The 124,783-nt window shown below is 35.9% G+C and overlaps 3 protein-coding genes across 12 annotated transcripts; 1 reads left to right on the top strand and 2 right to left on the bottom strand.

Annotated features, from left to right (window-relative positions):
- Positions 1 to 27,576: 27,576 nt before the first annotated feature.
- On the bottom strand, positions 27,577 to 41,150 carry LOC126977311 (alpha-soluble NSF attachment protein). Of its 2 annotated transcripts, XR_007732182.1 has the most exons (7): positions 40,921 to 41,150; positions 36,092 to 36,288; positions 33,925 to 34,004; positions 33,068 to 33,253; positions 32,414 to 32,587; positions 28,577 to 29,507; positions 27,577 to 28,540 (listed from the first exon to the last, which is right to left on the bottom strand). XR_007732182.1 is itself a non-coding variant. In XM_050826089.1 (6 exons), the coding sequence occupies exons 1-6, from the start codon at positions 41,010 to 41,012 to the stop codon at positions 29,358 to 29,360; spliced, it is 879 nt and encodes a 292-aa protein (XP_050682046.1). In that variant the 5' UTR covers positions 41,013 to 41,150; the 3' UTR covers positions 27,577 to 29,357. The 2 variants fall into 2 exon arrangements, 1 of the variants encoding a protein (XP_050682046.1); XM_050826089.1 differs by having other exon boundaries at positions 27,577 to 29,507.
- A 9,969-nt stretch (positions 41,151 to 51,119) lies between these two features.
- LOC126976954 (phosphatidylinositol-binding clathrin assembly protein LAP) lies at positions 51,120 to 107,862 on the bottom strand. 9 transcript variants are annotated; one of them, XM_050825563.1, is made up of 17 exons: positions 107,597 to 107,862; positions 97,902 to 98,044; positions 93,014 to 93,089; positions 85,203 to 85,223; positions 81,248 to 81,350; positions 79,613 to 79,780; positions 78,599 to 78,737; positions 76,333 to 76,469; positions 74,956 to 75,115; positions 71,970 to 72,035; positions 69,907 to 70,093; positions 67,333 to 67,449; positions 64,989 to 65,285; positions 62,870 to 62,984; positions 61,653 to 61,749; positions 55,670 to 55,741; positions 51,120 to 54,342 (listed from the first exon to the last, which is right to left on the bottom strand). In XM_050825563.1, the coding sequence occupies exons 1-17, from the start codon at positions 107,727 to 107,729 to the stop codon at positions 54,235 to 54,237; spliced, it is 2,139 nt and encodes a 712-aa protein (XP_050681520.1). In that variant the 5' UTR covers positions 107,730 to 107,862; the 3' UTR covers positions 51,120 to 54,234. The 9 variants fall into 9 exon arrangements, with proteins under 9 accessions (XP_050681520.1, XP_050681557.1, XP_050681548.1 ...); XM_050825600.1 differs by having other exon boundaries at positions 65,067 to 65,285; XM_050825591.1 differs by lacking the exon at positions 55,670 to 55,741.
- A 6,892-nt stretch (positions 107,863 to 114,754) lies between these two features.
- Positions 114,755 to 124,579, top strand: LOC126977041 (uncharacterized). Its single transcript, XM_050825700.1, has 2 exons — positions 114,755 to 115,410; positions 122,118 to 124,579. Exons 1-2 carry the CDS (start codon positions 115,186 to 115,188, stop codon positions 123,861 to 123,863), a joined length of 1,971 nt encoding a protein of 656 aa, XP_050681657.1. The 5' UTR covers positions 114,755 to 115,185; the 3' UTR covers positions 123,864 to 124,579.
- Positions 124,580 to 124,783: the final 204 nt, after the last annotated feature.

Genomic DNA, 124,783 nt, shown 5'->3' with positions numbered 1-124,783 from the left:
TAGTTTTTTATATTTCAACAACTGTTACTATATTGAGTGTTTTATACCCGGAGCTATCGACTACTATGAATTTTTATCTATTATTTCGTGAGTTTTTTCGCTTACTTGTTTTTATATAAGTACTTGTATTCACCAGTGTCTCGCCACACACATCATTTCTCTTTCGTTCTTACGTTTCTTTCGCCGTGTTCCGGTGTATAAAGAAAATATTTGATCTGAAAACATTATCAAATAAAGTTCGATCGATGAGAACCGCATATAGTATTTAGTAAATGAAGGCCACACAGTGAGATGGTCAGGATGGATATCATTATGACGCATACCACTAAGATGCTGGTAACTGTAACAGCAATAATTAGGGTCCATCCACAAATTATTATGCCTCACGAATTGCATGATTTTTTGACTCCTCCGCCGTCGTTGCCACAGCTGCAAAACCGCAGTGATCCGAAATTGGTTTTTATCTCCATTTAATTTTTTTTTTTCAATAAAACTAATATTAAATCAAACAAAGGCATGAAAATTACCAAAACATAAAAAATATTAGGTTTAGTAGATATTATGTAAATTTAATTTTGTAATACTAAGTTATAAAGTATTACCTATTATTTAAATACAAATGTGATGACACAAAAATTTGGAATTCTCTCACCGCTCATTGACACATAATGTCCATTCTTCGTCAACCCCCCTTCCTCCCCCTTAACGTTTGACGTAATTTATGGGTGGCTAGGTCAAACAGGTCACTAAGTAAATAAAAATCTCCATAAATAAGTACAACAGTGCGACGTGCCTCGGTAACGCCAAGAGGACAATCTATTATCTACACAATCGTGGCCTCCTAGAGCATTCATTTTGGATCCAACTCATCTTTTAGGGACATTTACCAATATAAGACAGTCGAACAGATGGTCACATTATGCCAATGATGATCTCCATCTCTAAGACTCTCTTTTAACCCCAGAGCAACCTTTTAGGTAGGCGTATGCGCTTTTTTTGATGGTACCCATGTAACCACGAGGGTGGAAAAAATGCGACGTGCGTCACAATTAATAAGTGTTTGAATTTATAAGAAATTTAAAGGCACATTAGGGTTTCCTTGTAAAGTATCCATTATTTACGTGGGTAGGCGGGCGAGGAGATCTAGGGCTTGAGGGAGTGAAAATAAGTTCACGCTACCGTCAATATTTAAGACTTAGCTTTTATGATTTATTTTATTTACTATAAAGATACCGTGTCCAATGAGTATTGAACACTTATTTGTAGCAACACCTATGAGAATTAAATTTTTCAGTGAGTTGCTATTTTGTGATTGTATTTTCTGTAAAATATCATAGTAGTAAATTAACTGATGCGTTATCACGTCTGGGAGACTTTTAGTCTCATGATGCAGTTGCGTTGTAGTTGGTGGCGCTCTGGCGTATGGAGCGGGTTCCTCCATCATACACTTGTTTGTTTGGAGCATGTTACTTCACATCAAAAACTGGTACTTGAAGCAAATAAAATTTGTCTCTTACACTACATCACATCATCATCACTACATCATTTGGCAAATATTTGATTAGTTATGAAGATGACGATAAATAACCGAGTGCGTAGTATTATGGTGCGGTCCGGTGACGGGAGAAATGAGACGGGCGCACTGGCGGTCGTACGACTGCGGGCGGGGGAGTTATTAATTTCAAACGCCCGCAGTTCCCATTAAAAGTTGCATTTTCAGTGACTATCAACAAATCGCAGACAGGTAGCAGGGATACATAGCATGTTAATGCTGATCGAAATAAATCGTTACACATAGCTTACACGAGTATTTTGCAGTAGATTAACTTAACTTAACTAACCTATAACTTTTGCATCATATACATTCGTACCTATACATCCTTACAAACTATAGTGTTTATATAATAACTATTATTGAGATCATCATAAAAAATACTTAGATTCAATTTGCATACATAGCACAATATAGTTGTCCGAACACTTATAACTGGAGAAAGGCTGGACCAATTTTGATAATTTTCAATTTATTAGATTTTTCTCCGTATGGCAAAATAATATGAAAACATTAAAAAAGTAGGAAAAGTTAAAAATACTTTCTAATAATGATAATAACTGTATCGACCGAACCGATTTTTAAAATTTTTGTTACAAATAGAAAGCCACATTTTTTTGTGAGTGTCATAGGCTATATTATACTAAGCAAAAAAACTACTACTATTACTACTACTACTACTACTACTACTACTACTACTACTACTACTACTACTAGCTGGCCTACTGTCAAGTGGCCGCCGCAGGTACTTACGATTTCGATACCTACATGGGCAGTAAGACAGGCCAGGCCGTGCTGATAGGTGTGGCAACCTCGCAATTTTTAAATAAGTGGTCCTATCTAACTTTAATATTATAAATTGTTTATTGCTCTTTATATGTTTGTTACTCTTTCATGCTTAAACTTCTCATCGGATTTTGACGAAACTTTCAAGTAATGTATTTTTTTTTTAAAGTTTATTTACAATCACTTATAATAATACACACAAATATATAAAGTAGAACTAAAAACTAGGAACTAAATGTAGTGATTACTTGAAAATAACCACAGCATGCACACAAATAATATTTTTAGGTATTATATATGACGAGGTAAGAACGTCTGTATTGTTTTTAAAAGGTGTGACGTCATTACTGTTGACATCACAATTGCTATCTTGCTGAAGATCACTCATTGGTTAAGGAAAACTACACGAGTAGGTATTTTATTACTTTCGTTTATTCAACGGGCAGAGTTACGACGTCCCAGAGAGGTCCGTATCGTACGACAGCCCGAGCACGACTGACTCAAGTGTCGACCGTGCGGCTGTATTTATAGGAACCGGCGCACGTGCACGTGTTTTCAATTCGTGTTGTAGTATTTGCGCCGATACGGCCATTCTGACAGGCGGTGCGCGCTCTGCACCAGCCTGGTTGGTATTTGTAAGTTGTAGTGGATTCTTATAGATTCTGGTTAGTTCTTATCGACTGTAATTGTAACCGTAGGTTGTCGAAGGTTCTCGTAAAGTTCTCGAAGATTCTCGTAGAGAATTGAGTGTTTTCGTAGATTTCTCAAAGATGTTCTTAGAGAATTTGGAGGTTCTCGGATATTCTCGTAGAGGATTGGTAGTTTTTCGCAGAGTTCTCGGAGATTCTCGTAGAGGATTCGGAGGTTCTCGTAGAGGTTTCGGAGGTTCTCGCAGAGCCCTCGCAGATTCTCGTAGGTTCTTGTTGACCTGCAAGTATAGAAAGTTTTTCTGAGTAGTGCATCTGCTATCAACTTGAGTTGCTTTGTTGTAGTTACATAAACACAAATGCTATAATTATAACTGAGGGTTCTCTGTGGTTCTCGTAGAATTCTTGGAGATTCTCATAGGATCTCGTAGAGTTCTCGTTGAACTGCAAAAATATAAAGTTTTAAGAGGCTTTTCGGAGGTTCTCGAAGAGCTCTCGGAGGGTCTCGTAGAGTTCTCGGAGGGTCTCGTAGAGTTCTCGGAGGGTCTCGTAGAGGTCTCGGAGGGTCTCGTAGAGTTCTCGTTGAACTGCAAAAGTATAAAAATTTTAAGAGGCTTTTCGGAGGTTCTCGAAGAGTTCTCGGAGGGTCTCGTAGAGTTCTCGGAGGGTCACGTAGAGCTCTCGGAGGGTCTCGTAGAGTTCTCGGAGGGTCTCGTAGAGTTCTCGGAGGGTCTCGTAGAGTTCTCGGAGGATCTCGGAGATTAATAAAAGGTTTTCATCAGGATGTTTTGAATTATAGAGTAAAACTGTTCACATTGTGTATCCATCAAGAGTCCTCCATAAATTCGTTTTGTGGTATTTGCGCCGATATATAGAATAAGTTAAGAATTAAACATTTTTTTAAAATTAATAAATGAGTAGGTTAAATAGTTATACAGTTACCTTAATTTTCCAATTATAACATTATTAAAGTTTACCAATGTTGCTGCAAATGATCTTGCTGAATTTTGTTAAGGAATCAGCAAATATGTCAATATCAGCTACGCTATTTATAAGAATTTAAAAATTTACATAACCGTGGGATTTAGGAGCGTTCGCCGAAGTGGAGGACAAAGTGGAGTAATAGGCTTACGTGGAATTCTTACTGGTACTCTTAGACTAAATTTATTTAGCAATTCGGGGCAGTCGATAAAGCCGTTCAATAGTTTATGAGTAAACAGAAGATCAAGAAGTTCTCTACGTTCATCCAAAGTAGTAATTTTAAAGAATGCCCGCCTTTCTTTGTAAGTAGAAATGTTCTTGGCTTTACCGGCAGTAAAAGCCACACGCCACAGAAATCGCTTCTGAATACGTTCCAGTCTTAGGATATGCATAGCATAGTGAGGACGCTAGACAACTGAACCATACTCCAAGATACTCCTAACCAGACTGAAATAAAGCAGCTTTTTTATTTTTAAGCTTTTAAAAATTTTTGTGTTACGTCTAACAAACATTTTAGAAGCACGGCTTACTATGTTTTCTAAATGGGGGAGAAAGGTCATTTTTTTTATCGAAAGTCACACCAAAATCCTTAATAACTTCCAAAGTCTCTAAAGTTTGATCTTTTATATGGTATTTGTATGTAACATTGCTCGATTTTCGAGGCAATTTTACTTGGTAACCATTTTCCTTATTTAAATTTACACCATCGCATAAGTATTTCTAAGCCCTCCTGAAGCAGCCTACAATCAATCAGGGAATCAATAGTCTTTGCTAATTTTAAGTCAACAGCATCATATATGTACACAGAAGATGTCAAAAAACAATTGAATATACGAGTATCGTTAATAAAAATATTAAACAATATGGGACCTAAATGTGAGCCCTGAGGGAAGCCAGATGTAATTTGACATAGATAAGATTGAAAACCATTAACAACAACAAATAACGAGCAAGCCTGTAAATTTGATTTTAACCAAGTACCTAAGGAGAGAGCCAGTAAAACCATATGCTCGTAATTTACATAAGAGAATATCATGTGGCACAGTATCAAACGCCTTAGTAATATCGGTATATATTACATCTACTTCCTTACTTTATCTATTACATTGATTATAGATTCAGTAAAAGATACCAGATTCGTGCATGTAGATCTAGAACAAGAAAATCCATGTTGATCGGAGGAGACATAATTCTTCATATGGTTCTGAATCAAAGGATAAACAGCGCATTCAAAAACTTTTGCCAATATGGACAAAATTGAGATGGGTCTGTAGTTATAGATCAGATTAGTACTACCTGATTTATGTACAGGTACCACCATAGCTGATTTCCATGTATCTGGAAAAGTGCCAGATACCAGTGATTTATTAAAAACAGAACATAATGGTACAGCTAGTGCTGAAGCACAAGATGCGATAAAATGTGGAGATATTATATCTGAACCTGCACCTTTATTGGGATCTATACCTTTTAAAAGTTTTAGTAATTCTTCACTAGTTTTAGTAGGAACTGTAACAGAAATACTGTTATCACTGAGGTGTTTTATATATGCAGAAGATTCAACTACAGAGGTATTAGCCTGCTTGTTAGAGTTAAGTGCAAGAGAAAGTTGTTTTGCAAATAAGTTGCAAATCGAAATGCCTTCGGACGTGTCTGTAACTGCGTCAGTCATATTAGCCGGGTACAAGCTCAAACCTAATTATAAAGATAATGTTTAATTTGGCCATTATATAATGATAAGTATCAAGTAGGTACGCGCGCAAAAACTAGTCTTTCATTTTTCAGATTGATAAACTCATTTTTTTGTGATATAGTCTATATGTTTGTGAAAATAAGTAATAAAACAATTAAGTTTAATTAATTAAAATATTCTTTACCCGATTCCGATTTCTTTACTACTTAACTGTAATACTTATGCAGAAAATCTTAGTAAAATATTAACAGATTTAAAAATAAATTATAAGAGATATTTCATTGAAGAAGTAGAGTCTACATCCTTTCTAGGTTTCATAATTAATTGACATTGCAATTGGAAAACCCATGTTGTAAATCTGTGCAGCAAATTGGATAGGTTTGTTTATGTCCTCAGACAGCTCCGTCAAACCTCAGATAAGAAAACTACATTAATAGCCTACAAAGGGTATTTTTATCGCTACTGAGATATGGCATTATCCTGAGGGGTAACTCGGTATTTGCTAATTAAAAAAAATACTATTAATAAAACAAAAAGCCTACCTGAGAGCTGTGTGGACTGTAACCACTGGATATCTGTAGACCTTTATTTAAGATGTATCGTGTTCTTCCCTTACCTTCCCTTATTAATATTATAATCCAAGATATTTTAAAACTTATAATGAGTTGGATGAGTAGTAAAGTAGTAAGTACTTTTGATAAATTTGAGAGGAGAACTCATGAGCTGCTCATAAATAAATACTATTTCTTATAATATTTCTGAATTCTTTAGTGATAATCTTATCTTAAATTAAGGACTACCTAAAGGTTAATGCCACTGCTTGTGGCGGCGACGTGGGGCGGGTCGTTTCCTTCCCTAAAATATGGTCGAGGGAGGCGATGGCTGGTCCATGCGTCATGCTCGTGAACGGGTGCTGCTTGTGGTGGCTGGATGATCCTCTAACCGGGAAATCTGATGTATGTTTTTTATTTCTTTTATTTTTACAATTTTTTTAAATCAAAGTTATTTATAATTTTTATTATATGTAATACGTAATAAAATGCTCGCATAATGCCTTCATTTTATTTACGGTATGTGTGGATTAATACATCTACCTTATTGTACTTTAAGTAAGTATGTACTTAATAACTATAACTATGTTTTTACTTATTAATTTACATATTTTTTTTACTTACTCATGTAAGGCATTTAGTAATTTACGTTTGTGTATTTTGTTGCATTAGTTTGCATATATTGAAAGTAATTGAAATGATTTGTAAAATAAAATTGAAAATAAGAATCTGTAATATTATTCAGTTTTGAAAAGAGCAACCTTAGAGTTTCTTGCTTGTTCTTCTCTAAGGACAAAAATGACATATTTCAAGTGTAATGCAATTTACCTATGAAATAAAAAATATTTTTGTTTGGGATATTTTAAAGTTATTGACAATAACTGGTTTTGGATTTTTATTATGTTGCATTTTAATCATTACTTTTATTTTATTTTTATGCTTTGTTTGTGTAAAGTTTATGCATAACTTAACTTTTTAATCCTATCTTGTTTCTTTTTCTTTATTTAATTAAATTTACTTACTTAATGTAATATTCAAACACCAGTTACACTGGTAAAATGTATAAGGCTCATCAGAAATGATTTTCGAACTATTTAACCTGCATTTATGTTGAATAAATAAATCATTCATTTATTCATTCACTAAACTCTCAATTAACAACTGCTGACACATCTTGCAACTCAATCTTGCAGCAACACACACATATAAGTGAGCAGATTCATCAGGTTCATATAATTCTAAACAATTCGATTAAAAAGATATAGGTTATCATCACTTATACCTACTAATAGTTTTCACTTTAGTTAAATTATTATCTTTCATTCCTAATACTTAATTAAATTAACTTAGTTTCTTAACACATTGTAAAATATGGCTTAAACTAACATTATAATTGCTACGAAATAATCTACGATAGGCACTAAACCATGTGGTTTGTTCCATGAGAGATATAGATTCTTTACAAAAAACTAAAAATTGGTGTTACATTGTTAAGGTTAAAAATGCACTAAATTGGCAGAATTTGATTAAAACATATTGTAAACCAATTAAGACTTTAAATGACCAGCAGTTTTCATTTCTGCAAGATTTTATAACTTGGTTAGATAAGTGGCACATTTTTACTTCAGATACATATTCAGCTCTATTTGAAACTACTAAGCAACTAACATATTTTGTACTTTTGATTTTAACAGATTTGTCCATGTCCATATAAATGTGGTATAGTGCCTATAATAGATTATCTGTTAGCAATCACAACTTTAGTTTAAGCCAAGTTTTGGAATGTTATAAGAGAATAAGTTAGTTAATATATAAATGTTTATATATTGTCAGATTGTATTTTACCCAATAATACCTACCTACTTATCCAAATACAAATCAGTTAGTTGCTAAGTAGTTTCAAAAAGAGCTGAATATGTATCTGAACTAAAACTGTGCTATTTATCTAACCAAGTTATGAAACCTTGACAGAAATAAAAACTGTTAACTTTAACACTGTGTGTTACATTGTTAATTTAGTGTGTTAAAATTATTTATTATTTGTAAAGATTCTTAGATACTTATAGGTACAGATTCTTGAAGTGAAATGTGAATTCAGAAGTGAAAATGAATATATTAGAGTACCAATAATTGTGGTATCATGGAAAATATTATCTCCTAAAATTACACTTTGCCTCTGTAGCTTATTGGGATATACCTAATCACTTGTAATATAATGAACATGCTCTGTTGACTAAACAAATACTATATTTTTTTACTTTCGAGACTCCTTCAGATAGCAGTATTGAAATTAATAAAAGTATAATTTAAAAAAATTTTGATTTATTTAATTTCCATAAAAATAGTCTAATAATTGTTTAGTCAAAAAAGCATATTAATTAAATTGTAAGTCATTATATTTCAATAAGCTACAGAGGCAAAGTGTAATTTAGCAGTAAGTACCTATTTTCCATGAGAGATATAGATTCTTTACAAAAAACTAAAAATTGGTGTTACATTGTTAAGGTTAAAAATGCACTAAATTGGCAGAATTTGATTAAAATATATTGTAAACCAATTAAGACTTTAAATGACCAGCAGTTTTCATTTCTGCAAGATTTTATAACTTGGTTAGATAAGTGGCACATTTTTACTTCAGATACATATTCAGCTCTATTTGAAACTACTAAGCAACTAACATATTTTGTACTTTTGATTTTAACAGATTTGTCCATGTCCATATAAATGTGGTATAGTGCCTATAATAGATTATCTGTTAGCAATCATAACTTTAGTTTAAGCCAAGTTTTGGAATGTTATAAGAAAATAAGTTAATTTAATATTAGGAAAGTAATATAATAATTTAACTGAGCTGAAAACTATTAGTTTGAGTGATGATATTTTCTCTTTTTAATCTGATTAGGTATTTAGAATTATATGAACCTGATGATTCTGCTCTCTTATATGTGTGTGGTGCTGCAGCATATCTATATACCTAGTTCAATGTAAGATTAATTACAAGATGCGTCAGCAGTTGGTAATTGAGAGTTGTAAGTAGGTAGTTACCTGGTCAAGAATATTTTTATTAATTACAAACAAAAGTAGTTTTTTTATTCTAACAAATTCAGTAAAATATTTTTTGGTATCACCGTGCCTGTATATTTGAATATATTGTTGTTTGTCCCTATCAATAATCAGAAGAAATTACTTTGCGATGTATCATTTTTTTAAAGTTTAACATCAGATTTTTTTGATACAGATTTCAAAAATACATGTGAACTTTGTGGTTCTCTATCTGTTGGAATTAAAAAAAAAAAAATATTTTTCTAATGTTATATAAATAATAATATTTTATTTTATTTATTTGGAAAACCAACAGCTTTAAAAACTTAAACGATACTTAAGATAATTACAGAGAGCCAATTATAGGTTTCCACTATTAGTGCTAGAGTAGAAAAATTTAACTGACAACGTGAGCATATACAATTCGAAAATTACAATTTACATTATCATTAAAGTTAAAGTTAATGTAACAACTTAAGAAGATGTAGGGTTATTAGTAAAGAATTTGTTGGCTAAGGCACGTCTCACAGAGTCTACGCTTGAACAGAAGAGATCTAAATTATTATCACTACTTCACAGATTGTTGAAGCTATTACTTGCTCGCCAAGTAAAAGTATTTCTTTTATAGTTTAGGTTAGTGTGATGAAGTCTTAGTAAATCATGCTGTCGCAGTAATCTAACAGGGGTATTGAACTGAAGCTTAGCAAGAAGGTCTGGACAGTCAATTAGCCCTTGGGCTATTTTTAAAAGGAGAGTAATATCGGCTATTTCGCGACGATTCTTTAAAGGCAGGAGGTGATGTTTACTGCAAAGATTGAGGTAGTGATCAGAGCGGTATGTGACTTTCACACGATAACAAAGATGTTTGAGGAATTTCCTTTGAATATTTTCGATGCGGTTAACATACTTCAAGTATGATGGGTTCCAGACCTGAGAGGCGTACTCTAGATTGCTCCTGACAAATGAACAGTACAGAATTTTTAAAGTTTTCATATTTCTAAAGTCTTTTGAGTTACGTATGATGAAACCAAGAGCTCTAGAGGCTTTATTAACTATTGTATCAATTTGAGTGTCAAAAAGTAACTTTGAGTCATGGTGAACACCCAAATCTCGAATAACACAGCTACGTTGAAGTTTAGTACCTTTAAGCATATAATCAAACAATAGGACATTACGTTTACGAGTGAATGTCAGAATGTTGCACTTAGACGTGTTCAATTCTAACTGATTTTGAAGGCAATAGTGTTCAAGGCGTTTCAAATCAGATTGCAAAGACAAAGCATCAGATAAGGATGTGATTTTCATGTATATTTTCATATCATCCGAAAAACATAGAAGCTGTGAGTGATGTATGTGACGGCTAAAGTACTAGCACAATTAATTAAAAAGATAGCTGGCACATTGTCTGGACCTGCAGATTTAGAGAGATCCAAATTTAAAAGAAGATTTTTTATTCTACGAGCGTCTTCCTCAATATTTGATATGGATGAAACATTTTGATTATCTAAGGTATTTAGAGAAGTAGCAGTAGAACCTGCAATAAAATTGCTTAGGAAGAAGTCAGAAAAACCATTACATATATTTTCACCGGAAGTAAGCACATTATTTCGATATGACATATTATTTGGAACATAAGGCGATTTTGATTTATTTTTAAAAAATGATCAAAACTTTTTTGGGCTAAACGTAATAGAAGCTTCAACTGACGAAATATATTTACTATAACATTCTTCTTCTACACTTCTAACTCGAGCCCGTAAATACTTAAAAGCTTGTTAATCGGCCTTATTTCCATATAGTCTTAATTTTTTTAGATGTTTATGTTTCTCTTTGATTAGTTTTTTAAGACTCGAGGAGTACCACTTCGGGAATCGACCATATGAAACAATTTTAGAAGGAATGTGCTCGCTGATCATTTTACTACATACTTCATAGAAATAATTAACTGCGTCATCGATACTCCTAGAGTTTAGTTCGTAATACCAGTCCGTGTTCTCTAATTCACAGTTTATTGAGGTATAGTCCCCTTTATTGAAGAACGTCTTAGTAAATGGATTAGTAAGCAGAGGTTTGTATACTAAAAAAAAAAATTTTATTAAGAGAGCACCATGATGGTTGTCTATGGGCACAAGAGGATCATGACTAAAATCAGCCACCTCCACCACCAACCCATAATACAAACAATGTTAACCGTGCTTGTAGTTCGAATAACAAAAGAAAACTGAATTGGTAAGTAGGTACTCTTGTTTTGATTAAAGTTTTTAATAAAGACATTTAATTCCTACACCACAAAAAAACCCCATTTGTCGTACCATCGCTCTTCGAGAACACTTTCCTAAATGCCTCGCCTAGTATCGGAATACTTGTCTCTTGAAATCTCAAGCGATTGCCAATTGCGCGGTCATCTGAAAGGCAAAGAAAATTGGCTTCAAAGAAACTGAGCGTCATAAATAGAGCACGGCAATACTTCAAGTGCAGACCTGGTCACATAGGGAGTATTGCTGTCATCTCTGGTCTGGTGCACCCGCGCAGTATCAGCTCAAACTATTTGAACGCCTACTGCTCGAATTGTCGTGGAGCGGTGCTTCATTGTGTGTCTTCTACCATATCTATCACGAAGAGTGTTCCGAAGCCGTGTTTTACCTGACTCCTGTCACCGAATTCCACCTTCACGTGACTTAAATTAGAGACATAAATTAGAATATCATCCCCACAGGGCGGTTTTCTACGAACATTCTCCAACTTACGACCAAATTATATAATGAGTACCTTCAAAAAAAAGCGTAGGTACCTATTCTTTTCTAAAAGGCCGGCAACGCTCCTTGTGTTGCTACAGAATGTGGACGGCGGTGATCACTTAACACCAGGTGACCCGTACGCTCGTTCCATAAAAAAATTAACTGTACACTCACTTATTACTAATTTGTGAAGCTTCATGATACCACCTACTTATCTACTATTCTCGTATTTTCTCGTTTGTTTTTTTAATAATTTATTGAGTAAGTCTAGCCTTTCGAGAATGTTTTTTGTATTATTATTTATTTTGCATAGACTATAGATATCTATTATTACTTTTATAGCAATCAATATTTTGTAGATATTGATTTAAAAAAGTGGAGTTCTCGTTAAACTAGAAGTAAGTAGGTACAACAACTAAGACATTACTTTTCTGATCAAATAAATAACAAAAAAAAATGATTTTGATTATTCGTTAGCTTTTGTTCTTAAGCTCCCAAACTTTTAAACGTTTTAAGCTTAGATAATTACCACGTCTAGATAGCCTCTTGCTGTGTATAACAATACAACCGATGAAGACAGGCCAGGTTTAAGAGTATAGTGTGTGTGACAAGCTACGTCTTACACTCGCGATTTATATGTCAATTTGTGTTAGTGTGCATTGCTCAAAATAGAGGTTAACTGTCAACCTCAATTTTTTTCGACGTTTTCACACTCACTCGCTTAGTTTCGGTGGAATTGATTCAAGCTGAGAGGAGAGGATATGTCTCATTTGTCTATATAATTTAGTGCCGCGTCGACCGCCCTTATCTCCACTGCCTCCTTCCCGCGCCTCGCACACACGAAAGCGTTGCTATAAAAACAGCTCACATCTCCTCTCCGCTCTGATGGAAATAACCTGATAGCTTCGCAGCTAATCTCCTCTCGTCTCCTCTCCTCTCCGCTTTGGCGGAAACCAAGCCTTGGCGTATTACTGTACTGTAACTTGTATAATGTCTATTATCTACTACAACCACAATTAATGGACGAGAATTAAATAAATTTCAATATGCATAAGTTGTGAAATAAAAAAAAATATGTGTGTGTACCAGAGTACACAGGTGACAAGTGAAACTTATAAAATATAATTTTTCTACTAATTACAACTTCACAGAAATTCGGTAGATAAGGTGTAAGAAAAAAAAATCCATATTAAATTAAAGCTATTTTATTATTATAGATATGCATACAAGTAAGACTTTTTATTTTATTATTTCCAGTATAATTTACCTATTAAAATTTGTCACAATACAGTAATAAAAATAATGATCTCAAATTCGTTCTCTGCACCCTCAAGAAGCTCGGATTCGATATCCATATTGTTGAAATCATAAATTTTCGCAGCGGCCATCTTGGATTAAAACAAGATGGCACGTAACCGCAAATCGTGACAGTTTGCTATAAAATTTCCCTCACACGTCGATAAAGAGGTTACACTTCAATAAATTTTGATATCCTTCTTTTATATTCTATTTTATTTCCTATTAATTTATTATTTTATTTCCTATTATTTTCTCCTTTTTCTATTTTAAAATATCTAAGTATTAAATAAACGTTATTTCACGTCTTAATTATACGGTATAATAATATTTTCGTTGGCTGTATTTAAAACCTTCTTTTTCCAATATTGATCTTTCTACATTTTTTTTGTTTTGTTAGGAAAAAGTGTAACGTGCATATATACTTACTTCACATACACACACACTCATTTTTTATTTTCATAAGATATACGAACGCCACGACCCTTGTCTTAAGATGATCTGTCACGATAAACGATAAAAATGTTTTTCAATAACTGACCCATTCAAAAATATTTGTATTCCTTTTACACACATTGCGATAAGTACCTACATGACGCTGTTCAGTGACGCCTTCCTCGATACAGTAAGCCAGAGATTGCTCCATTAGCCACGGACGATTCTATCTATACCTACACTTAAAATACAGAAAAGAAAAGAAAGGAGTCATTCAAAATCGGTTACAGTAACAATAGATTCGTTGTTTTTTTTCTATCTTTTACAAATTAAATTTGTAACTAAAATTAATGAACGATGTGGGACTTGAAACGGTACTTTAAAAATAACAAATTGTTTTGATTTGAGAGAGTCACATCTCAAGTCAATTTCTTAATATGCAAATATTGGGCTTGAGCAGGTTATCAACTGTAAAGTAGATCAACCTGGGAGTTGAACAAGAAATACCAAGATTTACGAACCATGCGTCACTCGAATAATTGGCTCAGTTGGTAAGAGCGCTCGGACGCATCCCGAGAAGTCGCGGGTTCGAGTCCCGCAAGTCATTAATATAGGTTACAAATTTGGACATCCATTTAAAAAAATAACAAATTATTTAGATTTTCTATCTGTATCTCAGTTAGAGATGTTCTCTGTCGTACGTTTTGTCTGTACGTTGTATATTGTAAGGCTATGATAATGACGTATTTCCATCTGCATAACCTTTTCACATGATAATTTCCCGCCATAATAATATTAACTGTTATTTTTTTCAGTGTTCCCCGTAATAACATTTCAATATGCCATACAAGTTCGTGGTAAAGTCGACATGGGAAATGAATTGAACCCCATCGTGAAATACATTGCCCAGCTTCTGGGTGCCAAAGATACACTAACCGACATACAAACCTCGCAACAACATGACGACAGCCACAACTTCCACTTGGCATCTCGTGACAGCGCCCTGTCTGCCAAAGACGAGATGATTCGAGATGGTAAAGACTTCCTCCATATTTACGGCGCACACAAAAGTAGGGAGAGGAATAGATTGGATGAAGTAAGAAACAACATTAATATTTAAAAATGTTTTATATGGTAACACACTTGGGTGTTTGGAGATATTGTTATAAATATAAAAAATTCAAATAGTTTTGTTTCATTTTATTATTTATTTTATTTTATTTTATTTTATTTTATTTGGAAAACAGTGTGAACATTTTACACCATTTAATAATTTATGTCGGCTGAGTTTGTCTATGTGTTAAGTTGCCAACTTTAAATGGAATTGGAATAATTAAAGTAAGTATTGACACGGGAGTGGGTCACGGATTGGAAATAATACTCCGCTTATAGGAACGAGTCTTTATTTGCGTTTACTTTTTCTGAACTTGCGCTTCGCCGGTCTGCCGCTGTTCCTCTAGTGGGCGGCGGTACCTTCAACGCGTCACACCGCACCGAACACTAAGTCTCTTCTATCTTCTTCTTCTTGGAACTTCCACTTTTCACTGCTTCTTCTTTTCTTCTGCTTCTTCTACTTTACACTTTCGAGTCAGAAGTAGAACTGCCGTAGGCCACGCTTAGTACGGCTTATATACCCCCGGATTCGTTCTATTTTCAAAATGATTCTCCCATTCCATCTTTAAATTTAAATTGTACTAGAAAATTCTTTTAACTATTTTTATCCTGCTTACACATTTTCCATCCTTTTTTTTCTGTTCGATTTGATCCTGAACTTACTAGAAATTTCCTTTGACTTTACAAAACCCAAAAAAATCCATACACTGGTAGGTGTATCGAACCCGGGTCTACAGCGTCTAAAGTAAACACTTTTCCGCTGAGCTACGAGTATTGCTGACGGAGCTGTTGAAATTAACAATGTCTTGAAGTTTGACAACTCTCGTCATATACTTCGAAGGGTTGCTACGCAACACTGCCCCCTCCCAAGACATGATCGTCCCGATCATCGTTGCTTCCGTAGTACTTAGCCACCCGATCGACATGTACGATTTTCGGGGGACTTCAAGGGGTACGCTGGATCCTGAGAGTCACATCATTTATCCTTGTGATTACTTTATATGGTCCCTCTCAACTTGGTTGGAGCTTCGGAGACTTCCCCTTTCGCCTTACAGGATTGTGTAACCAAATCAGGGTTCCCTCTTCAAAACTAGGAATATTAGCTCTTCGCTCGTAGCGGGTCTTCATCCGTTCACTTGCCTTAAGCCCAGTTGTTCTAATTTCCTCGTGGATGTCAACCATCTTTTTCCGTAACTCATCCACATATTCTGTTATACTTTTAGGAGTATCCGGTGGACAGCCTGAGAGTAAATCAGCTGGCAATTTCAATTCCCTTCCAAAATTGGCGTACGCAGGAGTCACCGTTGTTGTCTCGTGTATTGCGCTTCTATACGACATAAGAAACAGTGGAATGTACTCATCCCAGTTTTCCTGATGACTGTCCACTATTTTTGCCAGATGTCGCTCCAATGTTTGGTTAAACCTCTCCACCATCCCGTCCGACTGTGGATGATATGGCGTAGTTCTGGTCTTATGGATTCTTGGTAGCCGTACTGTGTCTAGCCACTTCAGACCATTTTGGTTTAAGTGATCCACTTTCTAGCCAATGTAAAAGTGGTTGAAGATCCTTATCATTTTCCTGAGCTCTCCTCATTGCATCGTTGCTCCAGTTCCCATCGATCGAATCTGTTCTGATCAGTCGGATTATTGGATTTTCTTTCTCCTCCTGACGAATGCAATGTTTGCATTCCGTCGGACAAGGTCTTCTAGATAAAGCATCTGCGTTTCCATGAGTTTTTCCTCCTCGATGTTCGATTTCAAAGTCATACTCTTGAAGTAGCTCAATCCATCTGGCCACTTGTCCTTCCGGATTCTTGAATTCTAGTAACCACTTCAAGGCGGCATGATCAGTCCTTACGAGGAATTTGCGACCCAACAAGTACTTTTTAAAATGTTGTAATGTCTTCACCACGGCAAGTAACTCCCTACGAGTTACACAGTAGTTTCTCTCCGGCTTCGATAAAGATTTGCTAAAGTATGCAATTACAACTTCTTGATCTCCCCTCTTCTGAGATAACACTCCACCAATTCCAGAATTGCTAGCATCAGTATCTACTATGAATCTTCCCTCCGTGTCAGGATATCCGAGGATAGGTGATTCACATAGTCGTTTCTTCAACTCTAAGAAAGCTTGTTCGCAGTCTTCATCCCAGGAAAAGGCTCTTTTCTCCTCAGTCAGTCGATGTAAGGGCTTAGCAACATCGGAAAACCCTTTCACAAAGCGTCGATAATAAGAGCATAGTCCAAGGAATGCTCTCACATGTGTCTTTTCTGTCGGCGTCGGCCAGTCCTTGACAGCACTTATCTTGGCAGGATCCGTCGCAACGCCTTGCTCCGAGATAACGTGCCCCAAGTAATTCACCTGACGTTGAAAGAAGGAACATTTCTTTGGACTTAACTTCAAGTTGGCACCCTGCAGTTTTGCGAAGACTTTTCCGAGCACCTTAAGATAATCTTCAAAACTTAGTCCCATAATGATTATGTCATCCAAGTAGACAAGGCAGGTTTCTCCCAATATACCTGCCAGCACATACTCAATCAACCTTTCGAAAGTAGCTGGGGCGTTGCATAATCCGAAGGGCATTGTTTTGAACTGTCATAATCCTTTTCCGGTTGAAAAAGCCGTCTTCTCCTTGTCTTTAGAGTCCAGATCAACTTGCCAGTAGCCACTTTTCAAATCCAGAGTAGAGAACCACGTCATGCCACAAAGTGAATCTAAGGTGTTATCGAATCTTGGCAATGGATAACTGTCCTTCTTAGTAACATCATTCAGATGCCGATAGTCCACACAAAATCTAGTTGATCCATCCTTCTTCTTCACCAGAACCACTGGAGAACACCATGGACTCGACGACGGTTCTATCACACCATTTTCTTTCATATCCCGAATCATGTCTTCCACTTCTTGTTCGCGTGCAAACGGAATACGTCTTGGTCTTTGCCGTATCGGAACAGTGTCTCCTGTGTCGGTCTTGTGTTTCACCAAACCAGTTCTTCCGATGTCCCCGTCGTTCTTTGAGAAAATCCCGGACTAGCCTAGCAGGAAATTTCTCGCTTTTATTAACTGTAGCTTGGTAAGATTGTCCTTACAGCCATCCAGAAGTTTCTGTATGTTCACATCCTGGTTTGCAGCTTCGGTCTTCCTCCCTTCTTCACACTTTCTTAACCAAGCTATCTCCTCACAAGCTCCGATGACTGCTCCCTTCCTAATGATTTGCTTGTCCTCATGAGGATTAAACACGGGAACCATCGCAATCTGGGAGTTACCCACAACAGTCCTGGCTGGGATCCATGTCATGTCCGATGTCTCTCTTTCTATTATAGCGCATTTACAAGGTCTTCCTCTGTCATCCCTTGGCAGGACTACCGGGACTAGGGTCTGCGATCTCGGATTTAAAGTAGTGTCTCTTAAGCACAACACTTTCCCAACAGTTCCGCCTTTTATTGGAATTTCTTCACCTCCATGCTTCAATACACCATGTTTCATGTCAATGATACACTGATGATTTCGAAGAAAATCCAACCCAATGATGCAGTGATCTGTGATATCCGCGATTACCACTTTTTGCCAGTACAACGTATCCCCGATTTTCATGGCCACGACCTTCTCTCCCTTGACTGGTATGCGCTGGCCGGTAGCTGTTGTGAGTGTTAAGTTTACATTTTCTCGCATATGTCGTCTTCTGATGCTCTCTAGTCTTCTTCGGCTAACGACTGTACGTGAGGCTCCCGTATCCAAAGTGAAACGGCAAGATTTTCCATTTATCATTCCTTCTATAACTAAAGTGTTTCCGTCACATGTCTGCTTAACGAAGATCCTTGGGGCTTTGCTTCTACCGGCCAGCGCCCACCCCACTGCCCTGGCCTTTTCTAGTTTTCCTGCTGCTCCAGCGGTGAAGTTGAGACCGCCGCATCCTTCCTACGTTGCGTTATGCTCTCACGCCTGGGGCAAGTGTTCCTAATGTGTCCTCGCTCCCCACAACCATAGCATACTGGGTTATATGCTTGCCTTCGGCTGGAATCTGCTGGTACAATTTTGCGGAGTCTCAACGCCCGAGAATCGTGGCGAACCGCTTCCACTTCCAACGCATGTGCCACCGCTTTCTTCAAGCTGGTATGATGACTCAATCGTACGGCTGCTCTAACTACGGCGTCCCGTATTCCATCGATAAAAACTTGGAGCAACATTTCTTCTATTGCAGCTGGCGACGACTGATATGCTTTACGCACTAGTTTCTCGGCTTCCACGGACCACTGCTGTAGAGTTTCGCTGGCCCTTTGACTGCGGTCCTTAAGTTGCGCCCGGTACACATGTTCGAGGTGTTTATCACCATAGCGTGCCTCCAACGCGTCAATAAGGTCTGTGTAGGTCACTTCCTCCTTCCCAGCGCCGAGTGCTTCCAATACGGAGAGTGCTTCGTCACGGAGCGCTAGTGTGAGGGCAGAGTGCGCTTCTTGGTCACTCCAACCGCAGGCTCTTCTGACCGTCTCCAATTGTAGCTTAAAGGCAGCCCAGGAAGACTTACCGTCGTAGTGAGGTAATTTTAAATTTCTGCTCGATGTGGTTCCGCAGGAAACTCCTGTGTTGGCTGAAGGACACACGACCCTCCCACTGAGCTGATTAATGGTAACTTCCATCTCTCCCATCTTCCTTTGAAAGTTCCCTTCAACTTTGTCCATCTTCTTTTCCACACTGTCAATCCGGGCGATATCTTTTTCCACAGCGTCAATACGGGTGGAGTTTTTCTGCACAACGGATAAAATGTCTTTGGAGAGGCCTTCATGCAGGCCTCGCAGCTGCTCCTCCTGTTGGCGTGCTTGTTCCTCCTGTTGGCGCGCTTGCTCCTCTTTCAAGCCCCGCAACTGCTCCTCTTGTCGGCGCGCTTGCTCCTCCTGTCGGCGCGCTTGTTCCTCTTGCAAGCCCCGCAGCTGCTCCTCCTGTCGGCGCGCTTGCTCCTCCTGTCGGCGCGCTTGCTCCTCCTGTCGGCGCGCTTGTTCCTCTTGCAAGGCCCACAGCTGCTCCTCCTGTCGGCGCGCTTGTTCTTGCATCATGGCGGCCATCTGCTGCATGAGCGCGCTGATGACTACGGCAGGAGCCTGCGGTGCTGACACGGTCGCACTGAGTCCAGAGCCGGATGTTTCTGACTCGTCCTCTGCCGCTGCAGCTGCTCCCGCTCGCGTGGTCACTCCCTTCTCGTTCCTGGGCACTAATGGCATATTTCCAATCCCACTTCTGACACCAATTGACACGGGAGTGGGTCAGGGATTGGAAATAATACTCCGCTTATAGGAACGAGTCTTTATTTGCGTTCACTTTTTCTGAACTTGCGCTTCGCCGGTCTGCCGCTGTTCCTCTTGTGGGCGGCGGTACCTTCAACGCGTCACACCGCACCGAACACTAAGTCTCTTCTATCTTCTTCTTCTTGGAACTTCCACTTTTCACTGCTTCTTCTTTTCTTCTGCTTCTTCTACTTTACACTTTCGAGTCAGAACTAGAACTGCCGTAGGCCACGCTTAGTACGGCTTATATACCCCCGGATCCGTTCTATTTTCAAAATGATTCTCCCATTCCATCTTTAAATTTAAATTGTACTAGAAAATTCTATTAACTATTTTTATCCTGCTTACACATTCTCAATCCTTTTTTTTCTGTTCGATTTGATCCTGAACTTACTAGAAATTTCCTTTAACTTTACAAAACCCAAAAAAATCCATACACTGGTAGGTGTATCGAACCCGGGTCTACAGCGTCTAAAGTAAACACTTTTCCGCTGAGCTACGAGTATTGCTGACGGAGCTGTTGAAATTAACAATGTCTTGAAGTTTGACAACTCTCGTCATATACTTCGAAGGGTTGCTACGCAACAGTATGTTAGATTTCAGAGAGACTAAATATAAAGATTAATAAGAAAGAGCAACATTGAGTCACATTAAAATTCAATAAATAGAAAGTCTTTTTTGGTGTTATGTGAATGGGCCTAGCAGCCATGCAACGAACAACGGCAAATGAAATATCTTACTTCTCTTTCTCTCTCGCTCCTATCGTCTATCTAATGAATAAGAATAAGAATAATTTATTTAAATTGTTCTTTTTACATAAATTACATTAACTTTAAATATTTTACAAGCTTATATATAAGTATGACTAAATTATTATTGCCATTGAATCACCACACTAGTCGGAGACTGTATCGTGGGATCAAATAAAGATATGATTAACAGTAAACCATTATCTTGGTTGTCATCATTGGCATTACTATTAGAAATTTTGAAGACACTATATACAACTGTAAAATAATAATTTAATTAAAAAAGTTTATGTGTGTGTGTGTGTGTGTGTGTGTTTATGTGTATGTGTGTGCAAAATTAAATACAAGGGATCAAAATATTTTCAGTTTTTTCATAATCTAATTCTCCTAGGTATTTACTGATTTTTATTTTCATATTTTTTGTACTTAAGTCTAATATACCAACTTGTTTATGCATAAAATTATATAAATATTTAGATATTTAGGTGCCAGTCGTTCCGAAAACTTGGTATTAATTCTTGGGCGAGTTATGTTAAACGTGCGTTTCATTTTGTTAGTGGCAAAACCCGGAGTATTGAGAACATTTTTGTGCTCCTTCATTACACTAGCCAATATGAATAATTGCCGAACTCTTAGCACGCCGCATTCCGTATACAAACTGTCCGTAGGGTGTCATCGTGGCTTCCTGCACATGACTTTTAGAAAGGCTCGTTGAGCTCTCTCTAATATTATTAGATGAGATTTTGCAGCTCCTCCCCAGACTGTTATGCAATACATAATGATTGATTGACTTAGTGCAATATAGATTGATTTAAGCAATTGGCAGTCAGCTGAGTTCCTGAGTAGCCTTATGATATTCATGAGTTTTCTAACTCTTCCAGATAAGGATAAGATGTGCGGTAAGAAGGTGAGTTTTTCATCCAATTGGACTCCCAGGTACCGTAATTCTGTCGTCCTCTGTATCTTTGGACAAAAGCATGGTGCTTCTGCTGCTTTATCACATTTATGTATTTGAATGAATTCGCAGTCGGTTGGAGCACTAGGTTTTGTTATGTGAAACGACAGTTAATTCGTTTTCCCGGGGTTAAGAGTCAGGAGGTTATTATCTAACCAGTTAGCTACTACGGAGAGGCCTTTTTCCGACATGTGTTTTGCTTCTTCCCATGACTTACCTTTAAATAATATTACGGTGTCGTCAGCATAACAAACGATATCCGCGTTTTCAATGTTCAATTTAAGTAGGGAGTTCATGTAAATTGAAAACAGGGTTGGGCCTAAGATAAAGCCTTGTGGAACACCCACTGTGACCTCTTGCATTGATCTTATTGGAGTGTTTATATGTTTTATTTCGGATGCTAAATTTTCCTCAGTTTTTTTGATGTTGTCAAGAATTGTCTTAGTAAGTTGTCTACCCACAGATGCAAAATATTCGTTATGCAACTTTAAACAATGTTCTACTTCATCAGACGTTTTAATTAATTCTTCAGCATTCTGCTGTGAGCGTTTATGATGAGTAATATCTCCAATCACCTTCCATAGCTTCTTTTTATCATGTTTACTTTCTGTCAAAAGTGAGCGTTCGTAATTGTACTTTAGTCGATGTAGTAGATTATTACAGAAGTTTCTATATTTTATATAAATTACCTTTTTAATTTCATCGTTTGGATTATTTTTGTACTTTTGATGGAGTTTGTCTCTGTTTCGAATACATCGGATTAAACCAGGCGTAATCCAGGGTTTAATGTTAAATTTATTCCTACTGAGCGTGACCTCTGATCTGTGTCTAGATATAATTGTATTAATTGTATGTGAGAAAATTTCTACTGACCTTGAGACGTCCATAGTATCATACACTGCCGTCCAGTCAGTATTTTGTAGATCGCGCGTGACTGCGTCATAGTCAGTTTTTGTCACAGTTCTACAGTGTTTGTGACCAACCGGGTATTTAGTTTTTAAACACGTAATCGTCGTATCGTGATCAGTCAGATCCGCGCTGCAAATGAAACCCTCTGCTGACATGTTGTTCTTTATGAAAGTGTGGTCCAAACAAGTTTTGCCGTGAGTTGGTTTTAAAAATACAGGCAACAAACCAAACTCGGCCATCAGGCACAGGTATTCGTGACGTCGTGGGTCCACACTTGTAGGACATACTCGTATATTCATGTCACCAGTAATTATTAGTGAGCTTTTTGAGGATTCCTTCGTAAGGAGGCTTTCCAGGGCCGTCTAAAAAATTCGTGGTGTCCTTTACTGATGGGGATCTGTAAATAGCTATGATCTTTGGACCTTTGTAAATATCAATTTGTAAACAAATTGCGTCATTCAGTTCAGGCTCACATACAGACACTGAAATTCCGTTTAGGACATAAACGACAACACCACTACACTGGTTTATAGCTCGATAAGTTCTAAACGAATCATATCCATCTAACTGCATGGCTATTGAATAATCATCAAGCCAACATTTCGTCAAAATAATCACATCGTAAGTTATAACAAAACGTTGCAGATTTGCTCTGATTAGGTCAGTTTTTAATTAGACTTCGAATATTAAATGTTAAAATTTTAAAATTATATTTTCCCACCTCAAGCAGAGCGTTACACGATTCTATGCCTTCAACCTTATGGCACGTTATATTCAAGATGTTATCAATTTCACTTATCATGTTACTAGCCATTTGAGTTGTGGTAAATATAATATATTCTTTGGTATTTTGGGGTTGTTGGTTGAAGACAAGAGACAATTAAGAACTGTGTTAGATAGTGAATGCTTGTGAATATGGGTTTGTGAATAAGTATAAGTTAATGCGTGTATAAGATAATGTTTTTTGTGTGCGTAGGGTGTGTGTGTGTTGTGAACGTTGTTGTGATACTTTGAATATGATTGAGAACAGATTGTATCTATAACAATTATATAACCTCAAGGTGGTGAAACTAATGCTTATGAAATGTAACAAAATAGAACTCTTAAGATGTATTTTCTTGAATGTTTGAAATGTTTTGTTGTGTTTCCTTATTTTTGAAACAATTTTGCAGATCTTCGCCAGATTTGATGGTGACGTAACGGAGTTTTTCAGCTTTACGAACATATATAGTTCCGTTTCGGACACAACAGAAATTAAAGTTATGTTCCGCGCTAAGCTTGTTGACGTGCATCACGAAATAATTGTCGATAAAATTTCGTAAGGCGTTCGTTAATATATAATATGTTTGATGGTTGTTCAGCAGTTATTCCTTCGGATGTAAGATTACGTCTTAGCTTTGCTGCCTGTAGTATTTCGTCCCTTTTGGATCGTAGAACAAGGCGAATAACAATTGGGCGCGTAACTGGAGAAGATCGGGATTTAGACATTTGCGAGGCTTTTGGGCCAGCTCTTTCTACGTAGTCGACATCATTTTCGCTAAGTGATACTCCGAGTTTTTTGGATATAAGCATGGCTATATGAGTTATGCTCTCATTCTTCTGTTCATTAACACCAACAATTACTATTTCGTTTTTTAAAAGACTTTGTTCGAAGTTATTTATTGTTGACTCAATGCGCTGGAGAGACCCTTTGAGGTTTGTGATCTCTGTCTGTTGAGTCAAAAATTTCCTGTCATACTGTTCGAGTTTGATGGTAACCGAATGTAGTTCACATTTAACTGTTTTTAAATCCTGGAATATCTCACTGTTTTGCTGCTTCAATGCTTGTAACTCTTGTCTCAGAAGTCTGATTTCGGTTAAAACAGATGCTAGCTCTGACTTCTCTTCAGCCTTACTGCCTCGGCTTCCCCGTATTAAGTTTATATTTCCTTGTTCGTTCGTGTAGGTTGAGTTCAAATTGCTTCGTATAGGTGTTGTGGAATTATCAGTTTTCGGTCTTGTACATACACACCCAGGGCAGATCCAAGTGTCCTTAAATTCTTGAGAAAAGGTGCCAAACTGCTTGCCATTGACTTTGAGACATTCTAGATCATAGAGTTTACCACATGAGGCACATTCGAAATACTCAAGTGACATAATTTTGCTATTGCACTACTGCATTACAGTTATTTGCCATAATGTAATAAAAACAAAATATATTAAATTAACAGTGATAACAATTAAATTAAATTAAAAATATTTGGTCAACGCGGATGGGATTCGAACTCGGTTCGATGCAGTGTTGATTTAAAACTCTCTAGTAATGCAGTGTGCCACTAGGCCAGTGACGTCAAGACTGTAAAAGGCGTTTAGTATTCGAGCAGAACGAACAACACGTCTTACTAGGTCGAATCAAGGGCAAAGTTTTTTAACTACCTACAAGTTACAACCCACAATAGGCACTTTTGGTTTGTAAATAATAAATAGTATATAACACTTTTTTAGTACTTATATTCTTATACATTCACTTTCACAGAGAAAAGTATTTAATTTACACTATTTTGAATTTACAAAACACTAAAAGACTGCTGGATCGAACTAGGTCAATGTTTTTACTGCGAACACATCATACACTTATAATTTTGATTTCGTAAATGTAACGAAAATATTAACTATTTCTTAAAAAAAACTTATTAAACACCTTTAATAAATTGTTATTTTATATGTGTATTCAAATTTTACTTCTGATATTCGATTTTAACTATTTTAAATTATAAATTGCACGGAGCTTCACTAAACGATGTTTACAATCCAGATGACGATGAGATCAAATCAAATGAAACCTAACGAATCCGGTGAATTATAATGAATTACTAATAGGGGTACTCTATCAGTGTTATATATTACAAGCTGACCCGACAAACGTTGTTTTGCCATATAAAGTATAATTCACGCGATAGTTTTATAAGTAATAAAATATTGCCTATATTATAGCCTGTACATCATTTTATTCTATTGTCAATAGTTTTTGCAGCGCACGCAAAATTAGGTTTTCGATTTTACACCTTGTGTTACAAAATAGCAATTTTATTACGGATCCCTAATTTTGAAAAAAAAGAATACATAGCCTATAGCCTTCCTCGATAAATGGACTACCCAACACTGAAAGAATCATTCAAATCGGACCAGTAGTACCAGAGATTAGCGCGTTCAAAGAAACAAACAAACAAACACTGCAGCTTTATTATATTAGTATAGATTAAATTAGTAGGAAGGTACACCTCATACACAGAACGTGTTATTTATAAACGCGAAGTAATGTTATTCCAAATTTAAAACTATGTCTAAATATCTTACCATTGTCACTACAGAATTACATGACACGGAGAAGTAATTTTAAACTTGGAGTAACTTTTCATTGCGTTTAGACAGTAACGGCCTTACAAATAAAATTGGCATAAAGTTAAAACTAAGCATAAACCAAGAATATGTAAAATGTTTACAAATGGACATTTTGCTTACGAATGGTTTATTGGGACGTATAACGATTTCCGCGTTTATTTGCAAGGCAGCTTGTCTTTCGGAAAACTTCAGAATTATTATTGTATTGACAGTGTTGTGTAAACATTTTGCATTTTCTTTGTTTATCATCAGTTATAACTTTATACCAAGTTTGTTTGTAAGGCCATTAGACTATTTTTTATGCCCCAAATTATACCGCAGCGCTTGTTGTGCATTACTTTTTTCAAAATACCGTCAAGATCGACAAGAAAAAGAAGAGGTCCAAGAAGGCACCCTTGTCGTAGACCCGCTTGTATCGCTATATCGTCCGAGACGAGCCGATTATGACTCACTTTACAAGAACAGTTCTTGTATAGGCTTTGGTGATATTTATTATTTTCTCAGGGACGCCAATTTCTCGTAGACAAAACCAGACACCGGTCTACCGCAACTATCGACAACAATCGAAGGCTTTTTCAAAATCCACGAATGTAAGGTACATTTCTGTTTGCAATTCTGATCCCTGTTCCAGTATGATTCGTAGACTGAGCGTCTGTGCGGACGTGCTATTTTCATCATTTTCCGGACAGTCATATGTCACTTAAAGACATTGTATATATATTTAAAAGGGAAACTAGAGAGGTCGGGAGATATGCTATTATCAGTAGATAGTTACTATAAATAAAACAGTCCTTACAATATTTTAACTTTATTCATAAATGTGACTAAAATTGTAATTGGTTATGGAACAGTATTATGAACATATCGCCAACTTGTAGCTATAATACCTACTAACTCACAATAATTAACTTTAATGAATGGATACTGTTTACACACAGGGCCGACTAAATCTGACACGTTTTCCCATTTACATCTTTTATTATTAGTACCTTTAAAAGCAAGCATCGCGAGATTTATAATAAGTATTACAGTTAAGTTTCCGTTTACATTTGGTATTTAGACTAAATTGCCATTGGAAAGATAGATAGATAGTTGACAATTGGCTCATTAGTGAATCAGGAAAACCAGATATATCAGCTGCTTCCTCGCATTAAAGAAAAATTATCTCAGCGAAAATCGATATGTTTATATATTTATGGTGTCAACTCTGTATTTCTAATAATTGCTATAAGATGCTGAGAAAAATTATATGCGTTAGATTCTTGTCTATTCATTAGGACCATTGTCATTAAAATAAAAATATAATTATTGAAAAATAGTAAATATTGACCTCGAACATTTAAATCGAATAATATAACAGAATAAGCTAACGGACCCACTATATATATAACCATAATCCAACATAAAACAGAAAAAAAAGTCTAAATTATATCCAAAAAGCAAAAATAATAAAATGAAAAAACAAAAATAAACTAATAAATATATTTATTAATAAAGAAAATTTAAATAATATTTACAACATGATACATCATTACAACAATGGAACTTGGAATCAGTGACGTCACGGTGTGTTTGATATACTTGGAGCTACAATTATTCGCCCAACGATATTTCGCTTAATATAGTAAGTGCATCCCGTCCCGAACGTTAGAAAACTTAATAACTACAATAATAATTTATAGTTTTCCTACTGAAACCTGACTATGTACTAGCGTTATGAACGTATAGTTGTTAGATTGTTGACCAGTAAGAGTTAAACGATACACTTTCAATAAAATAAACGCCATATACTAAAATTTAACTGGTATTAATCAACATTTAATAGAAACTAAAACGTCCAACATGGAGAAATTATAATAACCTACGCATAGCATTCCTATCCATGGATATTGCAAAAACAAGTCTAATATAATATGTTGCTTCCATTCATTATTATATCTTGTCACTTAAACCCTTATTTTTTATTAATTAGAGAAGTGAATAACAATCAGAATAATAATTTTTTATATGTTAGAAAACTAAGCCGTGTCACTATTTTACCGACTAATACCTAAATGTAGGTACATTGAACCTCTGTGCACTTAAAATGTCCAACAATGTAACGCTAACCAAATACACCGTAAAAGCTATATTATATCAATACACGTAGTAACCTCACCGTTCGTCACAATTACACCTAGTTATACTTAAATTCACTATTTCTAGGGGAAATCAATTTTATTTTAAAATCACCCTTACGAGAAAGTCTTCATGTAACTCTTGTATTAATAAAAATCCATAGAATTTAAACCAAACACATAGTTTGTGTTTATAAAAATTGACACTTTATAGACTGTCAGAACTAATGGAATATGAACGCATCGTTCGATTGTGTTTAGATCAACGCCTCATTGAGCAGTTTTAGAGTTCTACCTCTACAATTAAATCAATACCTAACGTAACATTGATAAAGAAAAATATCATCACACGTAACGTAACGTGACGCTTTTCATTAAAACGACGTCCAAATATTATAGTATATGGACCGCTACACAAACATTGACCGCACAACACATACCTAATACAATGAAAGATACTTTTACAAGGAATTAACTACACAGTTCATTTCTTTCTTTCCTCTACCGCTACCGAGGTGTAAGTACAAACAATATGAACAAGACTAAGAAATATCAGCCCTACATACTGATACAATAAAGACTAGCTCAAGCCTTTGATAAGTTTCACCAGTAGGTACTTTGTACAGGATGCCGGCTAGACTATGGGTATCACAACGGCGCCTATTTCTGCCGTGAAGCAGCAATGTGTAAACATTACTGTGTTTCTATCTGAAGGGCGCCGTATCTAGTGAAATTACTGGACATATGAGACTTAACATCTTATGTCTCAAGGTGACGAGCGCAGCTGTAGTGCCGCTCATTACTTTTGGGTTCATAAAGAATCCAGAGCGGCACTGCATCAAGTAACATCAGCTGAACGTCCTGCTTGTCTCGTCATAAAAAAAACTAGGATTCCATAAAATTACTAAATAATTAAATCAAGTTTAGTGCTAATCTACAAAGAATCAATGAAGACTGTAAGAATTACATCTGGAAACAAGTTACACGACAACAATGAGAGTGCACAGATGTTTAGTGATGGAATATTAATTACTAAATACGAACGGTGAGTAAGTGGTGAGTTATGATGACAAGCGATATTGGGATACATGATAGCGGATGTCGAGGAGCGGGCTGCGATGGCTGGTCGCGTCTAGCGCAGGTCAGGGTTGTCGTTGATCTGCTTCTTGATGCGCACCAGCATGGTGGTGTACCACTGGTCCAGACGCGAGATGCTGTCGTAGTTGGTGACCGCTTCGGTGAACCCCTCCAAGTTTTGCTCCTCCAAATGTTCGAGCAGCTCCTGTTAGCATATTTAAAATAACTTATTGAACGACAAAAACTACCACCCATTCAAAATAGTGTGCATCAGACCTGAGAAAAATGAACGCAAGACAAAAGTTCTTTTGAATTTGGTAACACATTTGTTTTGTATGTACAAATTAAATGTGTTTTGACATTATAAGTTCACGATATATGATTGCTTTTTGCTTAAACGCTTCAAACATATCTGTTGGCTAGGAATTAGATCAACGCTATGTGTTACTAATTAATGAATTTTTTTTTTTGGATCATGATATAAAATCATATACATAGCTCAGCAAAATACTTACCAACTCGACCTAACCGAGTAGTAATCGTAACATGTTTATGTTTGTTCCTGGTATTAACATGATGAGTATAACAGTTTCTAGCAAATTCGTTAATGTGTTTAATATAATACATAACTCAATTGAATACCGTGATTTAACATTAACTGTTAATTTAGAAACGAATATAATAATTAAATTGATACACTAAATATAACTTAAGTCCTGGTGTCATAGACGGATGTATTGCCAACCTAGATTGAAACCTCATAGGGCATGACCACGCGGTAACAATGTTCAAAGCCATCCAAAACACTTGGATTTTTCACGGTCTAGTCTAGTCTAGTTTCCTAGTCTTGCCATAAATACTGAAAGAAACAAAAATGTTTTTTTTTTCCAAATAACATTTATTACTTGTACAGTGTGTTAGTTTAATACATTTTTAAACAATTTAAAATATAAAAAGCTTATTCGAGGTCTCCATTGGCTGCAATACAGTCCTTTAAACTGTCACAAAAGTGGTGTCATTGTAATGCATTGTTGCCTAAATGCAATGACTTTCTATACATATAGACAATGCACCTCATACAAAATCAAAGCCGAAATATGGCACATGCCACAAATGACACCATAATAACCTTCGACTGCTATGTTTATACATTTTTGCGTTTACTCCAGTTGTTTAAAATATTATTGGTCAATAAGCAGCAATGTAAACACTATTCCAGTTTCAACTGCGTATTTTGAATTTAGAACCCGATTTGGACAGTGACATTAGTGGAGTAGCAGTAAGATATTTTATTTCAAACCCAAGCGAAAAAAGAGGGTTGCTATAAGTTTCACATTCGGCAGTCTGTTCCTATTTTCCGACCAAGATCTGTTCAGTCGAAAGTTTTTTACGTTTTTAATCAAAAATCAAACTCATATTATAAAAGGGGAAAGTTTGTGTGTTTATTTATTCGCTTGTGTTTATACTTGTTACTTCTATACGTTCTAAAGGGATTTGGATAATAATTTAAGGTAACCTTTAGTGAGAGAAATTAATACTCAAATATAATATTTTATTTATATAAAATAATTAGTTAAACTGGTTATTTAAATTATAAGTTCCTTGAATTAAATAGAATTTGTCTTTTAGACTTAGATATGTTATCCAGGGTATCTTTTTGGTATATGTAGGCCGGAAACGCTCCTAGATTCCTTTGGTGTTGCAAGAGAATGTAGGCGGCGGTGATCACTTAGCACCAGGTAAAAAAAAATGTAGTATAAGCGGACATCAACATATATTTGTACGACAGCTTTTGTCAAATTTTAAGTGTGGTTAAATACATAAAGCTTAAATATTTTAGTGGTGAAATATAAATATGCTTATTTGGTTTGTAAACTTCTTCACATCTCTCCCTTGCTACCAACAGGCGCCAATTATCTTTCATTATCTCGTGTACGAGAAAGCTGAACAAAATTAGCTCATATAGCTGCGCACTGATCGCATCGCGCAACAATTTCTTAACCATAACGATGTTACGGTAGGAGACTCATATATCCGGAGAGCATAAAAAAAGATTATTTTTTAAGATTTTTAATATAAGATCAAGTGTTTATAATTAGATAAGGAACATTATGTTATTTTTTAGTTTATGCTCATTTTAAATGTTAATTTAGCGCATCAGGAATAATCCTGTAAAGCTAGATGTAAGTGTTGAAAGCAAATAAATAAATAAAAAATACTTATTGCAAATTAATTGTTTTTATTTCTGACTATGTCCTTTCATCTGTCTCATTGTGACAAGCGGAAATGTCTGGGGACTGCAGCATATTTAATAAAGAAATATTCATTTTATTAAATTTCTTCCGTATATAATTTCTTGCATATTAATTTTATATAAATAAAATAACATTTTGAATGATAAGTCACACCATCTTTTTTTGAGTCGTTAATGTATTATTTAAGCATTTTTTATAACACACTTAGGTTTGTTGATTGACACACAGTTGACACACGACTAAGGAGAAAAGTGTGCTTACATTGTCTTTAAGCACACTTTTGTCGTTCCGTTGTAAGACTGCGAATCATTTGTCCATATGTATAGAACGTCATTGCCTAAATGAGAAAACTCGATGAACAATCTTATAATAATGACAGATTGGAAATTCGAATGTAATAAATTGTAACAATATGTAATGCCTACCGACTTGTACTATATACATCTGGACTGGCGGCTGACAAAGTGTTTTTATGCCTGTTAGTTATTCACCATTTCGGCGCCGTTGGCCATATAGCGAGAGTCTGCGGTACTAAAACTAGTGATGACAACCACAGCAAACATCGACAGATGGTGGAGACTAATTACAGAAAAAAAAATGTGTACTTTACGTTGATTCTTGAAGGATAAATATTATGGAAAACGAATGAAATTAATAGAAAATACAAAAATACTTCAGAGTTTTGTACGTTCCTTCGCAGTCATTTGTATTATACGTCAAAATTAGTTCTTTGGACGCTCGCGAGTGGCGCTTCAAATAGGTACAAAAAATTTGGTGTCAAACATATGGAACAGCCTCTCCAGTGGTATTTAGTTCCTCAAGGCCAAAGGTGACGTCACATGTGCGCAGTACGTACCTTGAGCAGCTTGCACTCCCTGGTGTCGGCGAAGGCGGGGTATAGCGCTCCGTACTTGTCCAGCGCGTGCTGCGCGTTCAACAGGTCCACGCACAGGTGGCACAGAGCCGCGCGGAACATGTACTCCTTGGCCGAGTACTTCAGCAGGCTGTTCTCCAGCGACGACTTGGCTATCTGCCGACACCAATAACAACTTAGCTAAACTTAACTTCATTTATAACGTCTAGATAGACTATTTAAACTGACCAAACGTACCGGATTTCGGCTATCCCGGTTTTTTCAAGATTATAGCCGTTATCTGTCAATCTTTCAATGACTGCCCGTTTCGTATAATCGAGTGAATTTTTTTCTTGAAGTTTCGCTAGACGTCGAAAAAATTGAGGTTTCCTTATCAGTGATGGTTTTCTACTTTTTAAGTTTACTTTTGGCCTCAAAGAATAATAATATTATTATTAAACTTTTGCGCAAATGTTTATCAGTGGCATAGGAAAGTACATACGATACACTTCATACCAAAAATTTTAAAATATCCCAGGGAAGCAACCTAAGAAATTAATGCGAAATTTCGCGGGAGCTAGTTTGTCTTTAAAACAGTCAAATAAAATCGATCTTTGATGGATCAGAGACAGGTTGTATGTGAAGCAAAGTGCTCACCTGCTCGTAGATCTGTATGGCCTTGTCGTAGTGCTCGAGCTGGGCGGCGTACTGCGCCAGCTTCAGCATGCACTTGTTGGCGGAGGAGGTGGACTCCTCCCCGCGGAAGTAGTCGGCCGCCTGCTCGTAGTGCTGCATGGCACGCCCCAGGTCTACACACTCGGTCTCGTACAACTCTGCGATGTTCTGTGCACAATTATTAATATTTCATTACTGCGAAGTTTTGACTAGGTGATCGAAGCGTTTACAGTATGGGTATGGCTCGTAGAGCGATTCGTACGGTTACGTAGAGACGTCGCTTCATTGTGTATCTTCTACCACATTTATCACGAGGAGTGTTCCGAAGAACTGTATCTCCTGATTCCTTCCGCCGAATTACAACGTCCCTAACATCTGGATGTGTGGCAGTCCTCCACAGTGTGGTTTTCAAGGAACTTTCTTCCACGTACTACGAAGCTGTGGATTGAGCTTCCTTATGTGGTGTTTACGGGACGATAGAACATGGGCATCTTCAAAAAGCGCGTACACCTTTCTTAAATGCAGGCAACGCTCCTGTCATTCTTCTAATGTTGCAAGAGAATGTGGGAGGCGGTGATCACTTAACACCAGGTGACCCGTACGCTCGTTAGCCTTCGTTTTCCATAGCAAAATACAATGATTATTTTATTTTTATAATAAAATATTAAAAGATACCTAATATAGTAAAATTAATGACAATTTTTTTTAATATTAATAATAAGATTGGTGCCAGTTACCACTTCGTTTGTGATAACATTCGTGTATTGAGTTAAAAGTGTGTAATGGTGGAATTCGGCAGCGCAATGTATAGAATTCGCAATGTTCTTATTGAATGTTACCTGATGATGCTTCGCAGCAACAGTGAAACGTCCCATGTCAGTGTAAATTTCAATGGCTTTTAACAAACAGGATACAGCCTCTGAAATCATAATCTTCATTTCAACAAATAGACCTTATGGAGAAAAAGAAAAAACTATTATTATGACCCTGTCCACTACATGCCCCCGCGATTGTGGTCGTCTCTTCAAAACCCACATTTACATAGAACACATTTTAACTGTAGAGTTAAAAAAAGTAAACTATAAAGTCAAAAAAGCGCGTACACTTTCCTTAAAGGCCGGCAACACTCTTGTGGTTCCTCTGGTGTTCCAAGAGAATGTGGGCGGCGGTGATCACTTAACACCAGGTGACCCGTACGCTCGTTTGTCCTCCTTTCCATAAAAAAAGAGATCTTTTGTAATATTGACACACTTTTACACAAATTATCTTGCACCGAACTAAGCATAGCCTGTACTATGGGTACAAGACAACAATATATTTAAAACAATATACTTACTTAAACATACATAAATACATGTAAACATCCATAACTCGGAACCAAATATCCATATTCATTATAAGTATAAATGTTTGCACCTATCGGGATGCACCTATAGATCACTGGGCTATATGGGTCCTATTAAAAACTGACAATTGCTTGCGGGTATGTAAATCACTCAAGTCTCGTATAACTTATAAAATATTATACAATAGTTTTAGGTTTACTAAGTTATATTGATTTCACTTATACAGTCTAGCATCATTTTAAAGAAAAGATATCGACGGAATATAAAAATATCAAAAAAGTCTGTTAGGTGTCGGTTTGGATCACGAATTTTTTGACTTGCAACTCACTCGTAAGACAATTTAGCCTTGTGGTGAGTGGGAGTACACGGGTTTATCAATGTGTTATGAACTCAACACAACTGAGTAGGCACGATTTAAAATGAATCTTATTAGCGAGCACCTAAAGTAGCTCTTTCTAAAAGTTGTAACGAAGTGTTTTCTGTTTTACCGTCTCCTTATGGTGACAGTCAACGGTTCTACCTAATGCGACTATAATAGACCATGTAGCTACTATGCTAAAGGACAACTCCTTTCATGTTGCTCTTGTAGAAAGTTGGATCTACTTGGAAGTGAAGAGAGTCGGAACCCGTATCCATACAACGAGTACAATACGCAGCATTAAACTGTGATAAACAAAACAAGACTGCCAAAGAGGCTATATCAGAAAACATATATGACAATTATTCGAAACTAGAAGATGCTCTATTCCGGGCACTAACACAATGTCTTGCATTGTGTTAGTGCCCGGAACTAAACTTAATTAAAACAAGAGTACCTACAAAATCCTCCTTACAAAGGACTGGATAAACAAGGATTTAATTGCAGGAATTAATAGGAGAAATATACTTTGGCATTAACTTAAAGATTCTCCAAACAATGAAGAGTTAAGATGAGAATAAAAAAAAAAAAAACAAAAAATACTGTTCATATGAGAATCCAATCAACTTAAAATCAGAATTACTACAGTGTTACTAAAATCCTATCTATCTATCGACGAAATTGCTAAAATTATTAATGACTTATCTAGGCATTCCCATTGTTGGAATAATTATTAAAGGTAGAAGTTAACAAAATATTATCACTGGTTTTTCCGTGAATTACCATTTGAATTTATGAGTCCGTGTTGTATGAATCTTTTATACAGTTGAATAGAATATAATTTTATTGTCAGTTTTACATAATTTGTTTTACAAATGAAACTAAATGAAAGAAGAAGAAAAAACAAAAACTTGAAAAAGGGTTCCTCCTCAGCTTAATGCTGTAACATGTTACAGCACTGGTTTTCTGGAGTACCAGAGAATTGTGTGGTACTCCCTCCCTACTCTTCCGAAAACACTTTTATAGATTCTAATATACAATTACAGACAGATACAATAAAGTAGTAGGTAGGTACAAGTAATAGCTTATCAAAATATATATACTTTATATATATATTGAAAAAAAAAAAACTTAAAATGAAGATTAAGATCAGGATTTTAACTACTCTGTATTCAGATTTGAGTTTTAAAAGATGTTGTTTTAATATTTTTTTTACAGTATATAGCAATAACACAAAGAATGCTACAAACAGAATAGTAAAGGGTTGATTGAAATAAAAGACCTTTTAACCCACAGACTTACCATTGGGATCACATTTTTTGTAACAATTGGAGGCATCTACAAAGTTGTTGGCCGCATCATGCCGGACTCCAGCCTTGAGGTGAAGCTGTGCTGCACTGCAGAACGCTTGACCCGCCTGAGCCCACTTTTTGGCCATCTTAAACAGATTGGCTGCACGGAGGTAGCAGTCAACAGCTTCTTCCACTTTCGAGGAGCCACTATAAGTACACAATATATTAGCTTCAAATACTACACATGATAAAATATTTAACTTTTTACAGGAGATTTCTGATCAAACTCTAAATGGATAACAATTGTTTTGCAAATTCAAACGAAACAACATTCTACACAAGAAAATACATAATAACTATAGTAGGTAACTAACTTTTAAAAGTTAACAACAATATAAAATGCGGTTAATTTGTATTTTATTAAAACTTCACATAATTATCAATAATATTTATAATTTTTATTAACATATTTCAATGTGTTTAAATACCATATATATATATATATACAGTCTTTCAGTGGAAGCTTAATTTAGAGCCTTACAAATAAAATTGACATAAAATTATAAATGTGATTAAACCAAGACCAACTGTTTAAAGACAAATATTTCCGGAATTAAGAAAACTTAAAACATTTGGATAATATTATGTAAAATGTTTATGAATAAAGATTTTGCTTGCAATTGGTTTAATCAAACATAAAATATTTTCCGTGTTTATTTGCAAGGCTGCTTGACAATTGGAAAACATTTGGTGTTGTCAGCTATATAGTCAACATTTTTCATATTCTACATCCAGACACCATAATTCAATGGTATGTGTATAAAAACACAACACACCACATGAAGAATGTTTAAAGTATTTATTATTTCCCATCCTTCAGTAAGTATCCTTCTCTTTGATATTGATTTTAACAGACATGAAATTTATTTCCTTACACACTCATTTTTCTTTTGCGCTATCTTGACTAATGAAATTTATTTAAACTGTTTGCTGTTAAGAGCTATCATAATATGGAGAAAGGCTTAAGGTAACTAATTAGTTTATGTACAATGAATATGATGACTAAACTGAACCTATAAACTACTAAATGCTTTTCATTATTGCGTTACATTTTGAAAAGTATTTACTGGACCTACCAAACCAAAGATAGCCTAATTACATATTTACCTACCTACATGGCAGATTTGCAGATTTAGTAAACTTTCCTTATGTAAATACAAATAAACTATACTAAACTGTGAAATAAAACACATGTACTTTATGAAATAATAATAATATGTTATATTATTATATTTATATTAATCAAATAATTTACATTTTTATGTCAACAACATTTATGTAAATGAATAAAAACGTTTATTAGGACAAAAATGTTTTGTGTTACACTATTACACCGGTAGTAAGTACAACTAAGTATTTCAACAATTGGAGATTTTATTGATCATTTTCACACTCAAATATTATATGCAGGCAGTATTACAAAACCACACAAACTAAATATAATTAAAACTTCCGTAAGAAAACACATTAAACTGTAAGTAGTTCACCACAAAACAAAGTATGTGATCACTCTTTAAAATACTGTAATAATTACAATTATGAAGTTTAAGGGGAGAGTAAAAACCTGATCGACACAACAAACTATAACAAACTGTAATGGCTCTGGCAGCCGGGCTATGGTAAACCTGTATGTCAGTCATGTCATGTTGCGAGGTAGTAGAAATAGGGGTCTGAAATCGATTGAAGAATCGATTTTTGACGGTAAATGTTTTTTTTATCCTAGTAAAAATATAAAATAAAAATAAATCTCCAACACTAACTAATTGAGAGTCAATTTTTAGAGTTTCAATCAGATTAGCACTGAGCGGATAATGTAAAATGTTAGTCATTCATTCACCAGTGGGAGGCTCCTTTGCACAGGATGGCATCTATATTATGGATACATTGAAAATGAGGTTCTTTCACTAGACCAGGCAGGAGACACGCGATTGACTAGCGTTGAGGTCACTAGTACTAAATAATCATCACAGAGTTATATTAGAATAGACTGGAAATCTACAAGTGGGAGGCTCCTTTGCACAGATAGATATACATAGATTATGGGTATCACAACGGCGTCTATTTCTGCCGTGAAGTAGTAATGTGTTAGCATTATTGCTTCGGTCTGAAATCAGCTACTGAAATTGTTTGGCAAATGAGATTTATCTCTTTATTACATCTTATGTCTCTAGGTGACGAGCGCAATTGTAGTGCCACTCAGAATGTTTGGGTTTACTAACTATCCTGAGCGGTACTGCACTGAAATTGGCAGGGCGTACCATCAGCTGAACGTCCTGCTCGTCGCTTCTCTTACTGTCATAGATAAAAATTCGATATCATAATATTTTAATTTGAGAGTCACAAATGGGGTGCCAATAGTTTCAATTACCTAAAAAATACTTTTACAAGGATGGTTTTAGATTATGTGATCATGCCAAAATCGATTCAAATACAAAACATCAATTTGAATCAATAAATATAAATACTACCTAAATTATAATCATTTACTAAACCGCAACACTCAATCAAATTGATGGCTTTATTTCAGTCACCATCATTGATAGGAAAATCTATAAATTGTTTTATTTTATTTTAAAGTGAATACCCTGTTCAAATCATTGATTCCGATGGCCAGATAATGGCAAATATTCAATGTTGGAAAAGCTTTATAGTTTACCTAGCTACCTTTATTGCCTTATCCGGTACCATCAAGACCTTATCAACAGGTCGGTATGGATTACTTCCAACTAGATAACTATTAATTTTTTTTAGCTTATATCAGCCCGTACTGGCAGACCATCCTATTTGATTGTGGAAAGTGTGATTTCTCTAGAAAGCAGTAGTTATTTGCAAATGCCTCATGAGTAAATGTTATAATTCTGAACAAGATTTTAAATAAGCATTAATGGAGTATAGAAACTGCCCAATTACAGGATTGTTAGAAAGCCCAGGACAAATATTAATGAGTAGACAGCTATTAACAATCCTACCTACTATTGAAGAAAATCTTTTGCCGAATGTTGTTAAGGTGAAGGAGGATAAGGAGCTAAAACAGCAGAAATCTAAGCTTTACTATGATAAAACATCACAGCCACAAAAAGAATTCTATGATGGTGAAAATGTGGTTTATAAAAGAGGAAGGGGATGGGAGCCAGCTCATATTATTAAATCCAACAATGAGCCTAGATCCTACACAATAAGAACTGAGAATGGTCAAACATTAGTTAGAAATTCAGTTCATCATCAGGAAATCCTATTGCTATTAATGGAGAACAAAAGAGATATTTTTTTTGGCAAATAACACAACTGAAAATAATGAAGCAAATACTGACATTCAACATATGCCAGCTCAAACACCACAACATCCTCAAGAGACTGGTGTGGTTCCAACTCAATCACCACAACACCCTCAAGAGAGTACCGAGATGAACTCTGAAACACATACCCCAGCTCTACCTCAAGGTATTTTGTCTCAATATGGACAAAGAATTATTAGACCTGGAAGAATAGTGGAAGACTGAATCTTAAAAGTTATTCTGGTATTTAAGAGTATTTTGTTTGTGTGTTTGCTTAAATAAAAGGTGGGAGATGTGGTAACACTATAAGTGACAGATGTCAGATAGAAAAGATAATAGGGTGTGGTTAATTGTTGTTGTGTTGCTCCACTTAATGTTACTAGGAAATGGGAATTACTGAATAAAAGCTGTTTAGAATTTTAAATGTATTATTCTAAAACTTTTAAATACCCATATTTCAACAATTATACCTACTCACAAAACCTTACCTTACATTATAAATCTAAACCTGTTTCATGAAGCTCTCCTTCTTTTGGTGAAAACCGTATTTAAATCAGCTTAGTAGCTCACGAGTTTATAGCAAACTGATGCGACAGGGAGCTTTGTTTAATACAGTATATACTACTTGATTGATTTGAACAAATCTTGAATCCAATTAGAATAATGATTTTGAATCAAACTCGTTCGAAAATGAATTGCTTTTATTAACATGAACAATTTAAATAATTTTGTTGATCAATAAGGATATTATTCCCTTAACCAGTTTTATTCAACCTTATTTATTTCAAACCTCATTACAGCTTGAGAAATTCTAGCGAACCCCCTGTCAGTCTATAAATAATTTATTATTTAATTTAAAAAAAACTTCTATATTATAATGAATTGATACACAAAGTGTCGACTTATTTGGCATTCCTTGCATTTTCATTAAAAGAAAACAAGAATATCCAAAACTTGTAAGCTCTAAAGTAATTAGCACCATTCAACACCTCATTAAAATCTCTGTAAACCGAAATTGCCATAAATAGTTGAGATTAAAACTAAGAAGAGCAATAGTCTTCAAATTCTTATTGATTTGATTTTTAACTTAACTAAAAATATTACCACGATTTGACAAATTTTTGATAGTTAAACAAGACCATCCTGCTCACTTAAATTGTTTTTTTTTATTCTAGTCTACCTGCTCTTTTTCCTTCTGCCGGCGATCCCCCAAATAAGGCTGAAAGCCCCCTGAGGGTCGCAACCCAAAGATTGAAGAACACTGCCCTAAACTATGCCTGCAAGGTGAGGTCAGAGGTAATAAGAACTGATCGTTCTAATAATCAGAGTTACTGAATCTTCCATTACATGTTAATGAAAGAATGACATTAACTAGATTGTAATTAATATCGATTTGAAAAGTTTGGTAGTCTCAATTGTTTTATTAAGTAGTTACACATATTGCTGTTTAAAAAAAGGGGTGTTTTATTAGATTATAAACAATATTTTCAGTCTTTGTTCTTACCCGAACAGGGAACCAAGAAAGGATTTCGAAGAAGTCAGCTTCTTTTCGGCTTCAGCTATCAGCTGCATCGCTTTTTGTTCATTATCTGCCATTTTTATAATTAACTAGGCACAATGTAACTATTTTTCCACAATATCCCAAAAAAGTTAAGAAATTATTGACTAAATAAAATGTCGCCACCTACGTATAAATTCAAAGAAATCATACAGTATGATGGAAGAGAAAAGACCAAGAACCACAGAATACTATTACTCAAAGCAAATGGGCAAAAAACGTAGAATATTGACACTACAGTAGTCCCCGCGTGCCCCTTTTAGATAGCAATAGTTTTGACAGGAGTAGTCTTAGGTGTTGTATTAGGAATACTATAATATTATTATTATGAATAAAATTACCCCTACATGAATTAAATAGTATGACATAATGTCACATACTATAATTTATTTATTATTCAATAGAAATTTATTATTTTACTGGTGGTGGTTATTTATATTGGTGATTGGTGAGTGACTTATATTAAAACTTTGTTTGTAAACTAACTAGCTCTACTTTTTCAATTTCATAATGGACATATCACCCCTGAACCTCCAGACCCTTCGAATATTCCTGTATCTGCGGGGACTAAACGGCGACTCGATACAAGCTATACTGATGTCACTAGTAATAAAAAAACTATAATTGATAAGGAGCTAGCATCTGCTTCTATACAAAACATTTATGTCCACCTAGGTAGTTGTGGGTATTAAAGAATATACTCATTTAGACAAAGGACCATTTATAGTCCACTTTTCCCGCTCTGAACAAGACCCTGCCACAGGATTTAGCATCCGTCCTAATAAATTCGACCAATTACTGTTCAAACACAAAAATTTTAATATCTGTCCAGACGGAGTTAAAAAAGTTGTCAGAAATAAAATTGCTATCTATTTTAAGAACGTTATTGTTATTGATGTGAACAAATTTTAGATAACCCTATTCTAACAAATATACAGCCACTATACCCAGTTATAGTATAACCAAGATGGGGATTGTTCGCCAAGTCCCAGTTCAATTATCTATGGACGAATTTGCCGAGTCAGTAACTAGTTCTCCCTACTGGTTGCGGAAAGATTTTGAAGGCTAGACGATTAAATAGAAAATCTATCGAGGAAGGCAAGGTCAGTTGGATTCCTACTCAAACCATTGTTATAACATTTCACGGACAAGTTCTTCCTAATAAAATATACCTATACCACAATTCCCTCCCTGTCGAAATCTACCAATTCCCAATAATCCAATGCCAGAACTGTTGCAGATTTGGTCACATCAAGTCCCAATGATCGAAGCCAAGAAGGTGCTATCGATGTGCTCAGCCTCATTCAGGAGATTCTTGTATGATTACAGTTTTAGTAATTACATTGCATTATAAAATTTAACAACTACAACAACTTAACAACTTTGCAACTTATAAAATTTAACTTTTCCTACGATTAAAGGTAATCACAGCATGCTTTGTGTTACAAAAATTATTAGTAACGAGAAATCTAGAAAAATATTGATTAAAATTAGTAAATTACGAGCTACTTATATTAATTACAAATCTGTGAATGAAATTTTCCAACCAATATATTATATTTATAAGACTACCTAAGTATTATATTCTGAGGCTGTAGATAGGTCACACTTAATGAGCTTTAATTTAATAATAACTTAAAAATATTGTTCAGGGCAACATTTTGCCACTAACAAGGGATGTACTTTTTTTTTATGGACTAGGAGGACAAACGAGCGTACGGGTCACCTGTTGTTAAGTGATCACCGCCGCCCACAATCTCTTGCAACACCAGAGGAATCACAGGAGTGTTGCCGGTGTAGTACGTGGAAGAAAGCTCCTTGAAAACCGCACTGTGGAGGACCGCCACACATCCAGATGGTGAGGATGATATCCTAACTTGTGGCGTATCGTGCGAAGGTGGAATTCGGTGGCAGGAATCAGGTTAAACAGCTCTTCAGAACACTCCCCGTGATAAATGCGGTAAAAGACACACAATGAAGCGATGTCTCTACGCAACGCCAAGTGATCCAGCCGTTCACAGAGCACTGGGTCCCCGACAATTCGAGCTGCTCTGCGTTGCACGCGGTCAAATGGATCGAGCTGATACTGGGGTGCGCCAGACCAGAGATGACAGCAATACTCCATGTGTGGCCGGACCTGCGCTTTGTAGAGCGCTAGTATGTGGGGCGGCTTGAAGTATTGCCGTGCTCTATTAATGACGCCCAGTTTCTTTGAAGCCAATTTGGCTTTGCCTTCCAGATGACCACGAAATTGGCAATTGCTCGAGATTTCGAGACCCAGTATTCCGATACTAGGCGAGGCTTTGAGGGAAGTGTTGTCGAAGAGCGGTGATACGACAAATGGGGTTTTTTTAGTGGTAAACGCGCAAACTTGAGTCTTCTGGGGGTTAAATTGGACAAGGTTCAATTTTCCCTATTCCGCGACCTTCTCAAGAGAGGACTCGATAGAAGACACAAGTTTCTCCCGGCACTGGTCGACGATTTCCCGAGAGAGACGTGCATGGCCCGTGTATACGGCATCACCAGTGCTGTCATCTGCATAGCAATGAATGTTGGAGGTGTCCAACATATCATTGATATGCAGAAGAAACAGCGTAGGAGATAGCACACAGCCTTGGGGCACTCCAGCATTCACGGGCTTCGGGTTCGAGCAATGTCCGTCGACAACGACCTGTATGCTGCGCCCAGTGAGGAAGCTGGAGGTCCACTTGCACAAGCTCTCGGGAAGCCCAAATGATGGAAGTTTAGAGAGGAGCGCCTTGTGCCATACATGATCAAAGGCCTTCGCTATATCCAGGCTAACTGCCAGGCCTTCCCCCTTGCTTTCAATAGCCGCAGCCCATCTATGTGTCAGGTATACCAGAAGATCACCTGCCGATCGACCATGGCGAAACCCGTATTGTCGGTCGTTGATCAACTGGTGACCCTCTAGGTATACCAAGAGCTGACGGCTAATTATGCTCTCCATGATTTTGGAGAGCAGGGAGGTAATAGCACTGTACCTGTACTGAATAGGGCATACAAAAAGCCATCAAATTAATAATGTTTCAAGAGAATATCTCATATGAAGAGGCATCCATTCGTTGTCCTAAATCTATAAGACCACATGCGGAAATTATCCATAAATCCTCCTCCCAAAATTCCCTTCCTTAATTGGGGCAATCCAACATTTCCACCCCCATAGTCTCTTACAGAAAAACTGTTACATCTTGTCCACGTCCAAGGATCCATCTAGGAAAATCTTATGACAGAGCTGCTCATCAAGCCATTGTTGTAGAAGTTCCTTTTGTCTAACCAAATGGCTCCGCTCTATCCCTACAAGCATCTTCTCCCTCAACAGCTCATGATAGTAACCTCTTCGAGGTTCGAGGAGGTTATTGTCTATCATTTTATCTCTTATATCCAAAAAAAAATTAAGTTTTCCGTCCAACGCTGCCCATCAACTCACGCAAATCCTTTCTTTCGCAAATAATAATGGTCCCAGTCTCTATTCTTCAATGGAATATGAGAAGCCTCCGTCTCAAGAAACATAGTCTCCTTCATCTTATTAATAAATTTCATCCAGCTGCCATGGCCATTTCGGAGCCATTGCTAGCTCCGGGGCTGCATTTGAGGATCCCTGGATATGCATGTCTCCGGGATCATCGTGCTGATGGAGTTGGTGCGGGCTGTGCCTTATTTATAGGACGCGCCCTCGCCTTTTCCCCTATCCTTATCCACATCTGGTATAAATATTGTAGCGCCAAAGGTCTCAAGTCAAAGTCAAAGCATCTCTTTGGTTTCAATTTACATCCGTCACCCTATTTCAAGCATGATTTCAGATATACTCCTTTTAATTTCTTCTATCCCTCCTCCTATTATCTTAATGGGAGACTTTAACGCACATCACGCCTCATGGGGTTCTAGTATCAATGATTATTTCGCTCTTTCCCTTCTTGACATTTTTGATGAAACTAATCTCTGTATCCTCAATAATAGCTCACCAACCCTTTCACCTCTCCAAAACCCCAAAAGTGCTGTTGACCTTTCCTTATGCTCTCTTTGTCTGGCGCCCCTCCTGTAATGGTATAATCCTGACCGATTCCCATGGTAATGACCACTTCCCTATTATAATTCACATGTCTGACAGAACGATCCCTTGTCAAAACTATTCCCTATCCCATAAATACAGATTATTATTATAATGTCAATTGGCCTGCATTCGCCTCAGATCATGATCAAAAACTAATCCTTTAATCAAATCCAGATAATGTAGTACCTATATAATTATAACAAACTAGTAGAGGTAATGATCTCTTGCGCAAATAATAATTTCCCTTTAAAAAAAACCCTCCAAGAGTACAATTTCTACTCCTTGGTGGGAACTCCATGCAAAATGTACAGATGCAGCTAAAAATCAGAAATTGGTTGAAAAAACATACTCAAGGAATATGAAATTAGTTAATTTTATTGAATGTAAAAAAATGGCTGCATAGGCTTATTTGCAGGAAACGTATTTGCAAGAAAGAAAAAGCAGGGTTCAATTTCTGCCAAAACCTGTCCTCCGAAATCCCCTCTTCAGTAGTTTGGAGACAAATTAGAAAATTTAGAGGCTCATTTAGTTCTGGGTGTTCATCATCATCATTCATCTAGTTGGCTCTATTCCTTCTGTGATAGGATGTCCCCCTCACACCTTCTTCTATCTATCCACAGTCTAGACTGCGCTTTTTCTTCCTCTGAACTTCTTCTGGCTATGGACGGTTTTGATGTCCTTGCTAAGGGGGCAGATGGCATCACATATTCATTTCTGAAAAATTCTTCAAATAAGAACAAGGTATACTACTTAGATCTCATAATTAACCTGTTTGATGTTGGTGTAATTCCTCCGCATTGGAAAAATCAAGTAACTAAGTAGTTATTCCAGTGCTTAAACCTGGCCAGAATCCATCTGAAGCTTCCAGTTATAGACTAATTGCTCTATCTTCAGCCCTTGCAAAGTTTTCTGAACACACGATAAAACACAGACTGGAGTGGTTTGTAGAAAATAACAACCTTCTTTCTAATTCCCAGTATGGGTTCAGAAAAGGGAAGAGTTCCTTAGAAAGTCTAAGTATCCTTACCACTGACAAAAGAATAGCACTCCATAAAGAAGAACACCTTTTGGGAGTTTTCTTAGATATTGAAGCTGCATATGATAATGTATCACTTCCTGTGCTCCGGAGTAAACTCAACCAGCTGAGCATCCCAAAGAAGCTATTCCGTTTCATATGCAACATGCTTATGGAGAGAACCATCAACTTTAAAGGCCCATCCTCTTTTCTCCCTCCTAAATCAGTGTGGAAAGGTTTACCTCAAGGTTCAGTTCCTAGCCCTCTTCTATACAACTTATATTCTTATGACCTTGATAGAAGTCTTTTTTTTATGGAATAGGAGGACAAACGAGCGTACGGGTCAACTGTTGTTAAGTGATCACCGCCGCCCACAATCTCTTGCAACACCAGAGGAATCACAGGAGCGTTGCCGGCCTTTAAGGAAGGTGTACGCGCTTTTTTTGAAGGTACCCATGTCGTATCGTCCCTGAAACACCGCACAAGGAAGCTCATTCCACGGCTTAGTAGTACGTGGAAGAAAGCTCCTTGAAAACCGCACTGTGGAGGACCGCCACACATACAGATGGTGAGGATGATATCCTAACTTGTGGCGTGTCGTGCGAAGGTGGAATTCGGCTGCAGGAATCAGGTTAAACAGCTCTTCGGAACACTCCCCGTGATAAATGCGGTAGAAGACACACAATGAAGCGACGTCTCTACGCAAGGCCAAGTGATCCAGCCGTTCACAGAGCACTGGGTCCCCGACAATTAGAGCTGCTCTGCGTTGCACGCGGTCAAATGGATCGAGCTGATACTGGGGTGCGCCAGACCAGAGATGACAGCAATACTCCATGTGTGGCCGGACCTGCGCTTTGTAGAGCGCTAGTATGTGGGCCGGCTTGAAGTATTGCCGTGCTCTATTAATGACGCCCAGTTTCTAAATTCAAAACAGTCTCCTCCTTCTGTCAAATATTGCAGTATGCAGACGACATTGTTTTGTACGGCTCTGAAAAGTCTGTAGCTGTACCTAAAACCCATAATATCAATTAACACAAATATCTAATACCTAATTTGTAACGTAGCATTATAGATCGTAGAAATAGTAATCGTGCATAATAACTGTAATAAGCGTATGCCGAAAGATTCGTTCTGAGAAGAACATTTTATTTTATATAACGTAGTATTAGCTCTGATAAGAACATTTTATTTTGTATAACGTAATATTAGCTCTGATAAGAACCATTTCATAATGCTGTACATCAACTCATAGAATCATACAGATCACCAGTTTAGTCATCTCAGTAAAGTTTCAAGCATCGTACTTTCTCTCGACGATCGCAGATATACTCACGTCATATGCTCCGCGTTACACAACCGCACAGCAAGGCCGCGCGTCCTCGAATGAAGCGTCGGGACTCGGGGGTCGATCGCTATTCATGCAATTTTAATCAATGAGCAACAGCCGTAGGTGCGGAATGCTCATTGACATCGTATGATCGAGGTTCGACGCGAGTTTACACAAACTGCGATAGCATTAGTTTTAGAGCGTGATAGAACACATAATATTATTCTCAAATCTTATTGAATGAAACGTTTTACTATTGGTTAAAATGTAAGCTCTAGTATTGGTGTGTATTTTCTGAACTTGTAAATATTTTTTAAGTAACGATTGTAATTGGGTAACTAGTTTTAAGGATTTTGTATATATATCGTGTAACTTTTTAATAAATCATATCTTCCATATATCTTCCACATATTCCTCACAGTCAAGCAGTTGTTTTATTTAATCGCCAAACAGTCTCTAAAGTGGTGACCCCGAACAAGAACACCGACGGAAGGAACCCGAACAAGAACACCGACGGAAGGAACCCGAACAAGAACGCCGACGTAAGGAACCCGAACAAGAACACCGACGGAAGGAACCCGAACAAGAACACCGACGGAAGGAACCCGAACAAGAACGCCGACGTAAGGAACCCGAACAAGAACACCGACGGAAGGAACCCGAACAAGAACACCGACGGAAGGAACCCGAACAAGAACACCGACGGAAGGAACCCGAACAAGAACACCGACGGAAGGAACCCGAACAAGAACGCCGACGTAAGGAAGCCAGGAAGCCCGAACAAGAACACCGACGGAAGGAAGCCAGAAGAACACCGAACCTCTGCCCGGCTACACATCGAAGAACAGCTTCACCAGCTCGCCGAAGCTGCTCGAGGAATATCAACCCGACGAAGAAATGGAAGACACAAACCAGGCTCAGCCACTCCCAGTGCCAACCACGACAGAAATCTCCAGCATTTCACTGTCGATGCGCATACCACCATTTTGGCGGGAAAATCCGCGATTGTGGTATCACAGCTTTGAAGCCGCCACCGATGATCTCAAGAGGAGTCAAGCCCAGCTGACACAGATGGTGCTCGTCCAATTAGAAAAGGCTGACATCGAACAAATCTCCGACATCCTATTTAACATACCGAGAGACAAACAATATTCAGCAATCAAGGAACGTCTCATATCGGTGTATGAAGAATCCGACAGCCGCAAGTTCCAGAAGCTACTCGCCGAGATGGAGCTTGGAGACCAAAGCCTTCACAGCTACTGCGACGCATGCGTAACCTTGCAAGGGACAAGATTACCGACTCCACCCTCCGCATGATGTGGAGTAAGCTGCTGCCAGCCCACGTCCGCTCCGTGCTCGCCGTTAGCGAGTCATTCAGCGCGAAGTCCACGCTGGAGGAACTAGCGTTGCTTGCTGACACGATGATGGAGCAAATCCAGGAGGTAGCAGCCGTCTCCAGCCAGCCACCAGCCGTCTACAGCCAGCCACCAGCCGTCTCCAGCCAGCCACCAGCATCAGGTCCAGAATCATCGACGTCAAATCAGGTAGATCACACACAATTCCTTATTAACGAGATACGAAAACTATCACTAGAAGTCGCCGAACTCAAGTCAAGGCCATCTCAACACTATCATCGCCACCGATTTCGCTCGTCATCTCGAAATAGAACTTCATCACAACACCGTTCCCGCACACTCAATAGCTCACCAACACTTTACTGCTATTACCATCGCCGATTTGGTAGTGAAGCACGACGTTGTACTACGCCCTGCAGCTTCAAGAAAGAGCCATCGGGAAACTAGAACGGACGCTAGCTGCGGCGGAACCCGGCGTCCTTCACACTTCATACCGCCTTTTGGTCACAGACAAGAAAACAAAGATGTTATTCTTAGTAGATACCGGTGCTAATATATCCGTCCTACCAAGAAAACTAGGCCTGAAAGCAACGCCTCTACCATTTAAATTGTACGCTGCAAACAACACAACAATTTCAACTTATGGTGAGAAAACATTAGAACTCGGTCTCAACCTAAAGTCAATAGAAGAATCAATTGATCGCCTAAATTATGCTCTTGAGTATCTCTCATGTATCAATGTGTTTCCGAAAGTAGATCTGTTCTTTTCTCTAACAAGACTCAAACCTTCCATAAACATAAAAATATACGAAGAGGTTATACCGATGGAGACTAAAGTCAAGTTTTTGGGTGTGTGGTTGGACAACAAATTAACAGGCATTAAACACACAGAATATATCTCCCAAAAGTATTATGGGGTAACATTAACATCCTTCGTTCTCTATCTGATGTGTGGTGGGGAGCCCACCCTTTCACCCAAAAACTTCTCTACAATGCTATCATACGGACCCGGGTAACAAATCAGGTCTACAGAAATTAGATAAGATTCAGTAAAAATGTTTACGCATAATCTTAGGTGCAATGAAGTCCAGTCCTATCATTGCAATGCAAGTTGAGTGTGTGGAACCACCTCTATCACTCCGTCACTCGTCAGTTCCTTGCTAATAAATTACTTTTTAAAATATCTGAATTTCGAGAACATCCCTTCCCCCAGCTTCAAAAACTGGAGCTACTTGCCACTCTACATAGTACCAATGTATCTAATGAGAACAGTCCTACCTTACTTCATAGTTACCTACTACTGTCTCACCTACCTAACAGTCTCTTTCAAACCTCCAAATTACCTTTATTTTCAATGCCCTTCGATGCACTAACCTTTCAGCCCTCCATAATTTTAGATTTGGGTATTGATAAGAACACAATAGAAGCAAATAAAGCCTTGTCCAACATTATGCACTCAAATTTCCAAAACTGGCATTTAATTTTTACTGATGCATCTACAGTTCTGTTGGAGCAGCAAGCAGTATGGATTCCCTCTACTAGAATTATATTGAGTTATAGTTGCCCATCTGTCACATCTATATTTACAGGATAATCAATTTCTATATTAGAGGCCATTCAATTCATTTAGTCCCACAGTTTGAGAAACTCCATTATCCTTTCAGATTCTAAAAGTTGCCTCCAAGCAATCCTCTCAAACCCATTCCGTTCAAAAATTAGGTTCCCAATTATATTTAAAATAAGAGAGTTATTACATGAGTGCCATATACTCCACATTAACATTATTTTAGCATGGATACCAGGTCATTTGGGTATCCTTGGTAATGCATGTGCTAAGTCAGCCTCACAAATAGGATCCCTCCACCATTACCAAATTTTCTCTCATGACCTAAGCATTAATTGGAAATCCATGATGTATGAAAGTAAGTCCAATATTTAGAAAACATCCAAAACTTTTAAAGGAAAATTCTATGGAGATATGGGATAGTGATAACTTGGACAGCCCGTCCTTCGTCCTATTGAGCTGCAAATGTATCTAATATAAATAGAGTGGCCATTTGCCAAAAAAGCCATTATTGAGCAGTTGATGTTGAATATTTTCTATTTGTAAAATAACAGAATGTTGATAATAATAGTGGTACTTAATATTAGACAGAAAAAAAATTGAAGAATTTTTTGAATTACCCCATAATATTAACCCATTACGTGTAACTGAAGCAATACAAGCGTGGTAATTAGTAAGCAGTAAGTACAGCATTTAAGGAATAGTTTTTCTGAGACAAGTTTTTTTCGATTTTAGTTGTGTATATGGAAAATTAAAAAAGGACCAGAAGAATTCAAAAGGTGTGACCAAATTGGCCAAATGAAATACTAATAAACTGAGTAATTATTATATTTCCATAGATAAACAGCTACCTATATTGTTGCAACAACACACATACAACGTAAGCAATATTATGCAATCTAATACATACATCGACTACTACAACAGGAGATTTAACAAAAATATATTAGCTCCCATTAGAATATTTCGGAAATACATAATTAATGCACATTAATATGTAGTGTTTCATATATTTTCATCGATACATAAATTACAATCTACCAAGTAATGTTGACTGAAATACAGCTTTAATGATTCTTTTATCTATAATATTACATTGGTCGGTGGAGGTAAACATTGACATGTGCATGAACACAACACTGAAATAATGGTAAATGTTGCCACATTCCTAGTGACTGAATATACCTTGTCATTAGTTACCTATTTTCTTTACACCATCAAATATTTGATTTAAGTATTGTCGTTACTATTATAACATTTAAGTATATTAATATATTCTATGTTAAAGCAAAATAAAAGAAAACAGGATAGACTTCATACATTTAATTCTCATAAATAAAATAAACAGCTTAAGGCACGACATAACTAGCAAATTATATAAATGGGGTATTTACAAATACAAATTATAAGACAAAACTTAGTAAAGTAAAAGAAACTAAACGTGTAAATCAGTGTATTAATGTGAGCCGTGGCATTACATGTTTAGCGCCATTACATTTGGATTGGTCACGGGCCACGGCTAAGTCGGACGACACTGGATTAAGTAAACACGGATATAGACGATCTGTATAAACACGCATCTAATAATGAATAACTAATTATAAAACAATAATTTTAACATCACAGAAAAGTATATTAAAGTAGGCGCGTCTAGCTAAAAAAAAGTCATTTGTCTATGGCAAGACAGTCGAGCCATGGTGTTTTCAGCTACCACAAATATTTCACAAAGCATGAGCGATTTGATGTTCATAACGGATATAACATTTTTGAAAATAATTAAAATATCAATTTGTGTATAGTAAGATTCACGAAAGATGAGCACAATGCAGGAGATATTTTCAGATCTCCTTGGGATGCGGTGAGAAGCGCAGACGGAATGTGTCAAGACCAACGCCACGCCATTGTTACGCGCTTGTCGCGTGATAGGCCCCTCAGTCGCTATATATTATTTTATTTACATTAAAATATTATTTGGTTTTAAGTCTTTTCTTCATGATTGTTTGTTTATTTTTCAAATGCGCAGACGGCCGACATTTGTGGTCAACTTTCGTGAATCGATTTTATATGAGATAGTATTATTAAGAGAGTTATATTAAATCAAATACAAATACATGCATTAGATACTCAATTTGAGAAGCTGGTGCTATATGTTATCTTGTTATTATAATAAACAAAGCTTCAAATCATTTAGCAGACATTCAAAATCGATTACTGGTTTGAAATTGATTTCTGCCCTTTTTAAAAGCCCATATAAACCGACAATCTAACATATCAAATGTTTTAGATTTACTGTAAAAATAGAACCTTTAAATTAAACAAGCTTCCTTTTTCTCCACCAGCTCCTCATTTACTAAAGAAAATTAGAAGAAGGTTGTGCATGACTTTAAATTTGAATCATCATCAGGCTGTTCAAAGCAAGCTGCGTTTGTGAAGTATTTTAACCTGCTGTTTAGTAATCTGTTATTGATTATGCTTTAGTAGTTTACAAAAATTTCTGTTCAGATTAAAAAAAAATATGGCAGCACTGATATTACTGTGTAATAATAATATTAGAGCACAAGCCAATTAATAATTTTCATCTACAGTCTTTGTAGAAATATCACACTGGCAAATAAATATCGATTTATATTTTTATTTTCAGTAATTATTTATTACATCAATATAACGATAACGAGAGAATACATACTTTGAAATACCATAAATAGATAATCGGTTGGTAACGATAAAATATGTGCTACGAATAATAACCACCGTACTTCTGGTGATATAAAATTTCTATTGATTGATTACATAAGGTAATCTGTGGTTTGTCACTAGCAACTAGATATAGGTTATATTTTTATTTATGGCAACAAACCTCTTATAATATCTGGACAAAATATACATGAGCGCAAAACCTATAATTTTCGGAACATGATCTCAATTTAATATCAAATCGAAAGTTTAAAAGCACGAATTTGAAGAAGATATAATTAAATTTTTTGCTAATTATTATAATTTAATGGTGCTAATGAAAACTAAGAAAAATAACCGTCGGGCCATATAGGTCAATATTATATAAATGATTGATTACTTTTGTACAATAATGGAATGTTATTTGAATATATAATTAGCAACTCAATCGTGAGCCACCTGAAAAGGCTAGTAGCACAATTATATATTAATAGTGTGTCCAAGCGCCAATAATACATTAATATAATAGCTTCATAGCTGCAGCTTTTAGCAAAATATCGTAACTTGTCATAAAACTTAGCACCAAATATATATCAGCGGTGTTTTAACGAATTTTTTCAAACAAAAATATATGAGGGTAGTCCGATAATATATTATAACATCAAAACGATAGCGCAGTGGAAAAAAGAAACAGCAAACATAACAATATATTTGAGGAAGCGCCGGAGAGTGATGTACTTCAATTATTTACATAATATTTGACTCGACATTACAATTAAACTAACCTAAAAACAAGAGCCGCCCACACAATACATTTTCTTTGAAACAAAGCACATGTGTCTAATCATATCTATATACAGTCCAGATTAAATAACACTACAAGGTGAGGATCCATTGCGCACGGGAGTCTCACATCCCCTCCACCCCCTTAGGGTAGAACTAGTGAGTTTATATTTGATATATTATTATTGATTCCGGCGAGGGGAGACACGGGCGAGATATGGATCCACGCCTTAACACTACGAACGACACCGTAGCTGTGACGTTAAGTAAGACCCGTCAAACAGATCGACATTAAGTGTACAATCAAATTAGAATTCACGGTGAGCTGTCATTTCAAGATCATCGAGATTGGTATCAGGCCTTCCCATCATTAGCCCCCTGGTTTTGCCAACGTGTTTGAGCATTAGTAAATTTTCCCCCAATATCGATAATCTCATTAACATTCGGTACAATAGACAATAGACGACAAGTTTAGGTGAAGTGGTTGGTGGGCTGCGGCGGGATTGGAGGTCTCATTTGCGAAAGGCCCCCCATCGACATCATGGGTGCGTTCATACCGATTACCATGCCCGGTTGTTGCTGCAATATGAAACATTCAGATTTTCAAACTTGACATTTCAAGAATAGGTCAGTTTCATCTATCAGAATTAAATTATGAAGTATTTAAATTATGATCAGTTTTTACCATAAGAAATACGAATTAATAAGAATTTATATTATAAATTATCCATATTTTCATAATTAAAATCATAGTTTTATTATCCGTATATCACGTGACTGAAAACGTCGACCACCATTTTGTGACATCACTATAGCAGAAACAATTTTCTTTAGCAACACACCATCGATACAGACTATGAGAGTACGTTTTTATTTATAGATATAGTCCTTGGATAATTTATACGTCTAGATAGACTCTAGACGTATAAATTAGATATATATTAGATAGACCTATATTTTGAGATATTCACGCACACTAACACAAAGTGTCATACAAATCGCGAGTGTAAGACGTGGTTTGACCGCACACTAAACTAATATTACTGGCCTCTTGTTATCGGTTGCCTAACAGCAAGAGACATATAAATTATCTAAAGAAAAATCAATAAGCAATGTTCAATGTACTGCTCATTTTACATTTCTTTATTTATGTTATTAAGACGTCTCGATCATGGCGGCTCTTTTTTTGGCGCGACTATTTATCATTTGAATTTAAAACAATTTTTATTAGCTAAGAAAATTATTTCCAGAAATTGGAAATACCAGTTGCCAGTCAAATATTTACGATTATTGTAAAATATATTTAAAAAGAAAAGAAGAATAGCCTATTTGATAATGCTCTGTTTTTGTTTCCAAGGACCGCTTTACAATTATTTGTTTTAATTTGCCTTTAATATTATATAATTTATTAACATGTAAGATAGAGCATTATAGGGAAAATAAGCTAGATGTACAATAAGTAAAATACAGCAATGATGCTAATTCGCGATGTAATAAAATATTATTCATAGATAAATGCATGAATAATAAAAATGTAACATCATGCACACACGCGTGCAACAGTTTACCTGTGTGTCTCTGCTCCTGTGTGAAGATTATTTAAAAATATTTTAAGGATTAGGTATGCTATATAGATAAAGGTTACAAACGCCACTATTATCAAATGTTAAAAATCGGACTATTTAGATGACGTTTATAGCACTTAGTTTTATTATGACATTTTAAAAGGTTCAAAATAAAAATAACAAGCAAAAATAAGGAGTACAGTAGGTCGATTATATTTTTTTATTTTAGTATACATTATAAATACGTTTCCTGTAATGATATAAGAGTATAAAGTTACTTGAAAATACAATCGACCTACTGGCACAAAATGAGGGTAGAAAAAATAAATATAGCAACTTACCATAACATAATGCGGAGGATGGTACATATGGGGTAGAGTATGGGACATTGGCTGTAGGTTCATGCCTTGGCCCTGCAACGCAAATAAAAAGGGCGACGCCATGCTCAGGAATGAAATCAAAAGAGGAGAGTACAGGTACAGAGCTAGCGGGCAAGCGGAGAGATAAGAGGCGCCAACTAACTCCCAAATAAATAATGTTAATTACTGTGCAACTTGCCGACTGATACAGATAAGGCAGGTTTCACAAACAATAGTGTTTTATTCAACAGTTGTATAAGAAGGGTCAAAAAACGTGAGTGGTGTGGGTTGCGATGTGAGCCGCAGACGAAAATCGCAATGAATAACGCCACGAGCGTTTTTTGACCTAGATATATATAACGTCTCCGCATACAATAACTTTTCTACAAGTTTTAGAGCTGCTGATTAAATGGGCGGGAAATGTATTGTATACTACTTTTCACTGGTAAGTGATTTTTACTTCAAGGAATGCAATGGTACACCTATACAGCCAACGCGGGAAATGTGAAAATTAAAGAATATATCTAACAGAATTTTGGTATATTATATTTACAATTTTTTTTCTTAAGTTGACATAAAAAGTTAAATGTAATGATTTAAACATAGAAATATTATGTAAGTAATATAGTATGTACTAAGTATTACCTAATATTTCTATGAATATACCACACCTAATCTAGATTTAGTTGTCTGTGGCACCAAAAAACACAATGCAAAGTAGAGGAGTAGAAAGTATTTATAAGAAAGCAATTTAAATCAGGCTTCCGGTTTACTAGTGGTAAGTGATCACCAACCATTCTCTCTTGTATGTTTTACTATAAAACATACAACAACAAGTAACTATGGGCATTACTCGTTCTTGGTCTGAATATCAGTAAATAGTTACCTAATATAATATTATAATAGTAACGTTGTAAATATAAAATACTAATGTGGCTTTATCAGACGAGGAGTACCAAAGTGATGAAATAGTAACCAATTAAAGTTTTAATAGGTAAGTACTTATTAATGTAGGTACAGGTTTATGTACACTAATTATAAAAACAAACTAATTATTTTTTAATTTTTTGTATCAGAATACTAATATCGAAGGCAATACCAAAACAAAGACAAGAAGAAAAATAATTCGGCTATAAATAATATTATTTTTTTTGCTCCTCTCGTTTGAGAAGAAAAGAAACAGCACCAATATCCTGCTGAATATCTAAATGATCGGACAGCCTGGGACTAGATTGTGATTATTTTATAGCGACTGTACAATATTGTATATTTTTATTGAAAAGAGCGCAAAAAAAAAGAATGCTGGGAGAGTTTCTTGCGCCGCTTCTTCTCTCTCAGAGCGCCATTTGTTTCCGAAGCGGTAGTAGTATCTAGTAGTATAAGAAATGACATCAAAAAGAATTCTAAAGGAATCAATTTTGAGAAAATAAATGCCTTTTATGCCTTTTTATGTCTTAAAATAATGAAGTATAGTCAGATATTTGATATCCATTTTCCATTGAGTATATTAAAGAAACTATTTAATGCACGAGGCATCCTCAGAACATGTTAACTCGCCAAAATCTGGCACATGTTGTTTTTTCGTCACAGCACATTTGACACGTGTCGAATTGTTTAAAGACAAATATTAATATTGGCGGAAATTAACACTTAAGAAAACTTATGAAGAAAACATTTGGTTCTCATATACAACCGTACCTTAAAATTTATGCAAATGCGTTTACTTGACAAACTTTTGTTTTGTGAATATAGCCGTTCAGATCAGATGATAAACCGATAATATTCGGTACCTACTTATTCCCGCCTATTCTTATTTCATATAATAATAACCCGCTTTATTAGTGGCCCCTATTTCACCAAGCTTACATTTGGTAACATGACTGCTGACTATTCAACATTACATTTTGAGTAACGACATGTTGTTGACAAGACGTGACATGGACAAAAATGACAGTCTTGAAAATAATTTTCTATACAAGTAGACTTGGTTGCGTTAACCAACTTTATCATTAACAAACATGTAAAAGTACGTACAAGAAATGAGTTACACCATTTGACAACCTTTAGATGACGTCATAACTACTGTTAACAGTAACCGTCTAATCTATTGTTAATGTTAAAGAGCTGAATAGCGACCTGTCGAAGGCTTTAAATAAATAAAATATTCGATATTGACTTGATATTTCACTTTTTAATTTTAACAATGCCAAGTTATATGTTAAAGTTAAATTTGACTTAAACCTTAACTATAATTACAGCTGTGTCTTGATTGCGCTCATTGCTAATTATTGCTTACTTTCAATATGGCTCTCCGACAAATTAGTGCAAGTTTTATGTTTGACCACTCCCCATCATGTTAAAATGTTGCTCATCCCGTTTTTTATAAAAAAAAAACTTGACAGAAAGATAAAAGCTGCCCATTACTCGTATAAAGAAGGCTCTGATGGTACAGTAACGGACAAGGCCTATTGATTATGATGCGGAAGCTATTTCATATCTACCTAAAAATGGAGAATAGCAAGATAGGGGAACACAACATAGTTACCCCTGCGTGACAAATAATAAAAGGGATTTCAAAAGCCTCGGTCTCAAAGTTGAAATGTAAAAAAAGCCAAAACATTGCAATAAATATAATTTTTAAGGTTATTATGACAAATAATTATATTATTTATAATATTAACTACACCGAACCGAGTTTTCATGTATACGGATCGGACGTAGTGCGAAAGCGCACTTAGGCTACCTAAACATTTAATTTCGAGTAACATACATAGATGGAGCTAATACAACTAATATGGATTGCCAAGCGCGGCTTTTTAATTTAATTTAACTGTTTTTTGTCAATGGTCAACAGTTTGAAAAAACTGTTAAATCGTCAACGGGTTTTCAATAAACGGTTAATGCATTAGTTAGTAATTTAATAGGTTCATATTATTATATTTTTACCATTGGTAAATTCAATTTATACCTAGTAAAACAATTTGTTATGTCTTTAAAGTGGTAACCCTCACTTCTAGAATTAATACACAAATAAAATTTGAAAACAAAATTTTATGAACGATGCGGGGCTCGGAGCACTGGTACGGAACGCCAGAGGTCGTGGGTTCGAGTCCCGCATCATTCATAAAATTTTGTTTTCAAATTTTATTTATACCTAGTAGTTATTTCTTCAATATAATTTTTAATTTCATTTATATAGTCCTTAGAGATGTATATGACAGCCATAGTTAAATTCTCTATTGAAAAGAATGGCCATTGCGTTTCATGTATGTTATCACGAGCTCAACTTTTAACGAACATAATAAGTATGGTAAATTCAGTAATTTAAAAGAAATATTTGTAGTGACGATTCAAAAGCCCTTAGTTTAAGCCTAATTGAACAAAGTTTATTTGAGTTTGTCTTTGACTTAGACAGGCCAATGCAATAGTCAAGTTCGCGTTGTATTACACTCAGCTAAGTTTTACGTAAGTAAAGTCTGAGCAAAGTCTAAGTATGCTGTAATGATTTCAGCCTAAATGTCAGACAGTCATGTCCGCTAACCGAACCCTATAACTAGTATGACCATAAATACTATTACAACTTAAAACCTTATAACCTTTATTTTTGTGAATTAACTTTAAATGTGTTTATTATTTTAGAAACTTATTTCTCGCCATTTCACGTATTTTTTCGAGATTAATATTAAAATCAAATAATGGAAAATTACATAATATTTGAATAAATAAACACAAAACACTATTTCTCTTTTTATTTTTACCACTACGAATAGGGAGTTTTCTAAAAGAAGAAAGTATTGGTAGGATTGGTAGATCCTTGTACGTGGGTAACACTGAAAATGTTTAGGACTGGCCATTTAGAAACATTGCTAATGAAAACTTTTTTTGAATTTAAATTTAAGAACTCTTTAGTAACCTAATGTAATATATCGCATTCATTTGTCATTTGTTTTTGTGGATTAGCGGCAAATCTAAAACTCTTGTTACACGTGAAAATGAACCTAACCTCTAACGCGAGAAAATTTTCTGTCAATGATTTATTATGACTTTCGTTGTTGGCTTACTCAACAACAAAGCTATGATAGGCTGCGATTAGCATTTCTTAATGAAGCCCCATCTCGTGCCACTATTTACAATTGATTTAACGAGTTTAAGCGTGGACGTAGCAATCTCAATGATGATCCGTGTGAGAGACGTCTTTAACAGCGACTGCTGAAGATAACATCAGTGCTGTGCGACGCATGATAGAGGAATATAAGATACCTATCAGAAGATACGGGCAAGCCTAGGCATTGGTATGAGTCAAGTTCAAAAAATATTACACGAACATTTAGGCGTCAGGAAGCTTTGTACCAGATGGATTCCCCATACTTTAACCGACGACCAGAAACAATATTCGCATGGACTGGTGTCGCCAAATGTTAGATAAGTTCAACGGCGGTGACACAAATGCTGTATTTGACATCGTCACAGGTGATGAAAGCTGGATAGAACCCGAAACCAAAAGTCAATTAGCTCAGTGGGTGTTTCCTTTCGAGGATCGACCAACTAAGGTAAAGAAAGGAAGAAGTCAAGGAAAACAGATGATTGCCTCATTCTGTACTCGAAAAGGTCATTTCGCGACAATTGTGCTAGAAGATGGAAGGACAGTTACTGCAGACTGGTATGTCAACCGCTCGCGCTGTTTGCCTGTTGTCTTGGAAAAAAATTCGACAGCAGCGCCCTCGAAGCAGGGTCCTCCTTCACCACGATGAGCCCTGAAGATGCGACGATGTGTAGAGAGAAACGGAGATTACTTCGAAAAACATCAAAATTATTGGTAACTTTCTACATTAAGCTGTTTTTCATTTTCTAAACATTTTCAGTGTTACCTAGGTATCTATGGCCAACTATATTTTTTTTCACGTTTACTCATCATTTACGCACAGTATTGACTGTGGCTGAATTAATTAACCAATCATTTTTTACTTTTTTTCGTAAACTATTAATTAATTCGTGGTTAGAACTCAGCCGCAACGCAAGTTCCATACATAGTTAGATCTAATCTTCACATTCTTGTCGAGTTTTGGGGATATGTTAGAAATGTAGCTGCAGGGGTACATAGGAACCGGCTTTATTTTGAAAGTGGTCAATGACACAAAAGTCTGGGAACATCTACTCTTAAACAAGCAGTGACTTGATTCCCTTTGGGAAGAGTGAGAAAAATCCACAGATTAGTGGCAAAACTGATGAAAGGTCTGCATATCGCCAAACTCAGTTGTAGTATCTAGATCTAGTCTGAATTAAATATGTTGTTAACAATCGATATTATACGTGTGTCATTAAGTGCTATATAAAGAACTCGCAGCACAACGGGAACTCTAGTTCCAATCGGACATGAGTTGGGAGCAGACATACCCGCGTGTAGTGCTACTTACTGAACAACAGTTGTGTCCCCCCTGACCAAACGCGAGACATTACAGACTTCAATAGAAAAATACAAATAAGTTTTATTAAGGTTACATTACGTCATAAATAAATAAAGGAATTTTTATTCACATAATAACATCGATACATCGATTTCTAGCGCTATGATACACATCAATCATTAGCAAGTATGGAATGAAAAGTGAGCGTCGCCTGCGTTAGCGCGTATTGACGTGAACGTCATATTTTGTGGCGCACTTTTTGTACTGCGCGGTCTGTCAGATCTACGAGGATATTTTGTGTGTCAGACTTTTTGCGCGTCGTATGCGGTACTGCATATAATTGTATAGGTTTTATTATGACAGACTAAAAAGTGCGTCACGGATAAGTCTTTCGTCTGTGATAGGCCTGATAGGCCTAAGTGGAACGTGAAGTAAGAGATTGACACGATGGTGAGTGATAAAAAAAGCGGCAAGTGGCACATCTAGCTGTCATCCTGTGCTAAGGAATCTAGATTATGGCACGAGTGTTATGTGTAGCATTAGGTATGTTGTGAACTCACCATGGGCCGGTAGCCCGCTCCGGTCGTGGCCTGCATCGGCTGTGGCGTCCATCCAGCGCTTGGTTTGCCGTTCTTCGGCGAACTCCACTGCATTGGTCTAGCAATACGCATGCCAAAATGAATTTACGGTGTAAAGGCTATTTATATGATTATCACCGGCGAAAAGTATTACATATTAATATCAATTTAGCATTCTGCCAAATTAACCTTTACAATCGTAAAAACATGTCTACATAAAAACTTGTGAAAGCATCTACATATTATTATGTATTTCAAATATTGTTTGTTGACATAAGCTGACCAAGGCACGACATAATCATAAATAAATATGTTATTATGTTTTGAACAGACAGAAGAAATAATTGCGATGTATTGCATAGCTTAATGTGATAGAGCTATAATTGAAGCTATAATTCATACGGCGTAAGTAATTGTTTTACGAGGACAGCGACATCATTTTTCAACTACGGGAGTGAGCCGATAATAATTCTCACTCTGGTATAGCATGAAGTAATATTTATATTCACTATTTTTATTTAGCAAGCGATACTTACAATACAAAACAACAGAATGGTTACCATGGTAATTAAGACATCAAAGTCTACATCTCTGCTGCTCTACAGAGTTTTGTAATGTCAGTAGTTGGTCATACAATTTATACATGGACGTTTTGGAGTGTACATAAATTAACATGTCAAACCTTCACCTTTGAATAGTAAGTGTTACTAATGCTTGCAAACTAGATTATGTCGATAGTGACTTGGTAAGCTTATTAACTATTTGAAATAAAACGCCTAAATCTAGCATTGTGTACACTAATCAAACAGACATACCAAGGAACAATATATATAGTATCAAAATATCGAAAATGTCACTCTAGCAACAAAAATAATATAATGTCGATGCTTCCATTATGAACTGAGTAAACTGTCTTTTGTTTTTTAACAACTGCATGTTAAAATTAATTCTTGTAAGTTCTAAAAAAAATACCTTATACAAGGACACACAAAAGACAATTTACAATAAAAAAATTATTTGATTACTAGCATTAAACTGTGATATGAGCAAATTTGTTTAACACAGCATTATCTAATCAAATTCGAAATCTATAGACTAATGTTTGAATACTAAATCTGAATGCGTCCCAACTCAACATTTGAGTGAAGGCCAAATCCAACTTAAACAGAGATTAAATAAGGTTCATAATCGCAACTCACTTTTGTGCCGTGGCCGTCTTATTAATGGAGAGGTTGTTTGCGAGCTGTGCCAGCGACGAATCCAGGTCTCCCGTCAACACTTTACCGGTCTGTTGTGGCACCTGGTGCTGCTGACCTGTCGCCATTTTACAACCATTGAATATATATTATTGTCAAATTAATAGCTGAGCTCATATTTATAGTCCGACAACTTGGTACGCCACCGTCCCACAGGGTGACGGGAAGGGCAACGCCTACCGTAACCCGCTACTTAATACCCCGCCACCGTCTTTCACCCGGACGGTCGCGCACGCACTTGTCGGACTATAGACAAGTATTTAGCAAGCGCATCTATCAAATTAAAATAACAATTGTAAGCAGATAAATACATCTATTACACCAAGCAACACATAACTATAGTAATATGCTAGTGGCAAAAGAAAACAAAATGGTGAAGGCCGTCTAAGGACAATCTTATGATTATTCACAAACACACGATTTCAGCTATAAAAAAATTCAAAAACATCAACAATAAACATGCAAAAGACAAATTCAACAATAAAAATAAAACAAACATGCAATGAAGAGTCTGGAGGACAAGGCTGGGGTTTACTTATTACTTATCTAACTTCATACAATGAAATATAAGGAGGAAATTCAAAAACCTACAAAGTATCACGTTGCCAGATCTGTATTCAACTTTTATTAAAAAAAATCGCTTGTTTATAATGTAGTGAAGTGATGACTTGTGCTTTAACATGTAACATTGAGCCCAAGCGGTGATCTTCATCTAAACATGATTCACTCAACAGGCTTCTTGACGCAATATCGCCTAGACACCACTCTCTTAGGCCAAAATATTCCTAGAAAAAGCCGCATTACTGTATATTCAAATAAAGCAGTCATTCATTCAATTAATTAATTATCATTCAACCAAAAGCCAGCAAAGCTCCTCCTTCTCTCTAGCTCGCCCTCCACTCACTCTCTTTCTCTTTTTGTTGTCGTTCGTTGTATATGGAGTGGGCCTTAAACGTACCTACTCTGACAAATTGAATCCTTGACACTCGATTGCGAGAGAAACTAATGGGCCTGCAGAACGATCAATTGTGGAATTTTCATCCATTTCAGCCGGAAGACGTCCACTGCTGGACAAAGATCGCCATGTCGATCGCTCCTGCGCTGCCCTCATCCAACCATTTCGGCGATCTTGACCAGATATCGTCGGTCCATCTTGTGGGGCTTACCAACACTACATCTTGCGGGATTGGTGTGGGATTCAGCATTATATATATTATGGTATACATTGCATACGAGCTTACATCAAGATGATCTCCCTTAAACTTTGGCTCCTTTTAGGATGTAGCGCACTGAATTCGCTTCATACCTGAGATGTTTCATCGTTATCGCGACAGAATCATCTTCTGCAATGGCCTGTCCTATTTTAAATCTGCCAGCTCTTGACTGCGTTGGTCTCAGCACACACTGTACATTCATCGAGTAAATCATGTCAATGACTTTGAGTGAATCAGAACTAAAGTTCTGGTTCAGTTTCAGACATGACATAGCCTTTAAGCTCCTTTAAGAATTCCTGACAACATTTTAATTCTACCAACTGACCCTTAGGCGGGTTGTCCACCGGCACCGTCACCGGGACGTCAACGAGAACGAGATTATTTCTGGACGGGATCAAGTAGACGTGACGGTAATCGTATGTTCATCGATCTCAGTGGTTCAGTTTGGACTTATCCACAAACATTTTTTACTTTCTACAAGTTTTATTTGTGAATAAATGACGTATTGCGGTGCGACTAGGACGTCGTAGATGGACACGTTTGGCCAGTCACTATCTCGGGCCGAGTTCTAGCAGTAGTGCCGAACTAAGCGATACGTCGGCGGACGGAATGACGGCGCTCCAGGGACGGGCGTGCAGCGGACACACGGCCATGGTAACTAAATAAAATAGTAAAGTATGCAGCGCTACATCGGCGCCGACATCTCGTCCTCGGTGACGCAGACATCCCGGTGACGGCGGCTATGGACAAACGACCTAATGGTGTCTCGGCTATAAATCTAATTCTAAAAATACAGCTAAAGCGAGTGGCGCCTGGCGGGAGCGGCTACCAAGGAACACATATCGAACCCATCGCAGCCATCGGCACCATGGGCTGGCGGGCGGGCGACCCAAACATCATCGGCTGGTACGTCGGCTGGGCCTCACCGAACGGCTGCGGCGCCGGCTGGGGCTGCTGAGTGACGGGCTGCCGCGCCGGCGACCCTCCCAGCGACATGCGCATCACGTCCTCGAGGTCGTCGAATGCGGACTTGGGCGGGCCCGGGGGCCTGGCGGGTTGGTTCTGGGGTTTCGGTGGAGGGGGTCTCGCCGGGGACGCGGATATCGGTTGGGGCTCTCCCATACCCATGAACGGGTTGGCGGCAGCTTGCACAATAATAATAATAATATTGACACACTGTTACACTAGGCATAGCCTATGTGTAATATAGCCATAGTACTATGGGTGCAAGACAACGATATGTTTAATACAATATACTTACTTAAACATACATAAATACAAATAAACGTCCATGACTCGGAAACAAACACCTATATTCCGGGATATATATCATTATACCGGGATTCGAACCCGGGACCACTAGCCCATTAGGCAGGGTCACTAACCACTGGGCTCGTCGGTGTCGTCAAACAATAAACACCACATTACCACTTCTACTTTACATCTCATGTTTCAACAGCCTTTACGTCAGTTCGTAACTACGCCGACGCCGTCTTTCGAATGTTTTCTTTTACTTACTATCAATACTGGCGAGATTCACAAACTAATTCCGGTTTGTTCGTTTTCGTTTAACATCGAAGTAATATTATGTGTAACAGTATATTAAACATATTTAATTTATACACGTTCTATATAATTCTGAAATCTTAATAGTAAATTAATCAAATCTACCATAAACCAAAGAAACATAGCACTTGCAAATAAAATGTTATTGAATAATAAATATATAATACTGATCAGATATAAAACATCATTCTGTACATTTTTCACTCACTGGTAAGAAACAAAACAGTTTCACTGCTAAGTTAAAAAGTACAAATATATAATATTATATATAGAAATAACACAATATAGCACAATTTATAGAAACCATCACCAAGACTGAAATAGTATTAATATAAGGGGTTACCATGTGTTCACTATAATTACACTAACCGCCATCTAAAAGTTAAACAGAAACTTAAAATCATCACCACCACGATAATACAAGAGTAATAAATATATTTCCACAACTATGAACAAGGAACATTTCAAGGCGCCCTAAATATTTGATGCTTGTAGAACTAGAATGATTTGATTGTCTCTATTTGAATTGACACCTCTGCAAGTTGAATGTATCTTCTCTTTTACCCAGAAAAATTGCGACTGCTCTTAAGATAGTTTTAAAAACCTGCACCCTACTAAAAATAATATCAAGAAAGGGACGCAAATTATTCCGATACAAATATTTTTATTCTAAATAGGATTTAAAACAACTTCTTGAACGTCAAATACTGCTAGTAATTAAATTCGGCCATGTTGCTGACTGAAGCGCAATAAATTTTATTTTGCCTTTTCAAAGCGGCATATTTTCTGTTGCGTTATGATTTAAGTCGCAATCCTGTTGTAATATAAGCAGTGTCACTTTTAGGTAATTTATACCACTCTTAAACAAATCTCCAAACTTATTAGATGTGATGATTTCAATTTTCGTTAATATTTAGATACAGTCTTGCATTTACTATGGCGGAATAGGTACCTAGTAGGTACTTATGAGAAGTTTATCGCGTGGGTATTATAGTATTATATAGGCTGGACTCTACTCTCATATACAAAACCTCCACCAATAAACAATTTAAATTGTTTGGTATATTATAAAGGAAAAAATCGATAAAATTTCATTTAAAATATTTTAATCTGGGAATAACCCTATTTAAAAAAGGCTAACATTTAACTAAGGATTTGATGATAGTCAACATAACAATGACAACTTATTATAAATTATTGAAGACAAAGTATACTTGTTTTGTTGCAATACCTTGTTGAGAGTACGAAAAACTTCTCACAGAAGAGGAACATTTTTATGACAATAAGGGACGAGACGAGCCGGACGTTCAGCTGATGGTAATTGATACGTCCTGCCCATTACAATGCACTGCCGCTCAGGATTCTTGAAAAACACAAAAATTTTAAACAGCACTACAATTGCGCTCGTCACCTTGAGACATAAAATTTTAAGTCTCATTTGCCCATTAATTTCGATAGCTACGGCGCCCTTCAGATCGAAACACAGTAATTATTACACATTACTGCTTCACGGCAGAAATAGGCGCCCTTGTGGTACCCATTATCTAGCGGGCATCTTGTAGAAAGGAGCCTCGCAGTGGTAAGAGTTAGTTAACACATGGCAACCCCGAACAGAGGGTGCCTCACCTGCCGCGTCAGTGTTGCTAAATACGTTAGTAAAGTTAGCCTCAGACACGAACGTGTTGGAGCCCGCGCCGTTGCTCTGGGGCTGCCACATCGCATTGCCATTGCTGGCCGGAGCGGCTACAACGTTGGCTCACGTAATTATGGGGTCTCTCATTACTTGCAACCATAGATAATTTATTCGTCTAGACAACCGATGAAAACAGCCCGGGTTTATTACTTTTTTATTTTGTATGTCACTCTTTGTTAGTGTGCGTGCATTGCTCAAAATAGAAGCTACCTATCAACTTCAATCTTTTATGACGTTTTCACAGCTGTCACAGTCTAAACATATAAATGATCTAAGGTTGTGCACATATGGGGTAACTTATTAGTCGCTCTATGTGAATATTGGATAATATTTATGCCATAAGTGTGTGGGAATTTGATAAAAATTTTGAACTATGCAATATAATTATATAATATGCTATTTTGAGTCAGAAAGTATCAATTTCTCACAGCACTTAGGCATGGGTTGATCAGGGATATTTCGAGTGTTTTATGAAAAAAAAAACATTTTAATAATAAAAAAAGGTCTTTGTCACGAATTGTCCTCAGTAAAAGTAATTGTGATATTAGGACATAATACCTACGGTCACTGGTAGATAAAAATCTGAAAATATCTCTGAATATTATCAATCGAAACGTCTATTTGCGTTGCCGCAAATATAAATTAAAGGAAAGCTTATTTTGGTGATATCGAAGATTTATCTCACAAGTAAGATGTTAAATTACTTTGTAGTGTTTGTTTGTATAAATATCACTGGAGAGGCTGTTCCACATGTTTGACAACAAATTTTTGTGCCTATTTGAAGCGCCACTCGCAAGAACTAATTTTGATGTATAATACAAATGGCTGCGAATGAACGTACAATACTCTGAAGTATTTTTGCATTTTGAATTAATTTCGTTCGTTTTCCATGTTATTTATCCTTCAAGAATCAACGTAATAAAGTACAATTTTTTTTTTGTAAATAGTTTCCCATCATCTATCGATGTTTGCTGATGTTGTCATTCTAGTTTTAGTACCGCAGACTCTCGCCATGGCCAACAGCGCCAAAATGGCGAATATCAAACAGGCACAAAAGCACACTGACAGCCACCAGTGTTTGTTATAGAGCCATTACAAAACTTTCGTTGTAATTATGTATAGCTACGCTTCCTTTTATATCAGAGGCAACGTAGACAGTTCATACGTGACCACACCAGGACACCGTTTTTCATACGCTCCCTATTTACAACAGGTTCTTTACAATTTAACAAATAATATAACCGAAATGTAATGTTATTATAAATACTGAACTCTAGTATTTACACATAGCAACGGAGAAATAGAGATATTCAATGGAACATATTTAATATACTATTGAATAGAGAGTGTATCGGGACCGGTTGCTGTAGTGTGTACCAAGCATAATAATTTCCGTTTTCTTCTAGATACTCACTAAATGTGCCAATAACAGCGTGTATGTTTATGTACAGTGCTGGTTGCACAATTTGTAACCTTATCGTCCAAAGCATTAAATTAAAATTTACACTATACTACTAAATAATTAAGTTATAGACATATATAAACAAATCACGTCGTATAAAAACAAAGCCGAAATATGGAACTTGCCACAAATGACACCATAATAAGCTTCGACTGCTACATCTATACATTGCTGTATTTGCTCCAGTTGTTCAAAATATTATTGGTCAATAATCAGCAATGTGAAACATTTATTTAGGTCCGATTTAATTCGGACAGTGGCAGTTGACACACGATTAAGGAGAAAATTGTGCTTACATTGTCTTTAAGCACACTTTTTCCGTTCCGCAATCAAACTGTGAATGATAAGTCCTTGTATGTGTATAGAACGTCATTGCTGCTAAAACAAAAATATCTTAAAATATAAATAACTATTGTCGATATGCCAATATTTTGATTAATATGCCATTTTTTGTTTAGCTCAGGGAGACTCAATCGCGATTCAAGATACTTAAAATAATAATATAAGACCCGTCAATGTCACCACAAGCTGTTCAATGACTACTGGATCAACTCGAGCTAATACTAACAGTAAAGCTATTGTCAAACAGACAGCGAACCGAAAGCGTGGCGAAGCGTTTTCTTTTTGTTATGTATACTAGTCACATATAAAAGCGAAAGCAAACCGATAACGTGGCGAACCGAAAGGTATGTCACGTCAGGACAAAAGAAAGGCGAGCACGAAACGAGGCGCGAGCGAGATAGTTGTATTAGCTGGCTTTGTATCTATGACGTCATACAGAGAGAGAATGTGAGACGCGAATCAATAGCGAAGCGCGACGGTTGTGTTTATTTACAAAACTTTGACACGAATGGCGTTTCGCTACGCTTCGCTTTCGGTTCGCTGTGCCTATTTTGTGGTTGGACGTCTCCGCTTCGTTTCGCATTCTCCATGCTGTCAGTTCGGTTCGCGTTTATGTTTGATAATACCTTAAATTATTATTTTAAGAATAATAAATCCGTTATTTCGCAATTCAGCAAGTCGATACTCCGCAATGTTGACTCACCACCGAACATGTCAGCGAAAGGATTGCCGAGCGACAGCAGGTCGTCGGATGCCTTGGTGGTGGAGGTGAGGTCCGCGGGCGGCGTGCCGAACAGGTCCACAATGTTCTGCTGAGCCACAATGGGCGGCTGACTGGGAGCAGACAGGAACGGGTTGTTGGCCGCGCTCGTCGGAGACTGTACCTTATTCTGTAACAAATTAAATTCAACTTTCAACGAAATTACGATACTGTTACGATACAGTTAAACAAATACACAAATCAAATATTCTGTAATCAAAATTTATGACGGGTTCCATCCGAGCACTCTTCCAACTCTTTTAACCTCTTTTAATATCACTGCAAAACCGTTTTTCAATGTTAGTAGTATTACAATTAGCGATAAAAAGATGTACATAATTAGTATTATGTATTAAATATTTTACATTTAATAATTTAACTTATTTGCAGTGAGTGTAAAAGAAAATGAAATAAAGTATTATTATTATTAACTGAGCCAACCGTTCGAGTAACGTATCGTTCGCAAATCTTGGTGACTTGTTCACCTCTCAGGTTGTGGCTTCATTTATAGGATCGACTTAACAGTTGGTAACCTGCTCAACCCCAATAATTGCATATTAGGAAATTGACTTAAAATGTCGCTCTTTCAAATATAAACAAAGTGAGAGAGTAATAAGTAATTAAAATAAAACATCATAAAAATTACTCATTTTATGGATACAACTCTGAATTGACCAAAAAATAACAAAACAATACCAAAATGTTTTCTCAAAAATAAGCAAATGCAGCAGAGATGTCTTCTTGATTAAGATATCCCCATAATTCCCCAGTTAAAAAAACACACTGTATATTTTACTTTACCTTCTGTCATGCCTTACCAATTCCAATATTATTTAAAATACCAATCTTTTGACCCCTTTACTTTAATATTATAATTCTAAATGTGAATGAAATGAATGACTAAAACAACATACAGTAGGCCCCAAATAAATATGAAATGAAACCGATTCCGACATATGGGCATTCCAAAAATACCAATAACAATTACTGGAAAATACGTATTTCATTAAGTGAGCTGAACTGAACGCGGCTTCTCAACTTCTGGCTTAATACAAATTATTATTTCGTAACAGATTCACTGTTTGATATATATTTATAATATTAGAATATAACTAAAGACATAAACACAAAAAAACATGAGTTAGCTTGAAGCTAAATGGATCAAGTCCATGAGATCTCTTAGGATAAGTAATAGAAACTACAACAAAAATATTGTTATTGAAAATAACAAAGCCATAAATCCGTCCGACAAAATCTATGTATATATGTATTCTATGAGTAGTGATAAGACAATTGTAAATGTGATCAAACCCCAACAGAACAAACAACAAGGCACACAAAATGATACACTAGGTACATGTTGATGATTTTGTTTTTGATAATTTATGTTACCATTATCATAAATACCCAACAGAATATATTTGGTGGTATTAATAATATAAGTAGATAATATTTAATTATCAATGATTATAAGAATGATTTAAAAAAAGGTGTACCATCCCTGTAGAAGGGACAGTAAACCTTTTCTGTGTTATTAATAAACGCGAAGTTACTCCAAATTTAAAAATATGTCTTTTTTTATGAAAATAAGGGACGAGACGAGCAGGACGTTCAGCTGATGGTAATTGATACGCCCTGCCCATTCCAATGCAGTAACGCTCAAGATGATTGAAAAATTAAAAAATTCTGAGCGGCACTACAACTGCGCTCGTTACCTTGAGACATAAGAGTTAAGTCTCATTTGCACAGTATTTTTTTTATTATTTGTTAATTATTAGTCTTTTTGTTACCTTTGTCACTACACAATTATAACATGACAGGGAGAAATTATTTTAAACTCCGAGTAACATTACACTGCGTTTATTAATAAGCCAGATTATGTCTGTTTTCTTATTGGACGTAAAAGCACACAATATGACCAAGTCCCAAGAATCCCTCATAAGCAGACAAACCGACCGACATCGGACACAAGTTTAACCAACAAATAAAGACTCCAATGTCCTTACAAACAGTTCCGAGATGTGTGTCACGTCTTCCTCGCCGGTCATCTCGTCACCTTGGAACAGTTGAACCTGGGGACGTTTGTTTACAACAGTTACGCCGATTGCGCACTTATCATCGAGTTCACTACACTTTAATCATTAATGTTTACAACACATCAAGTTATGACATCTGCAACTGCAACTATATCACACTGCGACTAATTATCAAATTATTATAGAATACTAGCTGACCCAGCAAACGTTGTATTGCCGATATTAAAATCGCTATACAAAAGTAACTGTTGATCGTAGATGGGTGAAAATTTAAAGTTAGTTGCGTGTATTTTTTAATGCTGACTCATAATCAAACAAAATTTTAAAAAAATGTCCTTAGATAAAGTGCCATCTACCGAACCTATATCATTCAAATGTTCTTCACGTAAGCAAAGAATTTGATACTTTAGATAATTTAGTCTGAAATATACAAATGGTCTAGTTGACGCAAGGGTCGCATCGTAAAAATTCACTCTGATAATTTTTGCCCAACGCGCCAAAGGAAGTTTAACTTCAAAAAGAAAATGTTAGTAGTGTGTGATTTCTACGATCTACAAAACCGCACCTTAAACTTATCTGGTGTCTCGGTATTATGATAGCAAATTGGACGTAGTTCCTGAAAAACGTTCCAAGCCACAAGCATCACATTTTAAGGAATTTGTGTTTAAAGTTTAATAAGTGCTAGTGTAATCCATACATGTGGGTTGGGCTACTAAGTCATGATGTCATATAAATAGTGACAGAAGGGCTGCCATTTATTGTCAGTCCGTCAATATGAATCACGTGACCAGTTTTGTACTCCTAACTCAATTTTCGACATGATTGTGGTTTGGAACGTTTTTCTGGAATTACGTCCAATTCATCTAACTAGCATCTACACGTATTTGGTAGGTTGTGAGATGGAAGTTCACCTATCAACCTGCTCTAGTATTGACCAGTAAGGAAGTGCTATTGTTATTTAAGCCAACTTGTTTTTATCACTCTCAATTTTTGACGAGAGCGATTTTGCGTCTCAAGTAAGATGTTTGAAATTAAGAATGTCATTTAGATAGTAGATTCTGTTGGCTAGTAATTATTGAGTGATTATTTCAAATGTGTAGGTCGAGTAGTGTCTAATAATAGTTCGCTGAAGGGCTTGACATATTATGTTAGAGTTAGACCTCCATTTTGTTATCTAGTACAGGTTTCTTTACTTTCAAACCACTAAATATTCACGGCTTCATTTAATAGTAAAAGTGCATGTCTAATCGTCTTTTGTAACACGCACGCTGCGAGTGTAATGGGTGGGTTATACACCACACACACATTTATGCTTATTTATGTATTTTTATTTTAATGCTTTTCTAGCTTTAGTATACTTGCGTAATGTTTTTTTTTATTCTGAAATCTAGGGGTGAGGTCTTTGTGATCAGTAACACAGGGTTAACCTACTTCACTAACAACCACCAGCTGTTTTTTTTAAATAAGGGACGAGACGAGTAGGACATTCAGTTGATGTAATTGATACGCCCTGCCCATTACAATGCAGTGTCACTCAGGATTATTGAAAAACACAAAAATTCTGAGCGGCACCACAATTGCGCTCGTCACCTTGAGACGTAAGATGATAAGGCCCTATTTCACCATCATCAAGTAAGCTAATCACTGAGTAAAGTCAATAGGAAAATAACATGCGAATTTCACGACTTTAAAGTAATACTAATCTTAAGATTAACTGTTCCGTATCTAACTTGCCGCATCTTCTGCCAATTAGCACGGTTACTTGACAGTTGCATGATATTATGTACCTACTATTATTATCATTTCTTGTTTTGTGCATCTTTTCAGAGGTAGCATAAAAATAAATTATTAGATATGGATTTATTCCATTTCATTGATAGCACTGGTCGAGCTAGATTATTCTTCCATAGAACAAATACCAAGTATGCGTGTATTTAAATTGCAAGATATAACCATATTTTTATTTAATAATACCAAAATATCCCTCGCGTGTAAAGTATGCACTTCTCTCTCGTTTAATTTTATCCATAATAATGATATTCACACAAATAACCACTAAATGACGAAAACGGTATTATAGTATTTCCTGATGCTTTCTAGTTTCAAAGGTATATAAACTATGGGCGCTAAACAGTTGTAAACATTGAACAAAATCATAGATGACAATCTGCAATGACGTTTGACAAGTGGTTTTTGACGTAAAATTGAACGAATATGACGTGTGATAGATTCATTACTCACTTAACCAAACAGTAGTTACTCAAGACATAACTTTCGCTTGTGAAATTGGCAAAAGATACTCATAACATGTAGCTTCCAATTAACGTTAATTGAGAAGTTACTAATCACAGCTTTACTTGGACATGGTGAACGAGGCCCTAAGTCTCATTTGTCCAGTAATTTCACTAGCTGCGGCACCCTTTAGACCGAAACATAGTAATGCTTACACATTACTGCTTCTTCTGTCCTGTGCAAAAGGTGATTCTGACTGGTGGAAATTAGCCAATAATAATAAAATTTATTGCCTTGAACTTAATTTAAGTATACGAAATCAGCTTATTATAAACATACATTAAGACAAAAGGGAGTACGCTCAGTTAATGCTGCTTGAAATAATTATTTCGTGCAGTAAGTATTCTCATAATTCACCAGTACCTATTCCTTTACACATGATGTCGGCTAGATTATGGGTACCGCAACGGCGCCTATTTAGAAGAGCGCTGCAGCTAGTGAAATAACTGGGCAAATGAGATTTAATATCTTATGTCTCAAGGTGACTTTGTATAGGTACAGGTGTAATTGTATTGCCGTTCGAAATTATTGGATTTGTCAATAATCATGAGCGGCCCTGCATTGCAATGGGCAGGGCGTAACAATTACCATCAGCTGGACGTCCTGCTCGTCTCGTCCCTTACTTTGATATAAAATAGGCTTGTGTGGTACAGTAGCGTGTCACCTTGTACTGGTTCATGGCGGCCTCCTCGTCAGCCAGCGCCTGCTGCCGCAGAGAGTCATCAATGAGCAGGGCGCCGCCCGCGTCGGAAGCGGCCGCGTGCCCGAACGAAGTCGACGTTGACGACAACGCACCCATCTGATTGGCCACGTTCTTCTGCGCACTAAAACCAACTCCCTCCGATAACATATTACTATCTTACATCATTTACGGCCGTTTTCAAGACAACACGTACTGATGCCTCGAGTAGAGGCGAAACACGTGTCGAATTGTTTTAAAGACAAATATTGGCGGAATTAACACTAAAGAAAACTTAAATCATTTGTATGACCCATCTATCCTTAGTTTAACTTACTAGATGTAGACAAATCTATCCTTTTAACCTATTGATATTAACCTGTAAATATATTGGACATAACTATGGATAGATAAGTTCTTGTCATCACACAGTGACAGAAATGTGAAATTGCACACAAACATACACACACTTTATTGTTAGTTAAGAAGTTTTTAGTTTTTATCTTTATTTTCATTTATTTTACTAATTTACTACTATTTTTTATCATCACCATGCTATGTTCTGCGAGTCACATAGAAGTAAACTTCTTCAGTAACTGTGTTTCCCGGCTTCCGTATCACAAGCACCTTGCTTAGTGTAGAGCCCCCACTCAGTACAAATAGCCTACAAGGTACTCAAATATTCACAATTAAGTTTAAGTAAAGTGTGTTAACTTTAATTACTTTATCTATCTCAATTTTGGTAATAAAATTTTATTATTATTGGATATGTATAAACAAAAGTGTTACAATTATCAAAACCATAAGAGTACTTTACTCTAATTCTATAGAAAATTTTGGTTCTCTCTAATCTGCCTCTTAACAACTTACAACCATCAAGCTTAAACTCTGACTTTCTTTTTCCAAACAGTATGTACATAGGTCTCCTCTTCATTATAAAACCATATAAACAAAAAATAAACTTAACCTCCTCTTTGTTCAGTAAGTTGCCAACCGAGTACTAACGTGTTTAACACAAACGATCAGCAAGCCAATTGATCTTCAACAGTTGACCAGTATGGTTGCCTTCTAATACCATATTCATACATTGCATTCAATTATTAAGTGAACTTATTGTAAACTATAAGAAAGCGCTTATTGTGAAGACCAAAATTTAGTCTACGACGTAAAATAAGATTGAGGCTAACAGTTCACTTCTATTTTGATCAATGTACGCACACTAACACAAATCGCAAGTGTAAGACGTAGCTTGTCACGCACACTAAAGTATTAAACCTGGCCAGTTTTGATCGGTTGTCTAACAGCAAGAAACTCTACCTGGACGTATAAATTTTGTAAAGGGCACGTCTGTGATGATGTTACCTGGCACTCTGTGTGGGCGTGTTGGCTCGTTTGCCCTCCAACATGGCGAGGTGCGCCTCCAGGGCGTCCAACAGACTACTCGGTGCCTTCGTCAGATCCGGGATGTCACCCTTATCTATCCCCACATTCTCTGCCACCTAAAAATAACAAAACATTTAAACAATTTGTTAAATAAAAATTATAACCAAAATTTATGAACGATGCGAGTCTCGAACCCGCGACCTCTCGGGTTCCGTCCAAGATGATAAATAGCAAATTGTTTATAATAACTAGAAAGAGCGACATCTCAAGTCAATTTTCTAATATGCAATTATTGGGGTTGAGCAGGTTATCAACGGGTCCATATTGGCTCACCTAAAGTTCTTTACCCGAAATTGTTCTTCCTAAAGTTTTCATTCGTTAATAACAGCATTAATGTAAATATATTTAAACTCCTACTGTTTTTTATCATAACGCTTTTATCCCTAAACACACTCACCATAATATTTTTACTTATACTCAAACCAAAATAAAAACTACCTTCCCCCCTCCCTAATTTGTTAATGGGGGGAAACGCCTACAATTTGGTTCTGCCACTCGCCGGCCGGTGCCGCGGCACGCTACGCTCGGCTCGTGCGTTGTTTTGACTGTTCTAACATAACCTAACCTAACCAATTTAAATGAATTGTAGTTGATAAAATACTTGTGGTAATGTTATTCGAATACCGTCAAACCGAGTACCATTTCCTCGGCTAACATTAGATTTGACTCTGCATGCTTTTTTACTGCATATAAAAGAGCCTACAGTCCGATTTGATGAATATACAATAGTCATTGGTTTTTAATGATAATTACAAATTTTTTGCCTTGGAATCATTCCTTTGCTCTCAGCAAGGGCAAGAGCTTGCTCGCGCGTACCCAATCGCTGATCGGTCCATTATGAATAAAAAGAAATCTTAACAAAAAAAATATGACTTTGAATAATAGTATAAACGATGGTCATGTTGAGAAAATATAGGAAAATAAATAAAAGTATAATAGATGTTTATTGTTACTGACATTATGAAGTTGAATGCTTCGGAATTATTAACATCAGAGACAATAAATTAGGAATTGTGATAGTTAAGATGAAAAATGTTAGGAAGAACATTTTCGGATTTCAAATTATCGGAGTTGAAATTTTAGGTGAACTTTGGCGCACCCGTTATCAACTGTAAAGTAGATGCTGTAGATGAAGACACAATCTAGAGAGTTACTTGCTCAGTTGGTAAGAGCTTTCAGACGGAACCCAAGAGGTCGTGGGCTCGAGTCCCTCGTTTATAAATTTTGGTTATAAATTTAATATTAAATATTTAATGCATACTGATTTATGGTGAAAAAATATTGAAATAGAAAAGACAAAAATTGAAGGGTATAAACATCAACAACAAATTTCCTTCTACAATATCACTACATAGTATAAAACAAAGTCGCTTTCTCTGTCCCTATATATATCCCTATGTATGCTTAAATCCTTTTAACTACGCAACGGATTTTGATTCGGTTTTTTTTAAATAGATGAGTGATTGAAGAGGAAGGTTTATATGTATAATAACATCCATTAAAAAGTGGAGAAATACTATTATTTTTGAGGTTTCTAATGTGATGTCGTAAATAATTAAATTTTTTCCGCTTACATTGCAAACCCAGGCTGAACCCTACGAGATTTATCAAAATAATGTACTAAGTATTGTACACATTGAAAAGGGCTACAGAAAACTCCGCTATGGTATATGTCTATCTCTTATGAATATCTCACAATTAGATTTTTTTGTCATTTACTTTTTACGACAAATTTAATTTTCGAAGTGATTTTAAGCAATACAGCATTAATCCTTATTAGATAAGTTAAATACCTTAAATCCATTGTTGATTTAATATAGGTCTATATGGCCCTTTACAGCATATGATTTTAAATGAATATTTTCGAAGATATTACAGATTTAAAAATTGTGGGACGTAGCGTTTGCGGCGGTTCCAGCCGGCCGGAAAGTGAATGACATAGGCTATATATTTTTTACCCGCGAAGCCGGAGCAGGCCGCTAGTACAATAAAAATGTAAAAAAAAATAGTATTAGCATTTCAAAATATATACCTTTTAATAAAGACTATTATTATTAAAATCTTAAATTACTTAAAATTATGAACTTTTACCTCTTTTTTATATTAGTATAGATTACGATGACTCTGGTCTCCAGGTAACTGACTAAGAATAATTATGACAATGCTAAAATAAGCTTGTACACACCTTCAAGAACTCCCCGACCCTATCCATCCTGATGAGGAACTTCTTATAGAGGTCGAGAGCCTCGCGGCAGTTCTTCTTGTTCATGTCGAAGTATTTCTCCAGCAGGTTAATGATACCGTCGTTGTAGCACGCGAATAATCTGCCAAATAATATCATAAATAAAGTATATTATAATACCTTGTTTACAATTAGTACATAAAACATAACGGAGCCCATATGACCACTTTTGTATGGCTGTCTGTCAGTAGACATGGAAAACTTTTTGAAGGATTAAAACGTGTGTAATTGTGATTTTACATTAGATTTTTGCGTAAAGGTTATGTTTTTATTATTATTTTAGTAAGCCCGACGTTTCGAGACCTTTCCAGATCACGTTTTCAGAGGAACTGCGGTTGAAATGAGTTAAAATAGTATTTATCATAGTTGTCAATATAAAGTTTGTTGTTGCGCCAGTTATTGCTTCGGTAGTGGTATTTGCTTTAGACAGATGGTTTTTGGCAAAATTTACTGAAAATGTCTTTTTTAGTATGTATATCCAACACCAAAGAAAAACAGCTACAAAACTTCTAAATTTTTAAGCCAAATCAAAATACTGTTTGTTAAATATATACGGGCCTCTGCCTTCCCTACGCACACTGGCTCGTGGTTGCGCAGCTAGCCTTTTTATTTGCAATTACTGCCATGTCGAAGTCATCGGATACACTAGCCAGAATCAAAACTTTCTCGAATATTTAATTACCTAACGCCACCTGTTAGTGGGCAGCTGAAATAGATAGTATAACACATCGTACCACTACTCGCCAATAGATGCCGTTAAGTGTCACAATACACAATTAGAATTTAAATTGAAATGCAAAAAAGCGTATGTCTGTGAGTAGTCTGGAAATTTAGTTAAAAGCAGAAAAACTCAAACTCGTTCAGGCCTTGGAACATGCTGAAAAAATCATTATAGCCCCAAGTCTTCAAAGTTTGGAGACCCCCCATCTAGAAAGTTTCTACCAGTCAATTACTGACCTGATGAGATCTCTGAACAGCAGCATGAAGCACATATTGATGACACCGTTGGTGAGGTCGTTGGCGGTGCAGTCGAACTCCAGCAGCGAGTCCAGCTGCGCCTGCAGCACCGGCAGAGTCTTCAGCAGCTCGTCCGCGTTCATCATGCGGAGCGAGCCCTCCTCCTTGCTACAACATCCACAACCTTATGTCACCGTATCACGGCGAGTGCTCAGAGGAGCTGTTAGGGTTTGTTCCCGCGAATTCCACCACCAGACATTACGTCAAAAAACTAAATTCTAACCACATCACGTTGACATCTGGTATTCCACAACCTCGCTTATTACAAGAAATTTGCTTCGAACGGCCACTTGGTGGAATCAATCGGCATCTGCGTTTTCCTGAACCGAAACGACTTAGACACCTTCAAGAAAAGAGCATACTCCCACCATAAAGGCCGGTTGCCTCATATAACTCTCTCACTCCCTACTCCGTGAGCTTCTTATAAAACTTTACGTTACTAAATGTTTCTCTAACAAAACTCCATGTTATCAACTACGCACCAAACGCAACAAACTAAGCATTATCATTCTTATAATATGTATCGTGTTCTTCCTCTACAATGCGGTTATCAAAGAACATACTGCCGCGTTGAGTTTCCTTAAGCAGAGTTTTCAGAACGATTAGACGACATATCTTTTATACAACACGTCTCCAATGGTGTTACAAATAATGTAGCCAGCGGTGATCACTTCATATCAAATGCCCTGTATTTTTTTATAAGTTCCTTATAAGAAAATATCAATTTATATGATTTTTATATACCACAGCTGCGGCGCCGAAAAAGTCTGCTGTAGGCGAACCGAACATGAAACCCGTGCTTGAGCACGGGTTTTTTTTATGTGTGTTATGTCACTGTCTTCATAAGACTGTATAATAAAGACAAAATACACTTAATCATGCATTAAACATTGAGAGATTTTTTTTATTGATAAGGAGGACAAACCCGCTTACGGGTCACCTGATTTGTTAAGTGATCACCGCCGCCCACATTCACTTGCAACCACTAGAGGGATCACAGAAGCATTGCCAGCTTTTAAGGAAGGTGTACGCGCTTTTTTTGAAGTTACCCATGTCGTATCGTCCCGGAAACACCGCACAAGGAAGCTCATTTTCAAGCTTTGTAGTCCGGGGAAGAAAGTTCCTCGAAAACCACACTGTAGAGGAGCATTCTGGAATGCGAAGCATAGCTTAAAGGTCTTTAAGTCGTGTCGGTTGGGAACACTGTACCAGGGACAAGAGGTAAGTCACCAGAAATGACAGCGCCTGTCCACGACTTACTATGACGGTGTAAACTAACATCTTTAAACATACTAATAGTAATATCTATGTTTAATGAGTGTGCGTGACAGTTCGTGATCGTTTATCAACTACTTCTAAATATTCACACTCCGAAGTGTGACATATACAAATTATCTCGCATTAACAAAATTTAAGAAGAGTTTTCGTAGATATCCCAATTGTAATCACGGATATAAATTTTGTAAGAATATTCGCATTTATGCCTTTTGTTTTGACGGTGCATGTAGTCTGAAATGTTGGTATTTCTTTTTAGCAATTAACACAGCAATCTGCCAAAAAGAAAATGAGACTCACCCTCTCTTAACTTTGCAGAAATCGAACGCGACGGTTCTGTAGGACAGCGCCTTATCGTTCAGGTACTTGGCGTACCGCCTGATGTACGGCGACATATCATAGCCTGTGTTCATGTTATTAATTATTAACAAACAAAAAGATAACCTGAAGCATATGCCCATAACTACATCTGCCCGAGGCCTTACGACGGTCATAAGATAGATTACGTCATGTGCCTGTAACCTAACTGTAAACACCCAAATATGGTGTGGTGACAGTACGGTCCCAGTCGTACATAATCTGCGCCCTGCCCATTACAATGCAGTGCCGCTCAGGATTCCTGAAAAATTCCAAAAATTCTGAGCGGCACTACATAGGCGCTCGTCACCTTGAGACATAAGATTGGTTGGTACATACAAAAAGATTGAAGCGACAGTGTTGTATGTTAGCGGCAAACAAAGGACAAGTTGAGTCACTATTTATATTTTTTACACAAATGGTTTCGTTCTACTAGCTTATAAAAATGATAGATTAGTTATGGGCACATTGAAAATATAGTTAATAGAATACATTCCATTCGAATTTGATAGTAATCCTCACTTCATCTTGATATTCATCTAATATTATCGGACTATGACACATCATGTTCTTTGCTAAATAATTTTCCCTTCCTTATTTTCTAAAAGGCGGTTTGATCATCGAGAACATCAAGCCCAGGAGGCGATTTTCACATATGCTTTTCTATCGGTCACGACTATTTTTGATAAAACCCAATTTATAAGTACGTACTTATTATGATATAAGTGTTTGTAATTGTTTTTGGTTTTGTGCAAAAACAATCGTGAATAATAAGTGTTGAATGACAGTTAATCTCAACTTGGGGGCTCTCAAAATTGCCTCTCGTCGGAAATTTCTTTTCTAATGTCATACTTACCACTGAAAACTCTTGAAAAAGGTACTAATATTACCTTGACTGATGAACCCACATGATACTAAGTACATTAATATAGTTATTGTTACATATATACAGTATAGTGTGAGTTGCAACATGCACTTTGATGAAAGCGAATGTGAACAAACCCTTAACTGTGCATCTACTCAACTACGACAAACATTCTGAACTCGCAGACTTCTAAAGCCTCCTCCGGTCTTACAAGTGGCATCTTTGAGTTCAGAATCTAGTGCAAAGTGCAAAAGATGATATAGATTACAATTTTAACTAAAAATATATATATTAAATACTTTTAAAAAAATTTATATCTGCTGGTCTATTACGCACAAATTATATCATATATATTTATGTCATATTATATGTAACATTTTCAATGTCTGAGTAAAAATAAAATTGTATATTATATCTCCAAAATTGGACAATATTCGAAAAATCGAAAGATCTTTAATAGCATTTGATAGCCTGCCAAGATTTGAGTAAACGAAACGTAATAGACCGCTGAATCTACGCAAAACAATAACAGTGTCTTCTAACCCAGTTGACCGGCGCGGGCGTCCGACTTGTGAGATATGACGTAAGTGACAAACGACACAGCGAACAGAATGATCATCCCTACAACATGTGACGAGCTCTTCAATACGCAACAACTCATTATCAAACCAAACTAAATTTGTAATCAAAATTAATGAACCTGCTACAGGGTTCCATCCGAGCGCTCTTACCAACTAAGCCAACTGTTCCAGTAACTCTCAGGTTGTGGCTCCATCTACATTCTACAGGATCTACTTTACATTCAATAACCTGCTCAACCCCAATATGCATATTAGCAAATTGGCTTGAGATGTCGCTCTTTCAAATAAGAACAATTTGTTATTTTTTAAATATGGAACGAGTCGAATTCGCCATAGTCAACGGCCTTCAAGGTCACCGATCTCATGAGATCATTTACCAAATCGGAGGTATTAAGTGATATTCGTGAGGAATAGAACATACCAAGATTTTCGAACCGTACGTCACTCGAACGGTTGGCTCAGTTAGTAAGAGCGCTCGGACGGAACCCGAGAGTCCCGCATCAATAAATCTTGATTACAAATTCAATTTCCTTCATTAATCCCATTATTATCTTTTACACTAATACTATTTTCCATATGCCAGCTATACTCGATGACATTAAACAAATAAAGGTTTTCTATGAACTGCACTTAATACCCTGGTTGGTGAACGCAGTCACAATCAGTCAGGTGGAAAAATTAAGCAAACGTGACAAGTGATTTTTGAAAATTTAAAAACGTTATACACTTTTTTATTAATCTGTACTCTTTATTTATTCTCTCTGAAATTAAATATACTCTATTTTTTCCAGAATCAAGTTGGCAATTCTAAGTACAGGCAGACGCCTATTCAAACGATTACAAACTAAAAATATCAGTCTTCAACGTAACAATTATAGTAAAATAGACGTGAAAACGGACCGCTCTTCTATCATTTGGCATCACTTTACTACCAATACAAATATTACGAAAACTATAAGTTTGCCAAACACACGATTGCTATATTGAATATGTCAGAGCTAGCACAAAAAAATGAAATCTTCGTTGATTGTTTCTTATTATGCGGGCGGGTCAAGGCAGCCGTGGTATGTTCGCACAGTAGAAACACTTCGAGAAACGATATTGCATTGCTAAATGAAAACGTACGTTAGTTTAAAAACGCTTAGTCTTGCATTTAGAAAATATAAGTGAACGAGTATTGCACTCGTTATAAGCCCTCTTTAGTCTTGTGTGATGCAGAAATGTGTGTGTGTGTGTGAGCTAGCTAAAAGTATGTACACACATGAACATAAGTAGTCTATTTCGTATGAATTTACACTCAATTAATATCTCAACATTATGGATTCCCGCAAAATAACGCCTAATTGAATATTTTTTTATGACATGTATGGCCTGTCAGAACTGAGTTTCGTATATATTGGTCACCAAAACATTTTATATTTAGCGCAAAATATTATAAATAATTAGTTTATTACCAAAAATGTATATTTAATTATTTTTGTTACCTATCATACCAACATACCCTGGAAGTTGAAATGTTAATTTTGATTGCAAGCCACTTAAACTTCTAATGCATAAACGAACAAGCAAGCCAAATATTTCATCGTGTGCGACCACCACATCATAATTTTTTTTGTATATTTAACGCCTTCAAATTGCAAACCAGATTGGAATATTAACGACTGCAGACCATATATTTTATTTAACATAAATTTTCATACATTTCCCTTGATTTAACCAAAGGATCTCGACATTTAACTGAGAGAGACGAAAGTAAAAACAAGCAGCTCGCGTACTGTTACTACTCCCGCAGTGTACGCGCAGTACCTTCTGATTACTTATTTGTTTACACTTGGCTGAGAACATTATTCAATGCTTTCCGCGCCACATCATAAACATAAACGGAAATTAAGCCTTTCATTACATTACAAGAGTTTATAGGTTTATATGACACGAAGGAAGTGCTTCGCTCATGAAAATCCGCAATCTCGTTTCTCGTAGTTTTTTTTTCCATAAAAAACCCCTAGATTTTGGATCTTGAAATAAACCACGGGATAATCAACCACCTGATGTAAAGGACACCATCTTCTATATACTCATAACTGTGTAAAGTGTTATGACCCTGAAAAGTTAACACTGCGCCCGTCACCCAGCTTAGCGTACAACAGTTTGAGTCATATGAACAAAATTTCATAAAGCTTTAACACACAACTTAATATTCATTATCCAATTATCCTGGTCTCTTAATTGGGTCGGTTCTAAACTGCCAATCGTTAACTTAGTGATGCATTAGCAAACAAACACATAACATCTAGATAGCTCTTCTACAGCTAGCTCTTAACGATGGACGAGTGGCTCCGTGTGAACGTGTCACTCGTCCAGCGTGGAGAGCGAGCGTCATCGGCACATTATCAACAAAGAAGCGTGCTGCCATTACAAACGTTGACATAAGCGATATTGGTTGAACACTCACCGATCCTTGCGCCGGCCGCGCCTTATGTACCGAACGCCGGAAACAATTAATATACATTAGATAATATACCAATATCTTATCTTACTTTAATATGTAACTCTGTGCTACCTTCTGATGTCACACGTGGGATTCGAACCCACTGAACCTCCGTGGGGCGTGGACTCCAATCTCCAAGGGGTTATAACCTTTACTTCATGAGACAGTAGCATATAATGTTAATACTAACAACCAAGTAAGTTTCTACGAATTCTTATTATATTTAAGTAACTATTGCTAGACAAACGCATGGCTCAGTTGAAAGTCAGCCTAAATACAGCACAAAGAATGCCAGATCACAACTGAATACTGCACTGGGCTGAGATCTATAGCTCGTACTTAGACTTTGCTCAGACTTTACTTACGTAAAACTTAGCTGATTGATTACAAAACGCGAACTTGACTTATAGCTTTAACTCAGTATTAAATCAGCTGTCAAATGACTATAAAAACGAAATCAAAGATTGTTCTAAGATTACACTCAGGCAAGTCTGAGTACGTTCTATAGATGTCAGGCTAGAGCAATAATGTTTTATTATAGTCAGGTATAATTTGTATAGGAAATATAAATAATTGAAACTACTAGAATATGTCAAGTTTATCGGGTCCACAAAATTTTATCTCATTTTAATGGCAATACAGTGACAATCTGTCAAACTGATCGTAACAAGTTCCGTTCTAACCTCCGGTTCTTCGTTCTCCGGCCCTCCTATAATTCCAGTTTTTGTTGTATTTTTGATTTAATAATGCCAATACACGCAATAAAATTAATGAATTTTACTTTGCAAAAAAGCAATTACGGACGAAGTTTTCTCTCAGATTTAAGAGAAACAATTGGATTTACTGGATGTCATGAAACATGTACAACTATTGAACTATGGAGTCTAACTAAAAGTAAAATAACTCACAAAATTTTAGAAGTTACAGGATAAGAAATGGAGAAACGTAGAAAATAATGTCTCATAGTGTCATAGCTCATGATTGGGTAAAATGCACAGATAATATTATTACTATTTATGTAGATAACCGTAGAAGAATTGAACGCGGACGAAGTCGCAGACATAAGCTGTTTCTTTATAATATAATACTTTTTTATTATTATTAAAGCTACCTGACCTGTTTGTATTTTAATTACCAGTTCCATATACGTTTACGAAAGTTTTATAATTGTTTTGTACGTCACTTTGAATGTTGTTTTTATAACTTATAAAATTTGAATACTTTACTTTATTTATTACGCATAATACTATAAATAACTTGGATCAGTCATAATATTGCTGCAGTAATGTTTAATTTCCCAAACTGTGCAATATGTTCACCCTACAGTACATATATATATATATATATATATATATATATATATATATAGAATACATCATAATAATGTACAATGTTTAAACGGACCCCGCTAGTCCTGCGAGATATATATTACACATCGTGACGTAGATAAAATATGGTGTTGTACTTTTAAAATATCTTTATGCTTATATAGTTGTTTACATTACCGTCGCTAATAAAGTTCACGTCGTTTGGATATAGATGGTTTGTTGTTACATCAGCGAGCTCTTATTGCTTTTATAATTGGGTTCATTATCACGACATTCTTGTTAACGAGCCATCCATATGTTCATAAACATACAATGAAGTCAAGCTCTAAAGGTTGATGCCTCCACTATGCGATAACTCATATTTATACAGTTATAATTTTTATTTGTTTTCGTGAAATATTAACACGATTCGTGTTTCTGACGCAACTCTATTATTTTTACCAGCTACAATTTGTTGAAGTAAATTACTTTCAAATAAACTTTTCACAAATGTATTAAGAATAAAACCACTATTGTTGACCCGCGTCTTCCGCCTGCGTCGAGAATCGTGAACAAATGGCATACCCGCACTTGTATTGAAATGTACTATTGTAAATATAATGACAATTATTTTTTTGAACAAATAGTAGAATCAGCAAATTAACAAGTTAGAAGACCTTTGTTTAAGCCCGGAGTTTCAATTTGAGATTTTTCTATGCGATGGATTATTACGTCTGGCTCAAGATAAGTTAACTTTGATTTTATAAGTGAGTTGATAAAAAGGTGTGCTCATGTTTATAACTACAATTATGCCAAAATATATGGGTTTTATGTAAACAACCTGCTACAAAGCCAAAATTTTGAAATGTTTTTCAAAATAAAAATATATGAAATCTAGTGGGTAATTGAATGACTCTCTCCAAGATTCAGTGACAAATTAAAACAGCCGGCCTTGTAACGGCACGGCCGTGTTCACTGAAAGGTAAACAATAGTGTTGAGGACGGAAACACACTCGCATGTGAATGTCACTTTGCGTACAAATTTCTTCGCGGTCGACTGCATTGTTGTTTTTTATTTTTTACAAATAACACAAGTCATATGAAACACAATAATGTTCAATATACCTTATGACATGACTTGTTTTCGAGTTAAACCTCCATCCCCTTTCAACAAGAAGACGACCACTGCTGGACAATGGCCCCCCTCTTAAATCGCCAGACCATCGTTCCTGCGCTGTCCTCATCGAACCTACTCATCTTGTGGGGGTCCTACTCTACGTCACTACGTCTTCTGATACGTGGTCTTCATTCGAGGATTTTACTGCCCCAACGGCCATCTGTCCGTCGAGCTATGTGCCTTGCCTACTGCCGACGGTCCGAGTTAAACGCCACAGTTTTATTCCAGTGCGAATGAGGCCACACTATTTACTGTACATCATCACGCAGGTATCGACAGGTTGGCAGAGATGGGCGAGCGATTCCATAAATGCGATTATTATTAACCCGTGTCGTACCGTGAACAGGCCGCGAATACATATGGCTGTGATGGCACACGGTTACGCGTAAGCCCGACCCAATGGAATCATCGCATGAACCAACATAATATTATGTATTGATGTAAATAAAGGTTATGCCGTTCGCTACATAAATATAATATTTGATGATGATATAAAAGGTTATGCCGCCGCCTCATACTATAAGTAAGTTCAATATAATACTGTCACTATATTGATAATCCTAACTACATGGTTTGGTACCCGTGTGGAAGAAAGTTCCTTGAGAAGCGCACTTAGGAATGTCGTCACCCAATCAGATAACATTGGCGAGAAAAATAGAAGCCAATTGCTCTTCTAAAGATTGCGATACAGACGCTGATTTTAAATTAACACGTATTTATTGGGAAAATTAACTAATTCATGATTTTGTATAGAGTTACATTCATTAGTATTAGAGTTCCAAAATAGAGGAAATTGTACAAAAAATACAGGAAACAGCACCGCATGAAAGTTGTAATACGAGAATGAAATTATAGAATGTGTGCTGCCGCGACGGACGGCGTCGACGGTGCGGAACAATCATAATGAGTAAACAATACGTGCGATGATTTGAACGCGCTACCAATGACTGTTACCCCCTTATTCATAATAGTCTGCTAACTTAAAGCATTGCTAATTCTCACTCTGTCTTTTTCTATTGACCTAAGTCAGAATGAGAAAACACACTCCTTAGCGGCTGTTTTAAGTTAGCGGACCATCATGAATAAGGGGGTTAGAGTAAAGACCTGCCGTGTGCGCTGATGTTTTCATCATATGTGCTTTATGTCTCTCAAACACATTATCTGCGTTACCGAAATTTCATTTCTTGTAGCTAAAATATATATCTTTAGTCTCCTTACATGTTCAATAATGTGAAAAGACAATAAATCATTAAAAGTATAGTTGAAAAAACCTCCCAAAAGTGCTGGAAATCGGAGCAGCACATCGGAGCAGCACAGTAGTGGACGCTTTCAATAAAACACAATCATTAACATTGTTGCTGTTATCAGTAATTTAATATCTGTGAAGCGACACAGCGACACGCTCGGATCAACGCATCGTTATCATGACACCCGGCTAAAGGACGATTGGGTTGTTCTTTACACATTCATTTTAATATTTCAATATTAATATCTCAGTACTAAAATGGCGCGTGACGAAACTTGCAAAAAATAATTTGATTTGTCACTGTCAATTTCAAGTGTGACATATATAGTTTCGAGTTGTTATTTAGCGTTTCGTAACGCATATAAAACATGGAAGCAGTCTTGCCGTTGATTATTAGCGCCAAAAATTCACACAATTACGTCACAATACTATAAACTATCACTACATAAAATAAAGAGTGTTATTTATTGATGTTGAATCTAGGTCGATATTAGAATGTGCTCTGTCAGTTACTTTGTCATGCATCCAACGTGGCTTACGTGATTGGTTCTAGGCATGACATTATTACGGTAGCCAATAGTAACTGGTTCGCGCCCTTGACATATTGTGAATGTTTGTCAGATATGTAGACGTCAGTCATTATAAAACAAATGGATTTTTTCTTCCTTCAAAAGAAGGCGTACACTTTTCTAAAAGGCCTGCAACGCTTCTGTGATTCATCTGGTGCTAAAGGAGAATATGGCAGCTAATAGTTCCATACAATATTTTTTAGTATAATTTTTTTTATTTTTAAATAATAAATGAATTGTCAATAATAAATAACTGTCACCAGATATTAATTAAAACGCAAAAATAATGCAGACAAAAACCACAAATTTAATTGACTAGGTGCGCTCCGCGGTTTCACCCGCGTTTTTCTCGTTTCCGTGGAAATACCGAGATAAAATATTGCCTATATTATAGCCTGTAGATCATTTTGTTCTATTGTCAATAGTTTTTGCAGCGCACGCAAAAATAGGTTTTCGATTTTACACCTTGTGTTACAAAATAGCAATTTTATTACGGATCCCTAATTTTGAAAAAAAAACATAGCCTATAGCCTTCCTCGATAAATGGACTACCCAACACTGAAAGAATCATTCAAATCGGAGCAGTAGTACCAAAGATTAGCGCGTTCAAACAAACAAACAAACAAACACTGCAGCTTTATAATATTATGAATTAAAAAAATGTTGAGAAACTTATTGTTACAACACTGAATATAATTTGATATTTAAAATATCTAAATGACTCACATTATTACAAGCATTATTTTAAAATATCGGAAGTAAATCTAGTTTTTGGCGAGATGAGTATATCAAGCAATTTCTTTTTGCAATTTGTGGGTGCGTATAAAAACCCTTATATGGTTTATTAAAGGTATGGTATATAACCCTTTGAGGTATCACATTTGAGATGTATTGTTAGGTATCACTAGTAATCATTTCCATGTCTCTTTGTAATTTAAAAACTTTTGTCGATAATCTTTACGACTCCTGTCTTGTAGGAATCTAAATTAAAAATAACGTGAAATAAGAAAGGCACTAGAACGTACACATTTTTAGAGGAAGAATAGAAATAGTCGTTGAACATTACCGAAAAACAAAAACACACAGCCGAATACCATCACACATAAAGGCAAAATTAAAACCAAATCTGTTGTTAATAAATATTTTAGTTCCGTAATAAGTTGGTAAAATGTGGTACTCCCTACCAGTACAGTATGCATTAGGCCGACTCTCAAATAAAATACATTTTATTGTATTTTTTGGGACGACGATCCGTATAATTTCTGCACCACTTTATAACACATGAATGTATTTTAAACCCTTGTGTTATCTGGTTGTAGGATCCGATCTTACTCACTCGCCTAACCGAACTGATCCGCGTGTCGGTACAGTTTGTAAGCCCAGCTCACTAACGGTATAGTTTTGGTTGGGCTATTTTAAAGCGTCAGAAATGCTTCCATGTCTTATATGCGTTCATTGATATTCTATTGATAGTCGGAGAAAAAAGTTTTATCATTTCAAGTTCCGATAACAAAGTAAGTGATACAAAGAGTGACTGCTGTTAAATTATAGTTATAGTAGGCCTAGTCCTACTAGACCCTACTACTAGGGCTAGCACTACGGCGAGTCGGCTTCTCTTCTATCGCACCTCAACTCTATGAGAATTCGAAAATGTTCAAAAATTCTTGAGGCATTATCTCTTAAATAACCCAAATGAAAAAAGTATAATACTTTGTTCATATAGTGAAAAAAGTATTGAGGGGAACATATTTCGTTTTTCTTCTCAATGTCCATAAAAATCCTCTGTAACTTATTTCGGACCAATTACACTTCGTTCTATCATGCACCAGTGCCTTTATCTACCACCCTGCCCGCTCTTTGATGACTAAAGAAAAATAGAATGTATTTACAGAAATTGTAACGTCGTACACACGGGGGTGAATAGAAAAAAAATCTGGAAGGTGCATAATATAATATACTCAATATAACAATATATATACAAAGCATGATAATATTAATAAAACGATATTTAAAAAAAGTCAGATTAAGGGACGCTGTGGTCTAATCAGTTTTACCGTTAGTTATTGACAATCTAAGTAGTTATTTAGGCTTACTAATAATCCAGTGTAATTACATATCAATGACGTAAGCAAAGGAACAATTTCGCCCCACATCCGCGCCGCTATCATCTAGAAGGTGTCGGTCCCCCGCCCCGTCGAAACGAGTTCAGTAAGGCAATGACACCGTCTGGAAAGGCTGCGACCAAAACTTGGCACACTGTGGTGTTACGTAAACTATCGTACCATTTACTACATCGTTGCTCGAAGCCGCAACTTGAAGCAAATAACATTTACAATATTCAGACACTTTACCGAAATACTAGCTTTATTTGTCTTCCTATTTAATATCTTGAAAGATTATTCTTCTGTCAATCCTCAATCTGCATACATGTTAATCATTATAATCAAACTAGTTGCCGCCCGCGACATTGTCCGCGTGCACGCTATAGAGCAGCAATAATACTACGCCTGCAGGAACCGTTATAATATGTAGCCTATATGTTGTTGGAGCCGACCTGTATATAATATTAAAATATATATTATAACAAATAATATAATAGTAGCGACTACAATATTTTAAGTTGATGTCCGTTGTTACAACTAACTTGTATATTCTTTTAATCCAGAATGGTTATTGCAGATGAATTTAAAGTTAAGTCGAAGAGTTCAGAGCCATAAGTAAGGCTGCTGGAGTTGCATTGAAAATGTTACTTCGCGAAGTAGGTACGTGGTGTTCCATATTTTGTATTGACATTGAGTATTTGACGTTAGAGTATGATTTGATCACTTTACTTAATACTGTAATTGAAATGATTTGTAAAAAGATGAGGCTGTATAACATGTCGATTTAAAAGTTTGCGACTTGTTCTCATTAAAGCTCAACCTTTTCCGAAGTGGCGTTAAATGTAAAAAGAAATAAAAACTTGTGACATTCATGACACAAACTGTCAATTCACCGACCTAAATGAATAAAGTGATTTTGGTTTGATTTTTTTTTTATTAATATTATTATTTTCGATATCAGTTATTTGATTTATTAAAACTAGAGTCTCCTAGACGGATAAGACTGAAATAGATAAAACAGGGTTGTAATTATTACAAACTGAAAATATAAAACCAGGCGTAAGTATTGAAAGCTTACAGATGAAACAAACTTATGATAGAAACTAATTGTCCTATGACTATGAGCCTTACAACAAGGAAATGACCGCGTTTTGTCATTTGGATTATGATTTGTATTTGTACTACTAGTATCACAAACTTGAGTATCAAAATTCCTAGATATTTTTGTTTGTTAATAGTTGTCGATAATATTTTGAATTATCAACGCGATACTTACACGCGTTTCTTCGAATTTCTTTTACAGACAGACGGTTGGTTTTTCGATTTATCGTTTAAAAATACGCTACCCTAAATTTAAGTAGAAACATCACATACCTTGCACCCCGCTTTTGTCGAGAAAATTACTGAGTTGGAACGTTGAGTTACTCGACGCCAAGTACTGTGTGAATCTCTGGAAACAAAACGAACCTCATTAATTAAACAATTAAATGGTTGCCTGGAAGAGATCACTATATGGTGATAAGGCCGCAATTTGCACCATATCATGTAATTATGTATGTTAGTAGTTAAGTTATATTTTGTTAATGTGGTGTCAAAAAAGTGTAATAAATAAATAAAATAATAAAAATTATATGAATTTAAACAGATTTTAATTTGTATAAAAATACGTATTGAAGATGCGGGAATTGAACCCGCGCCTAAGCCAAGCGTGCACATGAAGATTGATCCAAAAAATCTTGGTTAGCGCAGCATCTCTCTTAACCAGTTGGAGATTTTGCACATGATGCCAGATAGATGGGTAGGTACTCAGCGCAACTGCAGCTTCTCTTCTAGCAAGTAGTTATGTGCAAGCGTTATCTGAGTACCTTAATATTACTGGGCTAATGAGACTTACCATCTTATGTCTCAATGCGCAATACAGCTCAGAATGTTGGGTTTGTCAAGAATCCTGAGCGATAGTGCCTTGTAAAGAGCCGGGCGTATCATTAACTAGCAAGTGAACGGCTTGCTGATCTTGTCACGGTATCTTATAAAAAAAACTGTAAAACAAGATCGCAGATCTCTTAAGAAAGCCATACTTCCTGTTTAAGACCCCACTGCCTTATCAACACCCATTATGAAACAAAACGCCACTACAATGATTACGTATTTGTATTTCAGCGGTATAAAACGTGACGCTGTTTATCGAGCTGTGTTCAATATTAGGCGTTGCGCAGTAGACGTTAAGCTCAATGTATTGCGTTACGGCCGCTTTTTGAACTATCGTACCAATGAATGCCTTAGGATTGGAAACCGTTCTTGTGGTTTTACTGGTTTAGCACAGGGCGTGGAAGGCAATTACTTCTCAAAGTTTAAAGATTTGCTAACTCCAGAATTCCTACTGCTCTGGAAGACAAATTCAAATATTTTTATTCAAAATATGATGTGACATCACTTATTGAAAGTCAAAAAACTACCACCCATTCCAAAATGAATGCCTCAGGCCTGACAAGAATGGGCGCAACAACAACAGAAAGCAATAATAATATATTACTTATACGTCATTACAAATACTATTGTATCGCATCGAGGACCCATATAGCCGAATGGTTAGTGGCCCTGACTACTTAGCTAGAGGTACCGGGTTCGAATCCCGGTAGGTGCGATAATTTATATGGTGAATATGGATGTTTGTTTATGTAAATATATTGTATTAAATATATCGTTGTCTTGTACCCATAGTACAGGCTATGCCTAGTTTGGGGCATGATATTTTTGTGTAAAAATGTAAATATTATTATCTATAAATAAGATAATGTACAAGGATCCTACGAGTTCTAACTGTCGTAGAGCACATCAACTTTTAACTACCACATTATGTCGGACAAACGCAGGCAAACGCTTGCCGTTATATCGAATTGGTCAAGCGTATAATATACATTTTAATCATATTGATATTTTACACACGTCACTTTGAATGTTTAAAAATCAAATACGTAGCATTAAAATAATAAGTAATACCTTCTATATTGTTTGAAATTCATGGTTTGTTCAACTTTTTTCACCCTCTGTTTTTTGTATCTATAAAATTTTAACCTTGTTATGTAATATAATGATTAGTACATTTAATTTTCTCAATTTTTGTAACTAATAAGTGGTTAACGGTGCTGGTGGCACTATTAGTATCGCCATATAATCGTTTTAGTTAGTAAGATCTAATGTTTCACTGTTTGTTGACCCCAATAAAAAAAAAGTTATGAATGTTACAAAGTGAAAGGACAATTTTATAGTTGATAACAAAACGCATCAAATAACAGAATGGCAAGATTCATCTCTGTTCCTTCAATTCTGTAAAATATGACACCCAACAATTTTTGTATGTGATCCATAATTCCTGAACCCTAGCAGAGTTATTCTAAAATTCGATCATTTCAGCAGATTCATAAAAAAAATAGGATGAGACGAAGAATTTACGAATTACGACGAATTAAGAGGAAGGTAACTGCGACAATTATAATCTTAACATGTTACATATAACTTATAGAAGCCCAAAAGTGTGAGCATGTACTTTGGGTTTGCAAATTGTGTATTCCAACTGCTAAAAGTATTTCCAAATTTTAAGCAGTATTTAAAAAAATACCTATTTTAAGCATCACAATATAATTTTCAAAACCATCATGATTTCCAGCATTAATAACAGGATATTGATTATATTTTTATTAAGTGCAGTAAACTGTAAAAGATAAATTGAATGATTAAGTATCCAATATTGTTGTCAATTTCAGATAGGAATATCGATTCCTATAAGTAATATTGGTACACCACCACAAGGAGACGACGAGCCCACAGTGGATTTTGCTAGAAAGATGATTATGCTTTATGATTTTTGTTGTAACAACTGCGTGTGAAACCAGTTCTGCCGACAGCTTGAGAATATCTGCAACGTTGACTTATACTCAGGTTTAGGTACTTCCTACTCAGATCTAGCAGTCAAATATTGCTGATGATTTATGAGAAGTTATTATGTGCAACATCCGTCTGGCGCCATTGCAGCCAGCGTCGTGATGACCTTTACAAAAATGAGAGAATCATCGAGTACATACGATGGAAGGTGATGGCGATCAGTAATAAGGTTAATTGGCACATCAGCGCATATTACCGCCACGCACTCGTCCGGCCCCTATCGATTATAAATATCACATCTCTAAACAACGAAACGTAAATAAAATTAGAATTATAAAAAACAAACGGAGTATCTAGAATTAAATCTATGGGGACTTCCGGCAACTCAAGTTTTTTTATTTTGAATTTGGTAAATTTTCTGGGACCATGTTGTAAAAGAATAATATACAGCGCATAACAAAATCTTACTAATTCCACTTAACCGAGTAGCAGTAATAACAAGTTTGTATATAAATACAAATATAATATGTACTCTAATTTATGAACGATGCGATACGAGCCCCACTCGTGTTACGTCACAAGTTTATGTTTGTTCCTTGTGTTAACATTATGATTATCACAGTTTCTTTGCTAATGTGCCTATGAACATACATATGTATTATAAACCAGAATATATTGAGATACAACAGTTAAAATGTTAATTTGTTTAAATGTTTTTCTTTGTGATACTTCGGCACCACCACCTATGCGTTAGGATTCTGAGTGATATCAATGATTCATTAATTAACAAACAGATTCATGTCATGGAACAGAAATCAGAATCGATAGGAATTTTTGCATCAATTAAAATATGGCTGTTCTCGTTATCAACTGTGAGTAAGCGAGTGAGACATGACGTACGGATTATTTTAAAATAAAACTTGTTTCAATAGCGAACCGGTGTTTGTATTATGACATAAGATTCGAGAAACACTTATTGTTTAAGTATTACCAAGGTTTCACTTAGGGGTTCTACTGTTATATCTTAAGCAAATTACGTTTAAAATGTTATTCAAATTAAATACGAGAGTTTGTGATGAAAAAATATTAGCTTTAGTGTGTGCCGAACAGTTCTGATATGTCAATGATATTAAATAGACCTCATTGTTTGTTGAAGGCTATATTGTCACAGCAATATTATTTTGTTTACAATATGTACTACATAAAAAAATTAAATCATATTTATAAGTGCATGTCTTGGTAATATTGTTTGCAACATAATAAAAGCTTAAGTGTGGACTATCCTTATTTATATATATATATATATCCTTTAAAATTGTTACAAGGAAAAGATCTGTTCTTTTCTATTGCATAAAACATCTGTAACTTTATATCGGTTATTTTAAATATGAATATACTTAAAAGCATTCAAATTATAAAGCTCATTCAAAATTATCTTCATTGGCCTTAAGGCAATCCTTTCAACGTTGAGGCCAGTTATCAATTGAAACACACCATCTTTATGGGTAAATTATTATTTCACACACCACCACGGAAAAAGTGGCTCTTTTCGGCTCTCTGAATTTATTGAACTATGTGTCAAGAACAATTTCCATTAAAGATGTGGTAAAAAGGCAAATTTAAACCCACTATGCTTTATTACCCTTCTTAATTCCTAATCACCATAAATCATCATCCAAAGGAGAAATATTGGGACTAGGTGACGGTCAGTCTTCAGTTGTTATGTGGTCAAAAACGTTCGTAGATCGAACTGAATAACTTCTGATGAGCCATTTTCAAATCAAAATCACTTTATTAATATTTTAATTATTCATGTAGGTGAAGAAAGTGTACACTTATACAGTATATCATGGAAAACGGTACTGTTAAGAGACTGTACTATCTTTTTCGAAGAATCGTATCTTAAAACACCTGTGCCAATGTTACGACAAAGATACCACTCAATCACTCCCTGATAGCTAATATCCACCAAACCATCACTAAAGTCCGAAAATACCCGCTGCTGGCAATTGTTACCAAATTGACCAATTCACGTATGTGCCTAGTACCTACATACATGACATTATCAAGAATATATTGAGAGGCAACAAAATATTATGGAAATAACTTAAGTAAACTAGTCGCGCCGTATATACGTCGGTTAATTGTATAACCTTTTAAGTCGCGTATGTATACCGCAGAAGTAAGTCTATTAGCCAATCCTTCATTATGGGGGCCCCATTGTAATTTGGAATCCAGAGTTATGCCAAAAAATATTGCAGATACAACCAGTTTTATCACCTCTCCGTTTAACAAAACATTTTGACATTTGGTACGGTAAATTTTATATATTTCGTTTTCTTGCTATTTAACATAAACTAACGCTGGTGATGAGCCTCACCTCATTGCCGTAGGCCAGCAGATGGTGCACGGTGAGGAGAGACTTGTACACGACCACCCAGTTGGCGTTCTGCGTGCGCTCCACGAGCAAGTTGGCGAGCTGCGGTATGGACACGTTCGGCTCGTTCGTGCAGTGGACTAGATCTAGCAAACAACAAAATATATATATTATTAACCTTCTTAAGTGTGTTTGTGTTATGTGACGAGGGATTCAATCTTCTACGAGATATAATGATGGGCAAAATAGAGGGCTAGCTACGAAACATTTGGGATAGTATCAACAGAGTGGAATACCTCCAGTAGTTCGTATTCAAATATTTTTATTCTTTATAGGATTTAAAATCACTTATTGAACGTCAAAAAAACTACCATCCATTCGAAATGGTGTGCCCCAGACCTGAGAAGAACATGCGCAAGAAACTTAGCGGGCTTATTTTTTTAAATCGACTTCAAAAAGGAGGAGGTTCTCAATTCGATCGGTATTTTTTTTTGTATGTACACCGATTACTCTGAGATCTATGGTCCGATTTATGTAATTCTAGATGTCAGTTGGTCCAATAAATATGTTAGTTATAATTTTATGAACATTTTTTGTGATAATGAATGACAATTGTTTTTTGTGTAGGAACGGCTTTTTAGGAGTTTTCATTCAGGTTGATTATATGTTATTATTATGAACTGACACTAAAAAACCCGATGTTAAAAACTGAAAAGTATCAAATAACTAAAAATTTAAATTAAAACACCTTTAACGCAAACCTTTACCTTTAATATTAATAAAATACTATTACTTGTATGTGCTGCATGTTGATAGCTTTGAAGTCGGTGCGAAGCCAAATGTAATAGAAGGTACCTACACTCGCCACTTTGAGTGAGATAGCTTCGTCTATAATAAAACAACACAAACGCACAGACACACGTGGCCAGACAACCTTAATAATTACAGTAAGTAAGCTGTTTATAATATTAAGTTTATTTTGTTTAGGCTTTGGCACCGACTTAAAACCAATAAATAGGTAGCACATATAAATAATTGTATTTTATTAATATTAAAGGTAAAGGTTTGCATTAAAGGTGTATTAAATTAAATTTTTAGTTATTTGATACTTTTCAGTTTTTGAAGTCGGTTTTTATAAACGTATTTTTTTTTCTTTATTTAGTTACAATACTTAGCATCGTACACTAAAAATTTTAAGCCGGAGGACGTTCGCTTTATTCCCAGTTTGTGGTATCTTTAATAAAATCATTTGTATTATTATAACCTTTACCACTTCACAATGGGAAGAGTATCATTAAGAAAAGGTGTTCACCCAATTTTGTAGGTCATTGAAATATTTGAAATAAATAATATTTTACAATTGCTTATTGAATGTTGGACTATAACACCAATTCAAACGCGAGGAAATTTACACACGTTCCGGTGGCGAAATATATGGATAAATAAATACCTGGTGCAGGTGAACCAGATACCAGGTCATATGAAGAAGAACAGCAAGTAACTTAGCGGGCTCGGTATATTTTATTAAGCTAAATCTACATATTATGATTAAATTATATTTGAAGAATTAGTCTGTTCAAGTTGGTTCGTAATGTTTTTTTAACAGATTGATTTTCCCAGTAGTTTTGGTAGAATAAATACTTATCGAGCTATAGTACTTACTAGGTACTAGCATACGATTCTTTATCATATCAGCCATAAATGGAAGAGTATCCAACCCATATGATTCACATAAGCGTCGGTGGCCCAATAGGTTAAACATTTTACTCTCTCACCACGGAGCCCCCAGTTCGATACCCGCCCGCCACGTACCGATGTGTTTATTGGACACTTTATAAGGTCGGCAACGCTGTTGTGATTCCTCTGGTGTTATAGAGTACGGGCTGCGGTCTTAATATCAGGTGAGCGGTATGCTCGTATGTCCTCCTCTTTCATAAATGACGATAGGATGGACGATAGATGAAAGACTGATGTGTTTTAAGACCATACAGTGAAACCTTCGGAGTCTCCCTTATACGACTTAGAAAGACTTACGAAGCGTTACATAGTGTCTTACAGTCTCGCTCGATACCCACAAAAAGAAGGTGCTTAGCGCTACACAAGTTATTACATCAAAACTTAGTGTTCAACACCACATGTAGTTAAAAATTTCATTGAAACGAGGATACCAATACGAAATACACGTGTTTCTACTTATTCTTTATTATTAACATTTACAATACTTAAACGATAATAATTGTGGAAAAATACTCTGGGTATATAGACAAATCACGTCGTATAAAAATATATGGAACATGCCACAAGTAACATCAGTACATTGCCGCATTTACTCCAGCCGTTCTTTTGTTCTCGGCCAATAAGCAGCAATGTAAAATATTTATTCAGTTTAGGTTACCTATCCTGAATTTAGAACCCGATTGGGACAGTGAGAGTTGACACGAACAAAAGTGTTACCTATACTGTCTTTAGAGATACTTTTTCATCAGACTACGAATGATATTATGTCCTTTGAATGTATAGAACACGTTATTGATTTATTCAGCTGCTTGTTTTTCTTGCACGACCAGCATAAGTTTTCAGCACTATTTTAGCTTCTATATAGGTAAAAATCAATGTTTGTTCCCTATGCGTATATTGTATATAAATCATTGGTAAGAATGTGATGAAAGTTTTATACGAGTTCACTGGGGACGGATCCTGGCCCAAAAATCTAAATTTATATATAATCTTTATTTCTTTATAATTGACGTGGCATTGCAATGTGACTGGTACTGCTAGTATTTTTATATATTATATTGAACAGTGTTTAATAACACAAAACCAGTTTCTTATAAAGTTCGCGGCAGTCAGTACGATCCAACAGAAAATAATGCTATGTTCCATAAAATCCATGCCACACTGTCCCACAACAATTTTTACTTAAATAATATTGTCAGAAATAGTTACTTCTGCTTGGGTCCTAAGTAAGGCGCGCGCTAAGCAGAAAATAAGTGACGTGCAAGAATTATCCAAGGTCCACAGCACCAATATGAATCGCAGCGCATTTTGCAATAAAATCAATATCCACGTCATACCGTCCCAAAACAATTTTCCCTTAAATAATGGGGGTTGTAATAATTAATGAACAACGTCAGAAATAGTTACAGATGATAAATGACGTGCAAGCATGAAGGTCTACAGCACCAATATATTCATATTCGCAGCGCATGTTGCATTAAAATTAATCAGTTGCTATCACTTAAAATAGTGCAATGCTGTCAGCGACATTCACTTCTGCCTCCCAAACGAAGACTACGTCAAATTATTCATTTTTCAGTACATACCTACCATTCGTGAATATTACAGTTTCCCAATACTTTCATTTCACGTCAGATTCGTTCGGTACATAATAGTATTAATTAAATACAATACAACTAATCTAGTATATGTAAGTACCTACAAATAGCAGGGACGTAGGTGCTGTAATGATGGACACCAAGCATTTCATAGCAGCATTATGGAAGAGAAGGAGAAACGAGTATACGTATAAGGGTCACCTGGTGGTATGTGATAACCGCAGCCCAATCAACGCTGTTCGGTAGCGTATACATTTAAATATCTCACGTATGAGACATTCTTCAAAAAATCTCGCATTAAATTTATAAGCAAAACAGTGCAATCTTGTAAGCAGTTTAATAAATACAATTACACGCGATTTTAGGATGCATCATCTATTATAATCTTGTTTGATTCTTCTTATATTTTCCGCGAAGTATTCAAGCAGATCTAATCTCAATGGGAGCCTTGGGTTGTCTCTGTTTTCTAAGGTTGTCATGAAATAATCTCGTAGCTCGGAGTCCGAGCATATTAGATGATAGATATTTAGATTTGTACAGATACGAGGGCTGCACTAAAAGTATCGGGAATGGAAGATTTCCACTGTTCCTGTCATATTAAAATCTTTTTAATTGATAACTCCTTGGTTTTAAAAATCGAATACCATTTATTTAGTTAAAAAAGGATTCTCGGTCTTGTCACAAGGTCTTTTCAAACTTGTTTAGTCGTTGAGAAAATGGAATTGACTCGAGAAAATTCTAGAGCGATGATTTATTATGACTTTCGAAGTGGTTTAACACAAAACAGTGTGTTGACCGGATGATTTCTGCATTTGATGATGAAGCCCCATGCAAAACCACAATTTATCGCTAGTTTGCTGAATTTCAACGTGGACGTGTCAAGCTCAGTGATGATCCCCGTCAAGGTCGTCACCAAAGGAAACGTTGATGCTGTGCGTAAGCTGATTGAGGAAGATCGAGATGTGACATACCGCGAAATTCAGGCAACTTTAGACATTGGCATGAGTCAAATACAAATAATCTTCCATGAACAATTAGTAGTAGTAAAAAGTTGTTTTCCCGATGGATACCGCATTTGCTCTGTGAATAGCAAAAAGCGACTCGCGTTACTTTGTGCGTTAGAACTCTCGAAAGATTCCACGCAGGATCCTCAAATGCTGTATAAAACATCGTATCAGGTGAAGAATCCTGGATATACGCATACGAACCCGAAACAAAAAACCAGTCACGAGTTTGGGTGTTCGAAAGTGAGTTAAAGCCAACAAAAATTGTTCGTTCGTGGAGTGTTGCAAAAAAACATGGTGGCCACGTTTGTCTCCAAAACCGGCCATGTTGCGACTATTCCTCTTGAGGAACAAAGAACGATTAATGCAGAATGGTATGCTAGCATTTGTTTGCCACAGGTCGTTTCTGAACTCCGTAAAGAGAACTGCAACCGCCGCATCATCCTCCATCACGACAATGCGAGTTCTCACACCGCGCACAGAACAAAGAGTTTTTAGAGCAAGCAAGACAACATAGAATTATTAGACCATCCGCCGTACAGCCCCGACCTAAGCCCTAATGATTTCTATACTTTCCCTAAAATAAATAATACATTGCGTGGTCACAGATTTTCATCACCTGAAGAAGCTGTGGACGCCTACAAAACCGCCATTTTGGAGACCCCAACTTCCGAATGGAATGGTTGCTTCAATGATTGGTTCCATCGTATGGAAAAATGTGTCAAATTTCGCGGAGAATACTACGAAAAGCAATAAATACATTTTTAAATAGTTACGTTGTGTCACTTCCTTGATTCCCGATACTTTTAGTGCAGCCCTCGTAACGACTATAAGACTCCTTATTTGCGAATTTGATTGATTCAACGCCGACTGTTTACAGCTGCATCTGATAACATTGTCACTGCTTGTAGAGTTCAATAAATATTGACACCTCCCACCCACAATGACGTGACCGTGGCAGAGATCACAAGAGCCAGTGTGATCGCCAGTGCTTCTAAAGACTAATTCACATGAAGCACTCTTGACCCAAAAATAAACACAATTGAAATTATTTGCAAGCAAAAACAGTATCCATTTTGAGTTCTATAGGATTTTAGTTTTGTTTGTAAGATGTGTAAGAAAAGTGACAAGTAACAAAAAGAACCTGAGCCCTGTTTATATTAATCTCACACTTCTCTTAAAATTTTTACTTGCAAGTTTAACTCTTTTCCAAGATGTTCAATACATTTTATCATCCAATAAGTAGCCCATAAAACTAAATATGTGTAGTGTTGTTTCTTTTGCCATTGTACTGCACTCTCAAGAGTTTCAAAAAGCATTTCAAGGAAACCTTTGTAAGCAGTAATCTAGATAAACATCTGAGGGTCATCTGAACTTATAACACATCATAATATAACTAATTCAGTAGGTATTGGAACCTTTATGCTGCTTGATGTCAAAGATGGTCAGCCCTACTATAATATAAGCCAAGCAAATGTAATAACTAGAACATTTATACGTAACAAAAATTTATCATTAAATTAACTTAAACGATATACAATAAATGAAACACATCAAATATACATAATTAAAATACAAGCACCCTACAGATAACACAGGAAGTCTGTCTGGTCTTTTATCATATTTCACAGCAATCACTAACATGTTGTTGAAAGCAAAACAGATACAGCATAAAACAGATGGCCACCAAATATTAGAGTGATAAATAAATACTTATACTCAATACCAGTGGTTTGTGACCTTAGTCAAGGGCTCTGAGTTTTAATCTCATTAGGTGCATGTCTGTTTCTTAGTCACAGATTTGAATATAACAATGTATGTCATAGTCATAAGTTACCGACATAGTCCAAATGATTGCCAAACTAAAGTGGCAGTGGGCAGGTCACATAGCTCGACGGACATATGGTTGGGCCAGTAAAGTCCTCGAATGGCGACCACGTACCGAAAAACGCAGTGTTGGTAGGCTCACACAAGATGGACCGACGATCTGGTCAAGATCGCCAGAATACGTTGGATAAAGGCAGCGCAGGACTGATCCTAATGGAGATCTTTGGGGTAGGCCTTTGTCCAACAGTGGACAAAGGCTGATGATGATGATGTATGTCAAATTGTATACTAGCTGCTACCTGCTACATCATCTGCTTACATCCTATAAAGCAGTAAAAGTACTATATCTGCATCTAGCGTGATAAATAGTGGCATATATGTTGTCCCCATCTGTGATTATTTATTCATGCAAAATAAGATATCTAATGTTTTATTTATTATTTTAACATTACATTTTCTTTATTAAAGCTCTAATTGATTTTTACACTCATCTTTTATCAAGTTATCTGTTGTGATATATGATCTGCCCATTGCCAGTGTAATTACCAATGGGAAACGAGTCAGTGTATCTTTTATTATTTTTTCTACTCCTCTACTTTTATCTACCATTTATACAGCCAAATAATATTATGGTACATACAATTCTTGTTGTATTTTACTTCTAAGTTTTTGTATTTTACTTTACTGTATATTACAATAACTGCTTTTGTTAATACATATAAGTGAAAACTGTATTGGTGTAAGATGTATGTTTTCTGAATAAAATAAAATACTTTACTGAGTCTTTGAGTCTTTACTGTGTGGCCTAAAAAAGCATTGTTTACCATACTTTTTTTTTCATGGAAAAGGATAAGCACCAAGCTTACGGTTTACCTGGTGTTAAGTGATCACCACACTAGACAACACCAGAGGAATCACAGGAGCGTTGCCGGTCTTTAAGGAAGGTGCGCGCGCTTTCTTTGAAGGTACCCATGTCGTATCGTCCCAAAAACACCGCACAGTGAAGCTCATTGCACGGCTTTGCAGTACGTGGAAGAAAGCTCCATGAAAAATGCGCTCTGGAGGACCCCCACACATCCAGATAGTGGGAATAATATCCTAATGTGTGGTGTGTCGTGCGAAGGTGGAATTTGGCGACAGGAATCAGGTGAAACAGTTCTTAGGAACACTCCTGATAAATGCGGTAACAGACACACAATGAAGCGACGTTTCTGTGTTGCACGAAGCGGAATGGATCGAGCTGATACTGGGGTACGCCAGATCAGAGATGACAGGAATACTACATATATGGCCGGACCTGCGCTTTGTAGAGTGTTTGAATGTGCGCTGGTTGTTGAAGTATTGCCGCGCTCTTTTTATGACGCTCAGCTTCTTTCTAAGCCTTTAATTTGGCTTTGCCCTCCATCTGGAGGGAGGAAGTGGCAATCGCTCGAAATTTCGTAGGATGTAAAGGGTAGGTGTTCGAGGCGGATGCAATAAAGGAATGTATCCTATCCAAATTTGCTGACTTGTAGTGCCAAACATGGCGGGTCTGCAACATGAGCGTCGGATAGGCACTACACTCCTGACCAAGCAAAGGTCGGACATTCTGAGAAGGGTGTCAAAAGAGAGCTCACAAAAGCTCTTACACTCATACTATAGATATATATGAGAGAAGTTGTTGTGCATGCACTAAGCTATATGTTACTATAGTTTTTTTTCTTTATTATGCCATGAACTCTATAATTTTCTGGGATGAAAAGTATCTAAGATGTTGACTGGGGATGTAAGGTACCATCATGCAAAATTTAAATTAAATTGATCTAAGAGTTTCAGAGATTAGCCTGTACAAACCAGACAGAGATCCAAAAAATTAGAAAAACTTTGACTTGTTCTATTTTTCTTCTTACATCCTTGACTCACTTTTGACCATTTTTTCTTTGTACAGAAACTCATATCTATAGTTTTATTACAAGTACATAATAATATTAAATATGACATACATAATAATATTAAAAGTCTAGCACAAACTATGACTAGATAATTTGTGTTTTGTCAATTATTATTCACAAAGTGCAGCACATTCAACTATTTTAAAAAGAATTGAAAACCAGTTAGTGATTTAAACTCTTAATATTTATTACAAATGAAGATGTTAGTGTTTATTTCCTGAAAAATAAGTGAAAATGTCAGATTGCAGCCCATTGTGAGTAAAAATGGACCACAGGGTTGTTACAATAAAAACACAATGTCAATTTTTAGTAAGCATTATCACACTGAAGATGATATAAAGAAAATTAGTGCTATTTAGACTAGAACAGCAAACAACAGGATATTATATGTCACAGGACACACTGTTATCTTATAGGAAAATATGTGTATACAATGTATTGTAAATAGCAGGAATAAAGGCTTAATAATAATAAATCATCTTAAGCCACAATGATCCACTATCTTAATATAAACCATTAAAAGGCCAGAATCATGACTGAGCAGAAAATTAACCTTCGGAACTACCTTTTTTCAGATATACCAAAACCAAAAGTGCCACACTACTCCCTCACCAAGGTCTGACCCTTATTTTGATTATAAGATGGTTTATTTTGCATGCTCTTATAGCAATAATCCTTATTAAGCAAACTATTAATACACATTGACAGAACACTGTGTGCATGCTATATCACCCCTATCTAAGGCATACTGTGTGCAATCAGAGTTTCACGGAATGGAAAGGTTAATAGGGGATGATTCTCAGCTATCACTATATCATTCTTTATACAAAATCTGAGAATTTCTAGTTATTACATCCAATTGTGACAACAGAGCCCATCTGGAAAGTAGTAGAATAAGTTAAAATGGTGGAATAAAAAAAAATATAACAGGAGGGTGGTAACAAACTTTCAATGCATCCCTATAGCCAACAGGCTTTGGTGTTTGCAAATAAAATAATTAAATTTTTAAAATTGTGGTTGATACAACCTAGTTAAACATAAAAATAAGGTTAAACTTAAACACTAGGAAAAACTAACAATTCATGGGCACACTCTCTGAGGATCATGCTTGCATCAACTTATTTCTGAATTATTTTGCAGTATTTATATATACATATATATATATATATATCTTATATGTTAAAAATAATAATATGCATTTGTTGAGATTATTATTGATTCCAAACACAAAAAAAGGGAGGACAAAATAGGGTTGGACCTCAATATATTGTCGATTGCTATGCAAGATGATCTAAGATTGTATATGTACAATAAATGTGTATGTAAAGAAAATGTGAAATAGAAAACTATTTTAAGGTAACAGTTTAATTACATATTTGATTTGTCATTTTTATTTGGAGACATTAAATACAATATACATAAGTTAGAACAATATAATAAAATAATTATTTTACTAAAGGAATCATTCAGGTATGAATGCTTTTTGTAAATTTTAAACTTCAATGTCAAGAGCAGAAAATCATCTGTGTGGTGGAGCAAAAAATCGTTAGTTATTAGTTCTTACTTCTTGTGTGATTATGCAATGCAAAAACAGTACTTACAATCTAAATGTTTCTTTTTCGGTGCAATCATTTCTTCTGTTGTAGCCTTACACACTGATTTGGCTAATCCTTGCCCAGCAATACTATGGCGAGCAGCAAGAAGCCTATCATTTATCGTCTGACCGGCCATCATCTTGACGGTTTAAGTTAAAACTATCAAATATAAATTTAAAATCACTTATTTTACTGCTTCTTCGATATTTTAAATTTTACGGCTGATGACGAGAATAATAATATGTCACCACCCCCCCGGCTGGTACCATACTAAATCCAAGATGGCGGATATGGAAAATCGTTCATCGGTTTTTTTATTTTATTTAGTGGCACGGGATGCAAGTCCATATGCCTACATTCATCGGTGTTCGAGTAATGTTACCAACGTTAAAAAACTAACTGTAAGCGATTATTACATAGAATATATATCTTAACATAAGTTTTTATAAATAATAAAGCGCTTATCATTTTATTTTTACATCAAACAGTTACTGAAACCATATGTTATATTGACCTCGGTACTATTCAATTACTTCAAATAAAATTATCGAAATTGGCTTTACACTGGCTATTACGGATTAAGATAAAACTTCCATGATACGAGATTTCAAACCGAAACTATTTCCCTGTATTTTAGCAGATCTGAGAAATCGAGATTAATCAATTTTAAAGCTATCAGAACAAGAGCCATGCAATCGAGTCCTCTAAATGCAGTTACAAAATATTATAATGTAATGTGTAGGGGAAATTGTAATGGATTTTAATGGATCTAATTTTTTCTAAGTATTAATATTATATACGTTACCTAGACTTATTTTCTGAAAAAAAACACAATATTTCAATCTAACTTTTTTATCTCGTTATAATTTTATATCTGATCAAAATTCTAGTGTTAATCATACATTTTTAATAAAAATAAATAAAATTAAATCTGTTTATTTCAGACTGTTGGCCCATAAGTGTTAATATTTTTTAGAAAATATGTTAACACATATTTCACATTGCATAATTTAATTTTTAATTGATTTTAATTTAATTCAATTTAATTTAATTCAATTTAATTAATATAATAGGATATATACTCGTATATATTTTTAATGTAATTCGGTTTCCTACCTTCGTAAAAAACAATGCCATCCAGAGACGCCCGAAAGAAGCAGAAGTATAAAATTAGGTTTTTTAACAAAACTATTTTTTTTTCCTGAAAAGACCCGATGCTCTCGTTTTTCGTTTAGTACAGTTTAAATTATTGTGTACGTACCGGCTACAGGTGGTATTGAACGATGATTATTTTTACAGTGCCTACCTGTCTCATTACGAGGTTAATATAAACAAATCGAAGATAAGAAAATATAATGTACGCATATATTGCTCTTTTATGTGTCTGATTTGTATATTATTCGAGTATTGTGCAGTCTTAGGGTGACGGGCGCACCACATTAGGATTCTATCAAAAAATATATATTTTAATAAAACATAATATAATTATGTTTATTATACAAAACGACCCACGATTTGTATTGTGTTACGACACTCTTATTGTAGTATATGACGATAGGCATTTTTTGTATTTATTGGATGATCTTCTCATACGAGCTTAGAATATGAAATCTACAGAAGTAGCGCTGGTAACTTCATTATAAATAGAAAGGACAAGTGATATACAACTTAGGCTGAGATAGAACGGGAGAAAACCATGGATTTTGCATCTCTATCGTATTCTAATCTTTACCTCAATGTCAACTATGAGGCAAACAAACAAGATCTGTCGTGTCATTTAGCTTGCGAATAGTAATTTTGTGATTTTATTGTTTTCAAACATATTTGGAGTGATATATGTACGGATTCCTTTCAAATTTTAAAAGTTAACTAAATGATTGGGTGCCAAAGCCGTAGTGAATATAAAAATCCAGGAGTTAGCTTCCACACATAAGTGTTGCTTTTCACCTAACGTTTTCAATACAATTTGTAACAAGCTAAAATTAATAAATTCAAATTCAAATATTTTTATTCAAAATAGGATGAGATATCACTTATTGAAAGTCAAAACTACCGCCCATTCCAAAATGAATGCCTCAGATCTGGGAAGAATGGGCGCAACAAACTCAGCGGGCTTCTTTTTTTTCATCGAAAAAATATGTTTACAAAGTAATATTGTTCAATTAAACTTATTATTTAATAGTCTGAGGGCGGTCACTCCATTTAAATCTGTGGTATCATAAAGAAAGTCATTTATGTTATAGTAACCTTTACCACACAGACGTTTTTTAACAATTCTTTTGAAGAACGTAATACTTTTGTTTTGAACATTTTCTGGGATCTTGTTGTAAAAGCATATTCATCGGCCCACAAAAGACTTGCCAACTCGACTTAGCAGTTAACATTATGGTTAGGACAGTTTCGGCAAATTAACTTATGTGCCTATGAACATACATTATATTGTCAAGAATATATTGAGAAGCAACAGTCAAGATGTTAATTTCTTTGAATTTTGCTCTCAATGATTCTTTAGGACCTAGGTTATGAATAGCGCGAATAGCCCTATTCTGCAGCATAAAATATATTGTATTAATATCGGCAGCGTTGCCGCATAGCAATACACCATAGGACATAATACTATGGAAATAACTAAAGTATACCAGTCGCGCCGTATCTATGTCAGCAAGTAGGTACTTTGACTTGGCTAACGAGATGACCAACGAGACGTTGACTCGATCATCATAGCCCGGATAGTCCTTACGGCGTTCTTATAGCGTAGAGCCTCTTTCAATATATCAAAAGGTTCTCGCTAAGCGGTTGGCTCAAAGATCAAATACAGATGCCTCTGTCTGCGACCCTGCCACTGATCGCTCAGCCCTTCAGCGCATGCATGACTCCGCTGCGCGCGGCACTCCTAGTTTATGATATTTTGTTTTTGTATATATCTATTAATATAATAATAATAAAAAAAACCTCCTTGGCTGTTGAAGTGAACTGTCACGATTTTTTCCATCAAAATTAGAAAATATAATTTTTTACCAATTTTTATTGGAATTATATCAAAAAGTACTATATTATAATAAGGAAAACCAATTAAAGAATACCAAAATTGTAAAATATACATAAAATAGACAAAAATGCAAAAATTTTAATATAGACATATAGGAAGAAAATATGTGACCAGTGAACCAGTGATATAGTTAATGTTAACAAGGAGAAATACAAAGAACGCACGCCCACCACCGCTGCTGCCTCCAGCGCCACGCCGAGCACCTGCGCCGCGCCGAGGGAGGCCACCGCTGCCACGCCTGGGGTCAGTCGGACGCCCTGTGCGCCGCATGAGATGGACAAATATTATCAACGAAAATGTCATGCGAGCGTACTTTGGGGCGACAGAAAGGGAAATTAACCTCACCGCGTATCGTTCCCGAATGTTTTCTCTTTCAGATCCTTGAACCAGGAATGACCGTTACGATACAAGGACTGTCTGATCAAGTGCGGTTTATTAAACGCAACAACGTGTTGGATGATGCTACGCTTGATCGACTACGCTCTGAAGTAGTCGACTCAACCATCTAACGATCAAGCGAACTCAAAAACTAATCTGATGTCACGTCGAGACTGTAACTGTAAGTACCCATGATAATGAGCAATTGAGGAGGGCTTTGGAAGATTCGATTCACGATTTCAGACAAATAACAGCTTCTGGGAAAACGCGACTTCCCCGTTTTCCTACGCATAATCGTAACATATCGTTAGTTGTGGCTCTGGATCGTATACTTCATACCTATTTACAAACTAGCCAAGACCTTGCTGATACACATTTGATCCTTTACTGTGCAGCCATTGCAGCATGCCGGGTCGCTCATGTCAGGTTTCCGGATTATGATAGGGGGGCACGCGTCGCTGGTGAAACACCTCATTGGCAAAAAAGGATCGAACAACGTATCAATGCTGCTAGAACCAAGATAGGCAAACTAATCTTTTTTAGATCGGGTAATACCCGCCCAAGAGTCATGCGTTTTGTGACACAGGCCTTTGCTGGAACAAATATAAAACCTACAGATTATAGTACCTGTGTCACGGAACGAATTGACTATCTAAAGTAGAAGGTTTCCGCGTGTGCGAACCGGATCCACCGCTATAAAAAATGCGCAGACAGATGTTATCAGAATCGCATCTTCCAAAGTGACCAAAGAAAGGGTATATAGAAGTTGGGACGACAAGGCACGCACCCGGTGGTACTGATGTTCACCTGCCAAATATGGATTAGATGTATTCTTTTTGGAAAAATATTTGGTCGGTGCCCATCACCCACACTGACAATGAATGGATGAATACCGTTGAGCGCTCGTGTGAACGGTTGCAACCTATGGCGCCTGTTGTTATTAGTCCTCTTGATGTTACAAACGCAATTAGTATAACCCACAACTGGAAAAGCCCAGGGCCAGATGGATTACAAAATTTTTGGTTGAAATGGTTGCGGTCTTCACACGGGTGCTTAGCTAAACAATATCAGGAAGCCATTAAATCGGAATCCCTCCCTTCTTTTATGACAACAGGTATCACCTTTCTGCTCCATAAATCGGGTAGTGTCATGGAACCTAGAAACCTTCGACCAATAACATGCTTACCCACAATCTATAAGCTCCTTACATCCATATTGACATCAAAATTAAATAACATTTTTGTGAAAATAAACCCTGCTCAAAATGCATGTAAGGTTGGGTCCCGTGGTACAAGGGAGCTCCTTCTCATTGAGATGGCTTTTAACCAACAGGTTCGTCGAAATAAGAAGAACCTCTCTGCCGCTTGGATTGATTATGAGAAGGCCTATGATTTACGCAAACATTTAGTCATGACATCGGAATTGAATTCGGTGTGGATAAATGTGCGACCATACATGTACTCAGAGGCAGGGTTGTAAAAAGCGAACATATACAACTCTCAGACTCATTATTTCTCAAATCACTTAGTGTGACTGAAACCTACAAATACCTTGGTATATCAGAATGCCTCGGATTTTTAGATAGGGACATTAAATAGCTGGTGACGGTACGTTTCTTTAACCGACTTACTTAAGTTTTAAAAAGCCTCCTGTCTGGTGGAAACAAGGTACGTGCTGTCAACAGCTGGATAATGTCCCTATTAATATACACTTTTGGCATTCTAAAATGGACTCAGTCCGAGCTGGACGCCCTAGATAGAAAGGTCCGTAAACTACTGACGACATACCGGATGCACCATCCACGCTCATCTTTGACGAGATTATACATCCCACGGAAATGTGGAGGCCGCGGGGGCCTAAGTGCCAAAAACCTGCATAATCGTAAACTGTATAATCTCAGGGAATATTTCCTACGTAAAGAATGGGCAGTGCATCGAGAAATTGTGGCAGTAGACAATGGACTTACTCCGCTCTCTTTATCTAAAGAGAATTGGCGAAAACCGGCGATACTCAGTACTCAAGATCGCATGAATGTATGGAGGGGAAAAGAGCTTCATGGACGGTTTTACCGGGCTCTCTACGGACCTGATGTAGACACGATTTCGTCTATGACCTGGCTATGATTTGGTGACCTCTTTGGGGAAACTGAAGGTTTTGCCTGTGCAATTGCTGATGAAGTTATCAAGACGAATAACTACCGGAAATACATCATGAAGGATGGCACAGTAGACATATGTCGGGCGTGCCATCATCCTGGTGAGTCTATCAGACATATTATTTCCGGTTGTTCTCGTCTTGCCAATGGAGAGTATTTGCACAGACACAACCAAGTAGCCAGGATTATCCATCAGCAACTTGCTCTTCGATACAATCTTTTCCTTTTTGAAGTCCCATATTATAAGTATACTCCGGAGCCAGTTTTGGAAAACAGCCATGCCAAGCTCTACTGGGACCGATCTATCATCACGGACAGAAATATCATTGCTAATAAGCCTGATATTGTGTTGGTAGATCGGTTAGAGCGTCGGGCATTTATTGTTGATATCACCGTTCCGTGTGATGATAACCTTGTGAAAGCTGAAATAGACAAATTGTCGAAGTACCTAGACTTAGCACACGAGGTTACTGACATGTGGGATGTTGATTCAACAATAATTGTCCCAATAGTCGTTTCCGTTAACGGTTTTATAGCAAAGAGCCTCGACCATCATCTCAAGAGGCTCTCGCTTAATAACTGGATAAAGGGTCAGTTACAGAAAGCAGCTGTTTTGGGAACGGCGTGCATCGTGCGGAAGTTCCTCAGTCTGTCGCCCTAACCACCGGCGGAATTGTCGTGAACTAACGCCGGCGGGACTCTATTTTTTATATTTATATTCGTAATATTGTTTTTTATAAATATGATACATATATAAATGTAGAAAATAAGATTAAATTGTAATAAAGATAATAATAACAATATTGACACACTTTTTACACAAATAAATACATAGTTGTTGTACATATTTAGAAAAATAGATTAATGAAAGAAAATAAATACATGAATAGATGAATAGAAATAACAAATAACACAATATATTTCCTGATCATTATTAGAGTTCGTATCTTAATAGGCTAAGTGATTTTAATAATTTATAATGTTAATTTCTATTTTAACCGAAATTAGTAATCCCACCCTGTGAATCGAAAAAAATAGACCCTTTGGTTTACGGCAACTTGATATAAATCACAAATACATTTAACCGAAAATTAATAATAAATATGGGAAGAGAACGGTCAATTACGTAATACCAGATTACATTAACGAACTGCCCAAAGAGCTGCAAGAAATGTACATAAATACAACGAAAAGCAAAACTCGCTTTAAAAGATACTTCCTGAAAAAAGAATAGAATTTGGAAAAAAGAATTGAATGGCTCTAGGTACATAAACCCGTGAGGTTTTCGTGGTACTTATTTCATAAAAATATATGTATTTGTTCTGTATTGGCCAATTAAAAAAATAAATAAATATATGTTTAATTCATCTACATTCCCAATCTTCTGTGGAGTATGTGACATTATAATATCGATTCCGTGAGGGGTAATTTTAGTCATAATAATAATATGACATCACCTAAGACTACTCATGTCAAAACTATTGCAACCTATCTAAAAGGGGCACGCGGGGACTACTTCTATAGTGTCAATATTCTAAGCTTCTGACTTACGTTTTTTTTTTAATTTTGAACATGAGATGGCGTTGCTAGCTATAATACAATGAACAAAATAACAAAATACAAATTGTGTTAGTTTTATGCTGTTGCTGTGAAATATTTGGATTTGGGAATCTTCAATAAAATTATTATTTGAGTATTTCAAAGAGTGTGTATATATATTAGTGTAGTAGTAATGTACGTGGAAATTATGTGCGCTAAGTGACTAAATCTGCTGGAAGAAAATTTTCCTACGTATTCCGAATTCCGATCAGAGCACAAAATGGCCGTGCCACCAATCGTGCTGTGAACACAGAACACTTTTGTCTTTAACTCCAACGAGGCTGTGCAGCTCTTAAAGAAGTGAAAAAGATTAGAACTATTGAATATTGACAGTCTGTGATATTATTTATTGACCGATTACCGCTGATCTTAAGCTAAACAGCCTCGTTCGTGTTTTTTGGATAAATTTAAAAAATGGCTAAGAAAAGAAATGTAAATAGACGTAAGAAAGACATAAAATCTAAAACAGACACTATTACAAATAGTGATTCAAATCCCGAATTACCTCAAAAATCCATGTCTCAAAACGCTAATTTGAAGGTTTGCAGACTATGTGAAAATAAAGAAGGACCATTCTTAGGCATATTTGAGGCAGAAAAAACAACCGCTAAGAAAATTGATGAAATTATGCCATTTGTGGTAAGATGTATTTTTTTAATATTATTTATATATTGGAGTTGGATACTGGCGTACCTGGTAGCCAAGCCCATGGATATCTACTTTGCTAGTTTTGGGGATAAATATTGATATATATATATATATAATAAAACACTTTTTAAAGTATTCAAATTTCATAGTCATTAAGCATGCTAAATGCTAACATGGTCTATAAACATCTATTAAAAAAAATCTCTATTTAAATATACGCCACAGCAAAGCGGTATGATGAGCAACTGTGGCATCCTAGTATATTAATACAATTTTTGTAGTGCTAAGTTTTCGCAATGCAAAATGACCACTATTTATTGCACTGACGAAGTTATTTTGTATGTGTATTTTCTTTTGACATTGAAAATCGTTCCAAATTTGTATTCACTGTAGTTATGTATTACCCAATAGAGACAGGTAATTTTAATCTTATTATGAATCTATGTAATGTTAGTTAGTAGTTAGTTGATTTACGCGAATGTTATACATTTAAAGGATAAAAACGTGTGTAATTGTAACTGCTTTTACATTTTGTATTTATTTAAATATATTATGTTATGCATTTAAGTTTAAAAGATTGGCCTGTTAGTGTTAATACTCTTGAATTGTACTTTGAATCACTATATTTACTGCTCTGTGATTGGAAAATGTGCGAAAGACATTATCCAATCACAACATATAATTATTTGGCGTTCACAAAAGGGAACAACTTCTAAAAGCATCCTACACACTATTTTTATTCAAGATTTTTTTATTATGTAACCTACCGCATACCTAAGCACTTCAATGTAGGATTATTTGAAGTGAAAATAATTCCAAATTTGTATTTGTGGATTATGGGTACCACAATGGCACCTTTATCTGCCGTGAAGTGGAAATGTGTAAGCATTATTGTGTTTGTGTGTGTGCAAATGAGTCTAACATCTTAAATCAAAAATGTTTTGTCCAATAAAGAGATGTAATTCTAATAGGCTCCTATTCAGAAATTGTTCACGGATAAATTTAGTCAAATATATGTTTCTATCTTTGAACATCCTGATATTAATAATAGGTAGGTAGGTATTCCATTCTTGGGCCGGGCTTATAACCCTTCCTGGGTATGGAATGGGGCATTTTCTCATAAGAAATTTCTCACTAGCAGCCCAGAGTTTAATAATGTGGAGGCTCACCCCTTATTATGTGGGAATTATACATAGTGAAACATGGATGGATAAAATACACCTTAACCCTTCAGGAATACAGGTGTGAGACTGTGTATTGTTATGTAATTTCTTATTTTATTTATTTGTTTTGCAATAACAATAAGTAGAAAATGAATGAATAAATACACACAATATGCTCTCGCGTAGTAGGCATCATAAGTTTATGTCTGATCCTGGTGTTAACATGAGGAGGTGAGTATTTTCAATGTAAAATATTTCAGAGACTAGTTAAAGCACATTGTCTTTTTAATTCACCATGATGTACTATCATGAGTACCTCATTCATCATTATGTAGAGAACAAACATTAAAGAAACCTACTTTGATAATTAGCAGAACTGCATATGTGTATATATAACATATAATGCTGCTATAATGCAATTCATAATATTGTAGTCCCTGTTGGTACTAAGGAAGGCTAAGAGATTGAAATTTTCTCAAATTCAATAACACAGTTCAGGAAATTGGCAGATGGGATAGTAAAAAATTATCCTAGTTAATAGGTATTGAAGTTGAGTGAAAAAATGTAATATTTGAATTTAATATAATCTTATTGAGTTAATTTGAATTGTAATTAGTGTATTTAAAATTATTTTATTTATTCTATCATAACTATTGCTGGTAAATGTTTTGGTCAACCTGTTATAATTAAAAACTGTAAAATAATAATTATGTATCTTATTGTAATTTAATTAAATCTAATTCAATTTAATTGTGAGTCAACTTTTAACATATGGCACAATTGTGTGGCCATCTGGAGGGCAAAGCCAAATTGGCTTTAAAGATGCTGGGCGTCAGCAATAGAGCACGGCAATACTTCAAGCCGACCCACATTCTAGCACTGTACAAAGCAAAGATCCGGCCACACATGGAGTATTGCTGTCATCTGTGGTCTGGCGCACCCCAGTATCAGCTCAACCCATTTGACCGCGTGCAACGTAGTTGCAACTTCGCACGACACGCCACAAGTATCATCCCCACCATCTGGATGTGTGGCGGTCCTCCACAGTGCGGTTTTCAAGGAGCTTTCTTCCATGTACTACAAAGCTGTGGAATGAGCTTCCTTATGCGGTGTTTCCGCGAACATACGACATGGGTACCTTGAAAAAAAGCGCATACTCCTTCCCTAAAGGCCGGCAACGCTCCTGTGATTCCTCTGGTGTTGCAAGAGATTGTGGGTGGCGGTGATCACTTAACACCAGATGACCTGTAGGCTCGTTTGTCCTTCTATTCCATAAAAAAAAATGTTTATTTTTTTTTAAACTTCACTCATGTCATATGGTAAAAAAGTACTAAGTCAATTGAAGGAATTTAAAATTAACAGTGTCCCAAACTTAATATTACAACAACGATAAAGTTGTCTATATAGCAGGGTACCACAAACAAAATTGAATCTTTGAATAGAGCTTTTAAAATCATAAAAACAGGTTTATATTTATATTTATAAACCTGTTTTTATGATTTTAAATTATTAATATATTATTAAGTGCAAAAACATATTGTATGACAATTTGTGGACTCTCAGTTTCCAATAAAATGATAACAGTGACTTATGTATGTTCAGATGAATATCAACCTACTTGTTTATTATGACTTAATGGAAAATCACATTAAGGTGGTGATGATTCCAGTTGAATAATCATCTATCATGCTCCAACAAAAATTATGCTCCTTAAAAATTTAAATTAGTTAACATTGACAATTTTTTTCAAAAAACATCTATTTTTTCTAACAGGTAAAATACCCCATTCCCTTGAGGTATAGGTTGCCTTACAGCAATGTATTATAATTTTTTATCACTTGTACATATGACACCTCACCTCAGTGCTACAACCCAGTTGTTGTTCTTAGCCTCCTTTATTACCTTCCATCAGTTTATCCAATCTTTGGTTGTCCTTTGCGAGGCTGTATGTCTGTTCATAATAAGAATATTAGGGACTAGAGTGTCCCCCTACATTTTATCCAATCAATCTCATTGTGCCATGTGGATGTGCCTGTTGTGGAGTTCAACATGAGAGAATTTTTGTAGTTCTGCTGTCATCCATTCTCACTAAATTACTCATATCATTTTTTGTTGAGTTCACCAAATTTAGGCCACAATAACTGATCCATGTATAAGATGCCATATTATTTTGTAATCTATCTAGTATGTATTCAATAAAGCCTTTAAATATCAAACCACTTGCAGCAGCTTTCATAAGTAAGTTAAATATAATAGTTGAAGGTGTATTACATTCAGTCACTCCTACATGGATCACATTAATCTTCAAATTTTTTGTTTTATGTCCGACAATTTAAAAAAATAAACAAGTGTTGTTGGTTAATAGTACTATCTCACAATGATCTTTTTTAATGTAAGGGATGTTTCTATAGAATAGATTGGAAAAACATGTATAAATAATGAGCTTATTAAATTAAAACATAAATGAGCTTCCTTGTGCGGTGTTTCAGGGATGATACTACATGGGTACCTTCAAAAAAAGCGCGTACACCTTCCTTATAGGCCGGCAACGCTCCTGTGATTCCTCTGGTGTTGCAAGAGATTGTGGGTGGCGGTGATCACTTAACAACAGGTGACCCGTACGCTCGTTTGTCCTCCTATTCCATAAAAAAAAAAACAAAGGCCCCAATATTGAGCCCTGGAGGACCATTGATCAGGGCTCTTCAGAAGAGCTAGTTCAGTTTACATTCAGTTTTTGAATTCTATCACTTAAGCATGACCATTGAGATAATGCTGTCCTTTATTAACAATGTTTGATGACTATCACAAATAAATACTTTAGATTGATAGCAGAAAATACCAATTGCATCTAGCTTGTTAAAACACTAAAATATAATTAAGGCATAATGTTAGTATATATAATAGAAAGCCAACTAAGATAAGAAAGTTTTACATTATGTAATCTTACCTTGATTGACGCTTGGCTGCTAGACATGGATTACTAGTAGAAAAACGATCAATTAAAATAATTTTCTGTCTGAACAGCATAGACAGAAGCATACTTGGTATTAAAAGAAGTGATTATTTATCACTTCTTTGATAGATATAATAATAGATAGATTCAAATTGATAGATATAAAAAGTATGACTAAATTCAAAGAAGCCAAATCAATATATACAACACTGATATAGGAACACTGTTATTATAAGCTGGTATCTAATGGATGGTATTAGAAGAAAAGGATGACAAACTAAACATACCTACCCAAAATGTATCCAAATAGCGAAGAACAGTGAGGCATGGTAATCTTTAGAGGATACCTTTGTCAAAGGACAAGCTGTTTAACTGAATACCGATAATTAAGATTTAAGTTTATAATATATATGTCCGTGTGGAGTTGCTGTGACTTCCATCAGACTCGTCCCCGTGTGGTGGATAGGGGAATGCCTCCCAGATGTAGGTGGTACCGGGGAAATCAAATACTCGGCGCGAAGCAAAACCAACATTGGCTGGAGAGTCTTAACACTTCTGAGGATGTTATGTGCGCAGCATCCTCAGTACTGGGCTAGAGACGGCGTTCTGCAAACTGATGAAGTGGAGAAAGGGAGAAATGGAAGCACAGTAGAATAATAATCTACCCCAGGACCACAGAACAAACTAGTACAGGATATAAAGTACATATATCCAGCCTGTAATTATAGAGGAACCAAGAAAGAGGAAAACAATTGTCAGGATATGCTGGCATGTGGATTATTATTAGAAAGTCCATCTAACACATTCTACTAACAGAATACAAGACAAAATACCTAAAAACAACAATAACTGTAAAAGATAATACAGGTCGCATAAATTTCTTGGCAGTATATTGTACTCCAAGGCATAAGATTACTGAAGGAATGTCCACCCAATTCTCTAACACCCTAGGACACATCTTTATAACAGGAGTACATTGGAACAGTAAACACACAACTTGGGAGTTCAAGACTAACTACTACCAGAGGTAGGCAATTAAAACACAAAAAAAATGCAAATGATGAAGTCCAGTTCCCATGTAATCTAAGTCAGTCCAAGTAATGTTCTTCCTGAGAAAAGAAAATGGTCCACCAGTCCATCTTGACGGAATTACACTCAAACACCAAGATAGTGCAAAATATTTGGGCATGCACTTGAACCGAAGATTGACCTAGAATAAATATGTCAAAACCAAAAGAGAAGAGTTAATCATTCGCTATATGAACCACTTATGGTTACTAGGACGCAATAGCAAATTGTCTATTGACAACAAATTGCTGATATAAAGAGTCATACTGAAGCCTGGCTGGCACTATGGCATACAACTATGAGGAAGTGCCAGTAAATCCAATATCGCCATAATTCCAAGAATGCAAAATATAACTTAAGATACTACGTAAGGTACATAGTATCTTAATTCTAATGTGCTACAACAAGAGCCTGAACCAAAAAGTGATGCTGTAAACATGTCAGGAAATTAAAAAACATAAAATAAGTCGATATTCTCATTGGAGAATACACTTGACCTGTTAATAAAAATCCTTAATTGCTTTTAGTTATTAGACTGATTGCAGATAAACGAATAAAAAAAGTTCATAATATACAAATAAAATTCTTTTTATAACCTTTGTGAACGGCAAGCATTAAAGGCTTATTTTATTTATAGGCACCAAAATGTTGTTTATTACACACTACACATAAAAAATTTTTGGTTCAAAATTTCCGCACAAATTCATACAACTTCTTAAAAACATAAAACAGGCAATGTACTGCTCAAGTTCTACACAAATTATTGAAAGGGTTTGTCGAAATGATTCTTTTGTAAATTAATTAACCATAGTGAGACTGAGATTATTCCTTACTTTTTCCCGACCTTATAACCTCCTGTATTGTAGTTATTAGCTTATCTTTTTGCAGCAGTATCAAAAAAATGTGAATTTATCATGTCATTCGAATTGAATAGAGTTTAGATGACTATTCATAAATTATAAAAAAGCTGCTAAGTGCGAGTCGGATTCACCCATGAAGGGTTCCATAGCAATTTTTTTTTAGTTTTACCATTCTCTTATTTTAGAAGTTACGGGGGGGGGGGGGGGCACATTTTATGACTTTGGAAGTCTCTCTCGCGCAACTATTAAGTTTCGAAAAATATTATATTAGAAACCTCTGACCTACCTACTGAACACCTGGGTATGGATTTTATGAAAAAAAAAATTTTTGAGTTTCAGTATGGGGAACTCCCAAAAACTATTGTTTTTTTTTTTTCTATTTATTTTATTTTAATTATTTATACTGACAGACATGACGAATCCACGGGTTCCATTTTTTGCAATTTGGCTACGGAACTACGGAAAGTTTTATCTTTGTGGTTTTTATAATGTCTAAAAATATTTAAAAATAAAATATTGAATAAGTTCTAGAAGTCACGATATAATATTTTTTACAAATATTTAATCCTTTATGTTGGCGTCGTAAATGTGGTCACACTAATGTTTCATCTAAATAGTTATAATATGTACTTATATATTTTTTTTAAATTTCAGATTTCAGAGAATGATGACTTGCCTCAAAAAATATGCTTTCGTTGCTCAGCAAAAGTAGAAGAACTTCATGAGTTTTTACAAAAATGTGTCAACACCCAAATAAATCTTCGGAATGCTGCGGGAAGAGAAGGTCCTTTAGAAATAAAAAAATCACGAAAAATATGGGAAGAACATTTAAACCAGTCCAATATGCTGAATGAGAATCTCTGCGATGCTGTACTTAAAAGGGCAATGAAAGGAATAAGTGACATACCTGTTCTTCCATTACCAGCTGAAGAGACACCCAAAAATGATTCTAAGAATTTAAGTAATAAAAAAAATGCAACCAATTTGCAGGTTAAAAAAGGCACTGAAGAATCTCCAAAGTCTGAAAAGGAAATAAATAAAGTAGATGAAAAAACAACAACAAATACCTTACAATTAAGGAATAGAAAAGATAAAAATGAAATTGATAAGCCAGAAGAAAATAAATCTGAAAAGGTTCAAGTTGTTAACACAAATACAGTTAGTGAGAATGAGACTACAGACAAACCTCCAGAGGCACCCAAACCTTTCAATATTATGGATCATGTGAGTATGATTAAAGTGAATGGTGTAGGAGTTCTGTTTCAGTGTGAATTGTGTAATAGGAATTTCCTCAGAAAAGACGTGGTCATGGCACACGGCTGTTCTAAAAATGGCGGTAAAAAAATTGCCGAAGAAGTTAAACCAATAGTACAGGAACCACCCAAGATACCCTTAATTAAATACATCAACACTAAACCTCCAAACGAGGTTAAAAAACCGCCTTTCACAGGCACAATTTCAACTATTATATTAGATGACGATGACAATGATACTGTTAAAACTGTAGAAACTCCTATGACGGTAAAAAAGCAGAAGCCAAAAATTGGTCCAGCTAGTAAAGTTAAACGCTATGAAAATGAATCAAAAGAATGTTTATCAAAGGAAGAACAAAGCAATAAAGCTGTTGAAGCACCACAATCAAATATCTCACCATCTATTCAATTCCCATCTGTGCCTCAGATGAATAGTCGATACAAACTAGTACCAGGACCTAATAATACATTTACATTAGTGGAAGATAAATCTATAATAACCCCTGAAAAACCAGCTGAAAGTTTACTAAGCCCAAAGATTACTACTCCGCCACCTTTAAGACTTATAGAGAGGACACCTGAACATAAAGCTGCGCCAGCACCTTACCCAGTCGGATTAATTAAAAAAGTGTCACACCACACACCACCATTCCCAGATATGCCCACAACTATTCCAGAAAAACCTGCCCCTGCATCGAAGAAACAATCATATACAATTGTACAAACTGGTAATCCCAGTAAACTCTTGATATCAACAAAACCCCAGCCTGAAACTGATGTAGTTCCAAAAAAGAGATCACGAAAAACACAGCATACACTTATCAATCAACCACCATATTCAGTTATATTAGAACAAAATGACCATCCTAAAGATCCTGAATTCTTTACATTTGTCAATGTAGATCCATTGCTAGAGCCATCATATGTGTTACCTACAGATAGTATAGTACAGGAGCCACAAATCTCAACATCAAATAAAGGCAATCAAGTTGTAGATAAAGAAAAGGATAAGTATTCTTGCAATTTATGTGGGGAATCTTTCTCAAGGGAAAAGAAGCTTCTTTCTCATATAAAATTTCACTATAATAAAATGGATGAAGAAGATCAAATGAGAGCGCAAAAAACTGGTAAGAAACGGAAGTCTTAAAATATTGGTATTATGTGACTATCACATTCAGAAATGAAGAGACAAGCATTTGTTGGCTCCAACATAAGTAGAAAATCTTGCAAGAATTTGTAGATTCCACAACTACAAACATATAAACCCATTATTTGAGAATAGTTCAAAGTCACTGATAAATATAATAATCAATGGTGGATTGTACCTTTATCCCTTTGTAAATAGAAATATTTTACAGTTTGTAAAACTTTATAATATATATTACTGATATTTTCAAAGAAAAATAATTGTAAGTGATACTAGATATTTACTCATCCGTAGAATAAAGACCGATCTGTAGGATTGATAGTATTCAGTAGAGGTTAGAGAAGTTGTTAACTTGTTTAACTTTTAGACGGTGATACTTGACTTTTAGATTTTTTGGTATATTGTTACAACGTCTCAGCCTAGTCAAATGCTTTGTAGTGTACTTTTTTTTTGCCTTTATTTTACAATATAGTGAGTTCCATATTAACATAGGACGTTTTATGATGAAACAGCGGGAGTTCGCAGTGAAGATTAGACATTGTTTGACGGAGACGTATCAATCGAGTGACGTTCTATATAAATAAGGGTCGTTTTTGGTTGGAATTACTAAACTTTTATGAGTCCTTTGTGATTGTCAACCTTGAAATATTCAAAAATAATGTTAGTTTTACTAACCTTAAATATAGCTAAATAAAAGAGTAAATTTAGAGTTAAAATTGTTTATTTATTAAAAATTCTCAAAATAGGTAACAAAACCATCGATCACAACAGTAAGTTATGAACTTAAAATTATGCATAGTCTAAAACTTACGTATCTATGTACCTAAAACCAAAAATAACAAATTACTTAAAAAAAGTATTTAAAATTATTATTATACGAGTAGTCAGAGGTATCGTGACTTTGGTGAAGTTCCATACTT

This window comes from Leptidea sinapis, chromosome 2 (assembly GCF_905404315.1).
Source record: "Leptidea sinapis chromosome 2, ilLepSina1.1, whole genome shotgun sequence".
NCBI classification, from domain to species: domain Eukaryota; kingdom Metazoa; phylum Arthropoda; class Insecta; order Lepidoptera; family Pieridae; genus Leptidea; species Leptidea sinapis.
This window is presented reverse-complemented; position numbering and strand designations above follow the sequence as displayed.

Excerpts from the sequence above, each read along its gene's own strand:
- LOC126977311 (XM_050826089.1), bottom strand. The coding sequence starts at position 41,012 with ATGGCAGATAATGAACAAAAAGCGATGCAGCTGATAGCTGAAGCCGAA. Across the intron at positions 33,254-33,924 it reads TTGCTGCGAAGCATCATCAG|AACATCGCAGAGTTGTACGA; the intron begins GTAACATTCAAT and ends AATTGTGCACAG. Across the intron at positions 32,588-33,067 it reads CCATACAGATCTACGAGCAG|ATAGCCAAGTCGTCGCTGGA; the intron begins GTGAGCACTTTG and ends TGGTGTCGGCAG.
- LOC126976954 (XM_050825563.1), bottom strand. The coding sequence starts at position 107,729 with ATGATGGCCGGTCAGACGATAAATGATAGGCTTCTTGCTGCTCGCCAT. Across the intron at positions 93,090-97,901 it reads TGCTGGCCTACGGCAATGAG|AGATTCACACAGTACTTGGC; the intron begins GTGAGGCTCATC and ends TTTTGTTTCCAG. Across the intron at positions 62,985-64,988 it reads GGTGCCGATGGCTGCGATGG|GTCAGCAGCACCAGGTGCCA; the intron begins GTTCGATATGTG and ends AAATGGCGACAG.
- LOC126977041 (XM_050825700.1), top strand. The coding sequence starts at position 115,186 with ATGGCTAAGAAAAGAAATGTAAATAGACGTAAGAAAGACATAAAATCT. Across the intron at positions 115,411-122,117 it reads ATGAAATTATGCCATTTGTG|ATTTCAGAGAATGATGACTT; the intron begins GTAAGATGTATT and ends TTTAAATTTCAG.